Raw genomic sequence first — 111525 nt, 5'->3', positions numbered from 1 at the left:
ATAAGATGTGGTGATGGGTTTCCTCCAGCTACACAGATTGGCTGATTTAAGCAACAGAAACTTATCTTCTCCCAATCCGAGAGGCCAGAATTTCAAGATCGAGGTCTAAGCAGGGTCAGTCTCTCCTGAGGCTCTCTCCTTGGAGTGCAGATGGCCGTCTTCTCCCGTGTGCTCACATGACCTCCCCTCTGTACACACCTGTGTCCAGATCTCCTCCGTTTATAAGGACAGCAGTCAGATTTGGATGAGGGGCACCCTCATGACCTCTCTCTTACCTTAATTCCCTCTTGAAAAAGCCCAGTCTCCAAATTTAGTCACATTCTGAAGGTTAGGACTACAACATATGAATGGAGGGGACACAGTTCATTGAGTAACAGATGCCAGAGGATAAGACGTGAGCATTTAGCTCCTTAGGAGAAAGATGGGGCTAGACAGCAAACGAAGCATCTACCAGGTGGGCATCGCAGAACCAGGATATTCCAAGGCACCTGGCTCCCGTCTGTATCTGTTCCACAGCTCCCCCTCGCCCAAGGATTTCTCCAGATACACTCAAGGGATTTGGAAAGTTAATGGAACAGAGACAGAATGGGGTGGGGATGATCTGGTTCACCCCTGAGATTAGTGTTGGGGTAAGTCCAAGTCATGGCACCACCCCCCTGCCATGGCTCTACACCCACGTGAGTTCTACAGGATCCAGATAAAAGCAAATAAACCAAGAAGTCCTGCCTAGTGTAGGAGGACAGGCAGGCAGTAAAAATCTACATCAGGCGCAGCCCTGTTTTTTGTCAACATGTACAGAGAACACATGTTAAGATGGCCTAGACACGGTCCTTTTCAGCAACATGAAGGTTCTTCTCCCCTCTCCACTGGTGAAGACACCCAAGAAGAGGTTTCCCTGCATTTCATTCCATGGTTTTTTCCCCTAATCATTCTATTTATTTATTTATTTTTGGCTGTGCTGGGTCTTCGTTGCTGCACAGGCTTTTCTCCACTTGCAGCGAGTGGGGGCTACTTTCTAGTTGCAATGCTCGGCCTTCTCGTTGCAGTGGCTTCTCCTGTTGCAGAGGTTCTAGGATGCTTGGGCTTCAGTAGTTGCGGTTCCTGGGCTCTAGAGCACATGTACAGTAGTTGTGACACAAGGGCTTAGTCTCCACGTGGCATGTGGGATCTTCCTGGATCAGGGATTAAATCCAAGTCCCCTGAATTGGCAGGTGGATTCCTCACCACTGGAATAGCAGAGAAGCCCCACTTCATGGCTTTAAATCTCCAGGTGGGAGGGAAAGGAGATGACTTCTCCTGGTCCAGACCATTCCTGGAATTTTAACAAATATGGTTGCTTTCCTTTCTTTCTCTAGATGACCTGGTTCTGGAAACTGAACTGGTCTACTCACGTGCCAGGAGCCTCTGATTTTTCTGGGGAGGAGGAGGGGAGGTAACTGCCCGGCCAGACCTGTTCCACAACCTCAGGCACCAATCCGAGGGCACTAAGCCAGCCTCTCCTTCACGAATGGTCACCTTGCCTGCCTCTTCTCTCCTGCTGACCTAGAGGGCAGCCCACACGCTTGGTGCCCATTGGAGTCCTGAGCCAGCAGACACTCCACAGCAGCATGAGGAACAGGACACCTGACATTCCGATGCCAGTCTGACCCGGGAAAATCATTTGTCCTGTCTCAGCCTCAGTCTCCTCATCTATGAAGTGGGCAGGCTGGCAAAGCCAAGGCCAGTAAACACATTCCCAGCTTGGCTCTCGGGGCAACTGTGCTGCTGTACCTGAGATCTGCCCAGGCTTGTGGGAAAGAGCACTGTGGTCTAGTTGGGACGTCTGGCCTGGGCTCAGGCCTGGAGAACGCTGACCATCTGGAGGCCCCTGGCCCTCTAAGGACCACGAAATCCACCTCAACTTCTAAGTCCCCTTCACTGCCAGGCCTGATGCAGCTTCTTCCAGACAACACTGCTACCTGAGCTCCAACCTGACCTCTCAGGGCTGTAGTGCATCTCATCATGCCCCAGGCCCCCTGGTGCAATGCTCCAGCACCTCAAGATTGGGGCTAATGTCCCATGTGTCTCCTAAGCCCAAATTCCCTACTGACCCAGCTTGCCACAGTCACCCCCCTCTCCCCCCTGTGCCCCAGGTGCCCCATTATTCTTAGAACAGTTCCCCACTTCCCTGCCTTAACTGAAGCTCATGCGTGCTAAGCCTCTTCAGTCATGTCCAACTCTCTGTGACCCTGTGGACTGTAGCCCTCCAGACTCTCTGCCCATGGGATTCTCCAAACAACAATACTGGAATGGAGTGCCATGCCCTCCTCTAGGGGATCTTCCCGACCCAGGGATCGAACCTGCATCTCTCATGTCTCCTGCATTGGCAGGCAGGTTCTTTACCAAGCTCGGCTTTTCCCAAAAGTGCTGTTTCTCCTGCTGACCCTCTCCCCTTCCCCAGACCCCTGCTGTATCTCAGGCTGAGGTGGAAGTCCCCCATCACGAAGTCCAGACCACCCTCCAGCCCTCTCATCACACCTGCTCCTTTGATGTCAGATGGAACCCCACATATTTTTCTGGGCTCCAAAATCACTGCAGATGGTGATTGCAGCCATGAAATTAAAAGAAACGCTTACTCCTTGGAAGGAAAGTTATGACCAACCTAGACAGCATATTAAAAAGCAGAGATATCACTTTGTCAACAATGGTCCATCTAGTCAAGGCTATGGTTTTTCCAGTGGTCATGTATGGATGTGAGAGTTGGACTATAAAGAAAGCTGAGCACCGAAGAAGTGATGCTTTTGAACTGTGGTGTTGGAGAAGACTCTTGAGAGTCCTTTGGACTGCAAGGAGATCTAACCAGTCCATCCTAAAGGAGATTGCGGGGGGCGCTCCGCAGAAAGAGAGAGGCAGTGGAACTTCCCTCAGCAAAGCCGAGGGGTCCCGAGTAGAGGTGAGCCTGCTGTCCACCAACCCAGCCCCTCGGCGAGCGAGAGACAATCAGACGCGACAGGGGTTCCCTCTAAGCAGTTCCGCTTTATTGTTGTAAGCTCTTGGTTTATAAAGGCAAGCAGGGAGGGGTTTGCGAAGGACTTTCCATAGTTGTACCAATCACATTAAAGGTCAAATCATCATGTGCCATCATAATAACAGGAGTCTATGGTGATCACGCACTGTCCACGTGCACGGAAATCAAGAGAGCCAATCAAAAGTTTTGACAGACAACTTAGGCCGTGCCCTCATCTCTTCCACCAGGCGCCATCTTAGCTCTAAACCGCAAAGCTAGCCCTTCTTTTTTAAGGCTTCCCATTTAGGGCCCCACATCTCCCCCTTTTTTATTTTATTTAAGCCCTCAAGACATTTGTATTGATGTTCTGTAGAGCAAGGCATAATGCTGTAGGCGGCCAACCTCCAGCCTCGCCAGCCCCTCTCGCGGCTGTGCCTGTCTTAGGTTGCCCTCCTCTGAGGGTCTTACCCGTCATTGGCTATCCAGCCACCTCTTGGGGGCTAGGCGGAATCTCTCTAGATGATGGGCATCTAGAACTCTTCTATTTATCTGTCTCGGTTAATCTCTTGAAGGGCTAAATTAATCCAGGGGTTTTGTGGGTGCCCAACGTGGGGCTCCTTTTTTATGACCTGGGCAAGCATAACTATTTTTTGCTGTAAGCACCTATTGCGGGCTGTGAGATTTTTTTTTTTTACTTTTAACATCACAACAAGCAGAATAACAAAAACAAGCAAATAGAAAGCATTTTTAAACCAGGTAAATGGACTTTGGATCTAGTCTCATAGGTCCATTGCTCCCTTTTTCACTTGTTAGAGTCTCATTTAACACTGGAAAAGCTGTCAGACAAAAGCTGGGGTATCTCACATTGCAGTCTACGTGTGCCAAGACACTCAATGTCTTCATCGCTCCGGCACGGAGACCAAGCTGCCGGCGGAGTCCCGCTATGGCAGATCCCAGGTGTTTGAGCTGGTCTGAAATCCCTGAGCAGAGGCAGTGGACATGTTGTTTATAACCTCGATGGTCTGAGCTTGTTAAACTCCCAGCACGGATGCTGACACTGTTGTACCTTCATAGTTGATGGCCTTGTGTGTCGTTAAACCCAGATTTTAAAGATTCTAAAAACTGTTGCACAGCCGTGGCAATGACGAAGGTCAGCAAGGAGAGGATAGGTAATCTGATGATCACCAGGAGCAGTGTCCACCAGGGTCGCTGCATCGATGATTTGAAAGGGAAGAAAAGATCGCCTCAAGAACTTTTTGTTCTTGGGCTCAATATGTGAGTGTCTCTTTAATCTGTGTCAGATTTTGAGATTTGACCTCTCTCTTGTGGTGTAAATTTAAGATTCCTTGCTGGCACCCATATAGGGCTGGGGTCCCCAATGGGGAATATGCACCCGAATCCTCTTCCCATTGTAAGGAGTGGATCGGGCCCCTTCCACTGGCCAGTGACGGGGTCTTTCCATCTCACTTGTATTTCAGGTTTTATTTCTTGGTTAGACCAATGTTTTTGAAAACATGGTATCCATTCATTTTTTGAAAAATTTAAAATGTTTAGAGTAAAGAGTGCCATTCCAAGTCGCTGGTGAGGGCTTATTCCCCCTTTTGGTTTCTGTAATTGAGCCTTTAAATTTTTATGGTGGTGCTCAATTATGGCTTGTCCCTGGGGGTTATGTGGGATTCCGGTGTTATGCCGAATGTGCCATTGTTGGAAGAATTTCTGTAAGCTCTGGCTGATGAAGCAAGGGCCATTATCTGTTTTTATTTGATGGGGAAGGCCTAACGTCACAAAACATTGTAAAAAATGGTTTTGAGCATGTTTTGCTTTTTCTCCTGTGTGGGCAGTAGCCCAGCAGGCATGAGAGTAAGTGTCAATAGACACAAAAACATACTTAAGTTTTCCAAAAGGGGAATAATGGGTCACATCAGTTTGCCACAGCACATTGGGTTTTAGCCCTCAAGGGTTTACTCCTGGGGGCTGTAAAGGCAGTACTTGTAAATAAGGAAGACAGGATTTACAAGTATGTATGATTTTCTTTAATTCTCTAATAGGGATCTGTGGAAACCTTTTATGTAGCCCTTTCCAATTTATATGAGTAAGATCATGAAGATCATAGGCATCTTGTAAGTTACAAGCTTGGATTGTAAGGGAGGCTGCTCTATCGGCCAGGGAATTTCCCATTGTTTTTCTGATTTTGAATTGGGGGTACCCTATCAGTGACATGCTCCTCGCTCCGTGAAAAGCAGAACTTGAGGGCCTAAATGATCAGACAGAACCCTAAGGGGGGCTCCTCACCGTATCAAACCTCTCGCTGCCTAGCAAGGGTTTGTACTCCATCCCAAGTGTCCCAAGAGAACAGATTGGCTGAAGCAACCCAGGGGGCCAACCGTACAATGGTCCCCCAGACCTTAATGGCCTGAGCATCAGAAATCTCAAGTCCCCTGCTTATGAGCATATATCTCAGTGCCTTGAGTGCGGGCTCATCAGATTTCCCAATGTTATTTCCCATGCTGCCGAGAGAGAATAGAAAGAAAAGTCACTGAGGATGACCACCAAAATTCCTACCTGGAGTGGTGGCAGCCAGAAAGTTGGGCTTACGGTATGCTTTTGAAACTGTTTATGTGCCTGCGTCGTTGCACCGAAGTTTTTTTGCTGGGGGCGGGCACCCTAGAGGTTTCTAGCCCATTCCGTGACCCCCTTATCCTGTCATGGGAGTCTTCAAGTGGCAGGCACCCTAATGGCCTTTAAGTGCCTGACCCGTGCCCACAGGGACGATTTTAGGCCACGTCCTCAGTTAAGAATGATTAAAGGGGAGTTTCACCCGGTCGGGCTCTAGTTACTGAGGCTTACCTGTTGCGGGGCCTTTAAAGTCCACCAGAGAGTGGCCCTAGCCGGGACTCGTCAATTGCCTCCACAACCGTTCGCCTGTTCACTGAAACTCCGGAAGAAGGAATTAAGGACAGATCAGAAAAGAAGAAAAGAAAGAAAAGAAGTCAGGAGAGTTTTTTGCCACTTCCCTCAAAACAGAGGGGGAACCACCTTGAAATCCGGATTACCTGGGGCGATACTCCTCTAAAGGGGAGCTCCGCGCTGCGACCAGCCTAGGGTCCTTCGTCGCTCCTTCTTTCAGAGCCGCACGGTGACACCACCTCCGTCCGTCCGTCCGTCCGTCCGTCCACTTCACGCCCCACGTTGGGCGCCAGTTTCTGCGGGGGGCGCTCCACAGAAAGAGAGAGGCAGTGGAACTTCCCTCAGCAAAGCCGAGGGGTCCCGAGTAGAGGTGAGCCTGCTGTCCGCCAACCCAGCCCCTCGGCGAGCGAGAGACAATCAGACGCGACAGGGGTTCCCTCTAAGCAGTTCCGCTTTATTGTTGTAAGCTCTTGGTTTATAAAGGCAAGCAGGGAGGGGTTTGCGAAGGACTTTCCATAGTTGCACCAATCACATTAAAGGTCAAATCGTCATGTGCCATCATAATAACAGGAGTCTATGGTGATCACGCACTGTCCACGTGCACGGAAATCAAGAGAGCCAATCAAAAGTTTTGACAGACAACTTAGGCCGTGCCCTCATCTCTTCCGCCAGGCGCCATCTTAGCTCTAAACCGCAAAGCTAGCCCTTCTTTTTTAAGGTTTCCCATTTAGGGCCCCACAGGTGATCAGTCCTGAGTGTTCATTGGAAGGACTGATGTTGAAGCTGAAACTCCAATACTTTGGCCACCTGATGTGAAGAGCTGACTCATTTGAAAAGATCCTGATGCTGGGAAAGATTGAGGGCAGGAGGAGAAGGGGACAACAGAGGATGAGATGGTTGGATGGCATCACTGACTCAATGGACATGGGTTTGGGTGGACTCCGGGAGTTGGTGATGGACAGGGAGGCCTGGCGTGCTGCAGTTCAGGGGGTCTCAAAGAGTTAGACACGACTGAGCGACTGAACTGGACTGGACTGCAGCCCCACAACTCCACCCTCTCCTGTCTTCCACACCAGCCTCTGACTGTTCAGCCTCGCATAATACTAATGTTTTTCTTCTTCACAAAACAAACATAATTTCCTTCTTCCCTGAATCACATCTGCCATCGGGGGCCTCAGGGCCAAGCTGCAGCTTGGTTTTCCTTTCTGGAATTGAGGGAGGTTTCCTGCCCAGAATTTGAGCCCCGGTGGTAGGAAATGAGTCAGCAGGTAGGTAATGGTTAATCTTTCATGGGTGACTCTATGATGAATAACCCCACAACCTGACACTCTCCCTCAGGGACACATGAACAGCAGCGCCAACACACCCCTTCCTGGTTTCTGGGTTTAAGGTCATCCCCCTGAGGGAAGAACTCAAGAGGAACTTTCTCCACCTGAAGACTCTTGTCTGGCAGTTTCAGGATAAGGAAGCCTCTCAGCCTTTTCCCTAAGGAAACAGCTTCCAAACTGTCACTGAGGACTTCCCGGGTGGTCTAGGGGTTGGACTATAAAGAAAGCTGAGCATCAAAGAAGTGATGCTTTTGAACTGTGATGTTGGAGAAGACTCTTGAGAGTCCCTTGGACTGCAAGGAGATCTAACCAGTCCATCCTAAAGGAAATCAGTCCTGGGTGTTCATTAAAAGGACTGATGTTGAAGCTGAAACGCCAATACTTTGGCCACCTGATGCGAAGAGCTGACTCATTTGAAAAGACCCTAATGCTGGGAAAGACTGAGGGCAGGAGGAGAAGGGGATGACAGAGGATGAGATGGTTGGATGGCATCCTGCCTGCCAATACAGAGGACGTGGGTTCGATCCCCAGTCTGGGGAGATCCCAAATGCTTCGGGGAGACTAAGCCCATATACCACAACTACTGAGGCCTGTGTGTCCGAGAGCCTGTGCTCTGCAACAAGAGAAACCACCACAGTGAGACGGCCGTAACCAAAACTAGAGAGTAGCTCCCATCACCACAACTGGGAAAGCCTGCACACAGCAACAAAGACCCAGTGCCGCCAAAAATAAAATAAGTAAATAAATACATCTTTTTAAAAAAAATCTCACTGAATATTTCTCATCTATGTCTGCTGAGCTGTGATTTATAAACCTAGCTAATACTTGTCTGTCAAAAATTAGAAAGGGGACTTCCCTGGTAGTCCAGTGACTAAGACTCCACACTCCCAATGCAGGGAGCCCAAGTTTGATCCCTGGTCAAGGAACTAGATCCCACATGCCACACTAAGAGTTCACCTGTCCCAACTAAAGATTCCACTGCAGCAAAGATGGAAAATCCTGTGTACCACAACTAAGACCTGGCACAGCTCAATAAATAAATATTTTTCAAAAAGAAATTAAGAAAAAGCAGGCATCAGACTGAGATAAATAAGGATAATATAATAAACAATCATACATCTGAATTTGACCCATCTCTAGGGATAATACTTAATTGAGGCTGTGTCCTTTCCCCTTTTCTGAAACTGGCAGTCTTATCTTTAATAAGTGGGGTAGAGTTATCTGGAAGAGTTACACCAGTCCTCCAAACTCACTTTGCAGCTTTTCTGGTGAAATCCCAGGGTCTGAGAACCACAGAGGTGGAAGCTGCACCATCAGTCCTCCAGACACCAGCCCAGGCTTCTCCTGCCACCTGGGGATGTGGGTCCAGTGGACTTTCCAGCCTATGGTCACCATCAGCAAACTGGTCCCCAGCCCTGCCTTTCTCTCAAGATGAAAAGACAGCCTCTCAGATCATTCTGGTAATTTGAAAACTAAGAGAACAAACTGAAGAAGAGAATAGACTCAAAGGGTCTTTGCACTAAGTCTCAGAGTCGGATGGCTGTGACTACCCCTGCCCCTCCCCAGCCTCACCCCCAAGCCCCTGGTCCCTTTGTGGGGTAGTGACTGTTCCACTTGGGAAGGAGGGGTGGTCCCGGGGTGCTGCACATGCTTACTCTTCACAAAGATGGGGGACACACATGTTGGTTCAGGAAATGACTGTGAACCCAAAAGGGTGCTCTGGCTTGCTCATGAGCACCTACCACGGAGCCTACAAAACTCATGTTGATGGACAGATAAAACTGGCCGAAATGAGCTTTCACTGTGCCTGGAGTGACAGACCTCCTCCAACTTAAGGAAGCACATGGGTCACTTCCTGCCCTATCCACAGAAGGTCTGGCCCTGGGCTGTTTCCAGGTCACTCTTGTTTGCCCATGAGGTGTGGTCACAGTGCACCCTTTGATCAGCAATCCTCAAGCCACCCAGGCTCTCAGGGCCATAATTAGCTGCTGGACCTGCCAATAACTCCCATGGGAGCTTTCAATGCCCTGGAAACAGGGAGCCCAGGATCCAGGCCACACACTCCAATCATTCCTCATACATTCCAGACATACATCCCAAGAGCATAACGCTTTATGTGGCAGGTGGCTACCACATGCCTTAAACTGTGCCCTGTCCAACCTACATAACAACTCTAAGAATCATGTGAGAAAATCTGAAGTAACTACACAAACTAAATGCTAGTCCCCTTTACAGCTTAGGCATAAAACAGCCAAACAACCTATTCTGACCAAATGAGTAAATCTTTTAAAACATAGAACAAATGCTCTTTCCCACCCTGGGGATGGAAGATGGGTTCCAACTGTGGCTCACCCCAGAGGTCCCAGGACAGCTGCGGCTTTGGCCAGTTTCCTGGACCTGGGACAGCTGCACAGCCCCCACTCAGAACAGGCTGGGGCACCACACATTCCAAGGAGCCCTGTTCACTTTCATAAAGGTATTTCAGGCCAAGAAGCCTTTCTGGGACTTCCCTCGTGGTACAGTGGATGGGAGTCCACCTCCAGTGCAGGGGACACAGGTTCCACCCCCGGTCCAGCAGGATTTCCATATGCCGCAGAGCAACTAAGCCCGTTTGCCACAACTACTGATGCCCTCATGCTCTAGGGCCCGCAAGCCACAACTACTGAACTGTGTGCTGCTTCTACTGAAACCCACACGCCCTAGGGCGCAGGCTCTGCAACAAGAGAAGCCACCACAACGAGAAGCACTCTCACCACAAGGAAGAGTAGCCCCTGTTCACCGCAACTAGAGAAAGCTCACTAGTATCTCCAAAGCAGAGCAACAAAGACCCAGAGCAGTCAAAAATAAAATTTAGAAAGTTTTTTTAAAAAAGAAGTCTATCTGTTTACCTCACCTGAACAGTGTGAAAGAATGTAGAGCGAGGGCCTGTTCCAGGAAGGGAACTGTCACCAGAGATAACTACAGTGAGAACTAGGTGTGAGACAGGGAGGAATCCAGCTGAGTCTGTTTGTTAGAATTCCACTCCGCATCCCATTGACTGCACTGGCTCAGCAAACACTTATTTACCAAACATTCACTTTTCCATCTTCTTGTAAACTGACTTCCTTCCCTCTGAAATCCCAAACCACTACCCACAACATCCTCTTTTTGTCTTTAACTTAAAAGTGTTGGTCACTCATGTGTCTGACTCTTTGCAACCACATGGGCTATAGCCCACCAGGCTCCTCCGACCATGAGATTTTCCAGGCAAGAATACTTGAGTGGGTTGCATGCCGTTCTCGAGAGAGTCTTCCTGATCCAGGGATCAAACCCAGGTCTCCTGCACTGCAGGCAGACTCTTTACCATCTAAATCACCAGAGTTGAAGATGGTATTTAGAGTGAGGGTTTCGACCATTTTGGTAAGTTGCTCAGTTTTCCTGGGTGTCTCCCAAGTACACGTATTGTTATTAAACTTGTACTTGATCTCCTCCTGTTAATTTGTCTCATTTAACTCTCAGACCAGCCAGAAGAACCCAGATCAGTTCAGTTCAGTCACTCAGTCATGTCCGACTCTTTTTGACCTCATGGATTGCAGCATGCCAGGCTTCACTGTCCACCACCAACCAACTCCCAGAATTTGCTCTAACTCATTCATGTCCATTGAGTCGGTGATGCCATCCAGTCTCACCCTCTGTCATCCCCTTCTCCTGCCTTCAATCTTTTCCAGCATCAGGTCTTTTCAAATGAGTCAGTTCTTCACATCAGGTAGCCAAGGTATTGGACTTTCCGCTTCAGCATCAGTCCTTCCAATGAATATTCAGGACTGATATCCTTTAGGATGGACTGGTTGGATCTCCTTGTAGTCCAAGGGACTTTTAAGAGTCTTCTCCAAAAACACAGTTCAAAAGCATCAATTCTTTGGCACTCAGCCTTCTTGTATAGTCCAATGTAGTCCAAGGGACTTTTAAGAGTCTTCTCCAAAAACACAGTTCAAAAGCATCAATTCTTTGGCACTCAGCCTTCTTGTATAGTCCAACTCTCACATCCATACATGACTACTGGAAAAACCATTGCTTTGACTAGATGGACCTTTGCTGGCAAAGTAATGTCTCTGCTTTTTAAAATGCTGTCTTGGTTGGTCATACTTTTCTTCCAAGGAGCAAGCATCTTTTAATTTCATGGCTTCAGTCACTATCTGCAGTGATTTGGAGCCAAAAAAAAATAAAGTCTCTCACTATTTCCATTGTTTTCCCATCTATTTGCCATGAAGTGATGGGACCAGATGCCATGATCTTAGTTTTCTGAATGTTGAGTTTTAAACCAACTTTTTCACTCTCCTCTTTCACTTCCATCAAAAGGCTCTTTAGTTCTTTGCTTTCTGCCATAAGGGTGGTGTCATCTGCATATATGAGGTTATTGATATTTCTCCTGACAATCTTGATTACAGTTTGTGCTTCATCCAGTCCAGCATTTCTCATGATGTACTCAGTATATAAGTTAAATAAGCAAGGTGACAAAATACAGCCTTTCCCAATTTGGAACCAGTAGGTTGTTCTACGTCCAGTTCTAACCGTTGCTTCTTGACCTACATATAAATTTCTCAGAAGGCAGGTCAAGTGGTCTGGTATTCCCATCTCTTTCAGAATTTTCCACAGTTTGTTGTGATCCACACAGTCAAAGGCTTTGGCATAGTCATAAAGCAGAAATACATGTTTTTCTGGAACTCTCTTGCTTTTTCAATGATCCAGTGGATGTTGGCAATTGGATCTCTGGTTCCTCTGCCTTTTCTAAATCCAGCTTGAACAACTGGAGGCTCACAGTTCACATACTGTTGAAGCCTGGCTTGGAGAATTTTGAGCATTACTTTGCTATTGTATGAGATGAGTGCAACTGTGTGGTAGTTTGAGCATTCTTTGACATTGCCTTTCTTTGGGATTGGAATGAAAACAGACCTTTTCCAGTCCTGTGACCACTGCTGAGTTTTCCAAATTTGTTGGCATATTGAGTGTAGCACTTTAACACTATCATCTTTTAGGATTTGAAATAGCTCAACTGGAATTTCATCACCTCCACTAGCTTTATTCATAGTGATGCTTCCAAATGTCTTCCTCCCTGACGATGCTAAGATGGGGACAATAAATACGAGAGTTGGAGGAGAGCAAAGGTGATAAAAAGCATAGATGAATGTAAAATGGGACCAAAGGCAAAGGTGGGAAAGTTCAGCCTGAAGAAATCCAGACAGACGTCGAGGAGGACCTGCTCTGACTTCTTACCACACACCTTGGGTCTGTTCAGACTTCTGGGCTCTCTCCCCAGCATGACATCTCAGTCCTGGCATCTCAAAGCTGGACAGACCACGTCCTAAGAAAACATGCACCAGGGACACTTCCTAGGTCAGGCAGGAGTCTCAGGGTCTAGGTTGTTGTTCATTGTTCAGTCGCTAAGTGGTGTCTGATCAAGGCAGAATGTGCCTTAGGTCTGCAGCTCCGACCACGAACAGGCAAACAGGGCTTCCACTGACCCTGAGGTTATGTGCTCCCCTCCCGCTCTGGCCTCGTGTGGATGCCTTCTGGATCAGTGTCAGGTTTGAAACTGGATCCTCCCTGGGACCCAACCTGACACCCATATGAATCTATCTTTTTGTTCCCTTGAACTGAGCATAGGGGTTTCTGAAGTTTCGTCTTTGAAATACAGTGTGGCTTCCTCTTAGGGACCAGGGAAAAGGTGTGTTCATTCTGCTCCCATAAAATAGAAACCCATGTGGACTCACAGGGCCAGGAACATCATGTCAGGCGCAGGCACAGAACACATGCCCTCCAGGGTTGCATAAGAGTGATGGGGATTACCGATGTGAGCCGTGGAGACTTTAGTTCCGGAACCGCTGTTCATTCCAAAAAGTGAAAGCATATGTTCCATAGAAAGTATATAAAAAGATCATAGGAGCTCGGTAGGACTGAAGGTCATCCACCCAACAAGGTTTGTTTGCTTCTGCCAAGCTGTTCTATTTGCTTTTCTAACTCATTCAAAACCAGTTCCTCGTTATTTAAAGGCATGAGGAAGGATCACAATATATTAAGTTTCTTAAAGGTTATATAAAGTGGATTGTACACTCGGAGACTATGTCAAAAAGAACAGCTTTAGTATATGTGTGCCACTGCAGGAAACATGGGTTCTACCCCTGGGTCAGGAAGATGCCCTGGAGGAGGAAATGGCAACCCACTCCAGTATTCTTGCCTAGAAAATCCCATGGACAGAGGAGACTGGTGGGCTACTGTCCATGGAGTCGCAAAGAGTCAGACATGACTGAATGAATGAGCAAGCAGACCACATCTACATGTAGACAGCAGGAATGAAGTTATTCCAGGTAGTTGTGCTTTCTACCTGGAATGTGCTTTCCCAAATTATCCAACTTTTAAAATAACAACTCATACCATACATTATCATAAAATAGTATTAATAACTTTAAAAAAATAAACCTGTTTGTCGACACGTCCCCTGTGGCAGCTCAGGGGTCATTTTCCAAGGAGAGATGTCCAAGAGTCGGGAATCAGAAGACAAGTCTGCACTCAACTCAGCCACTGGTTCATTAGCCACTTTTGCATGTCATTTGTCATCCAATCCTTTAGTTTCTTCACCTGAAAAACAAGAGTAGGACTTGCTTTGTCTAACGCTCAGGGTTATTGTAAGATTCTAAATTTTAAATCAAGAGAGCATAGCTGGTAACACCACATTGTAAATCAACTACACTTCAATAAAATAAAATTTAATAAGAAACAAGATAATGTAGTAGAAAACTGGATAATGACTAGACAACCTTCAAAGGACACTCCCCCTTTCTCCTGACTGCCCCGTCTCACGGCCACTACTTTCCCTTCTGCTCTTCTTGCTCCTCTCCCTCTCCCTGGCTGTAAAGACAAGAACTTCTTTGAAATTCAAGCCAAGATCACTTTCTCTCCCAGCTGATGCTCTGCCCTCAATGAGTACATCCCTTCCTTAACCTTCAGTTACCAAGTGGACAAGTTGACATCTCCAGCTCACACTTTCGGACCTGTGTCTCCAACTACATTCTAAATATAAAAACTTGGGATGTCCCTGGTGGTCCAGTGGTTACAACTCCACACTTCCATTGCAGTGGCCACAGGTTCAATCCCTGATCAGGGAACTAAGACCCTGTATGCCATGCACTGAGGCAAAAAAAAAAAATCACTCTAAAACCAGCACAAGATTAGATATAACAGAGTCCAAAATTAGACCCTGGGATGCATGCATTTCATTACAATGGAAAGGAAGGAATTAAGTAATAAAGGTTGTTAGTTCAACTGGCTAGCTATTTGACAAAATATTAAGTTTTATCCCTAACTCACCCCTTACTCTAAAAGGTCTGGTAGGTCTTCATAGAACTGTTCAACTTCAGCTTCTTCAGCATTACTGGGCAGGGCATAGACTTGGGTTACCGTGATATTGAATGGTTTGCCTTGGAAACGAACAGAGATCATTCTGTCATTTTTGAGACTGCATCCACCCTTGGACTGCAAGGAGATCCAACCAGTCCATCCTAAAGCAGATCAGTCCTGGGTGTGCCTTGGAAGGACTGATGCTGAAGCTGAAACTCCAATCCTTTGGCCACCTGATGTGAAGAGCTGACTCATTGGAAAAGATCCTGATGCTGGGAAAGATTGAGGGCAGGAGGAGAAGGGGATGACAGAGGATGAGATGGTTGGATGGTATCACCTACTCAATGGACATGAGTTTGGGTAAACTCCGGGAGTTGGTGATGGACAGGGAGGCCTGGCGTGCTGCGATTCATGGGGTCTCAAAGAGTTGAACATGACTGAGCGACTGAACTGAACTGAACTGATCACCGCTTACTCAAAATCAAAATTCAGACAAAGCAATAATAAGCAAAACATATAAAGAGCTACTTCAAATTGATTTTTCTAAATTGAATATAAAATTGGGAAATGTACTGATAAACATTAGAAAATATTTTAAAAGATATGAAAAAAATCCAACTTCATAAGAATAATACAATAAAATATGAATTAAGGATAATCAAATATTGAGAACTTCCATGGCAGTCCAGGGGTTAAGATTCTGCACTTCCAATGCAGCAGGCTCGGGTTCCATTCCAGGTCAGGGAACTAAGAGGCCATATGTCACAAAACACAGCTAAAAAGTAAAAAAAAAAAAAAAAAACAGAAAGTATTCAATATAGATATTAGATACTAATGGATACCAACATAGGTGAGAATATGGGGAAATGGATTCTCCCTGGCACTTTGGAGCACAAATCAGTGCTTCTGAGTCATCAAGATTCTACCTTTCATGCACTCTGACTCATCACATTTCTGGAAACCTATCCTGTAGCAATAGCAGGATAATCACAGAATTGCTTGCATTTGGAAGAAAGGAAAAAAATACTGGCAAGAACTCAAGTGCCCATCAATAAGAATATATATAAATAAATTATAGTATTTATAATATAATTTTATATATAATATATAACAATATATATTATTATATATAATATGTTGTCTAAATTATATATTTATATCATGATTGATGTGTTAATATATAATTAATATATTATATAAATATATTATATTTTGTATATAATATATAAATATTATACATATAATATATATAAATAAATTATAGTACATCAGACACTGTGCATCCATTTAAAGCACATGGTAGCTCAAGAGGACTTGTAAAGTTATCCAGAGTATAATGTTGAGAAAAAAAAAATGATTTGTAAAACGAAACAGTACATACATACACATATATACATACACAGACACACATACATGAGGAAAGATTCTGAATAGATACACAGATTCAAACTCAGTTCTTTTTTATTTTTGGCTGTGCTATTTTATTTTTATCTTCGTTGCTGTGCGCAGGCTTTCTCTAGTTGTGGTGAGCAAGGGCTAGTCTCTAATTGTGGTGTGCAGGCTTCTCAGCGCAGTGATTTCTCTCGTTGCAGAGCATGAGTTTAGTTGCCTCGCGGCTGAGATCTTCCCAGACCAGGGATAGAACCTGTGTCCCCCCACGCTGGCAGCTGGAGTCTTAACCACTGGACCACCAAGAGAAATTGAAAGCGAAGTCGCTCAGTCTTGCCCGACTCTTCGCGACCCCATGGACTGCAGCCTACCAGGCTCCTCCGTCCATGGGATTCTCCAGGCAAGAGTACTGGAGTGAGTTGCCATTTCCTTCTCCAGGGGATCTTCCCGACCCAGGGATCGAATCCAGATCTCCTGCATTGGAGGCAGACGCTTTAGCCTCTGCACCACCAGGGAAGCCCATAGGGCCACCAAGGAAGTCCCAAACTCCTTTCTTTAAGGGTAAGACTTGCAGGGGAACAGAGGAACCCTTATATTGTACTTTAAGATCCCCTGGAGGAGGGCATGGCTCCACACTCCAGTATTCTTGTCTGGAGAACTCCATGGACAGAGAAGCCTGGTGGGCTATACAGTCTGTGGGGTTGCAAAGAGTCAGACACAACTGAGCCCCAGGAGAATGAACCTGGGGCTGGCCAGCGCCTGTGATCTAACATCTTAGCAGCAGGCATGACTGCCACCTGGTGGTCATGTGCTGCCATGGCATGCCACCAGCCTGAGGGTTTCTCAGCCTTGCACTGTTGCCATTGTGAGAGGGTGGGGGGCTGTTTTCTGCACACTATGGGAGGCTCAGCAGCACCCCATGGAAACCAGCACCTTCTGGAAACCAGTGACACTCTCTCCCCAAGTGGTAACAGCGAAAAGGTCTCCAGACACTGGCAATTGTCCCCTCTGGGGGCAAAACCACTCCTGGCTGAGAACCTGAATGCAAAGTAAATAACTAAACTGTGTTTGTTCATTCACTCATGAACAGCTCACATTAGGCAAAGGCTTTTGTTCCTAACGTCAGCTGGAAGGAGTGAGCTCTTAGCCAGGGTCACTCACACACAGAATGCTTCTCACAGCTTTGAGAGATTCTGAGCTTTAAATTCGGGAACGAGAAAATCCATTCTTATCCAGTGACTCCCCACCTGCCTCAGGCAGAAATAACAAGCATGGTGACTCCTGGCACACACACGCCCCACACTCAGCTCAGACCTCCGGTGGGAACTCACAGTGGACCACGCTGCGGCCTCATCACGGCACTTCAGCCAGCGAATGCCACATCACCCAGACAGAAAGCTGCTTTACCCCCTGGACTTGGGTCTCCTCTCCCCCACCTAGAGCTGAAGTCAGGGTGAAGTGGACTGACAACAGGGATCCTACTTGAGAACCCTCTGTACCCTGCACACCTGAGACTCCACTAACCCACAGAGAGAAACCAGGCTCCAGGGGGCACTAGCAGAGGTCCAGGAAGTACGCTCTGTCCCAGACGGTCCTTGGAGTCCCCATTGCCCCCCGAACACACACACGTACACAAACACTCCTAGAGACACCAGATGGCTGGGTGCTACTGGTACTGGCAGGGAGGTGCCACCACACAAAGCACTCTCCCCAGGAAGTTCCTCTTCCTCACGGGCAGACGATCCCCTACCCATCCAGTTGCATTCCCTTTCCACCCACTCAGGCAGCATCGGCAGGGACCAGGTAGAGCTCCAGCAGCACCAGATCAACTAAGCTGACCAAAATAGTACCACAAAGGCTCTGAAGATTAAATTGCCATTGAAACCACGGCCCACAAAACTACACCGAGACCTACTATAAACAGGGTGACGATGCCCTAAAGCAGAAGTTTTAAATAGCACCCTCAGTTACGTGAAAGTAACACGTAAAACCCTAGATTGAAAGCTTTATCTTTTACAATTGGAAAAGATCCTTTTCTTTTTGTAGTCAGTGCTACTGACAAGTCAGATTTACTCAGTCAGTTATTCCCTGAGGGACCACAAAATGCCAGGAACTGGGTTTTTTTAATTTTTTTAAATTTAATTTTGGCTGTGCTGGGTCTTCATTGTTGCCCACAGGCTTTTCTTTAGTTGTGATGAGAGGAAGCTACTCTGTAGTTGTGTGTGGGCATCTATTGTGGAGCATGGGTTCCAGAGCACAGGCTTCAGGAGTTGTAGCACCTGTCCTGCAGGCATGTGAAATCTTCCCAGACCAGAAATCAAACCACTGTCCCCTACATCAGCAGATGGAGTCTTAACCACTGGACCATCAGGGAAGTCCCAGGCACTGCTTTTGAAACTGGGGTTTTAGCACTCATTGAACAAAACAAATCATTCTTTTTTTTTTGTCTTGTAAGTGATCCATGTTTAGTCTCTGGAGGTTGTCAGAAGTTCTTCTTTGTTATTTATTGTTAGAGGACTTCAACAAGAGGATGTGACTATTGGTTGACCCAAGAGCTGTTGTTTAGCTGCTGCTGCTGCTGCTGCTAAGTCGCTTCAGTTGTGTCCGACTCTGTGCGACCCCATAGACAGCAGCCCACCAGGCTCCCGTCTCTGGGATTCTCCAGGCAAGAAATCTGGAGTGGGTGGGTTGCCATTTCCTTCTCCAATGCTAGTTGTATCCAACTCTTCACCACCCCGTGGGCTGTCAGGCTCCTGTGTCCATGGGGTTTCCCAAGCAAGAATACTGGAATGGGTTGCCAGTTCCTTCTCCAGGGGATCTTCTCCACTCAGGAATCGAATTTGTGTGTCTTGCATCTCCTGCGCTGGTAGATGTGTTCTTTACTAGCTGAGCCATCAGGGAAATCAAAGGAATTTGAGTTATTTTCAAAGCAGAGAATCCATGGTGTTAAAATATGGTCAAGACCACTCCCCGTTTATCACCCTCTTCCTACCAGATGATCTTATATAATAATAAATCTATTTTCACCTCTGTTTTGCAGTAATCATCTGGCTGACTGCATGTATGTTCCTACATGTGTGTACGTATTTGGGTGTTCATGTGGATAAGGGTGGGACAAAGGTGAATAAAACCTTTGGAGGTGGTGCTGCTTGTATCTGTTAGTATCCACTCCTCTCCCAGCCCAGCTGTAAGGTTACCCTGTGCTATGGTGAGTGGACAAAGATTTCCCCCGAGTGATGTCAGAGAGAGCAGAAAGGAGCACACAAGACATCAGAAAGCACCCCCACTCCCAGAGCACATCCCTGAGTCCCCTCGTGGCATCTGGAGCTTTTCATCACTGCTACCATTCCATCCCCATCTAGACACGCCGCACACACACCCTAGGGCAGACTGAAGCCATCTGTCTCCCAGAGCGTCTCCAATCCATTTTTCATTCATTTCTTAATTCAACAACCTCCCTCCTTCCAGAGGCACCCAGGTTGGGTTTGGGACAAGGACCTAGCCATGTACATTAGGATGCTGTGTTAGTTACCATTTTCTATCTAACAATATTACTACATACTTAGTGGCTGAAAATGGCACACATTTGTTATCTCACAGTATCTGTGGATGAAGGTCCAGGCACAGCTTAGCTGGGTCCTTGCAGTGGGCTGTCAAGGTATCAGCCAAGACTGGTTTCTCATGTGAAGACTTTACTAGGGTTGATCCACTTCCAAGCATCTGGGGGTTGTTGGCAGGCGTTAGTCCTCATCTGTCTTTCTGGGCTGACAGTTTCTTGTCTTGCAGATTTCCCCAATATCACACTTGTTTCACCAATGCCAGCAAGGAGGATTCTCCTAGCAAAACAAGCATTAGAATCGTGTCACCTTTGTTCCGTTTTATAGGTTAAAAGTAAGTCAGAATTCCTACTCACACTCAAGGTCGCAGAGCAGATAACACAAAGGTGTGAATACCATGAGGCTCAGATCATGGGAACCACTTTGGAAAATGGAAACTGGATAAGGAGTACCTTCTTCTTCTTTTTGCCGTGTCTTGTGGATTGCAGGATCTTACTCCCCCTACCAGGGACTGATTCGGCGCTCACTGCAATGGAGGTGAGGAGTCTTAACCACTGGACTGTCAGGGAAATCCCAGGGTGTGCCTTATGGTAGGAACTAAAAATCTTTTCCCCAAAAGTTTTTGAAAACCATTGAAGGGTTTTAAGCAAGAATGTAACATCTTATTCTTAACTTTAGAATGATCACCAGCCATAACGTGTGGCTAACAGACTGGTGGGAAAGCAAACTTGACTTACAGAAATCAGCTAGGAGGCTGGTACCTTAACACCAGAGAAACGTCGGTGTCTAGAACTAAGGTAATGGGGCTTCCCTGGTGGCTCAGACATTAAAGAAACCGCCTGCAATGCAGGAGACCCAGGTTTGATTCCTGGGTCAGGAAGATCCCCTGGAGAAGGGAATGGATATCCACTCCACTATTACACTAAGGTAATACTGAAGGGAAAAGAGAAACATGAACAAACTGGAGAATGATTTAAAGAATACAGTGAATAGGACTTGGTGATGAATAAACAGTGAGAGTTGAGGATATTCAGGTTCTGGCTTTTGCAAATGATTTGTGAGCAGTGATATCATTCACTGAGAAGAAGAGGGACAGTGTAGACAAAAGTTTGAAGTTCGTAGGTTTGTCCAATAACAGAAAGTGAAGTTGCTCAGTTACATCCAACTCTTTATGACCCTGCTGCTGCTGCTGCTAAGTCGCTTCAGTTGTGTCCGACTCTGTGCGACCCCATAGACGGCAGCCCACCAGGCTCCCCCGTCCCTGGGATTCTCCAGGCAAGAACACTGGAGTGGGTTGCCATTTCCTTCTCCAATGCATGAAAGTGAAAAGTGAAAGTGAAGTTGCTCAGTCGTGTCCGACTCTTAGCGACCCCATGGACTGAAGCCTACCAGGCTCCTCCGCCCATGGGATTTTCCAGGCAAGAGTACTGGAGTGGGGTGCCATTGCCTTCTCCATATGACCCTATAGTCCATGGAATTCTCTAGGCCAGAATTCTAGAGTGGGTAGCCTTTCCCTTCTCCAGGGGATTGTCCCAATCCAGGGACAAACCCAGGTCTCCCGCATGGCAGGCGGATTCTTTACCAACTGAGCTATAGGGAAGCCCATTAACAGAGACTAATCGTGCTCCCTTGAGGGAACACCTCCTTTGATAAATCTAATTTTTATGCTTGCAGAGAACCTGTTGCTCAAATCTGTTGAGCCAGTTGCAACTGGTTGAATCTTTTCAACTCACCCATCTCACATGTGTGAATTTTCAGTATTACAAGTAGTCTACGAACGCATGCACATAGGTCTGCAAATACGCCTTTCACACTGTTTGACGGCAAAGGATGAGTTTGGGAGAAAGGAGACGAATGTGGGGAAAGCCAAGTACTCTGAACATCTTACATTGGAGTGTCTTAAGTGGGACGCCTCAGCAGCGCCAAGTGCAGACAGAGCGCGGGACTTGCAATATCTCGGTTCTGCCGTTTGCTCCCCTGCGTGTCGGCGGGATCCCGCACGGGCTAAGTGCCAGCTACTCTCGCGAGACGGAGGCAGCCCGCGGCTCCTAGGATTCCCCCAACCGCGCCACGCGTGCTCCCACCTGCTAAGGAGCGGGAGTCTGGCCGCGCCCGGGGCCTTCTGGGAAGCGTAGTTCCGGGGCCGAAGGAGGCCCGCCCGCTTAACCCCCTGCTCTTGCGCATGCGCGGTCCCGCTGGCCCGAGAAGTTCGTAGCCTTTGTGAGGCCGTGGTGGGAGGTGAGTTGTAGCTCAGGTGCCGGTTCTCTCACTCGGCCTCGGCGGTGCCCCTTGGGCAGCTGTCTGCACCGATCAGGGCTGGAGTGCGCGCTGGAGGAAGGGGCGTCGAGGGCAGGAACGAGGCCCGGGGGCGCGGGACGAGCTGGCGGGTGGGGGGCTTGGTCTGCGCGGCGGCCCCTCGGCGGCGGCCCGGGCGCTGGTGCGCCAGCCGCGCGGTCCCGGAGCGGCAGCGCCAGGCGCTAGCGCCCAGCCTCAGGGATGCTTGTCCCGGCTTTCCAGGTGCCAGCTTCGAGGGCCGAGCCGGCTCGGGACGGAGCGAAGCCTTTTGGAGGAGCCCCTCGAGGGGCGGCGGGAAGGAGGACCACGAGGCCTCGGGGCTTCCCGCCCCTCCGCCCCGAGCGGGCTGCGCTAGGGGGAGAGCAGAACCTTCGCGACCGGGAGGAGGCGGTGACCATGGAGACTGATGTGGCCGAAACGCCCGGGAAGAGAGGTGAGAGGGGCTGGTGTTGAACTTGTGCTGGGGGCCGGGCCGAATCCTTCCTGATGAACGGGAGTCAGTGTTGTCTGGCTCCTTTGTCTGGGGACGGACGGGCTCTTCGAGTGAGAGTGGAGAGCTTGCTGTGGGATCCCCTCTCTTCCCACTCCAGCTGGGTGCACAGCAGACCCTCCAAAGCCTCCCTCAAAATGTGAGCGAAATCAGTGGGTCCGACGGTTTAGCTTTTTGGTTGACAAAAGTATCTTCCACATCTTCCCAGTTGGCTCAATGGTAAAGAACCCGCCTACTAATGCGGGAGACACAGGAGAGAAAAGCTCGATCCCTGAGTCTTGAAGATCCCCTGGGGAAGGAAATGGCAACCCACTTCAGTATTCTTGTCTGGGAAATCCCATAGACAGAGGAGCCTGACGGGCTACAGTCCATGCGATCGCAGAGAGTCGGACACGACTGAGCACGCTTGCATTTTCCACACCTATTTTTCCACTTTGCACAAAAACTCTTTTATTTCGGTAGAGCAGATCCTTTGTCTTACAGAGGAGACACGAGGCATAGGAGTCAGTGACTGGCTTCCAGTTCTCCTAAATCAAGGCTTTCTTGAAGTTTTCTCTGTGACCTACATCAAATCTACACTCCTCCCCCACCCCTGCTTGTTGGATTTCTAAGTTCTACCCCAGTCTCAAGTAATAATAATTATTTGGAGGTGGGATCCAGCAGTCTACCTTTGGACTAAGGTTGCAGAGTGATTTCTTTCAGAGCTGTTGAGCCTGTTTTTCCTATATTAATTCAATGTAGATTAAGCCTGGGGCGGGGGTGGGGGGTCGGTGCGGCCGGGACTTTAATTTCCAGGCTCAGAGGATGCTGTCTTCCAGGATCTGTTAGGGTAACAGCAGCTGAATGAATTGAAGCCCCGAAGAGCAGCATTCCTGAGTTATTTCCAGATTAGGATCCCTTTAGTAGCAGTGTCTGTAAGGAGCACCAGTAGTACAGTGGCAGGAGTTTTAAACTTGCAGATCTGCATCATGAGATATATTTGGGTCCTATCATGACTGCATTCTTGCCTTTAGCTCTGCCTCCCCAGGATTCTCTCTTTTCCCAAGAAAACTGCACAGAAGAGGGAGAAGTGGCAGCTTTGCGCCTCACGGCCAGGTCGCAGGTGAGTGGAAATCTCTGCTGATTATTGAAATTCACCTTATCTCTCAGATCGTGGACACACTCTCTTCTGTTTGAAGTGGAGTTTCTGTGTCCCGCTAGAGCCCATCTGGAGAGCTGAGTTCTGATTCTAAGAGATGGCTCGAGTGACTAGTGGATTCGGTGGGAAATGTTTTCTACTTCTTCACAGTATCTTGTGCATCTAGTTTTATCACTCAGCAGGCATGGAAGGAGTTTTGCCCTTCTTTAATGTAGCGGCTAATTTCTGTGCCTGGTATTTGGAAATGATTTTAAAAGATAGTGTGGTGCACTCTTCTTAAAATGTATGTTTCAATAGGGGGAAACAGCATATACGTGACTGTTAAGTAGGAATTTAAGAAAGCACCTTAAGTGCTGGAGTGAATTATGAACATAATTACTCAGATAGTTCAAAGAAATATGGGAAGAGGAAGCCTATAGAAGGATTCTAATCAGCCCTCCAAGATGATGAATGCTCAGGTATTTTAGAGGTGAAGTGTTATCAAGTTGCCGCTTACTTTCCAATCTCTCCCTTCCCCAAGGGCTGATATTAAGAATTGTTAATTTGGGACTTCACTGACAGTCCAGTGGTTGAGACAGCTTCCACTGCAGGAGGCTCGAGTTCAATCCCTAGCCAGTGAACTGAGATCCCTCATGCCCTGTGGTGTGGCCAAATATATATATATTAGAATTGTTGGATATAAGTGATAGTTGTAATATATGGGTGATTGGTATAATAGTCTTTCAGCTTTCTTTGCATGTCCAAAAATTTTTAATTTTTATTAAACTTGGGTAGGAGAAAAGAGTTCTCCCTGATGTGTGTCATACCACAACCCAAAGATTCCTCTACTAGCCTCTCTCTTGGCTGCTTTAATCCAGAGTGTGAAAAGTGGGCCTGGCACATTCCTACCGTTTAGCAAAGTGATTTCTCAGAATCCTTGTGTACTTGGTGGCGTCCGTTGGTTTCTTGACTATCTTATATGAATATTGAAGATTTTATCACTCAAGATGCTTTTTAAGTTGCAGCTAATGAAAACTCAATTCAAACTGGCCTAAGCAAGTTTATTGACAATTATAAGAGAAAATCCAGGTCTGGCTAAAATTAAGTTCAGACAGTGACATTAGAACCTGTTTTCTCCATTTCAGTCACCTTTTCCTTTCTCTCTGTGTGTTTTGCACTCAGTCTTTTCTTCTAGTGCAGGCTGGCCCCTAACAAATTTAGGCTTACATCTTCCCATGTTGAAAATCAGAGGAAAAGAACATCTTCCTTTCTGGTCGTTCCAGATTCCAGAAGTACTGAAAGTTAACTCTAATGGGTATTATACCCTTCCTTGGACCATTATTCACCAAATCTGAGTGTGATGATCAGAGTATAGACCTGAGCACACACATGTAAACCTGTATCCCACCCATGGGTTAGAGGTGAGCTAGGACTGCCTGAACTGCGTGGACTAAACGTGGCTAGGCATGGCAGCCAGAGGACAGTCAGGGTATAAAGCACCAGAAGAAGGGTGAACGCTTAATACATTTCAACAAGAGACTAGTTTCGAGAGTTGTTACAGCTTCAGGATGGATTAAACCTTTTATGGAAATTTTGAAAATTCTCTGTGTGTCCTTTTTGTATTGCATTAGATTTTATTTGATGCTAATATTGCAACTGTCTTTCTTATTAGAATTTGCCTGGGCTGTGGATCTTGTACTTATCAGATTGTTTTTTTTTTTTTAATGTTTTAAAATTTTGCTTACAGTAACCAGGTGAAAGGCACAGACATATATAAATATAAAAGTATATTATGCGTACTAACCTCACCAAATTGTTTGCTACCTCTCTCTACTGAGGATAACAGTTTGGTGTATATTTTTCCATATGTTTTTGTTGGACTTGAACTACTGTATTCAGACATGTAGTATACTATGTTTCCTTCCATTTCCCCACCCACCCACCCAGTCCCCAACTTTGGGGGTTTTGTCTGGATCTCTTTTTCTGTAAAGAGGATGCGTCTGTTTTAAGAAACCTTTTTATAAGGGAAGTGAATTTATTCATATTAATATAATTACTTGTGTGTTTCACATTTTTGTTGCTGTGTGATTTTTGTAATTCTGTTTACTGTGCTTTCTCCTTCTATATTTTTTCTGCCTTTTGTGCAGTAGTTTGCATTTTGTTTTTCTTATTTTTTGTTTGGTTTTCTGATTTTTTTTTTTTTTAATGGTTTGGAAGTTAATTTCCACTGTCAGTTTAGCTATAGATAGGCAGATTGGAGGATCAAAGTCATTTTTCCCTCATAGTGTCTTGTCTACTTAGTAGCTGATTAATGATTTTTATATTTTCTAAGGATGATTCCTATAGTTTTTTAAGTCTCTAAGATTAGTTCCATTTTGGGAAACTTTATTTGAAATAATTTGAGACTTATGTAGCAAGTGGTAGAAAGATTTCTCATATATGTACTCCATTCAGATTCTCCAGGATTTAACATTTCACTTCATTTATTACTTTCTTTTTCCAGAATCAGGAAGTTGATGTTGTTATAGTACTATAATGTACTGCTCTTATTCATGTTTCCCAATCCCTTATTTTTCTTGATTTACTTCCCCTTAATTTCTGCTTTTATCCTGTAATTCCTTCTGTTTTCTCTCATTCTCTCTAATTTGACTTGTATGCTTTGTTCACTTAATTCTACTAATTTTTTTAATGAAATGGAAGTGTTTCTTCTGAGTACAATTTTAGCCTTATGACATTGATTTTTGCCTTTTATTTCATTATTTTGAAATTTTAATATTTTTGTAATTAGTTTTTTCAATTACCATCAGTTATTGCTTTTTCATTTCTCTTTTGGAATTTATTAACATTTACTTCGTTGCTTTTGCAAATGCTTTATGGATATTTAAATAGAAGTGGTTTTCTATCAAGTTATAGCATTTGATATATTTGTTTCAACAATGTAGAATATTATTCCCATTCTCTATCGCTTAAAGAGAAACTTTCAGTACTGGTATGTGTCTTTTTCTAATGAGTTTTTGTATTTTGTGTGTTAGATATATTCAGTCCTAAGGTGTTACATATGAACATTTACATTTTATATCTGTACCCTTTGTTAATCTGTTGCTGTCATTTTCCAGTTTAATGCTTCTTGCTTTGAATTGATTCCGTGCTTCACTGAGCTTGTCCAGTCACAAGTTCTGTGTAAATTATCTTTCAAATTTTTTATTGAGGACTCCCAAGGAGAATTATACAGATGTGCTTTTTGTCTCTGCCTGTATTTCATTTACTTTGCCAAACTGTTTTGTTGATTCGATTGGTTCCTGTTTTAATTCTTTATTCCCCAGAAAAAATGATAGTCTCTCAGTGCAGAAACCATGGTCTTCTTTGATTCTCATGTTGGATCTTGGACAGTGTGCCTGGCACATAATTGTTACCCAGCGACTTTACATGGAAAGTCCAGGACACATGAGAATGGTTGTCTCTTACTGCAGTCATTCCCCCTGTTGAATACATCTACGCACTTACTCCAGGACCAGCAGAAACTGAGAGGTGATAGGGAGACTGCGAAGAGACGGATGGTAAACAGAAGTATGTTTTGTGTCTTAGGCATCAGTGACCTTCAAGGATGTGGCCATGGACTTTACCCCAGAGGAGTGGGGGAGGCTGGATCCCGCCCAGAGGGACGTGATGCTGGAGAACTACAGGAACCTGGTCTCACTCTGTAAGGACAGACTCTTGTTGTGACTCCTGACCTGCTTATGGGGACCTCATTGTTTTATTGACAGTGAAGTAGCTTAACAAAGCCAGAAATTATGTAAAGTATTGGTCCCTTTGGACCCAGAGAGAATCTGTATATGCTCTAGGGTCTTGGTGAAAGGTCTAGGCTTCTTTTCTTTTATTAGGAGTCTTTGGATTCAGGTGACAGAAACTGAATTCACACTAGCTTGGAAGGGAATCAGGTACGGTGTCAGGAGTTTCTTTTACCTGCTTAATTCTTAATGACGTGCCATAGGTTTTCCCGAATCTCCCTGTGGGCAGAGATGGCCTTTGGCCCCTCTAGTGTTATGTCCTTCCAGTTACAGAGCTGAAGAAAGAAAGAGGGCTTCTGTCCTGGGAGTTTCATCAGATAGGCTCATGTGTCCATCATGAGACAGTTACTCAAGCCAGGGAAATAGAGAACACTCTGGCCAGTTTGGATCCTGTGTCCACCTCTGTGTGGTGTGTTTGTGTGCAAGTGTGTGCATGCACACACATGCATGTACTTGTATGTGTTTGTATGAATAGTGGAAGGAACTATCTTAGCTCCTCCCAAATCTCATGTAATAAATTCAGTAAGAAAGTGGGTTCTAGTAACTGAAGAAAAAAGAAAGGAAAACATCAGAAACAACTAGTCATAGACCCCCAGGCTCATGGTGCTGCTGCAAGGGTCCCACTTCACCCAGCTTTCCCTGAGCTGAGGATTGATGAGCAGTGTCTCCCTGGGACTCCCATAATAAACAAGTGAGAAAATCTTTTTTTTTTTTCTTTCCATTTTTTACAGGCTAAATGTTTGTCTTTTCAAATGTGTGTGACTCCTTACTGTGCCCAGACTCTTGTTGCGCATGTTTTAAGCTTCATTTATAGGCTTCCACCTCCCTTATTCCAGAACTTCCTATGGTGTCTTGTCTTTGTGGATCCAGGGGTTGGGACTGTGCTCTGGGACACAGCTTTATACCCATCACCAAGAGCTAAGTTCCTTTTTTTTTTTTTTTTTTTTTAAATTTTTCTAATGAGCAGGGCTTCCAGTTTCCAAACCTGAGAACCACAGTTTGGAGAATGGAAAAGAACCACTGCTGCTTGAGAGAAAAGCCCCCAAAAGCAGCTGCTCAGGTGAGTCAGATAGATGGGGGTCTCCAGAAAGAACAATCCCATGGGATGCTAAAGAAGTCAGAACTTCTTCAGCATCTGGTGGTCCAGTAGTTAAGACTCCTTGTTTACAATGCAGGAGCCATGGGTCCAATCACTAGTCAAGATACTAAGATCCCGCATGCTATCTCTACTTGTTTATGTCAGAGATGCTACAGTATAACATGTCGAAAACTGAATGCCTGGTATGTGCCCAAATTCTTCATCCCCCTAACAGGATCCTCTTCCAATAATTGTATTAAGGCACTTGCTGCTTATCAAATTGTACATGTCAGAAATCTGAACAATCTTTACATAACCCCTTTGCCTTTATCCAGTTTGTCCTTGTGTTTATCTGATCACTTCTAAGTATTTCCTCATCATTAACATCTCTCTGTCTCCCTTTCATCTGAAGTCATCTCCCTGACTCTACCCTTACCCCTGTAAACTCCATTCTTTATGTGGCAGTGAGTGATATTTTCAAAATGCAAGTCTGATGGCGTCACCCTTTTGCTTAGGGCTTGTCCGTGGCTTCCCGTTGCTCTTAGGATGACAGCCAAAATCCTAGAGGCCTATAGACACTTGTAAAATCTGACCCTTACTCATAATATCCAGCCCTGCTTCATACCTACTTTCCCTCTAATTTTGTACCTTATCTTAGCAACTCTTAATGGTTTTAGCGTCATTAAACCTATTTAACTCCCAAAATTGTTGAGAATCTTACCAAGCTTTTGTTTATGTGGGTTATATCTACAAGTAGTTACCATATTAGAAATTAGAAGTGAGAAAGATTTTAAACTATTGTATGATTAATTTAGAAATAACAATTATAAACCCATTACATGTTAATGCAAATAACACAATTTAAATAAAAATTATTTCTCTACAACAAAAATTTATTGAAAAGAATGGCATTGTTTTACATTTTTGCACGTCTTTTTGTATATGGCTAATAGAGGACAACTTTATAATTACATCTGCTTCTGAATGCAGCTTGATGTGATGCATTGTTTTGGTTGGCCTGTATGAAGAATATTGCCTCATGCCAATATTTAGTTGGAAGAAGTAGGAGTATTTTATAGCCTTTTGAGATAATTTTGGCTTTTCTCCTGATTATACACCAAAGTGGGGCAAGTAGTAGTTTCCTAAAGGGTTAGGTGCAAGGTACATCTGAAACCATATCCATGGACTTTTCATACTCTTAAAATCTATTGATCTTTTGGAAAATTTTGTTTACTGAGTTAGGCAGATCTTCCAAATATTGACACATTATGGAATATTTTAAAACCACAATTTTCAGTATCACCACTGACCTTATCAGAAAAGCCTTTAAGTATTAGGAAACTATCAAGCTCTCAGTGGGAGGTAAAAGTTTTCCAAAATTCTAATTTCTGCCTAAAAGCTCACATTTTTTCAAATACTGTCAGTTGTTTTCTTTGAAATGGTAGGCTCATCTTTTTTTCAGTTTTGAGAGAATATCTGCCAGATACCCAACATAGATAACATAGTTTGTCAGTCATTCTTTCAAGTAAAAGTGCTAGTCTATTTAAAAAGGAAAAAAATGACTGATTCCACAATGGATGGTTTTCCTCAAGACAAGCACCATATTTTTATATAAGTGGACTTGCATTATGAATATTTCCTATTTCTTCATCTAGAATGTTAAGGCATGTAGTCAAAGTTTAATAGATTAAAATTAATTTATTAAATTAATAATGTTTCCTGTTGTTTCCATAGACATTTTTAGGTGAAACTGGCTCCCCCCTCCCCTTAACTGAGAGTACACAGCAGGGGAAAATGTAACAGCTACTGGTACATCTGGTGTTTTGTCCTGATTTGTGCCTAAGTTGTGGGCAGTTTCACCACCATTACTTTTGCAACATAAATGCAAATGTCAAGACAGTGAAAAAGGCCAATAAGATCCAAGTATTATTTTGAAAACAGTTTTGAACCTACAGACTCCCAGAGGTCCACAGACCACACTTTGAAATCACTGCCCATACTAGCCTTATATCAATTTATATTTTACAAACAACTTATGTAGCACCTATGCTGTATCAGGGTCCTCAGTGTTTTATAAATATCCTCATTTAATGCTCCTTGAGGTAGGTGTTGTTTTTATTCTTCATGAAGCAGGTACTGTTTTTGCCCCATCTTACAGATAAGGAAGCTAAAGTAGAAAGTTAAATAACTTGGGCCAGGTCACATGGCTGGAAGTGACAAAGCTGGTTTTAAATTCATGTGTTCTGATTTCAGAGTCCATGCTGTCAACTGCTGTGCTCTTCCTAAGTGCTGCCTCTCACCTTGGGGCCTCTATACATAACATTTCCTCTACCTGGAAGGCTCACCTCTTCATCTGTACATGTTACCTGGAACACTCACCCACCCCAGCCCCACTTCGATTTCAGCTCAGTGATTTACCTTCTCAGGGAGGACCCCACCCCCCATCCCCCTGGATTCCCCTTATAATCTTTCACAGCATCATTTGCCTTTTATTTCTTACTAAGGTGCATTTTTTATATGTATTCATGGATGTCAGACTAAATTTTTTTCTCCCCTTGTGTACATAGGGACTGTTTGTTTTTCCCCAGAGCCTAGCATATCCAATAGATAATCATTGAATAAATGGATAGATGAGTAAATAAATGAACAAAGTTCATCTGGCTGTGTGGAATGAGGGACAGGTCTAACTTGTCTTCTGAATGTTTAATAAGTCACAGGACCATTTCCTTTAAAAACCAGTTATCTTTAGTTCACTGACTGAAATTCCACCTTTGTATTGTCCTTAATTCCTTTATATACTTGATTTTGTTTCTGAATTGCTCTTCTGTTTCATTTTTTGTTGTTTGTTGTTGTTTAGTTGCTAAATCATATCTCTTTTGCGACCCCATTAACCCACCAGGCTTCTCTGTCCATGGGCTTTCCCAGGCAAGAATACTGGAGTGGGTTGCCATTTATTCCTCCAGGAGATCTTCCCAACCCAGGGATTGAACCCATGTCTCCTTCATTTCAGACAGATTCTTCACCACTGAGCCACCTGGGAAGTCCACCTATCAAGCTATCAGACTTTTTTTTTCTACCAGACCTTTTTTTAGGCAACCAAGAATTTATCTGGTCAAATGGATTTCACTGAACTATTTATTTATTCTTTGGAACTATACTCTTTATAAATTATTTTGGCTTTATAATTTCATATTGAACATAAAAATTCTAATAGATATATAGTAGATAGTATTCAGAGAGGTTGGCTACTGTCCCTGCTCTCTTGTATTCTGGTGTAAGTAATCTTATTTTCTAGTATTTCATGTATCTGTCCTTGATTTTGGAAAATGTAACCAAATATGTCGATAATATCTATATCTCTCAAAGTAGCAAACCAAACACACTCCTTTCCAGTTTGCTGGAGTTTTTTGTTTTGTTTTGTTTATTTCACTTTAAATATTGTATTGGTTTTGCCATACATTGACTTGAATCCACCATGAGTGTACATGTGTTCCCCATCCTGAGCTGGGGTTTTTTAAGTCTATTTAATGTATCCTGAAGATCACCTCCTAGCAATTATGTAGTGATCAGTGTACTATTTTTTTAAGTTGCATATACTCCATTGTGTGTATACACCATGATTTAATCAGTTTTCTATAGTAGAATATTTGAGATGTTACCAGTTTTGCTACCTCAGTTAGTGTTGTAATGTTTAGCCTTGTGCAGGTATCAGTTCAGTTCAGTCACTCAGTCGTGTCCAACTCTTTGCGACCTCATGAATTGCAGCACGCCAGGCCTCCCTGTCCATCACCAACTCCCAGAGTTCACTCAGACTCACGTCCATCGAGTCAGTGATGCCATCCAGCCATCTCATCAGTCGTCCCCTTCTCCTCCTGCCCCCAATCCCTCCTAGCATCAGAGTCTTTTATATTTGCCGTTATATCTTAGGGAGGTCATAGATTTTTGAATAGGGACATTATAAATGCATTCTTAGGAGAAACTTTAAACTGAAAATGGAGTGCATAGTAGGATTGAGTAAGGTTGGGTGACTGGAAACTTAGAAGTCATCACTGTGCCTGAACCAGAGTGGTGACTGCCAGGCTGTTTCTGATAGACAGCACTTGATGTTCTGTTAGAGGTTGTTCCTCCCCTGTCCTGATCTGGGATACTCATTTCCTGCTCACCCAGCAATATAGCACTTCCTCTCCATCCCTCTTCTTGTCTTTTTGGTCATCTTTTGCCTTATTCTGCCTCCTGGGTCAGATTGTGTATGGATTTATCTGCATAGCTCTGTACGTTCGTTCCCCTCCATTTTCTTCTCTTTGCAAATCATCTTCCAAGAGTCAAATCCACTTCCTCATTGAAGCCATGCTTTTCACCTTCATTAACTCTGACCCATTACAGAACTACCATTTTGTCAAACTCAGAAGACAAAAGAAATTTACATTTCCAATTTCTTTCAGACTCAGAGACTAGTCCCAGAAGCAAGGATTCAACTTCAGTGCAAGATTTTTGCAAAGAAGAATCATGCCAGGTTGCAATCATAGACAGGCTGACAAGGGACAGTGTCTGTATCTCCAGCACAGAAACAACTCTTGACTGTAAAGACTGGTTGGAGAATCAGCAGGGAAGTCAGGAGAGACACTGGAGAGGGATGTTCACCCACATGAATTCACTCCCAGAAGAGAGAGCCCCTGAGCACGACGTTTACTGGAAAACCCTAGGCCAGAAGTCAGTCCTTCTCACTCAAGACAGAATTCCCAAAGGACCCTATGCTTTCCACACCCTCGAAAAAAGACTGAAACAGAAATCTACCTTAATGAAAAAGCAGAGGACCTATAAGGAAAAGAAACCTCATAAATGCAATGACTGTGGTGAACTCTTCACTTACCACTCAGTGCTCATTCGACACCAGAGGGTCCATACAGGGGAGAAGCCCTACAGCTGTGCAGACTGTGGGAAATCTTTCAGCCACAGGGCTAATTTAACCAAACATCAGAGAACTCACACAAGAATTCTCTTCGAGTGCAGTGAGTGCAAAAAAGCCTTCACCGAAAGCGCATCCCTTGCCATTCATCAGAGGATTCACATTGGAGAGAGACCGTATGAGTGTGGTGAGTGTGGGAAAGGCTTTAATCGAAGCACCCACCTTGTGCAGCACCAGCTGATCCACACGGGGGTGAAACCCTATGAATGTAACGAGTGTGATAAAGCCTTCATTCATTCCTCAGCACTCATTAAACATCAAAGAACTCACACTGGAGAGAAACCTTACAAATGCCAGGAGTGTGGGAAAGCCTTTAGCCACTGCTCGTCACTTACCAAACATCAGAGGGTTCACACCGGAGAAAAACCCTATGAGTGCAGCGAATGTGGGAAGACTTTCAGTCAGAGCACACATCTTGTCCAGCATCAAAGGATTCACACAGGAGAGAAACCCTACGAGTGTCATGAGTGTGGGAAAACTTTCAGCCGGAGCTCCAATTTCGCTAAACATCAAAGAATTCATATTGGCAAGAAACCATACAAATGTAACGAGTGTAGCAAAGCCTTCATTCACTCATCAGCCCTTATTCAACACCAGAGAACTCATACTGGTGAGAAACCCTACAGATGTAACGAGTGTGGGAAGAGCTTTAAGTGCAGTTCATCCCTCATCAGACATCAAAGGATTCACATGGAAGAGCAGCCCTGAAAAATGACTTGAATGCTAAGGAATGTAAGTTGGTGTTACCGCTGTGTTAAATACCTGAGTGGTTTAAGAGAAAGACCCAAAAAATGCTGCCTGAGAAACAGTTCTGTGTGCATCTAATTCTACTCACATAACACAATAGTTTTGAGCCATAAACATAATGTTTCTTCTATCCATTGATTTGATCATTCTGAATGCTTTCAGCCAGAAATCTCAAAGGTTGATCCCTAAACCACCATCGCACTACCCATAATGCTCTTTTGTAGAAATTCAGAAAGCCCTTGGGAGTGGGTAGCAATACAGTCATTGTGAAGTCCAGTTCCCCCTCTTTGTCACGCCAAAGCTTGTTACTGCATCTCACTGTGTAAGAATATCCTTGTAGGTGAGGGTTCATATCCTCAATTATCAGGAAGACACAGAGCTGTTTATTTTCAAATCCAAAGTGGACACCTAGCTATCTGGAGAATGTTGTTTCTTTTACATTAACTATAAAAATTTAAAGAGTAGAGTTGAAATACACTCTGGCTTCCCTCCCAGCCCCAAAGGCTGCTGTCTCAGTTGATGAACAATGGGGTCTGAGTTATGCCCACATGGATTAGGCTGATACTTAGATAGTTATTACCCCTCTGCTGGATACAGCCTCACTTCACACTTCCTTGGAAGTGACCTTGAGATAGAGAAAGAGTTGGAACCTTAACTGTAGTTTTTTTTCAGGTCCCTCTTTCCTTATCTTTGACATTGAATGAATCCTTGGTTTTCTGTACTACAGAATTAGGGAAATTTCACTCCTTTACCTCATTCTGCTGTTTGTAAAGTAAGTTTTGTCACTTTGAGAAAAAGCCCCTGGGATATGGGGAGTCTAGAAAGTTGACTGATTCAGTGTGCTGTTCCATTTAGAGTCCCAGGCAAGAAGAAGACCTGGAGCAGCTCCGAGGCACAAGAAATACATCTTCAGACCTCACATGATGCACATTTTTTGTCGTCGTTCTTCTGTGTATTGGTCTTTGCCGTATCCCAGAGCCCTGGAGAAGGTAGAAAAGGCACAGAGCCACCCTGACCTTGACATAAGTTACATGGGTGACCAAAGACCTTGTAGTGGGATGGAAACACAAAAGCAAGAGTTCAAATAAATATTTAGCAGGACACCACACAAATGTCTTATTATAGACTTTTTTTTATTACAGAGACTGAAAAGAAAGAGGAAACATTTGCAGATTTCCTCTCTCTTCTCCTAAATCCTGTCCTTGATGAACACTCAACACTAGCGCACACTTTTCCCCTCCACGTTATCCCCATTACTCCTTACAGTTCTCGTCGTTCCCTCCGTATACCTTAGTTCTATCGTTGAGGAAAAGGAGAGGAAGAGTTTAAAGTGGGGTGATAGAGATCAAGGTCAGGTCTAAACCCAGCAATAATGGAAACCAAAACAATAGGAAATAGAGTGTAAAGGATTAAGGAGAGGCTTTGAAAAGAATTTTAAAAAAAAAAAAAAACCATTTAAAGAGCTGGAACTCTTGAGATGATACTAGGAGAATGGCTGACATAGGACAAAATAAAAAAGAGCTCAGCCCTCATCACTTGATACTCGGATTAACAACCTGAAGCAGGAATTGACAAACTGGCCTGGACCCACCACCTTGTTCTGTAAATAGTGTTTAATTGGAACTGGGCCTCACTCATTATTTACATGTCATGTGTGGCTGTTTTTGTACTAAAATAGTGGAGTTAAGTAGTTAAGACAGATTTCATGTCCCAGAAAGCCTAAAACACTTGCTGTTTCTCAACATTCCAGATGTTTGAGTGAGAAGTTCATTCATAATTGGCGGCCATTCCTTGGCTAACAAGATTAGTGGGCTTGAATTCTGTCACCTCCACTTGGCAATTAATTATGTGACTTTAAAAAGCTACTTTCTGAGCCCCAGCCTTATCTGTAAAATGGAAACAGGTCATCCCTCTCTCAAGGCTGTTGTGAGGATAAGACTGCAGGTAGAGAATCTGGCACACAATTACTCTTTTCTCATGAGTTTCCAGGAGCCCCCACATAAGCTAAAATCCACGGATGCTCAAGTTCCTTACAGAAAATGATGTAGTAAGTTGGCCCTCCGTTTCTGAGGCTTTTGCATTCTCAGATTCAACCAACCGTGGATGGAAATTTTCATCCACGGTTGAATCTGCTGATGCAAAACAAAATACAGAGGGCAGGTTGTATTTATTAAAAACATGCATGTAAGTGGACCTGTGAAGTTCAAACCGGTGCTATTCAAGGAAGGATTGACAAGATTTTAATGAAGTGGTGAGTCAGTTTAGTCTGCTGTAACGAAATGTCACTAAGTGATTTGTTTATAAACAACTGTATCACAGTTCTGGAGACTGGAAAGTCCAGAGTCAAGACCCTGGTAGGATGTCTGATGAGGCCCCTTCCTGGTCCACAGATGGCCATCTGTTTGCTGTGTCCTTCCATGGTGGAAGGGCTGGGGAGCTCTCTGGGGCCTCCTTCATGAGGGCATATTTGTGAGTCCATGTTTCATGAGTTCTGTTTGTGAGGACTGCCCTTATGACCTGATCACCTCCTAAAGGTCCCGCTTCGAAATACCAGCACTTTGGGGATTAGGTTTCATCGTGAATTGGGGGGTGGGGGTGGGGACACAGACATTCTGTCTATTAACAATTGGCTGAGCATCAATCAGAAGTTACTTAGTATGTTTTCCATACCCTTTGTTTATTGATCTGGAGGTAACCACCCTGCTCCCAGCACATGGTAGAGAAGGGCTTCACAACTCTCTGCTCTTGCTCCATCCCACACAGCCTCCTGGAGACCTTGTGGAATCTGTCTTTTTTCCTTCTAATTATCACATAACCAGGAGCTGTCCTGTATGTCTTCTAACTGCAGTTTAGCGTCAAGGGACTTACTCTAAGATAGTTTTACTAAGAGCTCTGGCTCTTTTCATATCAGTATTTATTCCTTCTTTGCTTAAGAGTTTAATCTGACTGCGTGTTTGTACTCCCACGGGAATCTTGGAAGTTTTAGTGTTCTGCTTTTCAAATGTTTTTGATAATCTGTAAACTAAATTTGATTGTTCTTATTGGCCCACTGTCAATAAAGATATCGTTTGTATATTTGTTGTCGGAAACTTTTGTAAAATGCTTTTAAATTCTCAAGCGTGTTTTGAGAGGTAAAGACCAGCTATAAAATATCTCCACATCATTCAGGAAACCAATTGCATTTCTAATTGTTCACCTAGGCTTAATAACCTCTATCCTAGAGAAGGTGAAAGAGCCGAGGAAGATTATTCCTACCAAGTCGTGCTCAGGCCAAGTATATCCCTCACTTCAGAGTGATGGGGAGACCAGGGAGGGAAGGACTTCATGTAAAAAGTACAATTAAAACTAAGCCAAGTACATTGTTGGGCCAGACACAGAATAATCCATACGTACTAAATGCACACGTTTATAACACACAGGATACTAATCTGTAGGGTTGAAAACTAGATGATCCTTAGCTTTGGCAGGACAGAATGGGTAGTGTTTATGGAGGTTGAGGAGAGAAGCCTCTGAGTTGCTAGTTTTATTCTTTTTTCTTACACTGTGTTGTAGTTACAAAGATATATTCAGTCGCTCAGTTGTGTCCGACTCTTTGAGACCCCATGAATTGCAGCATGCCAGGCCTCCCTGTCCATCACCAACTCCCGGAGTTCACTCAAACTCACATCCATCGAGTCGGTAATGCCATCCAGCCATCTCATCCTCTGTCGTCCCCTTCTCCTCCTGCCCCCAATCCCTCCCACCATCAGAGTCTTTTCCAAGGAGTCAGCTCTTCGCATGAGGTGGCCAAAGTACTGGAGTTTCAGCTTTAGCATCATTTCTTCCAAAGAACACCCATGACTGATCTCCTTTAGAATGGACTGGTTGGATCTCCTTGCAGTCCAAGAGTCTCTCAAGAGTCTTCTCCAACACTACAGTTCAAAAGCATCAGTTCTTCGGTGCTCAGCTTTCTTCACAGTCCAACTCTCATCCATACATGACCACAGGAAAAACCATAGCCTTGACTAGACGGAACTTTGTTGGCAAAGTAATGTCTCTGCTTTTGAATATGCTATCTAGGTTGGTCATAACTTTCCTTCCAAAGAGTAAGCGTCTTTTAATTTCATCACTTGGTAATAAATCACTAAGCAATAGAGTTATGATTTCTGTCCTTTTTGCTGTATGTTATACTTCAAATAATGCACTTGAATACATTTTGTAATTAAGGCAAATAATAACAAATTATAATAAGACTTTGCAATCTTATTTCCATTTCATGAAAAACAGTCACCAGAAGGACTCCAAGATTAAGTACCATGGGCCCAGGGTTCAAGCCCTGGTCGGGGAGCTAAGATGCCAGAAACTGTTGGGGAAAAAAGGGGCGGGGGGCAGAGGTGGTATTAGAGTTAACAGTCTCATCATTGAGGGAAGCTGCTCTAGAAACTTTGAGGGTTCTGTGTGACCCAATGTGGAAATATGGGCCTTTGGGCATCAAAACCGTGGAACTGAGGCAAAAGAAAGAAAACGTGCTTTAAATAATACTGTCAACATTTATTATTAGGATGAGCCAAGGAGAATTTCAAAGATCCAGAAATTAAAATGAAGGCATTATGATTTTTCGGCCAAGAAACTGAATGAGGCAGATACAGGTGGACACGCAATCCCCAATTCCCCCGCTCCTAACCCCCAACCCCTGCGCGTGTCTGGGGTTTTAATTAGTTGCATGAGGCTTCCCTTGTGCCTCAGATGGTAGAGTCTGCCTGCCGTGGAGGAAACCTAGGTTCCATCCCTGAGTTGGGAAGATCCTCTGGTGGAGGACACGGCAACCCACTCCAGTATTCTTGCCTAGAGAATCCCATGGACAGAGGAGCCTAGTAGGCTACAGTCCATGGGGTCACAAGAGTCTGACATGACAGCGACTTGCACACTGTTCTCTCAATGGCTTTATTTCTTTAGTCAAATGGAAGTGCTCAGAGGCAAGGGCTGTGTCATTCTTTGTATCACTAGTTTTAGTGCTCGACACACAGTCGTGATCTCTCAACGTGACCAAACTTCTTAGGTCCACAAACTGTCTACGATGCCAACTCCCGCACCAAAGCAGAAAGGAGTTGCAAGAGCAGGGCGGCGGCGCGGAGGATTCTGGGCGTCGTGGCCCCCGCCGGCTGCGCAGGCGCACTGCCGTCCGCGGCCGTTCCCACCGCCGGCGCCATTGCTGGAAGCGCTCACGCCCTGCTCTGAGAGCGCCTTGTCCTCAGGCGGCCGCCAGGTATTAGTTGCCCTGGCGCCTGGCCCGGTCCCCCTCACCCCTCCCTCGGCGCTCGGCTCCCGGCGGCGTCGGGGGCGGGGCCGCTTCCGGTGGGGGCCTCTGGCCTGGAGCTGACCCGCCCGCCTCAGAGGCGGCCGGGGTCGGGCGACCTCAGAAAGCGGCGACCTGGAGGCTCTGGGAGAGGGAGCCGGGCTGGGCGGGGGCGCGGCTGGACCCTCCCTTCTTCCCGGGGCCGCGCCTGGACTGAGGAGGAGTGGGCTGAGAAGGGCTTTGAGGGGAGCAGACGGGTGGAGGAAGGAGAATCTCTCCGTCCTGGTTTTGGCAGCGTGGAGGGACTGCGGTTCGATAGCAGAAACCTGACAGGTGTCCCCCTCCTGCCTTTGGGAAGCGGAGGCAGCTTTTCCTGCCGGCGCAACTTCCAGATCTCCAGCACAGGTTTTTTTGTCTGTTTGTTTTTGTTGCTGGGGTAACTTCAGTTCAGTTCAGTCTCTCAGTCGTGTCCGACTGTTTGCGACCCCGTGGACTGCAGCACGCCAGGCCTCCCTGTCCATCACCAACTCCCGGAGCTTACTCAAACTTGGAAGACCTTAGTTCCCCGAGCAGAGCTTGACCTGGGCCAGGGCAGTGAAAGCCCGGAGTACTAACCACTGGATCCCAGGGAGTTCCCAGAACGCAGTATTATTAACTCTAGTCATGATGCTGTGCGTTGCAGCCCTGGTTGCTTATTTTATTTTATTTATTTATTTAATTTTCTTGGCCGTTCCGTGCAGTTTGTAGGAACTTAGTTCCCCAACCAGGGTTGGAACCCGTACCCCTGCAGTGGAAGTCCCGTGTCTTAATCGCTGGATTGCCAGGGAAGTCCCTTGGACTTACTTATTTTGTACCTGGAAGTTTGTACCTTTTGACCACCTTCACCAACTTCGCAGCTACTACCCCCCACCACACCCCCCCAAACCATCAATGTGTTCTCTGTATCTGGCAGTCTAGGCTGTTTTGTTTTGTTTTTAGATTCCACATTTAAATGAGATCCTATGGTACTTAATTCACTTAGATTTAATCTTTTTTAATGTGGGTTAAGTTAGTAGTCCAGTTTCATGCTTTTGCAGGTCACTGTCCAGTTTTCCCAACACTATTTTTTGAAGAGACTGTTCTTTCCCTGTTGTATATTCTTGGCTCCTTTGTTGTAAATTAATTGCCCATTTATATGTGGATTTATTTCTGTACTCTATAATCTTTTCCATTAATCTGCATCTTTTGCAATATCATACTGTTTTCATTACTATAGCTTAGTAACATGGTTTGAAATCAGGAAGCATGATACCTCCAGCCTTGTTGTTATTTCTCAAACTTGCTTTGGCAATTTGGGATCTTTTGTGGTTCTGTACAAATTTTAGTATTATTTGTCTCAATTCTGTGAAAAACGCTTTGGGAATTTTGATGGATTTTGAATCAAATCTATAGATTACTTTAAGTAGTATGGACATTTTTAACAACAATAATTCTTCCAGGCTTTGAGCAGGGAACATCTTTCCACTTAATGTCTTCAAGTTTTCAGTGTATGCAGGTCTGTCCTTTTCTTGGTTAAATTTATTCCTAAGTATTTCTTTTTTAAGCAATTGTAAATGGGATTGATTCTTAATTTTCTCTGTGGTAGTTCATTATTAGTGTACAGACGCACAACACACTTTTTTTTAAGTTGGTTTATTATTTATTTTTGGCTCTGCTGGATCTTCGTTGCTGTGTGAGTTTTTCTCTAGTGTGGTGAGCAGGGCTACTCTCTGGTTGTGGGGCGCAGGCATCTGATTATGGTGGCTTCTCGTTGCAGAGCATAGGCTCTAGGGCTCTCGGGCTTCAGTAGTTGTGGCTCCCAGGCTCTAGAACATAGGCTCAGTAGTTGTGGTGCACGGGCTTAGTTTCTCCGTGACATGTGGCATCTTCCTGGATCAGGAATCAACCTGTGTCTCGTGCATTGGCAGGTGGATTCTTTACCACTGAGCCACCAGAGAAGTCTCGGATGTGGATTCTTTTTTTTTTTTTTTTTTAGGTGTTGACCATCTGGTGATATCCATGTGTAGAGTCTTCTCTTGTGTTGTGGATTCTTAATGAAAGTATATTATATATGTAAAGGAGGGAAATATTCAGCATAATTCAGCATAGATCCCTTTGGGCCTCCAAAGCTCTGCTGAATGGTGAGAATGTCAAACTGCCCGGGAAGCTCTTATTCAAAAGTAGAATTTCACAAGATACGGAAAGCTCAATTCTCTCTCTGTTCCTGCCCTTTTATTTGCCTTGCAGCATCATTCCACAATTATGCACTTGTTAAGAAAATGTTTTCAAACCTCAAGCTCTTGTTTTCAAACCAAATTCAACATCAACAAGGCCATATCTTTAACCAAAGACAAAAAGCAGAATCAAAAAGTGCCTCGGGTATCTGAACAAGATCTCTGCCGCTTTGCTTCTCTACAGTGTAAAGCCTTTATTAGGCATATAACATTTTCAGTATAAGAGGACTACTGCTCAGTGCTTTGTGCACTGGATTCCACTTTGTCTTATATCCTTATTACTATCCTGCTCCTTATTGTTTGGTTTTGCCTGATATAGAAATGATAGATATTTGAATGTGAGATTGAGAGAAGCATGTCAGGGTTTCTAATATCTTTAAGTTTGGAGTTGTGGTGTTCTTTTTATATGAAGCTGAGGTCTGTGAAACTGTTAGCAAATTGACTCTTCATAGGAAAGACAGGAAGAAAGAGATTATTAGATTATTTCATTGTTAGGTAAGGAGGTGATTGTGGCAAGGAAAGATTGAATTGTTTTCTTTCACAACACACAGCAAATTGATGTAATGGAAAAAGTGTGGGCGTTATAATTAGATTGATTTGGAATCCTACATGGCATTGTGTAAAATGGTTTAATTTTTCTAAGCCTCAGTTTTCTCATATGTGAAATGGGAATGTAGTTTCCATTGGGTGATGTGAAGGTCATTGAGAAAGTAGTTTAAAAGCTGCTTGTACCATGTTTGATCTGCTAGCTGTGACTGCATTTAGTAGTATTAAGAGCTACACTAGTAAGAATAGTATTCCCTCACTGATCTTGGGGGTTAACTTGTAATTTTTAGAGAGGTCATACTAACTTGTAATGTCAAGATTTCACTTTAGTACATCTGAGATTTCCAAGGCAAGATTGGTTTTCATGGCTTATTTCTCTTTCTTAGGTTTATCTTTGCAGGACTCCCTTTTTCCAGAGAGGGGAACCCAGAGGAAGAGATTATGGCTGCTGTAGTTTTTTCAGTTGGACCTCTGGTAAGTTGGGGAAACCTCTTCTGATCTGACCTATTGTCCTGGTTTGAGAGCACGCCTACTTTTCCCAAAGTTGTGTGACTTCTCTACCTCACCCATACCCCTTTTGGTAACTGAATCAAATTGTTTGATCCATGAAAATTGGGTTTATCATAGTAAAGCTTGTAATCTGTAGGGAGATTCACTATGCATATTGAAACAAATATCAAGACACCAGATCTCGCAATCAGTATATGCACTATCTTGAGATATGATAGGAAGTCTGGGAAATTTACTTATGATGTTAACTTTGTATTGTTCCCAGGAAATTTGAGTTATTTATGCGATAGTAGAATGGAGTATTTTCCAATTGGAAAATTTTGTTTAGGAAACTTTGAAAAAAGAATATATGTACACATATGCATATATACACACACCTTAATTCATAGGGACTGTTCCCCTTGTGCCCACTCTTAGTGTTCTCCTCTTTTCTACCCATAAGAAATGATCAAGCTTAATAGATGACATGGAGAGAAAGAAGATGTTTAAGACACAGTGCTTGGCTGTAGGGAGCTTACAGTCTCACTGAGGTAAGGCTTACAAAAGAAACAGTTACATAATTTATTTAGGTGAATGATAGTTGTTGAGCAGTATGATAAAGTTGATGAGTGATATGTAAGAAAAGAAATGGGATATTAGTATGGGCTAAATCGGTCATGGAAAGCTCAGGAAGATGGTTAGATTTAAGCTGTGACCCAATTACAAGTGGGATTTAAATCGTCATAAATTAATTATGAGGGTACTTCAGATGAGAAGGCAAGGCTCTGAGGCAGAGAACAGTGAGTGAGCTAGTGATTCGAGATAGATATTTGAGAAAGATAGGATTGAAATTTAGATATTTAAGCTGAATCTTTTCATGTTTCTCTGAAAACATTTAAGTGTATATATGCATGTGTGTGTGTTTGGGTGTGTTTGAGGTGGGTAGTAATATGATTAAAGCTATGTTTTAGAAGTGACATTTTTAAACAGGAGAGACAGAAGAAAAGTAGTCCCAATATAATTTGTTATAGTAATGATTCATAATAACCTGTAGTGGTGATCTTTTATTCTTGATAGCAAGAATATATAACATGTAAATAGTCCTTAAGACAAAGCCTTGAAGAGATAAAATGAAAATCAAAGTGTTTCACTTTATTAGTAGATCTAAAGTATTTGTCTAGTATAGCCCTGATCAAACCTATCTCTAATTATCAGAAGTTGAGCTCACATCATCATTGATTTTCTAGAAGCTGAATATTTGTATTTTTAACGTGAGAACTTGAAAGAGAAGAACTAAGATGACATTTTTCTCAATGAAATTTAAAAGTAGTTCTGTTACCCTTAATTTTTAAAAATGGCACAAGATCCAGAATTAGTAAGTACTACTAGAAGGTATAAAATCAGGTCCTTATACAGTGTCTTAAGGTTTGGAAGAAAACAGTGTTGTGAGAGGTCCCTGAAATATTTCCTGAATGAGTATGGAGACATGCCCTCCAACCCCCAGGCATGGTAATGATTTTCCAACTGTAGAAAACAGATGGTGTTAGTAGCGTTTGAATATTATTCTTGAGTAAGATAATTTCTGAGAAACAGACTTCATCCTCATAGCAAAAAGAATTATGTGGCATCTAAGACCCCTTATATGTTTATTTTTGTTTTGATAGGTTATTTGTTAGAGCCTTTGAAACCTATACAGTTATATCTTTCTCAGTCTTGTGTGTGTCATTGTCTCAAACAAAATGAAAGAAAGTTATGATTGGATGTTGCTATGGACCTTAATTTCATCCCTAAATAAAACAGAAGAGATGTATATACACCACATCTGTGGTGGACTGGTGGTGCTTGTTGAGGCTGTCCTGTATGTAACAGGTAGTCATGGAGTGATCTTATCCTCTGTCCCCTCAGAGTCCTCAAGTTTTCCAGCCAGAGGAAGATCTTCACCTTCAGGCAGAAGAGCCAGAATTGGTAAAGGTAATACTTGGCATTGTATCTTAAGGGGAATGAAGTGACAGCTCCTCTTTTACTGCCCTAATTCTTAATGTTCCAATACCATTGCAGGTTCACCATGCATACCGTCTTGCTTGATCAGTGTAGTAATCCCAGGGCTAGTAGCATCAATTTGACAGATTTTGTTTCTCCTAGTGGTGGCAGCCCTAATTTGACAGGTGGTCTTGTTATAATTCCTGATGAAAAAGTAGCCTGTGTCACATACTTCACTTCTTGCTCAATCGTCTGATTCCATTTTATTGCTGTGCAAACTGGATGTTTGCATTGGAAAAGAAGGGCAAGGGTTGATTCTTTCTCTTTATTTACCAGTCTCCAGGAATCCTTCAAAGTTGATCAATGAGTGTCCTTTTAGTTTTATAATGAAATAATAATTTTAAATATATTAGATATTTTTGAAATCCATTACAGTTATTGTTCTTATTGATGCTCAAGTCTTCCCATCTTTGGCTAGTGGGAGGCTCTTTAAGTTGTCTCCAATGTCTTAGATATTGTCCTCTAGTCTTTGAGAGTTTCCTTGCTTTTAATTATGACAGAAAGTTCCAGGTCCTTGTTTCGTTTAGTAGAATCTATAGAGGTCACAGTCTAAACTGCATAAAAGTACCTTTTTGGTTGTCATTTCTAGACCTTTTCAGTGGACAAAGCTAGGGAGTATGGTGGGATATTTTCCTTAAACTACTTAGTGAGTTTATACCAATATTTCCAATTCAGTTTTGAATTTCTTGAGTTTATACATAATCTCATTGATATTGAATCTGTATGTTCTTTCTCCCATGTCAGATTTATTAGCTCTGAATGATACTAGTATTCTAATTTGCTTTATCCAACACTGCACACACAATGTGGGTAAATACTGTGGCTCAGATGGTAAAGAATCTGCCTGCAGTACAGAAGACCTGGGTTTGATCCCTGGGTAGGGAAGATTCCCCTGGAGTAGGAAATGGCAGCCCACTCCAGTATTCTTGCTGGGGAATTCCATGGCCAGAGGAGCCTGGCGGGCTACAGCCCATGGGTTGGCAAAAGAATCAGACATGACTGAGCAGCTAACACACAACGGTTACAAAATAGCTTAGCATTTCCATCACTGCCACCAGCAATAGGATTATTTACTGAAAATGTGCTGTTTTTTACAATTCTTTTTCTCCTCAGAATATATCTCTCAAGAGATATACAGAAAACTTACTGTGTTTTAAAGATGCTCAAAATAGTTCCTGTCTGATGAATGTGTATGCTACCAGTTGATTTCATTTTACTTTTAATTTTAGGAATTGCTTTTTTTAATTTAGTTTTTCTTTTATAATAATATAAAGTATTTGTATGGATCAAAAGTCAAATCTATAAGGAAGGAAATATTCAAGGAAATCTAGCTTCTGCTCCAGTTCTCTTCACTCTGTTTCCTCCTTCCTCTAATAGATAACCATTAAAACAATTTTATAGCTCATTCTTTGATTTTTTTCTTTAAAAGACGCATATACATATATTTTATAACCTGACCAAAAAAGCTCCTCAAGGTCCCATGATTTCTTATTTTTCTTTCTCAGACAGCTTATTCTATAACTACAATCTGAATGATAAACTATGTATTTTATTAAGCCATATTTTATAGAATAGAACTGAAAAAAGTTGATAATATACATATGGCAGGATTTTGACGAAGGAAACATTTGGGTGGAAACTGCTAGTTTTCTTCCCCAGTTTTGTATGTATTAATCTACCTAATAGATCTAACCGTATAGTCCCCTGAGGGATCTCCGTATTTATTTCAGGAATCAGTGACATTTAAAGATGTGGCTGTAGACTTCACATTGGAAGAGTGGAGGTTGATGGACCCTATGCAGAGGGACCTGCACAAGGACGTGATGCTAGAGAATTACAGGAATCTTGTCTCCTTGGGTAAGGATAAGCTCTGTGCATATGTACCTGACACTGGACCAGATTTACTGAAGATAATAGATTCTCTAAAATACTCAACTGAATTTTGGGTTAGAATTTAAGCATTAAAATCTCAGTCTTAGGGGCATATTGTTAGGAGTTATACTGTCTCTTGCTGTTAACTCAATGGTCTGCCAATTGTAGAGTAAGAAATATGTACTTCATTGTAATCTTAGAGAGTGTTGACAGTCCCTCTGATTGAAGACTAAAGTTTTTTCCAGTCAATTCCAGAGTAAGAGTTACCAGTGCCTCTAGAAAGAATGAACCAATATGTTTATTTTCTTTCTAAACAGATTATTTCCAAACCTAGGATTACAGTCTAGAGCTTCTTTGAGGTACCTTTGTAATTCTCTACAACACTGCTGTACAGTAGGATGTTCTCCTGTGATGGGAATTTGCTGCATCTGTGCTGTCCAGTATGACAAGCAGTAGACACTGTGGCTACTGAGAACTTGAAGTCTGGCTGTAAAATGAAAAACTGAATTTTAAATTGTATATAATTTTAACTAATTTAAATTTAGAGTTAAGTAGCCATAGGTGGCTCTTGGCAGCTGCCTTGGACAGCGCACCTCTAGAACTTCTCATAGCCACTCCACACAGAAGATAAAGAGCAGTTGACCCTGGTTCTTGCTCGTAGGCACAATCAAATCCTATTCGTTTTTCTCTGAGCAGGGCTTGCAATTTCCAAACCAGACATGATATCTCATTTGGAGAATGGAAAAGGACCATGGGTGGTAGTGAGAGAAATTTCAAGAACCCCCTTTTCGGGTGAGTTAATAAGAAACTGGAGGATGAGATTTATTTAAAGTCAGTAGGTCTTGGATGGAGCAGAATATTTGAAATATCTGGGGGGTATCTTTGTTCAAAGCTGTCTCAGAGGAGAAGATTCTCCCCATCTCATCCTCTCTCCTTACGCCTCCCTCCCGCCTTTTCTCCCTCTCTCCCTTTTTCTCTTCTTTTTCCTTCTCCCTCATCTCTGCCCTGTACTTGTAGTCCCCATCCCATCCTATTTTATTTTCTTGGGAACATGATTTTCATAATTGTTCCTTCATTTCTTCTTCATTCTTTCAATTCTCTCCTCTCCAGTTAACTTTATATTTTTCTCATTTGTTTAACTACTATGTATCTTATATCTCTTCTTTCATTTTCCTGAAAGTGCTTTCTTAAGGATCATCACTGATTTCTTTTAAGCTAAACCTGTTGACTGATTATTTAACTTTCTTCACTTACAAGCCTGCTGAACCCCACTCCACTCTTCCAGGATCTTATATGAACAATAAATCAGTTGGGAATCAAAATACAGTATTTATCTGTAAATATTTAGCCAATATTTACCCTTTTAACTAAGATTATTTTTCTTCTACTTAAAGAACACTGTTCAATACTCTCTTTTATTCAGATATCCTGGTGTCATATTCTCTCCATTTTTCTTTTTCCTTAAAAAAAAATCCTGTCACCTTAATTCATTTAGATATTTAAATCATCTGGGTTTTAGTCCTTGGATTCTAGAGTGGTCTTTTTTGGTGACCCTGAATTCAGACCTGTGTCTCACCCTGTGAATTCATTGAAACTTCTACTTGAGTTTTAAAATCATCAGACCATTTCTTTTTTCATAAAACCATTTTACTAACCACAGATTTTGATTCCTTTTTTTTTAAATTTAGGTGTGATTACTTGGGAATAAATTTAAAATTTTCAAGAAGTTTGAAAGTGTTTTAAAAAGTAAAATATTAAGTTTGCATATACAAATAATTTATAAGACCACCACCACCCAGTATAATTGTTTAAGAAAATTTTGAAACTGTCAGAAATTTTCTTAAGACCCATAAAAAGGTTGCAAAACTACTCTTGATAAAAGTAATTTTCGTTATTTGTAATATTCACAACTATATTAATTTTGACTAGTTCAGCCTACTTTCTGAAAAATCAGTGTCTTCCATAAATGTTTGTGTAAAAAGATACAGAAAAGAATATTTTTAAAAAAATAACATATGTATGTATAACTGAATCACTTTGCTGCACAGCAGTAATTAATACAACATTGTATAATAAAATCAACTATACTTAAATACAATTTTTAAAATTGAAATTGAGAGCAAAAAAAAAAAAAGACTTGAAGAAGCTATTCTGACAAGGAAATGTCAGAGAAAGCCCTCACAGAAAAGCTAGTGAACAAATAATGAGAACAAGTGGAAAGTATTGTTGGGGGTGAATGTCTGGTTTGTGGAGTAAATGGGAATCAAGGAAGTAGTTACAGCTTTTGAAGAAGCTCTCTAAAGAATTTGACTCTAAAAGGAATGAGAAAAGGAAGAAATATTTGAGAAACTTGGATCATAGAAGGGTTACCGGGAATAAAATTTTTTTAATAGGAAGAAAACTCCTTGAATTACTACTACGGTTCTTTGCTCAATCAGCCACCCTTAACCCTACCCTCTTCTTCCTAGAAAACAAGGCAAATTTGCAAGCAGTTAAAAACATATGTTCATTATCAATTCAGTTCTCTTTTGTTATCCTGTTAGTACAATCTCCTCAACCTAGGAAACAGGAGTCATTTGACTTTTCTTTTTTTCCTCCCAGAGTTGGAGACCAAACCTACAACCAAGAATACTATACCAACAGAGGATTTTTCTAAAAAACATTTATCACAGGATGCCACTGTAGAGAAACTCACAGAGAATGGTCTATGGGACCCCAGAACGGGAGGATTATGGAAATGGGGCGACAGGATACTGAGACTGCAGTATAGTCAGCAGAGTCCTGTAGGCCAAAGAACAGTTAAACACAAGAAAATCCCCACTATTCAGAAAGGCTTTGCGTTTGGATCTGTTCTTCTTCCAGAACCAGAAGTTATCACAGAAGAACCCCATGGCAAATACCAGACACATGATGGAAATTTTACAGAGGGTTTAGATTTGATCACAGATACCCATCTGAGAAAGGAAATTTGCAAGGATGCAGAAGGCAGCAAAGTCATGAGCCCTGCCTCAGAACTCACTTTAGAGAAAAAACCCAATAATAAAGAAAAACCCTATAAATGTAGTACATGTGAAAAAGCCTTCCGTTATAGGTCATTACTCATTCAACATCAGAGAACTCACACTAAAGAAAAACCTTATGAATGTAATGAATGTGGGAAAATGTTCAGCCAGCCTTCTTATCTTAGTCAACATAAAAAAATTCACACTGGAGAAAAACCCTATAAATGTAGTGAATGTGGAAAGGCTTTCATTGCTTCTTCATCACTTATGGTGCATCAGAGAATTCATACTAAGGAGAAACCTTATCAATGCAATGTCTGTGGAAAATCTTTTAGCCAGTGTGCGCGCCTTAATCAACACCAGAGAATTCAAACTGGAGATAAGCCCTATAAATGTAGTGACTGCGGGAAAGCTTTTAGTGATAAATCAAAACTTGCAAGACATCAGGAAACTCACAATGGAGAGAAACCCTACAAATGTAATGATTGTGGGAAAGCCTTTAGGAATAAATCATATCTTAGTGTCCATCAAAAGACCCATACCGAAGAGAAACCATATAAATGCAATGAGTGTGGGAAGTCTTTCAAGAATACCACAATCTTTAATGTTCATCAGAGAATTCATACTGGAGAGAAGCCCTTTAGGTGTAATGAATGTGGAAAAGCCTACAGAAGTAATTCCAGTCTTATTGTGCATATCAGAACTCACACTGGGGAAAAACCCTATGAATGTAATGAATGTGGGAAAGCATTCAATCGTATAGCAAATTTCACAGAACATCAGAGGATTCATACTGGAGAAAAACCCTATAAATGTAATGAATGCGGGAAAGCATTCATTAATTATTCATGCCTTAGTGTACACCACAGAATGCATACAGGAGAGAAACCTTATAAATGTAATGAATGTGGAAAGGCCTTCATGCGTTCTTCATCTCTAATTATACATCAGCGAATTCATACTGAGGAGAAACCTTATCTCTGTAATGAATGTGGGGAATCTTTCAGAATAAAATCACATTTAACTGTACATCAGAGGATTCATACTGGAGAGAAACCATATAAATGTACTGACTGTGAGAGGGCATTTACCAAAATGGTAAATCTCAAGGAGCACCAGAAAATTCACACTGGCGTGAAACCCTATACATGCTACAACTGTGGAAAATCCTTCAGAACTAAGTCATACCTTATTGTACATCAGAGGACCCACACTGGAGAAAAACCATATAAATGTAATGAATGTGAGAAAGCTTTCACTAATACATCACAGCTTACTGTGCATCAGAGAAGGCATACTGGAGAGAAACCCTATAAATGTAATGAATGTGGAAAAGTTTTCACAAGTAACTCAGGCTTTAATACCCATCAAAGGACACATACCGGGGAGAAGCCATTTAAATGTAATGACTGTGGCAAAGCATTTAGCCAGATGGTACACGTTACAGAACATCAGAAAATCCATAGTGGAGAGAAACCCTATAAATGTGATGTCTGTGGAAAAGCCTTCAGGAGAGGTTCATACCTTACAGTTCATTGGAGGACACATACTGGAGAAAAACCCTACACATGTAAGGAATGCGGGAAAGGTTGTATTACTCTATCACAGCTAACTCTGCACCAGAGAATTCATACTGGGGAGAGACCCTATAGATGTGAAGAATGTGGAAAAGCCTTCAGAACTAACTCAGACTTTATTGTGCATCTGAGGATGCACACTGGAGAAAAACCCTATAAATGTGAATGTGGAAAAGCCTTTAGGAGTAGCTCCAGCCTTACTGTACATCAAAGAACACATCAGAGAGAAATTCAGTTAATATAGAGAACAGCAAATCATCATTCAGACAGTAACAAGAATCTTACAAACTGCATATTTTATGAATGTGGGAAAACATCCAGGAGCAATTCGCCAGAAAATACACACTGAAGAGATGCTTTATAAGAATGTAGAAAAGTAGTTGGTCATCTTAAATCTTAGAAATTATAAGAAAATTCATAATAAAAAGGGCATGTGAAAGCCTTCATCCAAATTTCATATTCATTTAACAAGTTGTCTTCAATGATTGCTTATATATAATATATATATATATAATATATATATATTTGTATTGGCCTGTGTATATTTCTTAGGAATCTAGAGGTGCTCTTAAAATGTATTTGAGATATTAATCCTTTCTCATGTATGTTCCAAATGTTTTTCTTAACCTAGTATTTGTCTTTGTATTTTTTATATAGTAAAAGATTGTAAGTCTTTAATTTTTTATAGTAAAACATCTTTTCCTTTTTATATTCCTGATTTACTCAGTTAAAAGGACCCATGTAATCCCCAAGTTATATATATAATCTCTTAAATTTGTTTCTAAGATTTTTATAATTTTATTTTTTACCTTGAGGTTTTAATCCATCTGGACTAGATGGCTGTTCATAGAAAAACAACTTCAAATGCATTAACCTAGGATGATGTTATGAACCTAAATAAATAGTACTCAGGGAAGTGCATATTAAAACAACCCATGAGATGTTAACTTCCACTTTGTGGAGTTGGCAAAAATTAAAAGAGATGTTTTGCTAGTGGAGTTTGGTAAACCATGTGCTCTTACAAAATGGTTATATCAACTTATATTTCCACTTGCAATCCAGCTATATATTTTTTAGATTTTTAAGTAAAAGTTTAAAAGCATTTTGACCCAGCAGTTTCACTTTGAGAATTTGCTGCACAGAAATAGTAGCATCAGTGAAAAATATATGCATAAGCAAGGATGTTTGTTAGAGTATTATTTATAGAGACAGAGATGAAACCCAGCTGGAGACAAAGTGAATGCCAACTAATTGGGGAATGGGTGAATTAACTGTTATATAGCCATACCATGGAACAACATGAGAGTAATTTTTTAAATGAGTTATATTTACAGTAGTTGACTAACAGGTGTTTCCACAATTTTTTGGTAAGTAATTGCTTTATTACAGAGATGTATATGTACAAAATTTCATTTTTAAAGTAATGATCACATGCATTTGTGTGTATATGTGTGCATGTGATTAGATGAGCATGGAAACAGGTAACAAGAATATACACCAAGCTGTTAATATTGGTTACCTCGAAGGCAGGGAGAAAAGGGAAGCGTGAGATAAGTGCAGGGAAAGACTAGGATAACAGAAAAATGTAAATGCAGTGTTTATGGTATAAAACTACTATGTATTTGTGTAAACATTTGATAACCATGAATGAAGGGATGGTCTCCAAAAAGTTAATGACATTCATTTCAGATTTTTTTGAGAATCCAGTGTTTTTTTGTTTGTTTTACCTTTCTGTGTTTTTCCATATTTTTCAGTTTTTCTTTCCAGTGAGCATGTAATATTTATGTAAACATGAAAAACCTGTTTTTCTGTGAAGCTAATTTTTTTTTCCTGTGGACACCTGTCATGTCTCAGGAATTACCCTGGATGCTGAGTATACCTTGGCAGAGCAGGAGTGGTCATGGATCTTAAGAGCTTGGGAACTGGTTTGGATGCTGCCTAGATTCCAAAGAAATTATCCAGCGTTTCACCACCACCCCTCACTGTCTCACTTTCATTTGGAAGAGGTAATAGAAATTTCAGGTAGATGCAAAATATATCCAAGAATATCTGGAACTTGTGTCCGGGTTATAGACCAGAAGGCTTGCAAGCCTCAGGACAAGTTCCACTTTCAATATGGCACCAAAGGAGATCACAGTGGTGAAAAGGTCTGTGTACAGCCCCACACAACATTGCATTACTGAAGTATAGAGAGGGAAACAGCCAAGGACTCCCAAGTCCATTTTAAAGTATTGGAAATACTGAGACCTGCAGTCAAAATGGGAACCCAGAGGCTGTAATCCTGGTCCCAGAAGGCCCTAACAGACCGTGGACCTGACCCCTGAAAAGGACAAGGCATGTAGGGCAACACTTTAATGGAGACTGAAGGAAAGTCAGATACACTCCCACAGTGTTGTGAAGAGGATCTCGGGTGAGTGATGGGAACTGTCTCCCTAAAATGAATTTGACATTGTGGTTAAAGTGACTATTTTGATTGAATTTTAATAGTGAAATTTATTAACTATTACTAGATGTGTCTTCTTTGGACAAAACGTACCACTTTCTGATTGGAAAGTTTTGAGGGTCTAACCTTGAAATACTACCCTTAAGAAACTATATTGTCAGTTTGCATGACTTGATAAACTCTGCTGGCTGTTCCTTTCTGCCTTCAACCCCTCATCACACCTATACCCTGTCTGCCTTACCTCCCCAAGAAAGGAGCAAAGCAGTAAGGTCAGCAGGTTAAAGTGACATAAGAACTGAAAGATGTCCATTGGATTTGGGCACAGAGATAACGCAGGGCACCTTTACTAGAGCAGTTCCATGAACTGGAATGTGCCAGAGCCTGGTTCCAGTGTGTAGTGTTTTCACGTTAGAGGTTTAATCTGCATCACCTTACCCTCTACTGATGTTGAGTCCCTTTCCAGGTGTTTACTGGCTTCTTGAATATCCTCTTTTGAGAAGTGCCATTCAAGACTCTCCCATTTTTAAATTGATAACTCTTTCTTGTTATTTGCAGGTTATTAGAATATCTTTCTATATTCTAGATATAACTTTCTTTCAGTTCATGTCTGCATGGTGTGTTAGGCAGAATTCTAAATTGCTCCGTAAACTTCTGGCCCCTGGTATGCAAGAGGTTCCCAATTACTCAGTCAAACACTAATCTAGGTACTTTTGTGAAGGGATTTTGCAAATACAACTGAAGTCCCAAATCAGTTGACTCAGAATAAAAAAATTACCCCCAGTGGGCCAGACCAAATCAGTTGAGATCTTAAAAAGTGTGGTGCTCCTCCTGGTGAGTGAGATTGGGAATATGAGGGGGAGTCAGTGTGAGCTATGTTCTTCATGGCTGACCTTGAAGACAGAGGGGCCACATGACAGGAATGTGCACCCTGTAGGACCTGAGAGCAGCTTGTGACTGAGCCCAGCAAGGAAACAAGAACATCAGTCCTGTAGCTTCAAGGAGCTGAATTTTGCTAACAAGTTGATTTAGCTCAGAAATGGATTAATCCTCAGCCTTCAGACAAGAATCAACCCAGCTGACTCATTGATTTCAGCCTTTGAGACCTGAGCAGAGAATCCAACCTCACTGTGCTTGAACTCCTGACCCACAGAGCTGTGGGCTAATAAACAGTTATTTTAAGCCACTGTTCCCATTAATGCATTATGCAGCAGTAGAAAGCAAATATACATGATATATGTCTTTCCCCTGTTTTTTACTTTTAACCTAATCTGTGACCTTACATTTACAGTATGTCTCCTGTAAGCAGCATCCATTTAGGGTCTTATCTTTATCTAGTCTGACAATCTCTGTAGTTTAATTAGTGAGTGTAATCCATTTTCATTTCATGTACTTACTCATTGGGTATAAGTCTGCTTGTGTTACCTTGTTTCTTCATTTCTCCTTTATTGCTTTTCTTTGTATTAATGAAATGTGCTTCATTATCACATATTCTACTCTATTCAACTTAATTATACATTCAGTTATTATTTTGTTTGCTACCCTAGAGCAGCAGGACTATTTTCATAATCTAAGGCATTATTTACCTTTCTCATTCTCATTTTTCATACTCATTTTCTCATGAGTATAGATTACTGTTTTTCAGAAGCTGCATGGCATGAGATACTGCAAAATATTTAATGCAAAAGAAGATCTCAGAATTCAGCTATCTTCTATTGAGCCATTGTTACTGAGTGAACTGTGTCCCTCATCCCTCAAATTCATGTGCTGAGACTCTGACTCCCAAGTGCCCAAGAATGTCTGCTTTAGGACATAGGCCCTTTAAAGAGGTGATAAGTTAAAAGCCACCTTTCCACAGGAGGCTTTCCTTGTGGCTCAGATGGTAGAGTCTGCCTGTAATGCAGGAGACCCGGGTTCGATCCCTGGGTCCAGAAGATCCCCTGGAGGAGGGCATGGCAGTCCACTCCAATATTCTTGCCTGGAGAAGCTTATGGACAGAGAAGCCTGGTGGGCTACAGGCCATGGGGTTGCATTGAGTCAAACACGACTGAGCGACTAACATACAAGTTAAAATGAGGCTGTTAGGGTGGTTCCTAAATACAGTCTGACTGGTGACCTTAAGAGGAAACATGGATGAACAGAGAGTCCACCAGCAGTGCACACTCAAAGGGACAACCATGTGAAGAGGCCCCAGGAGGGTAGCTACCAGCAAGCCAAGGAGAGGGGCCTCAGGAGAAACGAGCCTTGCAGACACCTGGCTCCTGGACTTCTCTCCCCAGAACCGTGAGTAGATAAACTCCTGAGTTTTAAGCCATTTCATCTGTGGTACTTTTGTTATAGCAGACCTCGCAAATTATTCCAGTCAGGCATTAAAAGAGATTTGCAAAAAATTTCAAACACCGTCACTCTTAGCACTAATTTTTTGTTTTGAAGATATTTTTTTCAAAAATATATTTCAATATCATATTGTAAGTTTAGTATTTTTAATAAAACTAAACATTTTTCCAATTTTAGTTTCAAATACAGTAAATATTGATATAATTTGTAAAAATAAAGTCTTTGGTTTCCTTAATTTTTAAAATTGTAAGGTTGTCCTAATATTGAAACATCTGAAAAATCTACCCCTAAAATCTCTGACTCATTGGAGCACTCTTGAAATTAGTATTTCAATATTTCAAAGCAATGAAAAAAAATAATGGTTTAATTCCCTTGATACTCTGCCTTTTGTTCCATTGTAGTCATATATTTTATTTCTGTTTTAAATTCCAAAAGATATTATTATCACTATTTTAAACAGTGTTTACTCATATTTATTCACTTATTTGCCTATTTCTGTGTTCTTAGTTCTTCCCTGACTTTCCTCATTCTAACTGGATCATGCTCCCTTTGCCTGGTTATCAGAGCATCCAGTGGCTTATCTCAGCTTTTGTCTTTACTGTATCTTTTTTTTTTGTATATTTACTTTGCATTCACTTAGGTAGGATATTTTCACTGGGATAAGGGTTCTAATCTGGCATTTGCTTTTCATTATAGTTAGTTTTGGGGATATTTTTCATAACCTAAAATAAAATGGCATTCCACTGTCTCTCACTGTGGTCCAGGTCTCTCTTAAAGCTTCTTCTGTCTCCCATCTCTCTATTCTCTGTGTGCATCAAACTATATACCTCCACTATCTTAATCTGCTAATAAACCCACATTTTGAATTTTTAACTTTAGTCAGATTTTCTTTATTTCTGGAATTTTTGCCCTCTCTTTATATGGATTGTAGGTATCTGCTGAGATTCGCCATTCTTTTCTCCTGAATATATTAATAATATTCATTTCAAGTCCTGGGTAGTTAACTACAGTAGCTACACTTTGGAACCTACTCCTATGTCTGTTGTTTTTCTTGCTATCTAGTCAGCTGTTATCTTTTTTTTTAATGGAGGATATTTACTTTATATGATTTTTTAATACATCTACTAAATATTAGTAAAATATTTCATTTGATGCCAGCTATTGTAAGTATAAAAATTGCAGAGATCCCTGGTTTATCTTCCTCTAGAGAGAATAAGGTTTTATTTTAACAGAGTAGTAGTGGATCACGTTAAAGTTGGTCTGTCTCAGTTTTGTCCTTGCTCTAGAGCATGGTTCTCTTGGAGTCTCAGCGCAAGCTCCAAGGCCTTTACCAAGCCCGTCTAACTTAGTAGAGCTTGATCTTGAACTGTAATCTCTATCTTCCCTGTACTGTGCCAGCTGCTGAAATCAGCTCATCCGTTTAACCTCTCCTAACCTCACTTCGCCAACTAAGGTCCATCTAGTCAAGGCTATGGTTTTTCCAGTAGTCATGTATGGATGTGAGAGTTGGACTGTGAAGAAGGCTGAGTGCCGAAGAATTGATGCATTTGAACTGTGGTGTTGGAGAAGACTCTTGAGAGTCCCTTGGACTGCAAGGAGATCCAACCAGTCCATTCTGAAGGAGATCAACCCTGGGATTTCTTTGGAGGGAATGATGCTGAAGCTGAAACTCCAGTACTTTGGCCACCTCATGCCAAGAGTTGACTCATTGGAAAAGACTCTGATGCTGGGAGGGATTGGGGGCAGGAGGAGAAGGGGTCGACAGAGGATGAGATGGCTGGATGGCATCACTGCCTCAATGGACGTGAGTCTGAGTGAACTCCGGGAGATGGTGATGGACAGGGAGGCCTGGCGTGCTGCGATTCATGGGGTCGCAAAGAGTCGGACACGACTGAGCAACTGAACTGAACTGAACCTCACTTTCCCCATGGCTTCCCCAGTGGCTCAGAGAGTAAAGAATCTGCCTGCGGTGCAGGAGACTTGAATTCGATTCCTTGGTTGGGAAGATCCCCTGGAGAAGGAAATGGCAACCCACTCCAGTATTCTTGCCTGGAAAATCCCATGGACAGAGGAGCCTGGCAGGCTACAGTCCATGGGGTCGCAAAAAGTCACAACTGAGCAACTAACACACACACACACCCTCACCTTAAAAAGGTGCTGCTTTTTACAGGGTTTCTCTTGTTTCACAGCTTGGAAGTCAGCTAAAGGTTTGAGGGGAAATAACACTATACCTTTCTCCTCTAGGATATCACCCCTTTGTCTCCCAGCGACACCCCTAAATTCTGACAGTAAGAGAGGAATTTTCTCCCTGCTCTCCATAAACAGAGGAAAAGCCAGGTAAATGTAAGCCCAACTCCTACACTTCATTTCTATCCAGGATCTAAGTTGATGTCCATCAACTTTTGTTCAGTTGCTCAGTGCTGACAACACAAGCTTAAATTTTGAAGCCCTGGTGGCAGAGATGGAAGCTCTGCATATATGCCCATCATCCCAGGCTGCCCTTTCCCAAGGCTTGTTCACTTTCTGCAGCTGCTGACTGTCCAGCCTTCCAGCCACAGGCTCCCCAGTGCTAGGTCCCTAATATGGTTACCACCCCACTAGGAGACCAGTCAGACACTTGGTGGCAAGTTAGTGCCACTGGATCCCTTCTGTTAGGAAAACAACAGCAATTCATATGACTAAATAACTCATATTCTAGCTATTTGCTTTCCTTTCCTGCTTGCAAGGTCTCAGACAAAACCACTCACTATCTTGGGGCTCATAGAATGTTTGATTCATCCACATGATAACATCCACATAATAAACAAGGAGTTTTATCCTTGTTTATCCTTTATCAAACTTTACAGCAGAGGAGGTTAATGCAGTGTGTATATTCTCACAGGATCCACTAGTCGTATCACCAACCACGTCCCCAGAAGCTTCCAGGGTGATGGACACTGGAACTGGAATGGCCTGTTGAAGGCATGCCATAAGTGCCAGTTTAGGCCACACTTTGTGGAACAGTTAATTCAGGAAACACATTGATAGTCATTAATAATCCCTTTGAGATGTAAACTGCAGCTGCTGCCAGGGGACCAGGCAGCAACAAGAGGAGCCAGCACTGCTACAGGGATATCTGATCCTGATCTCTAGGAGAGGGTGGGGCTGTTACTGCAGTGGGTTAAAGGGGGCATATGTTTGGCACCCAGGTAATTCCCCATTGTCTTAGAATACCTCCTAGTACCAACTCACCCATCTTGGTGGTGCATAACAAACACAGCAGTCATAGCCTGTGGAGCACACAGCAACCAGGGCCCCAGGGATGAATGAGTCTTGCCACTGGGTAAGCCACCAAGATGAGTGCAGGTGCTGGCTGAGGTTGAGGAGGCAACAGTGAATATAAATTAAAACCTTAAGACCAGCAGCAGGGGGAGAGGAGACTGTAGTTCATCCCCCTTGAAAGTTTCTTCCAGGAAAACAGACCCTCCAGAATCCTGGTGTTGCTTTTCCCAAAAGTCATATGAAGTGAATCCAGGTGATGAAACAGTGGGCTGCCCCGTCCCCACTTTCAGAACTGAAGTGTTTATTCTACACACCCTAGACATACCCTAGACATGCTGTTGGCAGGCAGTCCTGAGGTTGAGAGTCACCTCACCCCTGAAGCAGACCCATTCCTGGGACAGCCCACATCCAACAACTAGTTGACCCAGGAGTAGAAATCTGGCCTTTCCACTTAACGCTGAGGCAGTTGTGAACTTGGAGCTCTTCATGGGGTCAGTTGATTTGTTCACTGAGTCTGCATAACAGCCGTCTCCTCTCTCTATCCAGTCCTGCTTCCTTCTCTTGTGATCCCAAAACCCTCCGTGCAAAGATCCACTCAGAGTCAGCTGGGGAACCCAACCTGGAGTATTCTTCCTCCTTCCTCTCATATTTCAAAAATCTAGACTCTGCTTCTGGAAAAGAGCAGCTAAAACTGCTGCTGATTCTTCACTATTATAAACAATTTTAATACCCTACAGGAAAATCCCTGCAAATATCCTTAACTTTTCCATGGGGTCATAAAAATGGAATTTCTGGGACAAAGTGCACATATTAATAAGGCCTTTTAATACACATGCCAAATGCCTTCTAAAAGCCCTGACTCTGACCAGTCGCATATGAAGGTGCCTCCTGCCCCATATCTTTGCCAATAGTGGGCAATTGCATCCTTTTTAATAATTGTTATTTTGACACTGCCTTTACCAAGTTGGAGAATTTTTGCATCCCATACAAACTGGAAAAGGAATCTCCATGTAAAATCCTTTCCATGTAAAATCTCTATACATTCCATTGAATTCCCCAGGCCAGAATACTGGAGTGGGTAGCCATTCCTTTCTCCAGGGGGTCTTTCCAACTCAGGAATTGAACCCAGGGTCTCCTGTATTGCAGGCAGTTTCTTAACCAGCTAAGCTACTAAGGAAGCCCATGAAATCTCTAGAAGAAGGAAATGAGCTTTTGAGAACAGCAAAATAACAGAGGAGAGCAGGATCCCAATCTTCAAAAGAAAACTCTCAACTCCTGCCAACCCATCTGCACCGGGTATTTCCCTGAAACCACTATGTGAGCAGAGCACCACCCTGTCACTTTAGTTGATATTTTCACCTTAGAAAATCCTGACGTTCCACATCCCCAGGCAGTAGATAAACCAGGAAACCCGGGTACATCCAGAAATGTGATAAGAGGATTGGTGCAACAGCAGATTCTGGACTCGAGTCTCCTAAGGAGAAAGGTGTTGTCTCCCTCACAGTGGTTTCTCTGTGGGGCCAGTGCTCATGGCTTTACAAGGCAAAAGGGAAGGAAGTTAGTGTAATCAGGCCAGAGCTTCTAAAATATACATTCATCATCCACATTGTCCAGAAAAAAAAGTTAAATCAACATTCACCAGAGGGGAAAATTGGTGAGCAATAATAAACAGAACAGTCAATAGAAACAAATCCAGAAATGATTCAGACCTGGAGTGAACAGTCAAAACTGCTATGGTTCATATGCTTAGAAAGCTAGAAGGAAAGGGGGTTACAACTGATTTTTAAAACATCTGGGATAGAATATTTCAAAACAATTAAAATCTGCAGAAATCAAGTGGACATTTTAGAACTGCAAGATAAAATATTTGAAATTCATATTACTAAACAGAAACAGACGGACATTGAGAACAGACTTGTGGTTGCCAAGGGCGAAAGGAATGCGGAGTGTTGGATTGGGAGTTTAGGATTAGCACATGTAAATTATTATATGGGGCTTCCCTGGTGGCTCAGCAGCAAAGAATCCACCTGTAATGGAGAAGAGATGTGTTCAGTCCCTGGAGAAGGAAATGGCAACCAATTCCAGTACTCTTGCCTCCAGTATTCCTCCATGGACAGAGGAGCCTGGTGGACTACAGTCCGTGGGGTCACAAAAGAGTCGGACACGCCTTGGTGACTAAAAACAAAAACAAGTGGATTATAGAAAAGGGTATAATAGAATAAACATATACCTGCTCATTTGTGCAAAAGAATGCAGGAAGGATCAACCAGAAACAAAAGATTAGTTACCTACAGCTGTAGTTGATGAAGAGCTGGAAAGAAGAGGGCAGTGAGTCTGGGTAATAGAGATGACAAGAGAGTGACACAGTTTTTAGTATACCCTTTCACACAGCTCTGGCACTTAGAACCATGGTAATATTTTACAAATACTGAAGTTTAAAGAAAATAAAAGTAATCAGGTGTGTGCCTGCATGAACCAGAAATGGAATATAAAAGTAACAACCGAACTGTACTACAGATAAATAATATAACCAGGCATGAAGGACTTGGGGAAGAGAAGAACTAATGTTAATGACTTTGCAAAACAGCATTTTGCCTGTAAAGCTAAAGGCAAAAACAAAAAGCCATACACATATAAGGTAATCCTCTTAGTAAATCTTTTCTTACAGGTGTGCTGCTAAGTCGCTTCAGTCGTGTCCGACTCTGTGCAACCCCGTGGACTGCAGCCTACCAGGCTCCTCCGTCCATGGGATTTTCCAGGCAAGAGTACTGGAGTGGGGTGCCATTGCCTTCTCCTGTAACTGCATAGTGATACACCAATTCAACTTACTGCTATGGGGGAGAAACACCATTCAATGAGACATGAAGACAAAGCACAAACCCAACTAAGGGCACACACACTGTGGACCACAGCATGGCTATGACCAGAGCAAGTTGGGAGGCGTGGAAAGGGAGATGGATGGGTAAACTACAGCCTGGGCGCAGGGGAGGGGTCTGGATTGACGACAACTAAGCAGACAACTGGATGAGACAGGAAATCTAAACCAATCATGAAAGCAGACACACCATCAGAGAACTCCAACAGCAAGGAAAACATACAGAACTGTTCTTTAACAAATATTCAGAAAGAAATCAAGCATGAAACCACAAAGAAATCTCAAAGAATTTAGGTGTGTAGGTTAGTAATTCTGAAACACATATATGTATGTTTACAAATGTATCATAAGTGCATATATTATGACTAATGAGAGACATTTCTCAGTGTCCGAGAAGCTACAAATAATGAAAAGGAGGGTGACAGCCCATTGTAATGAGCACACCCAACAGCCAGATCTTGATTTCTTAAAACCATACTCCCAAAACAGGAACCAGAGCTCCTTGGAGAAATGGTTTTCTGGTTAATTCCTGGTGCAGGGAAACTAAAAAATAATCCTGGAACATCTTGTGTCATAAACTAAAAAAGTGCTGAAAACAGGATGCAGACGTCAAAAGGCCACATGAACTAACCAGAAGGACTTGTAGCCAAAGCTGGGGGACTTTCAGAAACATTATTAAAAATGATATTCTATGGATTAAAAGAGTTTCCCTGGTAGCTCAGATGGTAAAGAATCTGCTTGCAATGTAAAAGACCTGGGTTCAATCCCTGGGTTGGGAAGATCCAGTGGGGGAAGAAATGGCAACCCACTCCAGTATATTTGCCTGGGAAATCCCGTGGACAGAGGAGCCTGGCGGGCCCCAGTCCATGGGGTTGCCAAGAGTCAAACAGGACTGGGCAACTAATACACATGGATTAAAACTATAAATCTTAAAAATATCCATGAATCTGTATTGATGCAAATAAATAAATGAATATGTAATACCTAAGTAAATGGAAGGGAAGTTCTGTTTTTGTTTTCAACTTTTTGATCCTGAGGGATCTTAGTTCCCCAACAAGGAATCGAACCAGCGGCCCCTACGATGGAAGTGCAGAGTCTTAACTAACCAGCCACCAGGAAAACCCCAAGAAGTACCACTTCTTTCCTGTAGAAGAATTATGTTGATGAACATAGATGGAAAAAGGGAAACAGAAAATGACCATGAGACAACACCACAGTCATAGTTGTTGCAGTCAAATCTGGATGCTAAAATTGGTGCAAGTTTGAAGAGAAACAGCTTGCATAGCTTGAAAGCATTTATCTCCGAAATATTTATTAATTACCAAGGGGGAAATAGTAGCATACAGTGGAGGACCGCCTTGGAAAGCATAACTAAATGATGTAAGTCAGCATTCCCCAGTAACAAGACACACTGACAACAGAAATGTGAAACCTGAGAACAGGGTGGATGAAAAGTGACATATGCCCCAGACAGAACGCCACCACAGTTTTTACTGATGCACATTTGGGTGATAAAACTATGAAGCAAGGAAGTCCTTTCCATAGATATCCAGGTGGACTGCTTGTGGGGGAGGAAGGCAGATGTCAAGCTCTTGGGGTGGCTGGCAGGTCTGGGGGGAGCAAGGGTTTGCGATCCTTCTCTTTGTTTTGTGCCAATTTCTGTAACTGCTGTACTTTACAGCAAAGAAGGTTTAACACACAGGTGGACACTCATGTATGTGGTGGTGGTTTAGTCGCTAAGTCATGTCCGACTCTTGCGACCCCATGGACTGTAGCCTGCCAGGCTCCTCTGCCCATGGAATTCTCCAGGCAAGAATACTGGAGTAGGTTGGAAATCTGGAAAGAAATACATCAAAATGCTTTACAGCGGGTAGTGGGATTATTGATTTTAATTGTTACTGCACACTTATGTAATGTTCAGAAATGACGGAGGATGGGGCGAAGGGTGGACACAGGAGCATCTAATTTTATGCTAAGTTCCAAAGTCATCTCCCAGCTGTGCCCGCCGACTTCGGGTTTTGTTCCCCTCTTTAACGGTTTTCAGCGGCGGGAATCCGGTACTGCACTCACCCCACCCCCGCACCGGCCGGACTTTGGGTTTTGCAGCTGCTTCCCTGCCTGGGCTTGGGTGGGCCGGGAGTCCTGGGAGCTCGCACAGCCAGGTCCTCCGCCCAATTCTCGCTCTTTTTCTGTTTGACCGGAAGTTTACCGGAAAAGCAGAGTTTCGTCTAAGAAGCGACCTGGATGGGCGGAACTGAGGAGCCTTAAAGGATCAAAAGTCAGAGATCCTTTGTGACCTCGTGGCGCAATGGTAGCGCGTCTGACTCCAGATCAGAAGGTTGCGTGTTCAAGTCACGTCGGGGTCATAGTTTCACATTTTCGCACCGAGCGAACCGGGGACTTTGGACCGTTTAGTTCGTACTTCTGTTCTATTCCTCTGCAATAGCGTCGTTTTCTTATCTGACAGGGGTGACTTGGAAGACTCCTGGGGGTGTGAACCGAGCACTGCAGCCCCTTGTCACCAGAAGAGCTATTTTAAAAATAGGTAAACAGTACAGGCTTTCCCGGTGGCTCAGTTGGTAAAGAGTCTCCCTGCAATGAGGAAGACCTGGGTTCAATCCCTGGGTCAGGAATATCTCTTGGAGAACGAAAGGGCAACCCACTCCAATATTCTTGCTGGGAGAACCCACCCCATGGACAGAGGAGCCTGGTGGGCTACAGTCCAAAGGGTCCAAAAGAGTGGGACTGGACTGAATGATTAACACACAAACAGCACAACAGAAGACAGAACAAGAGAGTTATTGGGAAACTAAATGTAAATTATTTTTAAACACATGAAAATAACTTATTTATATGATTAGAGAAATGCAGATTAAAATTCAACAAGTTATTTTTAACCTGTAAGACTAACCTATGATCAAAAAGCTTTTATTAAATTGCATTGCTCACATACTCAAAGCTATGGAGATAAAGGAACATAGCCCAAGACCAGAGAAAATTGAAATGATAAAAGACTACTTTTCAGCCAGTTTAGAAGAGTTTCCTAGTGTATTTTTCAGTATTGCTTCAGTTCCTTTTGCTCTAGACTTTTCCCGGGAGTGTGTTCACCTTTCCATAGGGTGGATAATTCCCACCACCTGGATGGATAATCATGCTGCTCCATCCTCTGCATCGGTAATCTCCTCTCAGATTGTCTCAAGTTTTCATATTCTCTCTGCCCTTTGGGCATCTTCTCAGGCATGTCCGCCCTCTGGGATTCCATGCTCTGCAATTTCAGAGACCACTTGATCTGCTATTGTCATTTCAGTTTCCAGAAGGCATCCCCTGTCTTGCTCTCCTCTCTTTTAAACTCAAAGTCAGTTGCCCCATAAAACTTTTCAAACCTCATTTTAAAGAGGCCACACCTTGAAGGAAGTCTCATACTACTTTTCTGGGGAAAAAAATCTGAACCCTTCCATCATTTTCATTGTTATATCTTTATTCTGTCATGAACTAGTCTCTTTTCCTAGTTCTTCAGAATTTAAAAATAAACAAACAACATGCTTTTCTCTCTTACTCATACTCTGAAATTACTCTTGGCCTTCTCTAAAATCTGTTCAGAGCATCAGATGGGGCTGTGCTATGCGTGGTCTCGCTCTCTGTTCCCTGGGGGTTGGTGGGGCAGATCCCTTCTCAAATCCACTGACCAGAAAACAGGCTGGGGCACAGCACCCATCCCCATCTCCCAGTGCTCAGGAGGCTATCCCCTAGGGCTTTCTTGCAGTGACCTTTTCTCCTCTTCTCCTTGAGGTTCCCCTGCTACTGTGAACCAGTGGAAGCAATACTTACTCCAAGAGATGTCACATTTCAGCATGAGTTTAAACTTAAATGTCTTAAGTGGGTCTTGCCTCCTTGGCTAAGGCAAAAAACAACCCCTTTCTATTCACTTAAATCTCCTAAAAGTAACATTTTAATTTAATACCAAACAAACACTCCGAAATCTCTTAGACTGTTCTTCTTTCAAGAATCTTACATTCAGGGACTTCCCTGGTGGCCCAGTAGCTAAGCCTGAACTCCCAGTGCAGGGAACTGGGTTCAATCTCTGGTCAGGGAACTAAATCCCACATGCCATAACTTCCACTGCAACTAAGGGTTCATGCTGAAACTAAAGATCCTGCATGCAACTAAGACTTGGTGCAGCCAAGTAAATAATTTTTAGAAAAGAATTTTATGTTCAAATCTATTTTGTAAATATTCTAGAATTAGTTCTAACCAAACTTTATTAAAGTTTTAATGGTGTCTTTCAAGTTTCTCATGTGAATTGATAAAATTCTTTTTGTGTATTCATAAGTCAAATTGTAAAAGGTTGTAATTGTCAGATAATATTTTACCAATACAATCTCATTTTTGTTATAAAAGTGGATTTTCAGTTATCAGTTTTAACTCTCAGTTCATTTATTACACATGAATAAGCACTTGTTCCCCCAGTTGAGAAAACAAAGCAGCATACATTATTATAAAAACTGGGGCAAGGGTATTTTTTTGTGGTTAAAGTATCACTTTTTAGAAAGAAAAAGTAGGGATGAAGAGAAAGAAAAAGAAAAATTGTCTTAAACTTCAAAGGTTTATTCCACCAGCACCAAGGCATCAAAAATTTAAAAAAATTTTTAATTCCTAGATATTATTCTGTTCCATTAATCTATTATACATTCCTGCTTCACACCAAACTAGCTGTACTGCTTCATTTTGAAAGGAAGGTAGCATTTTTAAATGGCATACAGGCTTCCCTGTTGGTCCAGTGGCTAAGACTCATGCTCCCAGTGCAGGGGACCTGGGTTTGATTCCTAGTCAAGGAACTAGGTCCCACCCACATTCTGTAACTAAGACCCAATGCAACCAAATAAATATTTTTAAAATGAATTTTTAAAAATGAAGCTGGCACAGCCTTGCCACAAATACAGTATATGATAAAATTTTTCTTTGGCCCATAGCCTCTCCCACTGAGGATGTTTCCTTATCTCCAGACCTGAGACACATCAACTGGCCAGAGAGTTGCTTTCCCAGTAGATGCTGAGCTACCGGTGCTGTATGCGTTGTCTCCAAGGAATCAGGATTGGAAGCAAATGGGACTGGCCGTTTGTTTCAGAGGGTGTTCTAAACATATACAAGGTGAGCTGAGATCATAAAGTGACTGTTTCCTATCATTCCTCAAAAAGGTGTTCAGTTTCTAGTTCTTCTCATGGATGACGGAGCAAAGGTGGGTGAAGAGAGTGAGAGACAAATCCAGTTAAGAAACACTCTCCCAGACTGTGATTACAACCATCCTATGTAACAGTTCAGTCTCTGAACATGAATTAAAGTTGAAGCCGCTTCCCTCCTGGTCTTGCTGAAGTTTCTCTGAGCCCTTCTGAGTCAGAGCAGGGAAGGGAGGATAAACAGAGGTGCAGAGAACTCTCCATGGTCAGTATCTCTAGCAGCACCCTACTCTCTCTGACTTTGGTGGAATTTTAAGAGACTCCCTCAGGGCTGAGGATTTCACTTAGCCCTGGAGAAAATAGTATTTCAGCTCGTTGCTCTCTACTGGGGAAGCCTTAACCAGATAGTATATTCAAAAGCAGAGACATTACTTTGCCGACTAAGGTCCGTCTAGTCAAGGCTATGGTTTTTCCTGTGGTCATGTATAGATGTGAGAGTTGGACTGTGAAGAAGGCTGAGCGCTGAAGAATTGATGTTTTTGAACTGTGGTGTTGGAGAAGACTCTTGAGAGTCCTTTGGACTGCAAGGAGATCCAACCAGTCCATTCTGAAGGAGATCAACCCTGGGATTTCTTTGGAAAGAATGATGCTGAAGCTGAAGCTCCAGTACTCTTGCCACCTCATGGGAAGAGTTGACTCATTGGAAAAGACTCTGATGCTGGGAGGGATTGGGGGCAGGAGGAGAAGGGGACGACCCAGGATGACGTGGCTGGATGGCATCATGGACTCGATGGACGTGAGTGAGTGAACTCCGGGAGATGGTGATGAACAGGGAGGCCTGGCGTGCTGCGATTCATGGGGTCGCAGAGTTGGACACGACTGAGCGACTGAACTGAACTGAACTTTATGTGATCAGCCCTCCAGGCCACCCCTCAGGTGGCACCTAAGAGGACCTTCCCCCAAACTCCCAGCCCCCTATCCCCTACCCCAGGCACCCAGAACATGTCTAGATCATGGAAAGAATTCTTGCATCTTTTGCCCCCAAATTTGTGCTTTAAAAAGCATGCAGATACCTTTTTACTTTTGGGCTGCACCATGCAACAAGTCGCATCTTGGTTCCCTGACCAGCAATCAAACCCACACTCCCTGGAGTGGAAGTGCAGAGTCTAAATCGCTGGACCACCAGGGGAGCAAAAATATACATCAGACCACTGAGTAACCCCCCAAACACCAGAGGACCCATGTCAAGCTGCCCAGGCGGCCTGTTAAAATCACTGTCACTATGTTTGATCTGTGGGACAAGCCACCTCCCCACCATCTTTCCGAAAGCTTAGAAATCCTTTTCAGTCCTTTTCAGGACCGCTTTGATGTTCTCACTATAGGTGAGGGGCGTAAGAGTCCCCCAACAGTTTCTCAGCCACTTTTTTTTTGGGGGGGGGGTCAATTTTGCATGGCAGCCTGCCTCACATCTCACTTTAGGTATCTGATCTCTGCTGTCTTAGATTCTTAGCAGAAATACCCATTTTAACACCATGTTGCACTTAGGCAATGGAAGGGGTGTACGTGGGCAGCATTCTTATCTGCACAAGAGTGGAGTAGCCCCAGGGTCATGCCTGGCACGCTGCTCTGCGGCAGCTCTACCAGGATCTGCCTCCCATCTGTCCCTGAGATGTCAGCGCGCCAGGCCGGGCTCCTTCCCTGGCCTCCCTCGCCAAACCCTCACTCCCGCTGAGGGGTGTGTACACCACCCCTTAGGGCACCTCCAGCCCAGTCGGAGGGCGCTGTCCAGACCTCGGTGCTGAAACACCTTGGTTCTCGCTGCCCTTGAAGGAAGTGGAGCCACAGCCTGCAGCAGCCTCCCCCCTACCCCTACCCAACCCCCTCGACACACAGGTTCAGTGATCCACAGCAATGCACTGATGCCTCAGCCCTTCTGACCACAGACCACACCAGGCCTTTGAACCCTCAGCATCTCCTCAGGAGGTCTGATCTTCCCTAAGGAATCCCAAAGAGAGCCAATGGCTTAGCATAAACTCTCAGTCCACTTCCCCAACAGGGGGAAGGCTCAAACTCAGACCTAATGTGCAAGTTGGGATTTGGGGGCTGGCCACGAGGGAGCTCCTCCCTCTTTCTAGGGACACAACCCTTTCCAACAAATCCTAGAATTCCAAGAAATCCTAAACCCCTCACAGGCACATTCCAGATGTAAAGACACCTCACTGTCTAGTCTGGGTGATTCCCAGCTGTGTGTAAGTTAGCACCCCTTGTCCCCAAGCTCAGGGAGATGTATCCCTAATGAAGGTCATCCTGGAAGCTTTGCAAAACCTGGATGGCAGTGATGTTGGGGACCATGAAGAAGGAGCAGCAGCCAGCTTGGAAAAGAAGGGCTAATGGGAAGCAGAATAAGCAGCTAGAAGCTGGCAGCCAGGACCCAGACTCTACCGCACTCACCAGCTCCACAGCCCAGGTCCCCCGTCTCCTTAAGCAGTGTAAAGGATCAGTGTGGGACCAGGTCGTGGTCGAGGGAACAGGGTTTGAGAGAGTATTGCAGGGAGCCTATAACAGGCCCTCTGGAGCTTGGGCAAGGGTCCTGTGTTGGCTGCCTCCGAGTTACACAAGAGGACATTGCCAGAATCCAACCATTGCTGGTGAAGCCCCAATCAGAGGCTCAGCCTGGTGGAGACAGCAGTGCTCCGCAGGCCCCAAGACTGTTGAAACATCTCAAGACATCTGCTGACAGCTAATGCGTGTAACCGGACCCTTGCACCCTGCACCCTACTCTATCCTGGAGACCAGCTCGGATGGGAAGAGGCACTTCAGGAGTCCTAACTGAGGACAGCTGATGCCAGCCTTACTAGCAAAGGCTGAGAGGTAATTCAAGTCTTCACTTCATTTATGGGGATGATGTTCAGGACACATGGGGGTAATCAGAGTGGCAAGTCCTTTGTGCAAAACACCTTGATCTTCATCCGTTGCCAGATGGTTATTGAAATGTATGATTTTGTGACACTTTAATACAGAATACATTTATAGTACCTTTAACAAAGCTAAAAATTTTTTGTTTATCCCCCTAGCCTCACCAAAGTGTAATAGACAAATCATTTAGCAAATTTTTAAAGAGCAATTTTAGTTAAATTCTTGGCTAACGTTATCCAGCAGTATAATAGCTTTGAATAATCACAATATTTAAATACAATTAATATACAGCAGTAATTCCATCAGCATTTTGTTTCATTTTCCTCAGTTTATAAGAGTCTTATCCTTTTGGTTTCGTTGTTAGGGCTCATGTGAGCATGGGCAGAATATATAGAACTGTATTCAGTGTTGTGATTTAGCTGATGAAAGCAATAGGAACTCACAGGTGAAGATAGAGGAACGACTCATTCAGACTCCAGGTAACATTCATTCTGCTCTGCAGAACTCTTCACTCCCAAATGGAGATAATTATAATGGACTGTGAAGAAGGCTGAGCGCCAAAGAATTGATGCGTTTGAACTGTGGTGTTGGAGAAGACTCGAGAGTCTTTGGACTGCAAGGAGATCCAACCAGTCCATTCTGAAGGAGATCAACCCTGGGATTTCTTTGGAAGGAATGATGCTAAAGCTGAAACTCCAGTACTTTGGCCACCTCATGGGAAGAGTTGACTCATTGGAAAAGACTCTGATGCTGGGAGGGATTGGGGGCAGGAGGAGAAGGGGACGACCCAGGATGACATGGCTGGATGGCATCACGGACTCGATGGACATGAGTCTGAGTGAACTCCGGGAGATGGTGATGAACAGGGAGGCCTGGCGTGCTGCGATTCATGGGGTCGCAAAGAGTCGGACACGACTGAGCGACTGAACTGAACTGAACTGAACTGAACTGATAATGGCCTTTGAAATCTCTGATCACATATTCTTTGATGTGTTGTCTTCTTGTGATCACTACTCTTGCCAAGAAACATTCTGGCAACTGGATAAGATTTTGTCTTATTTTATAAAATGCTCCCTCAAGTTATGAGTACAACATTCAAACGCCTCAGTGAGCGGCTATTGTTGTAAAATAAATCCTAGTACTGAGAGAAGGTAAAGAATGAAACATAGGGACATTCTGTTAAACGAAAGCTTCTGCAAGATAAGTCGGGAAGCTCACACTAAGCGTTTTCCTCCCCCGGGGACTAGGTGCCCCATCCACGGGCGGAACGTGCCTGCGCTCCAGGAGGGTCATGAAGGGCGGGTTCGCGCGCCCTCTTGTGGCCATAGGTGGGCAGCGCAGGGAGGCCGGCTGCCTGCCGAATCCGGGGAACTGAACTTTCCGTTTCATCTAAATTACGTAAACTTGTGGGCAGTTCACAGCACTCTTATATTATCTTTCCTTTGCGAAGAGACCATAGCAATGTCTCCACTTTCCAACATAGCTTGATCAATTTCTGTTTTTCCTCTTTTTCTTGGTCAGTGAAGGTAAAGGCTAACCTCGACCTCCCATCATCCAGCCTTTATCTCATTGGTTGTGTAGACTGAACACCACCCTTGTTGTGCCTGTGAAGACACTGTGTTCAAGTAATTGTCCCCATCACTCTCTGAAGATAAAGCGCTCCCCTCACCTGCTCACCGGCCTTCCACGTTGGCCTTTCTGCTCTTTCTGAGATTTGGTGAGCCCGGTTCTGTAAGGAACCCCCTACATCAGCCCCAGCAGAGCTTCTCAATGATGCTGGTGCCCCCTCCCACCAGACATTTCTGTATCTCCACGGAGGGGTTTCCCCCATCTTCCAAAGAAATGGAGCGGGGACACTTTCCACCCCTACATTCTCTGCCTGTTCTGGACTGTCCACTTCTTTGAGCATTTTAACCGTCTTTTCCACCATTTGTCAAGTGATTCTGGCCTCTCTGCTCAGTGTGGAGCTATCACTTCTCCAAGTTTTTCTCACCACCAGTGTGTTAGCACCACCTCCTGACACCCTCGGCAGAGTGTGTAAACCCTTATCACAGGCGTGTGCTCCTTTCCAATGAACTCTCCACACCCAGCTGTGTGTTCTACGCTCCATGGTCCAGCATCCTCGGGATCCAGACCGCCCTCTCCTGATTCCTTCAGACGCAGGTTGACCAGGGCCCACAGCAGCTGAATAGTCGTCTTCATCTCTTACCATGTCCAGCATTTCTCTTGTGGGCTGTCACGGTGACTTGACCCTAGTTATGGGTCTAGGGATCAGGAGGGGAGGAAAGTAGATTGTGAGGGGACACAGGTCTTATCACAAAACAGAAGCTTCCTCTGCATCATCTTCAAACAAGACCGAGAGGAGTGGGTCACGTTTGTAGGCCCCCAAAATCCAGAGGGATTGGTGTTTACAGATATTTGTCCACATCAACCCAAATGTCCCCATCCTGAGTCTCTGGGTTTCCTCCTTTGAGAACAAGGTCCTGACCTTGGCATAGAAAACTTTCTGGGATCAAGAATCTAACTTAGCCAAAGTTATGCTACTCTTACATTTTTGCCTCAGGCTTCAAGCCCTCTGCTTTTCACACTTCACCTTAAATTGGTGCTTAATCACCCTCAGCCTTTTCTTGTCAATGGCTCCTAGTAATAACCACTCAATTCCAGTCCTAAAATTGCTCCCTCCCCCATCCTCATGGAAGGTTGTTGCTGAACCACGAAAGACGTTGGGATTCTCGGCCTCCAGAGGAGAAGAATTTAATCCAGGGCCAGAGATGAGGCTTGATCACTCAGAGCTTTTGTGTAATAAAGTTTTATTAAAGTATAAAAGAGATAGAGAAAGCTTCTGACATAGACATCAGAAGGGGGCAGAAAGAGTGCCCCTCTGCTAGTCTTTAGCTGGATGGCCCTTTAGAGAGATTGCAACTTGAGGCAAGGGGAGAAGGTCTTTGAACCCCCACAGTGAGCACCACTAGATGTGGCTGCCCCAGGGAGGACATGTGACCTGAGACAGGATGCTTGCTTCAGCCAGGACAATTCCCAGGGAAATATTTTATTGTGAACCATTAACAGCCAAACACACAGACGGCTGGGGAGGGGGGTGCTACAGCCCATCACAGTGTGCTCTACAGGGTGTACTAAAGTTTCTAGCGTCAGTTTTGATTTCTGTTTTGCTCTCTGCAGTTACATGAGTTATTGCTTGGTATCCTTTGAGGCATTATTGTTAGAGACATGTATTTAAGATGATATGTCTTCTCTGTCAAGTTTTATAAGTATTATGAAGTTGATATCATGCTTATCTTTTCCCCTAATGATTTTTAAAATATTTTATTTGCTTATTTGGTTGTGTCAGGTCTTGGTTGCAGCATGTGGGATCCTCGTTGCATCATGTAGGACCTTTCCTTGCTGTGCAGACTCTCTAGTTGTGGCGTGGGGGCTCAGTAGTTATGGTGTTCTGGCTTAGTTGCTCTGAGGCATGTGGGATCTTAGTTCCCCAGCCAGGGTTTGAACATGCGTCCCCCGTATTGCAAGGCAGATTCTTAACCTCTGGACAATCAGGGAAGTCCCTCCCCTAATGATTTTTTAAGATTCTATTTTGTTAGAAATTAGGCTTATTACTTGCATCAGTTAGGATTCCACCAGAAAAGCAGAACCAGTAGGGCATACATACTAAAAGTTTCTCTTTTTTTGCAAGAAATTGGCTTACTTGATTGTGGAGACTGACTAGGCAAGTTCAAAACCTGGAGGGCAATCTTTTGGGAGGAGCAGGCTGGAAGCTTTGTCCAGTTTTTTCTTCATCAAGAAAGCCTCAATTTTGCTTTTAAGGCCTTGATTGATTCAGACCCAACCTATTTAATAAGATAATTTCCTTTACTTAATTCATCTCAGTTTATGGATTTTAACCACACTTACAAGTAGCTTTACAACACCATCTAGGTTAGAGTTTGATTCAATAGTGGAAGCCTGTAGTCTTGCCAAGTTGATACATCAAAGATCATCACACTACCCAACTTTTTTGTTGTTCAGATTTGCTTGGTGAGGGAATAGTAAGACTCTGACTCTCCACCCATCATGAGATGCAGTCGACATCTGCTTCAACTTGATTCCACACAACTTGTGATGCCTTTGGCCAGGAGTATGATGGAAGTCATGCTTTGTGACTTCCACAGCTATATTCTAATCAGCCATGGGCTTCTCTCCTGTTCACTAGGACACCTGCTTTTGAAGCCCAGAGCCACCATCTCAGCTGCCAGCTGAGTCCTTCATGTCAAAAAGGCCACATGTCCAAACTGAGCTTATCCTTAAGCCATCTCAGCCCAACCAGGAGACATGTGAGTGCAGATACAGCTTGAAAGAGGACCCTCCCTGCCATCAAATCATGTTCTCAACTGAGGCTCCAGAAACAAACGGATCAGAGAAAAGCCACAGGCACTGTTCACCTTCCAAATTCTTGACCCACAGAATCCATAAACATAATAAAATGCTTCTTCTTTAACACCATTAAGTTTGGGGGTGATTTGCCAACACAGCCGTAGATAAGAACACTTGTATGTTTTTCATTCTTTTATTTTCAGGCACTTTTTTGTATGTTGTGAGTATTTATAAACGTGATGCAGGATGTTGTTCTTGTTTCCAATCTGAGAGTCTCAGAATCAGATTCCTTAGGAGGGACTCAAAGTCTTTAACAGTGAATAGTAAAGAACCAGCACTTTGGGTCTTTCTGCCTTAAGACCCACATCTTCCCTGCCCATCCTTCCTCGAGAACTCAGGCACCAACTTTCTCAGGTTTATTCGCGCAGGGTTACAACCGCCCCCCATCCCCACCCCCCTCATCCGCACCCCTTTTTCCAGATACTGTTGCTCTCCGACCTCTCTCACAGTCATCTACCAGACCTGCCTCTGCCCGGGGGAACTTTAAAGCCCGCTCAGAACCTCGCCGGCTACCGAGCAATTCACGGTGGGTGGGTGGAGGAGGTTGCCACGGAAACGGGTTCACTATCCGCGGCCCGGGGGCCGGCGCGGCTTCCGATTGGCTCTGCGGGCGCGCAGCGTCCTCCCTGCGCACATGCGCAGTGGTGCCGAGGCGAGGTCGCGGCGGAGCCGGGGCTCGGTGGTTCCGGGCCGGGCTTCCTAGGACCGGGCTGGGCGGGCGGCTCCGGCCGAGGCTCCGTGCCCTCCGGGACGAGACGTGGCGGGCGGAGGCCCCTCTGCAGCGCGGAACCGAGCCCGCTACGCAGGCGCAGCGCCCGCCGCCATTGTTGCCCGGGGCCTCTAGGGCCGCTCCGCTGCGCGTCCGCGGGTCCGGCCACAGGTTAGGATGCGGGCGGCCTGAGGGGTGGGGGCTGCGGGGCAGACCCCACGCAGCTGCCCGCGACCTTCAGACTGCTGAGTTAGGGGGACCCCGCCGGGTGAGGAGGCCAGGGGCGCCTCTGCCCTGCAGGCCTAGTGAGTAGCCGGCTTTAGGGGACACTGTGCGGTTGAGGGGGGTTTGGAGGTGGAGACCGTGGACAGGTGGTGTCAGGCCTGCAGTGAGGTTTTCCGTGGGAAAACTGGTTCCAAATTCCTAAAGAATTGTCCTGTAGAAGCTGTGCACGGGCTTCAAGTCACACGGGTCCCCTCTGCTGCTTTTCTGTCCCAAACCTCAGGTAGTGATGGGCTTGGACTGGCCGGCATCGATACGCAGAGCAGGTGGATGGCTCACCCCTTTTCCCCACCCTTGAGCGCTTTAAAAAGTTCTCCGAGTTTGTTCGAAGTAACAGATTTGCTGTTGTTTTTGAGAGTCACTTCAGTTATTACAGCTTGTGTAATATCAATGACTAAAATACTGAGGCTTTTTTTTTTTTTTTCCTGTACAAGTTAGAAGTTTGACCTGTGTTTTTGCTCGGGATTCAAGTCGTTGCATCTAGCACCACTCTTTTATGGCAGTCCCAACTGGTGCCCAGTTGGTAAGGTCTTTAGGTGGGTTGGTTGGTTGTGTGTCTGGCACAGAGCTCCAGGAATTCCTGACCTTGTGGTCTGTTCCTGTGTTTCAGGGTCTCTTCCCCATCCCTACGAGTTCTGGGCTCAGAATTTGTAAGCAAGTCAGCTGACTCCTCCTTGCCTCTGTTCAGCCCCTGGCTGCAGCAGCCCTCCGTAAATGTCTCGGTGGCTCTAGCATGTGGCTTCAAGCACTTGGCTCTGACCTGAAGAAATAAAGGCTGTTGCCAGATTGACTCTCCTGTTTGTAGCAATGTTCTCCCCAAGCAGGAGGACGACCAGTTCTTCTCGCGCCCAAGTCCTGCTAACATGGAAGATGGACAAGGCTCAGAGTGGATCCCGAAATGCTGAGAAGGAAATCCTCGCCTTGAGACTCCTGCGTGACACTGAGACCTGTCGGCAGAATTTCAGGAACTTCCCGTACCCAGACGTGGCCGGTCCTCGGAAAGCCTTGAACCAACTCCGAGAGCTCTGCCTTAAGTGGCTGAGACCTGAGATTCACTCAAAGGAGCAAATCCTGGAGCTGCTGGTTCTGGAGCAGTTCCTGAGCATCCTGCCTGGGGAGGTTCGGACGTGGGTGAAGTCCCAGTACCCAAGGAACAGTGAGGAGGTAGTGACGCTGGTGGAGGACTTGACTCAGATTCTGAAAGAAGAAGGTGAGACTTGTAGGGCAGAGTTGGGAGGAGCCCAGGGTGGTACAAGGAAACAGCCATCACGTCAGAGAACAGTCCTTGGAGGTGATCAGGAGAACGGAGCTCAGGGAGTGAGTGAGGACCCGCTTCACCTGAACCCCCTTCTGTACGGCATTCCCCTTCTCCCTGCTTAGAACCCAGCCCGTGTTCTCTGAACGCAGATGATGTGTCTTGTAAAACAGTGGCCAGGCACAGTAGATGACCCCTGTTGCCTCAGGAGGTTCCCTACAGATGTTTGAACCTTTCGCCAGTAAATAATTTGTTTTGTGAACTGGATTTTATTTAGTTTTTTAACCTATGCTTCCAAATAGCTAGGAAAGCGTCCAGGGAATATTTATTTACTAAGTGAAAAAAAAAACTCACAAAATTTCTATCACGTGAGGGTTTAGTGGGAAATTGTGAGTGGCACCTATTCTGAGGAGTCCCAGAGCAGACTTGTTTTTGAGGCCTGTGCCAGGGTCTTCAGGTGAATCACTGCCCCTTCCCTCTAGTTCTTTGAAGCAGGGGTGCTGTTTCTGGTTTCCTTCTGACTCCTCTTCACTTTAAGAAAACATAGATATCTACTGGTGAAGAGTTTCCTAGGCTCTTCAGACACCTCTGATCTCCATCATTGTCTCTCTCTCTCTTTCCCAGCTGCTCCTCAGAACTTCACCCTTTCCCAAGAGACCCCAGAGGACGACCCCAAAGGAAGACAAGCTTTCCAGGCAGGGTGGTTCAATGACTTGGTTACCAAAGTGAGTGTCGGTTTCTTCCTTTCTAAAACATTTATTTATTTATTCGCCTGCCGGGAGTCTGAGTTGCAACACTTGGGATCTTTAGTTGCAGCATGTGGGATCTAGTTCCCTGACCAGGAATCAAACCTGGGGCCCCCTGCATTGGGAGTACAAAGTCTTAACCATTGGACCACCAGAGGAGTCCGAGTGTCAGTTCCTTCTGTGATTGTGTGGACATATTCTGGCCCTCTCCCTTCTGTGATCCCAGAAGTCCTATCAAAGACCTAAGCCTCAGGTTTCAACTTAAGTCTCCCTGGCCTGTTAAGGTAGGTGAGTGCCTTTTACAGGAAACGGAACCCATTGCTTCTTCTGATCATCTCTTTCCTTACCGCAGGAAGGGGTGCTATTTTGTTTTCAAGGAGCAGTATCACATGGAGGCTAAAGCATTGACCTCCAGAGCCATGTGGGTCTAGATTTGGTTCCGGGTTCTGCCATGGAACCCGTGACTTGGGGCAAAGATGCTTAACTACTCGCAGCCCGAGTTACTCAACTCCAATGAAAGAATATTCCTCTTGGATTGTGAGCATTAAATGTTATGAGACCCATTAGTCTGGACTACAGTAAGTCATCAAGAAGACCACAGTGAGATTAAATAACAGTTATTATTTTTCTTTAACAGGTAATTAAAGGTCATGACTTGTGCAGTGTTCCTGTTAATTATGAGTCTCTGTTATCTTAAGGAAGAGCAGCTCAGGCCGTCTTAAGAGAAAGGTTTACTGTAAAAGTATATGTGGTCTAAAATTGATAACCAGGGTAAAATTATTATTTATAGCTAATATGAATGTTTACAAAAAACCTAAGGAAATCAAGGGGAAAACCATTAGAAACAATAATGGAAAATTTGAGTAAAGTGACAACTACAGAAAATGGCTTACAAAAATTAATCGTTATTTACCTGAAAAAATCAGATCATAAAATGAAATAAAAGATTCCATTCATAGTATTATTCCCTCAAATTTAAAATAGCCAGAACTCAACATAGTATAAATTTTGCAACCCTGTGTTATTCTATGGGACATGAAAGAAGAAGCCTTATATATTGTAAAATTGTCAGCTCTCCCTAAATTTTACACTTAACTGTGATTTGAAAATCCCAATACAGTTTTTTAAAGAAAGAAAATTTATTTGAAAAACATGTGAGAGTAACCAAAAAAAAATGTTTTAACAAAGGAAGAACAGAGGGGTGCTAACTTTACCAGACTGTAAGATGTATCTGTAAGTTCAGTAGTTCATTGTGGTTATAAGTACCAGTTTTATTTTAGAAAGAAAGAGGAAGGGCCCTGCTTTCCATAATAGAACAGACAAAATATCTTAAAATGTCAAATTATAACGCATTTTATTAATTCATAAGACAGCACTTGAAAAGCCGAACCTTGCAACTCTGTCATCTGTGTTCACATCCCTTTCTTCTTTAAGATGGAACTGCCAAAAAAAAAAAAAAAAAGGAACTGCCAATGCCTGCACTAAAAATGGTAAATTTGATTTTATTTTCATACTTCTTCTAGGCCATTTGAGTTTGCTCATCTGTACACTGGGTGAGTATTGGGTGGTAACCTTAGGGTCCTGCCAACGCTCAAGACTCTGTGGTTCCCTCACATGCACGCACCTGTGCCATCACTGTGCCCTTCCAATGTTTCAGGAATCTATGACATTCAAAGATGTGGCAGTGGACATCACCCAGGAGGACTGGGAGCTCATGCGTCCTGTGCAGAAGGAATTGTACAAGACCGTGACACTGCAGAACTACTGGAACATGGTTTCTCTTGGTGAGTGTCTGTCTGTGCCCCGCAACCACACACATACCAGAGTCTATCTTTCCTCAGCTCTCAAAAGTGGGTTGGGCCTAGAGGTGAACATGCTCATCTGTTCAGGCACAGAAACAGCCAATTTCTGCTCCCTTTTCCCAGATGAAAGGTTTCAAAGTGAAAGGTCATCAGGAACCACGATGCACGGCCCCCCAGGACCGCCACCCCACGCCTTGCCCAGCGCCTGCCTCCCCCACAGTCTCTGCACACGCATCCTCCAGGGTGGTGGGAGATTTTTGTCCCTGATCCAAAAGGGCAGTGACCTCATTCATGAGATCGTGTCTGTGAACCGTTCTTTTCCTGTAAGAGGTCTGTCCTCATGGGTAAGAAGGAGTCAGTTAATAAAAGTAGAATGACTGTTTATCTCCAGGGTAAAACTCATTTTGTTCCTCCTGGACAGGACTTACAGTATATAGACCAACTGTGATCCCCATGTTGGAAGAACCGTGGATGGTGCTAAAAGAAATTCTAGAAGGCCCAAGTCCAGGTGAGAGAACCACCAATGGACAAGATTCTTTGTACTAAGAGCCTGTGTTATCCTAAGTGTGTGAGATGTGTTTTTAAATATGGCCGAGTCACTCACTGTACACAGAGACACCCCAGCTTGTCGAGATGACTGAGCTGCTCGGTGATGCTTCTTTCCAGATCCCATCTTCAGGAAAAGATTACCATATATCATCTTGTACTTCTCTATGACCCTTGGTTTCCCTCTGTTAGAGCTCTGTCTGGGGCTTTCCGTGTGTTCCCTCCCTGTATTCTTAAGCACGCATGAACATCCCCTAAGATCTTAAATTTCAAACCCTTTCGACATCTTTTTGAATTTCTTTTACTCTATTGACAAAATCCTATATCCATCTGCCTCCAGTCTACCTCAGTTCTTTGTTTTTTATTTTCTAATTATTTAAAAAGATAACATGTTGACAAGACCAGAAATTGTAAAAATATATAAAGCCAGAGCTATACAGATAGAAGTCTCTACCTGTTTGCCACATTCACACAGTTCCTACATCTGTGTAGTCATCTGTGGATTGACGTCTAAATGACTATTCTAGTCCCTGATGATCTTTCATTTAAGGTTCATAGCATCCACTGAAGATCCTTGCTTTATTACACTACAGGTTGAAAAATGGTGTCTAATTCTTCATCGCTTCAAAATTATTTATCTGTGAAAAACAGTTATCCCTCCTCCCATCCCGTTCTTACGTGTACGTGTCACTATGGACTAACGGAATTTTTAAAAATTCAGTGTATTATTGGTCCATTCCCTTTGTGGGGTGGGAAAGTTGCTTTTAATTATCAGTTGTCCCAAATGTGGGTGATGGCCGCCTTTCAGCCCAAGGCCATGTCCTTTTGCGGCATTTCCATCCATGTTTCAGTGTTTCCTGGCTTCCTGGCGGAGGATGGTCTGCAGGCACACCTCATGCCCGCCTTAGACCTGGAACTTCTCTGAGGAACAGTGGTTCATTGTAGTGGAGATTAGTGATGAGAAACCAGAATCTGGACATTGAGGGGGTGTTCACTATCCTGGGTACCACTGCTTCTAGATTGGTTCAGTAGGTAGAGCTGTGAAATATGTGTGTAGGTTTCTTGAAACCTGGATTCACACTGATAACTCAGATTCCAGTTCAGCATCACAAGGTCCATCTCGGGCCTTCCCGCATCCACTTTCTCCTTCCTTTCCCACACAGTGAGTCACCTAGTTCCCAGCATCAGTATATCTGTTTACTCATTTGCTCTGTCATAATAATACACACAAGAATGGTTTCAGAATTATATCGCTGAAATAACAGACTGTTCAGGTAATATTCAGAACACCTTCTTGTCCTCAGGAAATATTCCACCAAGGATACACAAGGATATCCACTGAGGATGCTGGGTTCAGAGTTACTTGAATTCTTCCCTTCTGGTTTTCTTAACAGTTTGATGTACATTTAAACTTGTTTGATTCCATCTGGGTTCAGTTTTAGTGTTTTCTTATTTCTTGATTCTTTTTTATTTAATCTTACATTTTTGAGTCTATAAAAGCATTAACATGGTTCAGAAGTCAAAAGTGTAGAGAAAAGCATGTGCTGTCTTCCCTCCTGCCCTGTTCCAGCCCACTCTGTGCAGTTTACTCTGTTCTCTTGTCTCTGGTTTATCCTTCCTGTATTTCTCTTTGCAGAGATAAATCATAAATATAGACTTAGCTCTCCTTTTGTGTAGAAAAGAAGTACCTTGTACTCGTTTGCATTTCCTTTCCTATCCACCACCCCTCCTTTTTTAAGGCACTGACTTCTGGTTGTCTACCAATATCAATGCTGGAATATAGTAGTAACAGTAAATTAAATAGTAATGACAGAGAATAATATGCTCCCTTAGAGCTGATTGCTTCACTTTATTAAAAAGTTAACTTTATCTGATCACCAGGTATTTTAAGGGTGCTACCTGACAAACTAATTCTTCTTATAATTTATGGCCTATTGGCTTTAGTTGGCAGAGTGACACAAAATGTACACCAAATTATTTAGGGAGTGATTTCAGCACAGTCTAAATACTGAGAAAACATGTGGCAGAATGGAACTACCCCTGCACTGCAGTCAGGACAGTCTTCTGGGAGGCACTGCCCCTCTGGGGCCACTTCAGTTTTTCAGATGATTTAGGTTGAAGGGGGCCTATTGGTCGGGGGTGGTTTGCTCCCACCAAAGAGCACAAAACTGAGAAAGGCAAGTTCCTCTTCTCCTTCAGTTGAGGTGAGCTTTTGCGTTTTGTTTGTTTTTCTACCCCATCCTCTATAAAGAGGGTGTAGCACAGAGCATACAGGCTCCTGCCTGCTGCCCCTCCTGGTTGGCTACAAGCTCTGTCTTCTGGCCCCCACACCCCTTGCACCATTAATGGGCAGCTAGAGGCCATCAACAGGATGGAAGAGTTTTTCTGGCAGTCAGCATCAACTTCCAAGATTCCCGGTCTTCTGCTTTTACTTGATTTGGGGTCTCTAGGGGTTTTACTTTCTTAGTGGCTCAGAGTGGTGTAAGTTGAACCTTTGGTTACAACATCTCATCAATCATACTTGAGGAGTGGGATCTTTGATGACTCACAAATCGAGCATCTGTGTTGGTCTCTGATGGCCGGTCCTGTCTCAGAATTTCATGGTTCTTTACATCCTACATGACCACCTACTTCTTCAGGTTCAGACCAGACCTCCCCCCATCCTTGATATCCCTCCCTTGATAGCCTGATCAACACTGATCTCTTCTGCTAGAAATACCACGCACCACTGTGTGATACCTTATGCTTTTAATCCATCCTTTCTGGTTAGTTATATATTCATATTTAAGCCCTGCTTAGTGGTCTCGTTGGTTTAAGAATATATGCTTATAATAGCGATTTCTTTGTCGTCATCATTCAGGCTTGTTACTTTAACCTTGTTAATTATAACTTTATTTATTTATTTATTTGGCTGCACCAAGTCTTTAGTTTGCAGCATGTGGGATTTAATTCCCTTACCAAGGATTGAACCAAGGCCCCTTGCTTTGGGACCTTGGAGTCTTAGCCACTAGACCACCAGGGAAGTCCCTAATTATAACTTCAGTACTTCCTTCTTAGGTGTATGGAACATTCTGTCATAGACTGATTCTGATCACATAGAAGCTAAACCCAGTTTCTGGGACTATCTTGTCTTTATATACACACATACACACTACGTGTGTGCTTGTGCTCAGTCGCTCAGTTGTGTCCAGCTCTGCAACCCCATGGAATGTAGCCCTGCAGGCTCTTCTGTCCATGGTATTTTCCCAACAAGAATACTGGAGCAGATTGCCATTTCCTGCTCCAGGGGATTTTCTCAACTCAGGGATGGAACCCGTGTCTTGCATCTCCTGCGTTGGCAGGTGGATTCTTTACTGCTGAGCCACCTCAGAAGCCATATATATATGTGTGTGTGTCTATCTATATACACACACACACACACACACACACACATATACACATACATGCTTTCCCGTGCATTCCATTAACATTCTCATTTTATTTGTTTTTTTTTTTAAGGAGGGAGTAATAAATCCTGGTTTAAGAAAGTTGTTTTTAAAATTTTTTTCCACTAGATAAAGTAATACATCAACATTTGTAGTACTAAATAACAAAGAAATACAGGCAGTTTCTTGAAAATCAAAAAATATTTTTTGAAGCTTAAAAATCCCATTGTTGGCATCTTGATAATATTTACCTAGTTCTAATGAGTTTTCATGCAAATCATAATACTGCTTTTTTCATTTAACATTACTCCTAAGCATTTTGTAATGTCTAATTTTTGCATTTGAATCAAAGTAATAAAAGTAGTGTGTAAATCGAACCAGCACAAGGCAGAGTAATGAACTATATGTCTCCCTTCCCTTAACCACATGTATGTGCAGGCATGCAGAGAATGCTGATCTGAGGGGAGAAGGCCCTGATTTGGGGTGAGGAGTTGGAGATACACATCTTTACACTCATGGGATCTTTCCCTACATACCATTTTCTCTCTCTTTTTTCCTGTTAATATGTCCTGCACACTTTTTCCTGTCAATGTACCTACTATTCCATTATCTCCTATTCTAACTAGTCCTTTATTGATGGATGAGTCTACTGAATGGATCTATTTGTAAATATCCTACTTTGATCTGCATCTTAGAAAGTTTCTGAACAATCCAGTATTGTTTGTACTGTATTATAAACTCTATTTGATGTTTCATTATATAATTCTTAATATTTTCAAGTTACAAGTTTCTTACCTGATTTCAAAGGTGTAACTTAGATTTGTTTTAAGTCATCATAATGAAACATAGGCATCAACAAATGAATATTTGATGGCTTTGCAATCAGGTTTTGGGCTCCCTCTGTGTGTGTGTGTGTGCACACATGCGCATGCTTTCATTTGAGTTCACCATTTTACAACAAGGTATTGTCATTTATTTTACCAGGTTCACTTGAGTGGCCTCCGTATCCAGAGTCTTACGCTTTTTTCTGAAGGAAATGTAAAAGAAGGATAAGCCATTTCCAGAGCTTGCATCTGAGTTGGAAATAAACACACAAAATTATGAAATGATGTAAGGCCAACTTCTGCCATAGGCCCAACATTATATTAAGTTGAACTATGTGAAACTGCTGATATTCTGCCATATTGACCTATATACAAGGCAGTTTTGTATGATTCAACTTAATCTGTACTTTAGGATTCTAAGAAGAAGAAAGAAACATGAGCTGGGCCATAAGCATCTTTCTTAATAGATGAAGGTGTCATAAGAAAAATCTGGAGTCTGGAATTAGTGGCACCTTCAGAAGATGATGAGGACACAGTTGTAAGTTATGTGGATAATGTGGAACTTGAAGGTGAATGTGAGGTGTGGAAGAGAGAGAGTACAATAGAAAAGGGTAGATTATTTGGGGCCTGAGTACTGAATGGAGGTATTTTAACTGTTTTTCCTTTAACTTTCATCCTTTAAGCCACTGATCCTGAAACTTCAGTGTGATTTAAACCTCCTGGAGGGCTCAGCCCTACTCCCAGGGTTTCTGCCTCAGGATGTCTGGGAGGGTCCCAGTCACTTGATGTGTTTCAGGTGGCAGTGATGCTTACACTGAGGGTCTGGACCACTGCTCCAAGGCTGTAGGAGTTACTGTAAGAATTAAAACAGGGACACACGCCATGAAACTGCCCAGGATATCATGAGGATGTCCAGGGTAGATTGGAAGGGGAGGATTGGTGACAGCCAGCCTGCTTTATGACCTGTTATGTAAATTAACTTATATGATTATAAATGATTATGTAATGGAAGTCATGCCACGTTGTTCATCATTTGTTTTCACTTCTCAGCTCTGTTGCCTGACCTCACCTATTCTAGTAACTCCACGCTGGTGTTAAATAGAGAGGAGCTGCTTGTTCTTCAGCTATTTAGGCCTGTTTTCTGCCGTTTTATCCTCCTTGCCTGAACGTTGAGGACCATGTTATGAGGCTGTCAAAGCCACAGTCTTTTTAGGCATTCTATTCATGTTCATTATTTTGTTTCTACTTTAATAGTTTCCTTTCTCCAAACAGGAAGACTTTTTTATGTGTATTTTTTAAATTTCAGAATGGGAAACCAAAGCCCAAGAGTATACTCTAGTGGAAAATGTTTCTAAACTCAAAAAGGATGGAATCAAGCTCATCAAACTGGAAGAACCCTCTGACTATGATGATGGAATGGAGGGACAAGCGGCAGAGACCTTCAGGAGAATTCCCACCAAAAGGAGACATTTCAGTGTGAAGAAGTCAGTCCTTTCACAAGAAGATGGTCCTGTAGAAGACTATAAATATGATATATATAGAAGTGATTTTGAAAAGCATTCAAACCTAATTATGCAGTTTGGTACCCAGTCAGACAATAAAACGTTCATGTACGATGAAGACAAACCCTTTAGCCCCGGCGTCGTACACAGGAAAATATACCCTGGAGAGAAGCCTTATAAGTGTAAGGTGTGTGGGAAGAAGTTCAGGAAGTACCCATCCCTCATTGCACACCAAAACAGCCATGCCAAAGAGAAGTCTTACGAATGTGAAGAGTGTGGCAAAGAGTTCAGACACGTCTCATCCCTCATCGCACATCAGAGGATGCACACAGGGGAGAAACCCTACGAATGCCACCAGTGCGGGAAAGCCTTCAGCCAACGTGCCCACCTCACCATCCACCAGCGGATCCACACAGGAGAGAAACCCTACAAGTGTGATGACTGTGGGAAAGACTTCAGCCAGCGTGCTCACCTCACCATCCACCAGAGGACACACACGGGAGAGAAACCCTACAAGTGCTTGGAATGCGGTAAAACCTTCAGCCACAGCTCATCACTCATTAATCACCAGAGAGTTCATACAGGAGAAAAACCTTACATATGCAACGAATGTGGGAAGACCTTCAGCCAGAGCACACACCTCCTCCAACATCAGAAGATACATACAGGAAAGAAACCATATAAATGCAATGAGTGCTGGAAAGTATTCAGTCAGAGCACTTACCTCATTCGACATCAGAGAATTCACTCTGGAGAGAAGTGTTACAAATGCAACGAGTGTGGAAAAGCCTTCGCTCACTCCTCCACACTTATTCAGCACCAGACCACTCACACTGGAGAGAAGTCCTATATATGCAGCATATGTGGGAAAGCCTTCAGCCAGAGTGCAAACCTCACCCAGCATCACAGAACACATACTGGGGAGAAACCCTATAAGTGCAGTGTGTGTGGGAAAGCATTCAGCCAGAGCGTTCACCTTACTCAGCACCAGAGGATTCACAATGGAGAAAAACCGTTTAAATGCAACATATGTGGGAAAGCGTATAGACAGGGTGCAAACCTTACTCAGCATCAAAGGATTCACACTGGAGAGAAACCCTACAAATGCAATGAGTGTGGAAAGGCATTCATTTATTCCTCATCACTTAATCAGCATCAGAGAACTCATACTGGAGAGAGACCCTATAAATGTAACGCGTGCAACAAAGATTTTAGCCAGAGAACATGCCTTATTCAGCACCAGAGGATTCACACAGGAGAGAAGCCCTATGCGTGCCGCATATGTGGCAAAAGCTTCACCCAGAGTACAAACCTCATCCAGCATCAGCGCGTCCACACAGGTGCCAAAAATCGAAACTAATGCATCCGGGAGACTGCGCATAGGTTTTCAAACCTAATCGTTCTACGTTTTATTTTGTACTCTGCTTGTTGAAAACATTATTCAAAAGAAGTGCAATATGGGTTAGATTTTCACTCAGCAGAAGTACCAGAATTAGTGATGGGAGTATAACCTATTTAAATGTACTGTGAAATTTAAGATGAAAACATTCACTTCATAATAACCTTTATTTGATACCGGTTTAGTTCATTCCAGAAAGAAACCCTAGTAAAGGAAGAGTGCCAGAAACCTGTTAGCCACTAACTCAGAACGAGTTTCATGTACTTCTTCATGAAGCCTTAAGAATGTACTGTGACAGGAAGGCTTCCATCCAGTAGAGCTTCCACACCAGAGGGTAATCCCAGGGTGACAGAACAGAAGAGCTGCCCTCCGGCCTTTAGTTCTTCCCAGCTTTGAAGCCTTAAATATGTAAAGGGCCCCCTTCCCTTTTCCTGTTATGCCATAACTGCCACATGAAGCCAGTAGGTTTGCCAAAAAAGAAAATGGTTGAAAGTATGTTAAGGAAGGACTTCTGTGTGACCACTCTTTAATTATGTTTTCCTCTGAATACTGAGATGTTAAAGGAAGAGCAGCCTAGTGAAAGATGATCTCTTAGGAGAAGCTAATGTGTCTAACCCTTAGACATGTGCACAAATTTTCTTAAACAGGCAAAAATTAAACAATTTAAAATTTAGATATGTTTAGTATCTAAAACATAATAGCCTGAGTCTCACTAGTTTCTGACAGGCTTTCCAGGTGACTCACTGGTAAAGAATCTGCCTGCCAATCAGGAGACGCAGGAGGCCTGGGTTTGATCCCTGGGTTGGGAAGATCCTCTGGAGGAAATGGCAACCCACTCCAGTATTTTTGCTCCAGGCAATGGGGTTGCAAAGAGTTGGACACAACTGAGCACACACTAGCTTTCGACAGCTGTCATCCAGAAGAAAAAAAAAGAATACAGATTCCTAAATTCACAGTTCCTTTTTTTTTCCCCCATCTGACTCCTAAAATCATACCCTAAAGCTCCCCCATGACTGTCTTACTGTAGAAAGTCCATTTCTTCTTTTGAAACATGTTTCTTGAGTGCCTGCTGTGCTCAGGATCCAGACCTCCTAGTTGGATCCTTCCAGGGCTTACCTGCTGAAAGTCACAGCTGACTGAAGCAACAGAAAGCTTTCTAAAATAATGAAAGGTAACAAAGTCAAGGACGTGATCTTAACCAGTGCTTCATGGAATGAACCTAAGAAACCTGCTGAAATGGGTTGCTAAATGCAACCCCATTATCTTAAAGTAATGAATGAAAGCAGCTATTTAAACAGTATGAGAAAAAATAAATAGCGGAAAGTGGGTTTGAGTTTAGTGCAGAAAGTGGGTCAGGGAACAAATCTAAAGACTTAAGGGTGAGGAAAGAGGATACAGAGACTACTTAGAGCTGAAATGTTACTAGATTACCTAAGAAAGTAAGAGTGGCTATGTGAATGAAAAAGCAAACCAGCCTATTTATGTAAGAAGAAATTAAAATTGAAATGACTGGTTTCAAAAGAATCACTGAAATTGGTACTCCTTGTACATGTTAAGTAAAATAGGGATTACTCTTAAGATAATGGGACGTTTCATTGGAAAAAGCATTGATGCAGAAACTATCACCGTTGCAGTAATTATTAAACAGTAATAACTGGGGCCCCAAGCAGCATACAAGGAAAACTGGTAGAAACACAGTTAGAAATAGGTGAAACCACTACTGTATGTACTGTCCACAGCATTGCACTCTCCGAATTTCAGACCATGTGCTGACAGCTGACCTTCCCTTCTGCTTGTGTTCCTTCAGTGCCTTGCCTTTGGTAGGTGGTTGAGATATGCTGGTTGAATTAATGAATATGTAGTCAAGTTAGGCTGGAGTAATAAGGTAGAGTAACTGATGTGGCGTGAAATTGGCATATCTTTATAGTTTTTGGTGCATACATGCAAAGAAATACTTAACCAATATGGCCATTTGTTACTAATAAGAATGACTTCAAAATGAAGAACCAGAATCCCCAAATCTTTCTAGTGGGGATATTCCTAAAAAGTCATGGGACATCTTTATGTAAGAAGCTTTCCTGAGCTAGGTGAGGAAAACCTGATACAAATTCTGGTGCCATTAATAACACTGTAAGCACGTGTGAACCATGCAGCTTCATTTGGATATTGAAAAGACCTGAGGGGGAGGTGGCAAAGGACCTGGAGTGCCAGCATCTTCCAGGTTCTCTTCAGCGTTTTCTTCAAGAAGCTGCTTTCCCCTTGTCCTCCTAGTAGTTAACCTTGATGTCATGGAATCACCCTTCACAAAGTGCAGGTTTTCTCGAGGTTGCATAATTCTCAGTTTATGCTCGTGCCATAGTTATGTTAAAAAAAAAATAACCGTTGTATTTAAGGTGCAATTTTTGTAACAGCACTTCATACCTTATACTTTATTCTCCTGGAAAGAAAGTGTGGAGTGTTACAGTCCATAGCGCCTTTCTTTGCATTAATCCGTGTTTCCTACCTTTGTGTGTTTTATGTAAATAATACATTTATAAGGTCTTCCGCTGAAAACACTGAGGCAGTTGATGCCCTTATAATAATAATCGTGGAGAATCCTAGATCTTCGTTTTTTCCCACTTTTACAGTTGTCTGATCCATGCTTTGAAAGTTTTTTTTTTTTTAACAGGTAGTCTTATTTTCCACAACTTTTTATTATGAAATGTTCAAATATACAGAAAAGTTAAATAATAAAATGAACTATATATATCCACCTAGATTCAAAAATTAACATTTTGCCATATTTTTTACTGAACAACTGGAGAGTAACTTACAGACATTTCACCTCTAAACAACACTAACCATGCATCTCATAAAAACAACCACAATAACATTACATATCTCAAAAAATGAACATTAATTCCCAACTACCAAGCACTCAGTCTGTGTTTCCATCTTCAAGCCGTACAGATGCTTGTCTATTCCATCCACCCAGAATAGCTTCCTGCCTTGAGGTTTGTTTTCCAGGACTTTTTTTTTTTTTCTCTCCTTTAAATAGAGCAGGTCAGTTGTAGAATGTCTTTCAGGATTTAACAGATTGTACATGTGGTTTATTTATCTTGTTCCTGTAGTTTCTGTAAATTAGCAGTTAGTTAGGGCCAAAGGCTTGGTGTATTCATGTTACACATTTTTTACATTAACACTTCACAGATGTATTTCATATTGCATCCCATCAAAAGTCTCAATATCGGGTTGACTAGGGACTTCCTTGGCAGTCCAGTGATTAAGACCACTCCCAATGCAGGGGACAGGTTTGATCCATGGTTGGGGAATCCTGCATGCTGCCTGGCACAGCCAAGAAAAACAAGGATGACTCACTGTGATGCAAAATTTGATCACATCTTCCCAACTTAAAAGGATGTCCTTGCTGTTGCAGGTAACAGATAACCTGTGCAGTGACGTGGCAGTGCATAGGTAGCCCATTTACCAGCAACATTTTCCCTGGCGGTTTGGGGGATCCAACGATGATCCTTGCCAGAATCCATTATTTCAGCAAAATTTGCTGAAATTTTCTAATTTTGTCCTTCTTCCTACACTTATTGACTGATACTCTGTAAGGAAGAGCTTTCCTTCATCAGCTGGGACTGCACTAGAGACAGGATCACACGTCTTTCCTTAAATTACCGATTTTTCAAGAGTCAGGAGTCACCGGCAGTGATGACATATGATTCGGTGCTGCACAGTTAGGATCACTGTTTCAGATTCTCTGATTACCCCAGACTTGGCCAGTTAGAAACCTTCAGGTAGCCCTTTTGTCCTCTGTCGTTCCTCTCCAACCTTTGGGCACTTAACGTCTTTTGACAAAGCTATCTCCAGTTCGCCTCGCACTCTCAATACCTCAGGTACGGGATGAGCCCTTTCTCCAGGAATCCCTGGCTCTTTTTTATAGGCAGCAATTTAGAAACCAGATCTGGGTAATGGGCATGCTCTCTGCTACTGGGCATACTTAGTAAGTGGGCTGAGTTCTTCCAACCACTGGAAGAGCCTGCAGTAAAGGCAACTCTGCCCTTCTTTCACCAGTTACATAATATCTAATTCTGTAATCGGGAGACATAATTACCTAGCCAGGCAAACGATTTGGGGAGCAAATAAGTCCTGTTGAGCAAACAAAACTGGAGGGAACACAAGGTTTATGTGTACCTGGAAAACCACACACTTAACCACAAGAGGTCTTATGCCAAGGCCACGAGCAATAAGTTTTCAGAGGGACGGAGCTTTTCAGTTAACCTGGCAAGCACATTAAGTACAGAGCTGCTGCTGCTAAGTCGCTTCAGTCGTGTCCAACTCTGTGGGACCCCATACATGGCAGCCCACCAGGCTCCCCCATCCCTGGGATTCTAGAGGCAAGAACACTGGAGTGGGGTGCCGTTGGCTTCTCCAAAGTAGCAGTTGAGAGCAACTGAGTGAATGATACCAACTATGTGGTGGTCTGACTATGACGTGTCTTGATGATTTACTGTGTTGAGCTCATCACACTCCCTTTCCATCACGTTAAAGCAGGTTTCTGATCTAAATCAGAGTTCTGAGGATCTATTTCATACAAAGTACTACTTTTTCTTGCTAAACTTTTATTTGATCTTTAAAAATCAATGCCATTAAGTTTCATTCTTTGATTCTTATCTCCTGGTATGAATTCACTTGCATGCACTTGTACATGTACTTTCACCCCTTTATTTCTGTTACTCTCCTCATAGCTTTATATTTCACTATAATTACTACACCTTTAGAACACAGTAGCCATTAAAAATGGCAAGCATGTGCACTACAGTGATATGTATGTGTGTGTAAGCTTGTCAGCAGCACTGAGTCCTTTGTGTGGACATGGAAGGTGAAGCCCACCCAGATCACACACACCCAGGGAGGGAAAACCCTTGGCTCCAGCACTTGGTTGAGTTCTTTCTTTAATGATAAAACTCAGAATACAAAAAGTGTGTACCTACAATTTTATAAAATTACATTATTTTGATGAGATTAAGTTCAGTTGCTCAGTCGTGTCTGACTCTGCAACCCCATGGACTGCAGCACACCAGGCTTCCCAGTCCATCACCAATTCCCATTGAGTTGGTGATGCCATCCAACCATCTCATTCTCTGTTGTCCCCTTCTCCTCTTGCCTTCAATCTTTCCCAGCATCATGATCTTTTGAAATGAGTCAGTTCTTTGCATCAGGCAGCCAAAGTTTTGGAGTTTCAACTTCAGCATCAGTCCTTCCAATGAATATTCAGGACTGATTTCCTTTAGGATGGACTGGTTGGATCTCCTTGCTGTCCAAGTTACTGTCAAGAGTCTTCTCCAACACCATAGTTCAAAAGCATCAATTCTTCAGCGCTCAGTTTTCTTTATAGTCCAATTCTCACATCCATACATGACTACTGGAAAAACCATAGCTTTGACTAGATGGACTTCTGTTGGCAAAGTACTGGTCAGCACTTGATGAGATTACAGCACTGAAAGTTTTTTTGTCTCCCGTCCCCTTGAGTCTTTTAAATTCAAATCTTTATATGAGAATTGCCTAGCAAATGATGCACTCCCCCCTCCTCCAATTCTGGTATCTCATCCAGATCTTTCCCACGTTTCAGAGCCACGTGATCAGTGACTGCCTGGACCATCAGGTTTGGGTTTTACCTCTTCATATTACAGTTCATTCTTCTACATCCCCACAGCCTTTCACCAACTCTTGTTTAGATTATTTCGTAGCCAGGTAAGTGTTCACCCCAACCCTGATCCTGCACCTCTCAATTATCTCCCACAGGCCACAGGGAGGTGGCTCCTCGGCACTGAGTCCTCCCCTCCCGCTCTGAGAACGCTAAATAAGCCCCCTCTGCCTGAAGCCCACCTTCCGCCCGCCCCGAGCGCTGCAGTTCATCCAGTGGCGGATGACCCTCGCCCGTCCCGGTACGCCGCCATCAGACTGAAGGGAGGGAATTACCAGAGGCCAAGCTCACCTCCTGCAGGGAGGGGCTCGGCCCAGAGCCGCCCTCCCTGGACCACGAGAGCAGGAGCCCCAATAGTCCCGGGCGGAAGCCCAGCTTCCGGCTTGAAGGGGATTCTGGGATGCTAGGCGGGGCCAGGCGCACGGGCGTTCCTGAGAAAAGCGGGCAGAGCCTCGCTACGCAGGCGCATCGCCGATTACGGCGACTCTAGCCCTCGGCTCGCGACCACCTGCCGGCGCGCTCCCGGCCAGGCTGGAGAGCTGACGGGAGGGGGCGTCCCCGCGCCGCCGAGGCGCGCGCTCGGACATCCTCCAAGCTTTGGCCTGAGCTCCCCTTAAGGGGCCGAGAGGCTTGGTGACGAGGCTATTCAAACAGCCCTTTATAGCCGCTACCATCGCATCCTTCCAAGAGTGCAGCAGCCTCTTCTCTCTTCCAGTGACCCTCACGTACCTGTCCACCTGCCTGGACAGCCAGCCGGCCTTGCTTCCGGTCTATAGTCTACCACTGACACTCGCCTCCTGTTATTTTGGAGCAAGTCTCAGCATCATATTATTTACCTGCAAACATTTCAGTGTACAGATTTAAAGATAACTTTTTAAACACAGTGACATATATTTGTTGCATTTTATTTTTTTTTCTTAATATTATCAAAAAGCAATTGAATGCTTAGATTTCCGTGCTTGGTGTAATTTTTTTTTTTTTTTTTTTGCATTCTTACAGTCTGTTTATTTGATTCAAGATCCAGGAGAGTTGCACACTTTGAAGTTAATTGATGCTTTGTAAGTCTTTTTCAATCTGTAAACTTCTCTCTTTTATTTCTGTCAATATATTTCTTGGACAAACTAGGCCTTTTGTCTGGTAGCATTTCTCATGATCCAGACTGTGGTGTTAAGACACTAATATACACAGTTTCATTTTATTTTACAAAATTTGAAAATTGCATTTTCTTCATTGTATTTCTGTGTTATAATTAGGTGAAGTTTTTTCATGCTATGTAAAATCTGTAGAACAAAGTACTTCAAGAAATCCAACTTCTATCCCTGTCCTGTCTACCCAGTTTTCTCCCTCTCCCAAAGCTAACCATTTTAAAAGGTTGTAGCTTTGGGCTTCCCTGCTGGTCCAGTGGTTAGGAGTCCGCCTTGCAATACAGGGGACACCGGTTCGATTCCCGGTTCAGGAAGATCCCACATGCCACAGGGCAACTAAGCACTGCAACGAAGATCCAGCACAGCCACCAAAATAAATATATAAATCTTTAAAAAAAAAAAAAAAAAGGTTGTAGTTTATTCTTCTATTTTTTAAAAAAATTTGAGAAAATATATTGACCCTTGAACGATGTGGGGGCTAGGAGCAACGACTGCCCAGCAGTGTGATGTGTAAGGTTCCTTCCTCCCCTCTGTTCAGCATCTGCTTATTTAACCAACCACAGGTCATACAGTACTATAGTTCATACTTACTGGGGAAAAAAATCCACATGTAAGTGGACAGACAGCTCAAAGCCAGGTTGTTCAAGGGTCAACACCCTTTCTTAGATACACTGTAACCTGGTATACACACATCTCTCCACCTCTTCCACATAAACATATACTCTAGAAATCACAGAGATGGTTTCATCCCTCTTTTCACAGTTGCATATGACTTCGGTGTTTGGATGTACGGCAGTATATCCAGTCGTTTAATGATGGACACTCAGGTTTTTTGTAAAAAGAGGTAAGAGAAAGCAGCATAGATTAGGGTTGGACAAGTATAAAAATAGGAAGAAGGTGGATTGATACCCAAATACATCTGTATTTACATGTGGTATAAATGGAATAAATACTTCAAGTCAAAGACAAAGATTGTCAAACTGGATTTTTGAAAAATTATTCTGTTTAAAAGAGATGAAGTTTAAGGACACAAAAAAGTAGAAAGTAAGAGTATGGAAAAAAGATATACAGTGTAAACACTAATCAAAAGAAAGTTAGTGTCTTGATATTAATATCAGACAAAAGAGATTTTAAGCCAGGAAGCATCACTAGAATTGAGCAAAATTCATAATGACTGAAGGGTAAATGAACCAGGAAGATACAAATTCTGACTTTGAAATTCACTTAATAATATAACTCAAAATACATAAAGCAACAACTGTCAAAACTGAGAAAAGAAATAAAAGCTCCATCATAATGTGATGATGTGACATATGTCTGTCAGTCACTAGTAAAATAAGCAGATAAAGATCAGTAATTATATTAGAAATTTAAAGAATATTATTTTCCTGCTCCAACAATTACATGATTTATTTTCATTTAAATCCTTCTCAGTTCAGTTCAGTCGTTCAGTCGTGTCCGACTCTTTGCAACCCCATGAATCGCAGCACACCAGGCCTCCCTGTCCATCACCAACACCCGAAGTTCACTCAGACTCATGTCCATCGAGTCAATGATGCCATCCAGCCATCTCATCCTCTGTCGTCCCCTTCTCCTCCTGCCCCCAAACCCTCCCAGCATCAGAATCTTTTCCAATGAGTCAACTCTTCCCATGAGGTGGCCAAAGTACTGGAGCTTCAGCTTTAGCATCATTCCTTCCAAAGAAGTCCCAGGGCTGATCTCTTCAGAATGGACTGGTTGGATCTCCTTGCAGTCCAAGAGTCTCTCAAGACTCTTCTCCAATACTACGTTCAAAAGCATCAATTCTTTGGTGCTCAGCTTTCTTCACAGTCCAACTCTCACATCCATACATGACCACTGTAAAAACCATAGCCTTAACTAGATGGACCTTTGTTGGCAAAGTAATGTCTCTGCTTTTCAATATGCTATCTAGGTTGGTCATAAGTTTCCTTCCAAGGAGTAAGCGTCTTTTAATTTCATGGCTTCAGTCACCATCTACAGTGATTTTGGAGCCCAAAAATATAAAGTCTGACACTGTTTCCCCATCTATTTCCCATGAAGTGATGGAACCAGATGCCATGATCTTCGTTTTCTGAATGTTGAACTTTAAGCCAACTTTTTCACTCTCCACTTTCACTTTCATCAACAGGCTTTTTAGTTCCTCTTCACTTTCTGCCATAAGGGTGGTGTCATCTGCATATCTGAGGTTATTGATATTTCTCCCGGCAATCTTGATTCCAGCTTGTGTTTCTTCCAGTCCAGCGTTTCTCATGATGTACTCTGCATATAAGTTAAATAAGCAGGGTGACAATATACAGCCTTGACATACTCCTTTTCCTATTTGGAACCAGTCTGTGGTTCCATGTCCAGTTCTAACTGTTGCTTCCTGACCTGCATATAGGTTTCTCAAGAGGCTGGTCAAGTGGTCTGGTATTCCCATTTCTTTCAGAATTTTCCACAGTTTATTGTGATCCACACAGTCAAAGGCTTTGGCATAGTCAATAAAGCAGAAATAGATGTTTTTCTGGAACTCTTGCTTTTTCGATGATCCAGCGGATGTTGGCAATTTGATCTCTGGTTCCTCTGCCTTTTCTAAAACCAGCTTGAACATCTGGAAGTTCACAGTTCACGTATTGCTGAAGCCTGGCTTGGGGAATTTTGAGCATTACTTTACTAGCGTGTGAGATGAGTGCAATTATGCAGTAGTTTGAGCATTATTTGGCATTGCCTTTCTTTGGGATTGGAATGAAAACTGACCTTTTCCAGTCCTGTGGCCACTGCTGAGTTTTCCAAATTTGCTGGCATATTGAGTGCAGCACTTTCACAGCATCATCTTTCAGGATTTGAATTTTTTTGCTCAACTGGAATTCCATCACCTTCACTAGCTTTGTTCATAGTGATGCTTTCTAAAGCCCACTTGACTTCACATTCCAGGATGTCTGGCTCTAGGTGAGTGATCACACCATCGTGATTATCTGGGTTGTGAAGATCTTTTTGGTACAGTTCTTCTGTGTATTCTTGCCACCCTTTCTTAACATATTCTGCTTCTGTTAGGTCCATACCATTTCTGTCCTTTATCGAGCCCATCTTTGCATGAAATGTTCCCTTGGTATCTCTAATTTTCTTGAAGAGATCTCTAGTCTTTCCCATTCTGTTCTTTTCCTCTATTTCTTTGCATTGATCGCTGAGGAAGGCTTTCTTCTCTCTTCTTGCTATTCTTTGGAACTCTGCATTCAGATGCTTATATCTTTCCTTTTCTCCTTTGCTTTTCGCTTCTCTTCTTTTCACAGGTATTTGTAAGGCCTCCCCAGACAGCCATTTTGCTTTTTTGCATTTCTTTTCCATGGGGATGGTCTTGATCCCTGTCTCCTATGCAATGTCACGAACCTCAGTCCATAGTTCATCAGGCACTCTATCTATCAGATCTAGGCCCTTAAATCTATTTCTCACTTCCACTGTATAGTCATAAGGGATTTGATTTAGTTCATACCTGAATGGTCTAGCGGTTTTCCCTACTTTCTTCAATTTAAGTCTGAATTTGGCAATAAGGAGTTCATGATCTGAGCCACAGTCAGCTCCTGGTCTTGTTTTTGTTGACTATATAGAGCTTCTCCATCTTTGGATGCAAAGAATATAATCAATCTGATTTTGGTGTTGACCATCTAGTGATGTCCATGTGTAGAGTCTTCTCTTGTGTTGTTGGAAGAGGGTGTTTGCTATGACCAGTGCATTTTCTTGGCAAAACTCTATTAGTCTTTGCCCTGTTTCTTTCCTCATTCCAAGGCCAAATTTGCCTGTTACTCCAGGTGTTTCTTGACTTCCTACTTTTGCATTCCAGTCCCCTATAATGAAAAGGACATCTTTTTTGGGTGTTAGTTCTAAAAGGTCTTGTAGGTCTTCATAGAACCATTCAACTTCAGCTTCTTCAGCGTTACTGGTTGGGGCATAGACGTGGATTACTGTGATATTGAATGGTTTGCCTTGGAAACGAACAGAGATCATTCTGTCGTTTTTGAGATTGCATCCAAGTACTGCATTTCGGACTCTTTTGTTGACCATGACGGCTACTCCATTTCTTCTGAGGGATTCCTGCCCACAGTAGTAGATATAATGGTCATCTGAGTTAAATTCACCCATTCCAGTCCATTTTAGTTCGCTGATTCCTAGAATGTCGACGTTCACTCTTGCCATCTCTTGTTTGACCACTTCCAATTTGCCTCGATTCATGGACCTGACATTCCAGGTTCCTATGCAATATTGCACTTTACAGCATTGGACCTTGCTTCTATCACCAGTCACATCCACAGCTGGGTATTGTTTTTGCTTTGGGCTCCATCCCTTCATTCTTTCTGGAGTTATTTCCCCACTGATCTCCAGTAGCGTGTTGGGCACCTACTGACCTAGGGAGTTCCTCTTTCAGTATCCTATCATTTTGTCTTTTCATACTGTTCATGGGGTTCTCAAGGCAAGAATTCTGAAGTGGTTTGCCATTCCATTCTCCAGTGGACCACATTCTGTCAGGGGGCATGAATTCAATCCCTGGTTGGGGAATGAAGATCCCACATGCCATGCAGTGCAGCAAAAAACAATAAATTTAAAAAAAAATATGAAATAGGCTTTCTCAGGACTTCCCTGGTGGTCCTATAGTCTAGACTTCACCTTTCAATGCAGGGAGTATGGGTTTGATCTCTGGTTGGGGAGCTAAGATCCCACATGCCTTGAAGTCAAAAAACCAAAACATGAAACAGAAGCAATATTGTAACAAATTCAATAAAGACTTAAAAAATGGTCAACATCAAAAATTCTTCCAAAAAAAAAAAAAAGGAAGTAGGCTCTCCCTGCCCACTGATTGCCAGGCTGGCAGCCTGACTTCTCTTAAAATTGTAAATTGTGGGGGTACCAGTGAAGCCCAAGACAAGAAAACTTAAGGTAATGAGATTGCCCAGTTGTCACCAACCCTCCCGAGTCTGGCCCAAAAAGGGTGCTTTGAGCTAATAAGAGACCCATCTCAGTTCAGAACCAAAGGAGGATTTTTTTCCTCAGGGCAGAGGGTGCAGAGGACAAGATTTTCTGACATGCCGGTCAGTTGACGGTGGGGCTGCTTCATAGGGTCTCCAGGGTGGGGAGGGGGCAAGGTTCTCTATTTACCACCCAGGTCTGCAGTGCCCAGCACAGCAACTCTGCACACAGCCCACTGCCACCATCTTGGATTGAGTGCTGTGTGCAGAGTCTCTGCACACAGCTCACTGCCTCCATGTTGGATTGAGTGTCCAGCCAGGCTTCTGTTTACAGCCTGTAGCTGAGGTGCCAGGGCAGCCAGGCCCCACAGGGTGCTCTGGGCCGAAGACACGGGTATGAGGCCTCTGCCTGCAGCCCCCAGTGAGCTGGAGCAACCAGACTCAGTACAGAGGAAAAGCAAGGTAAGACTTTATTTTATTACCCAGATTCTATTTTTATTTCTCCAAAACTGTTTATGGGCTTTGCTGGTGACACAAAGCCTTGAAGGTGTTTGAAGCATAAGCCTTGTCAGTGCAAATAGGTGTTAAACAGTCTATAATAGGAATACAAAAGGGTTTTATTTGAGAGAGCTGAGGGCTGTGGCCCAGGAGAAGGCCTCTGAGTGGCTCTGAGGACCTGCTCTGGAGAAGCAGGGTTATCAGCACAGTTTTGTGGCTTGTCAGAACAATAATCAGACCTGACAGGGGTACATTCCATCAGGGTTTCCAAAAAAACAGTTAAGTATTTGGGACATCTCGGCAGTCCAGTGATTATGACTCAGCACTTTCACCGTGGAGGCCTGGGTTCAATCCCTGGTCAGGAAACTAAGATGCCAGAAGCCAAGAGGGGAAAAAAAGAAAAACTAAGAGAGACCACCACCTACTCAGCAGATCAGTATAGCCTTGGGAACCAGGAAGGGAGTCTGGTCATGGAAGGAGTCCCAGCATTGCCGTCCGAGTAAGGGGAGGCGTTTCATCCTTATTTTTAACATAGACATTCTTTGCTTCTGGTCAGTGCACCTTTTCTTTCTTTATTATTATGATTTTTTAATATTTATTTATTTGGCTGTGCTGGGTCTTGGGCTTCCCCAAGTGACTCAGCAGTAAAGAATCTGCCTGCAATGCAAGAGACGAGGTTTGATCCCTGCATCAAGAAGATCCTATATTCTTGCCGAGAGGATCCTATGGACAGAGGGGCCTGGCAGGCTACAGTCCATGGGGTTCCAAAGAGTCGGACACGACTGAAGTGACTGAGCATGCACACCGGGTCTTGATTGCAGCATGTGGGATCTTTTAATTTGGAAGTGTGGGATCTTCCCTTTAGTTTCGGCATGCAGACTCTTCGGCTATGGCATGTGAACTCTTAGTTGCGGCATGTGGGCTCTAGTTCCCTGACCAGGGATTGAAGCCATGCCCTCTGCATTGGGAGAATGGAGTCTTAGCCACTGGACCACCGGGGAAGTCCTTGTACCCTTTAATGGTTAAAGCAGATGTATGATGCAGGCTATTTTAGCTAACAAACCCGGGTTCGATTCCTGGGTTGGGAAGATCCCCTGGAGAAGGAAATGGCAATCCACTCCAGCACTCTTGCCTGGAAAATCCAATGGATGGAGGAGCCTGATAGGCTACAGTCCACGGGGTCGCAAAGAGTCAGACACAGGACTGAGCGACTTTCCATTCCATTCCATTTCCATATATAACCAGACTGACTTCCCTGAACCTCAGTATGTAAAAGCTTTCCTCTCCTTCTCATCAAAGAAGAGTGGGATCAGGAATAGCTGTTCCTTTAAAGATGGTGATGAACTTCTAAGCAGGATATTGGTTGCAATTAAGATGAAAGGAATGGCCTGGGGCCTTAGATGGTGGCTGCTTGCCTCTGACTCACAGTGTTGATAAGAATCATCTAGAGAAACTCCTTCTAGCAGCTGCAGGAGAGGCAGCCTGTGAATCAATGGAGAGTCGGGTCAGAAATGTGAAGCCAGTCCTTATAGCTGGGGAGCAGCTTCCCACCCCGATACCGGTGGGAGCAGGACTGAAGAAGGTGGGTGTCCACAGATGACAGGCGTTCTCTGCAGTGTCACCTGGTTAATCCTGGTTCCCTCTCATCCTTCTTATCTGCCTGTACCTTGACAGCCCCTCGACCCCACCACCAGCCCCACAGGCCCCACCGCCCACACTCAGCAAGGGTAGAATTAACTATGCATTTGCAGTTCCTACAGATTTCAGGCCAACGTGCCAACCAGATACTTTACAAATACTAAAAAAAAAAAAAAAAAAAAAAACCAACCCTACACTGACACCTCTTCCAGTGAGCAGAGACCCTCCTCCCACCACCCCAGCCAGCTTGATTCCAGGGAGGGAGGCTGGTCACTGCGAAGCACTCCTGGCTATCTGGAATCCCACTCCTCTGGACTTCTTTGCATCCACCTCTCATTTGTATGTCTTTCAGTCTTTTCAGTTCAGTCGCTCAGTCATGTCCGACTCTTTTGACCCCATGGACTGCAGCATGCCAGGCTTCCCTGTCCATCACCAACTCCCAGAGCTTACTCAAACTCATGTCCATCGAGTCGGTGATGCCATCCAACCATCTCATCCTTTGTCATCCCGTTTTCCTCCTGCCTTCAATCTTTCCCAGCATCAGGATCTTTTCAAATGAGTCAGTTCTTTGCATCAGGTGGTCAAAATATTGGAGCTTCAGCTTCAGCATCAGTCTTTCCAATGAATATTCAGGACTAATTTCCTTTAGGATTGACTGGTTGGATCTCCTTGCAGTCCAAGGGACTCTCAAGAGTCTTCTCCAAAACAATAAAAAAGAGTCTTCTCCAGCACCACAGTTCAAAAGCTTGCTGCTGCTGCTGCTGCTAAGTCACTTCAGTCGTGTCCGACTCTGTGTGACCCAATAGACGGCAGCCCACCAGGCTCCCCAGTCCCTGGGATTCTCCAGGCAAGAACACTGGAGTGGGTTGCCATTTCCTTCTCCAATGCATTAAAGTGAAAAGTGAAAGTGAAGTCGCTCAGTCATGCCCAACTCTTAGTGACCCCATGGACTACAGCCTACCAGGCTCCTTCATCCATGGGATTTTCCAGGCAAGAGTACTGGAGTGGGCTGCCATTGCCTTCTCCAGTTCAAAAGCTTAGAAGTGTCATTTTTAAAGTTTCTTCTGCTTTTCTCCATGCTGTCGCGATGGCGCTGGTCAGTTGCAACCTTGTACTTCAGACCAGAAGCTCTGCTAGAACCATTATTATGTGAAAAGGTGAGTCCTGGTAGCAGAGGACTGGAGAGTGGGGCACCCTGCCAACCATAAGGAAATGGCCATATTTACGGGTATGCTGGCTTGAGTCTTTTGATCGGGAATTAGAAATAAGCAGTTGTTTGAATGTAGGCCTATAGAAGGAGGCCCCCTGAGCTCATCTAACATGTGGGTTTTATGTGAGATGATGAGTATCCACTAAACTTACTGTGATAATCATTTCATGATGTATGTTAGTCAAATTATTAGGCAAATTAAAGTGTTAGTTGTTCAGTCATGTCTGACTCTTTACAACCCTATGGACTATAGCCCACCAGGCTCCTCTGTCCAAGGGATTTCCCAGGCAAGAATACTGGAGTTGGTTGCCATTTCCTCCCCCAGGAGACCTTCCCAACTCAGGGAGTAAACTCAGGTCTCTTGCATTATAGGCAAATTCTTTACTGTCTGAGCCACCAGGGAATTATTATATTGTACACCTTAAATTTATACAGTATTGTATGTCAATTATATTAATATAGCAATAAAACTGAAAGAAAAAATTGTGGATTTTTTGAGGCAGTTGGGGGCATTTCAGGAAAGTAAGTGTCCTGAGGAACCAGGTGACCAACTTGTTGGGGGGGTGCATGGTATCAGTGTCTGGAGGTCTCCCAGAGGTAGAAGGGCCTGAGCATCTCAAGTTCTTTTGAGCTGATGTGGGAAGAGAATGGGCTTCTGACATGGATGTTCCAGAAGGAGCAGGTTTCTGGTGGTAGAGAAGCCAGTGGGTGCAGCCTCAGCATGACGGCTCAGGTGGGCGGCCAGAAGATACTGAAACAGCAGTGTGTCTGGGTGGGGGTCGGTCATCCTGTGGACCCTGACCTCGCAGAGCAGGAAGCTGAGACCAGCAGGTTTGCAGGAAAGGAAAACACAGCAAGCATGAAGCTGTCCCCTGGGTGCCATGAGGTTTAAAGGAAAATAAAGCAAGTAATTGAAATCTGGTTAAGCCTCTTAACCATGCCATCCTATCCTGTGTATTTTTCTCATGAGGATCAGAGAAATGGAGAGTCTGAGAAGTCACAGTGTATTTCTGATGTGCATTGAATGTAGACGTTTGCCATTTCTCACATATCAGAGACCCTTAAACTTGTAAGAAAATGGAGACAATGTTTAAAATGTAAATTTTTTGTATTGTGAAAACGGTTATATCCTGGAGAATTAAAGTACAGTGGAGGGACTTAACTGGTGGTCCAGTGGTTAAGAATCTGCCTTCCAGTGCAAGGGACACAGGTTCTACTCTTGACCTGAGAACTAAGATCCTACATGCCATGTGGCAACTAAGCCCACTCACTGCAACTAAGACCAAAATTAAATAAAATAAATATTTTTAAAAATCAAAATGGTTTTCTAAAAAATGAAATGAAGTCACTGTTTCACCAGCTGCTCTTCATCTAAGAGAAAAGTTTACCTTTATGTCTGTGGATCTTTTTACCAAGGCATTCTGGAACATTGTCTCTGACAACTTTGAAAAAGTAAAAAAAAGCAAATAAAAATCAGTGGTAATCAAAGGAGTGGCTTTACTAAAGTCTTTTACACTGAGTAGGTAAAGATCCCACAGCTCCGATGCCACTGCTGCTAAATTGTTAAAGACAGTGGGGTATACCGATAATTTTATTATTGATTTAGAAATTAACTCCACCTCATTTCCAGGGTTTGTGAGTATTGTCACTGAACAGAACCTGTGTCTGCTCGCTTGCCACATGGCAAAGCCAACTTACTGGCCCTGGACTGTGGTGAAGGAAAGGCCAGGGTTTATTTGCAGGGCATCAAGCAAGAAGTACAGACAGCTCATGCTCAAAAGACCCAAACTTCCAGGCAGCTCTCTGGGAAGGGTTTTTTAAGACGACATGTAGGGTGAGGGCTGCAGGGCGCAAGACTTTCTTCTGATTGGCTGGAGGGGAGGTAACCAGGTGGTATTTCAGGAATCTTAATTATCAACCTTCTGGTTCTAACCAGCCTGGGGTCTACCAGCTGTGGTCAGCATCCAACTGGGGGTGGTGGATGATCTTAGTTCCTACAGAAACTCTAAGATATGTATCTGATGGCTGTGTACATCCCTTGGGAAGAATTAGGCCTCTGTTTTACTATTGACCTATTGTCATTACTTTTCTTCAGTTCAGTTCAGTCACTCAATCGTGTCCAACTCTTTGTGACCCATGGATTGCAGCACGCCAGGCTTCCCTGTCCATCACCAACTCCTCAAGCTTGCTCAAACTCAAGTCCATCAAGTTGGTGATACCACCCAACCATCTCATCCTCTGTCGTCCCCTTCTCCTCCTGCCTTCAATCTTTCTCAGCATCAGGGTCTTTTCCAAAGAGTCAGTTCTTCCCATCAGGTGCCCAAAGTATTGGAGCTTCGGCTTCAGCATCAGTCCTTCCAGTGAATATTCGGGACTGATTTCCTTTAGGATCGACTGGTTTGATCTCCTTGCAGTCCAAGGGACTCTCAAGAGTCTTCTCTAGCAGCACAGTTCAGAAGCATTCATTCTTCTTCATCAGTTACTTTTCTTGCTTAACTGCTTTTCCTTTGTGTCTGCATTCCCTCACTTCCCTAATTAGTAACTGCCTGTGCCTGTTCTTCGGAGCTCAGGGGAGGCCTGGGAGACTAAAGTTTTTTCTACAAACAAGAAACAGGGGACACAGAGGGGTTTTTGTACCCTTTAGGGCCCCAAAGGATCCTGCTCAGTCTCAGTATCACCCTTCCAGTGGGAGAGTCCAGCCTCAAACAGAGCAGCTTCCAGTACGATAGGAACAGGCCCTTCCACAGTGGCCCCGTGTCAGCAGCAACGGTGTTGCTCTGGCTGGGCTGTTGGCCAAATGCAACCATACAAATTTAACTACAGTTTTAACTGTGATGTTGGAATGTAATAAGAAATACACATTTGGGACTTCATCCTAAGGTCCTGGCCAGAACTCCCAACACCACTATAATTTCCTAAGTGATAAAAGAAATAGCATCGTTCACTATAATATTTGGGTTCTGTGAGTGATAAACATGAAAAGAGCATCCTTTGCTATTCATAACAACACCTGCGTTTATATGAATAGGGTGAATTTTGGAAAGCCCCTAAGGATGGGGGCTGATTGCCAGGGAAACCAGCCATGTGATTAGATGGTTGGAATGTCAGCCCAAAGGGAACTTGAGCCCTGAGATGCTGGAAGGTGATGTGCCGAGTGGGTGTGGAAGCTCCGCACTTGTGTGGATGGGGGTGCTTTACCCCATGCAACTTCTCCATTCTACTCTTCCTGGGTTGTATCCTGTATAATAAATTGGTGAACATAAGTGGATGTTTCCCTGTGAGCCGTTTCAGCAAACTATCAAATCCTATCGTAATGAATATGGGAAATACTTGTATTCATATTTTATTCAACATCAGAAAATCCACTCAGCAGAGAAATCTTTTCAGTGCAAAATATGCAAAAGTATTTCAAGCAGAATACACATCTTATTCTGCACCACAGAACTCAGATGGGCAGGGAACCCTTTGAATGTAAGGGATGAGGGAATGCTTTCATCCAGAGCTCATCTCTCAAGCATCATCAGAAAATTCATACTGGAATAAATACATGATTCGCAAGCACGTGTTAAGAATTACACGAATGCCTCAATCCCAGCTTATCTCTTCCACTGACTCTGAAATCAGAGAGAGAGGCTACCTGTGTACTGAATGTCTAGTGTCTAGAAAAAGGTCACCTCTTACTTCCCATCACAGTATTCAAACTTGGGAAAATCGCTGAATATCGTGAATAAAGTAGGGTAACTTCTTCCATGATTACAAAATCCTCTTCAAATACTAGATTTATAGTAAAGAAAGCCTTATGGGTTTCCCTGGTGGTTCAGATGGTAAAGAATCTGCCTGCAATGTGGGATACCTGGGTTTGATCCCTGGGTCAGGAAGATCCCCTGGAGAAAGGAAAGGCACCCCACTCCAGTATTCTTGCCTGGAGAATCCCATGGACAGAGGAGCCTGGTGGGCTACAGTCTATGGGGTTACAAATGACTGAGCAACTAACACTTACTTATGAATGTGTGAGAAAGTCTTCACTTAAAAGGTAGATTTTATTCTCCATGTCCTCACACTAGAGAGAGGCTCTATGAGTGTAATAACCACAAAAATTCTTGAATCATAGTTCATCCCTTATTGTCAACTGAGGACTCCTATTACCAGAAGTGGGGCACCGCTAAATATCCCCAATGTGACACAGTTCTGAAACACAGTAGATATCTTATTAAAGATCAGATCTGAAAAATCTCACTAGAAAAAGATCTCACCACTGTAGAAACTGTGAGGAAATCTCTTCACCAAAATACACACCTTCCTGAATAGTAGGAAATTCATAGTAAATAAATACCTCTCTTTTTTTCTTTTTGGCTGCTCAGCTTATGGGATCTTAGTTCTCTGACCAGGGATTGAATCTTATGATTCTTAATTAATGTACAAACACTGACATGATCATTCAGCCCACTTTGACCTCAAGATTTTCACTGGGAGAAATCTAATGAAGTATGAGCAAAGCCTTCAGCCAAGGGTCATACCTCACTGTGATTCCTTCATTGCCTGAATATCATCATATTTAGATGATGGAAGGAAATTTTTAAGTGGTGTTGAATGTGAGAAATCCTAAGATTTCCCTCGCCTATAGTCTGTCCCCAGATCGTAGTGAAGTTGAACACATCAGAGGAAAGAGGGGCTGTTTTGTAATGTATAGTCACAAAAATCCAGACTTCCCCTAAAAACAGAAATACATTTGCTAAAACTAAAATTGCAACATTTCATTTAACAAATAAAAATGACCTTTTAGTTCAAAAATATATATATCCATTAACCTATAGACGTGTTTCTAATGTTATATTATCTTCCCAATCTAATTACTAAATCTATTTATTCCAATGAATAAATAATAGTCTTTAATCTCATGGTAAATTTTAAAGTTTTGCTTGGCCCCAAAATATAGTAATCGATCTATGTTCTTATCTAGTTCTCTTCATTCTCCAACATCAAGGTGGTTATCAATTTTTTTAATATTTATTTGGCTGTACTGGATCTTAGTTGCAGGATCTTCAGCCTTCCTTGCAGCATACAAACTCTTAGTTTTGGCACGTGGAATCTAGTTCCCTAATCAGGGATCAGACTCAGGCCCCCTGCATTGGGAGCAGAGTCTTAGCCACTGGACCACCAGAGAAGTTCTTCAATTTGTTGCTTTTTAAGATCACCTGTTCTGCTTTATCTCTGAATGCTTTTTTTTTTTTAGTTTCTCATTCTTTTTTAAATGGAAATCATCCCTTTCTCTATCACTCTGAGCATGTCACATACAGTTATTTTGAAGTCTTTATCAGCCTATTCCAACGTATAAATTTAAAGTGAATTCATATTCTAATTTTTTATTTTCTTGGAAAGCTTTTGTTTTATTCTTTCGCTGTTACTCTGGGCTCACACTTCTCGGCCTAACATTCCACACTTGTTTGTACCTGACCCTTGCCCCAGCTAAAGTCCTATAAACGACACTTCAGGCCTCCCCTGCCCCATGCTGGTCTCACAGTCTCGCAGAATCAGGAAATGGGCCAACTGGAGGCTTGGCTGTGAGGCTCATCTGTGTGTTCCTGCCTCCCCAGTCTCATGGTTTTGGAAATGCCACCTCCCCAGGTGGCAGTCAGAAGTAGTTGTTTATTTTTCCCAGCTTCCTTTCAGGACCTGTTCTGCCTCTCACTTCCAGCAGTGAGCCTTGTGTGGAACATCTTTAGTTCTCTTTACCCCATAGGATTCAAACTCCCAGTCAGTTCTCCTGACTTCTGGACCAGAGCACAACACATCCCAGGCTGCGGTCTGCTCTGCTTTGCATTTCTGCAAAGAGTGTATTTATCTCTTTTCTGCTTGACCTTTTCAATCTTCAGCTGTTCATCTTATCCTTGGGTTTATCTAGGAATATTGGGTTATGTCATTATTTTTTCTGTCACTGCTGTATGTTTGGAGCAGAGAAGGTACATCAAGCATGAATTTTCTCATCCCTGGCCATTCTTCTCTGCCCAACCAAGTCTTTATGTCCAGTGGCTACTAAGCAAGGGAAGTTTTATGTCTGTTGATCCGGTGGTGTATCTGGGTATGTGCTGACTACCATTTACCACATAATCAGCTGCCAGGTCTTTGATGAGACGGATGGGGAAAGTTTACCACAGGTTGATTAGTTCTGAATGACAGCAGATTATAAACCAGTTCTCTCCTTCATGTCCAAACCACTAAGAGAGAGGTTGGATTACAAAACCTGAGAGATCTGTTCCAGATTTTAATGACCTCCCATCTGTATTAAGTCATCACTTCAGAGGATATACAGAGCACCCAGGTTGTTTTTGAGAGTTGACTCCGTGAATTTGTAATTACTACCAAACTTGAGTATGAGCTTGTTAGCTGGTCTCATCCTAGGATGTATATACCACAGCGCACGTTATGGCCTCACTACAGAATTTCCAGGCCTGTGAAGGACTAGGGAAAAGCTGAACACATCTAATCGCTAAAGATGGACCACTTACAAGCAAGGTGCCTCTTATTTAAGAAGGCCCTTTAGGGACTTCCCTGCTGGCCCAGTGATTAAGACTTCCAGTGCTGGGGGTGCATTAATGTTTGGAGGAACATACATGCTCTTCCAGGCTAGTGCTTTACACAGACTAGTTCACTAGTTCAACCCTGGTTGGGGTGCTAAGATCCCACATGTCTCATGGTCAAAACCCCCAAAACACATTAAAAAAAAAAAAGAAAGCAATATTGTAACTGTTCAATAAAGACTTTGAAAAATAGCCCACATTAAGATCTTTAAAAAAAAAAAAAAAAAAGGGCCCTTTCCCCCTACTCAAGGCAGGCCCTTCACCCACCAGAATGAGGGAGCACCCCCCCCACCCCCCACCCTGCTTCTGGAAGAAAACAAATGCAGCACAAGGCTCAAAAGCATGGGTTTTGGAATCTAAATGTGAGCCTCAGTCCCAGCTCACCGCTGATTGACTATGAAATTGACAAGTTAACTTTCTCTGCCTTCATTTCCTCATCGGTTAAGAAAGAAATGAAAGTGTCAGTTGCTCAGCCATGTCTGACTCTTTGTGACCCCATAGGCTGTAGCCCACCAGCCTTCTTTGTCCATGGAATTCTCCAGGCAAGAATACTGGAGTGCACAGCCATTCCCTTCTCCAGGGGATCTTCCCAACCCAGGCATCAAACCTGAGTCTCCCGGACTGTAGGCAGATTCTTTACCTTCTGAGCCACTAGGGAAGTCCCACGAGAAAGGACTAATTGTAGTTTTCCTTCCTAGAACTCTTATGAGCACTAAGTGAACTGGTGTGTGTAAAGCACTAGCCTGGAAGAGCATGTATATTCCTCCAAACACCAAAAAACCCAGAATCACCATATGATCCAGCAACCTGGGTACAGATTCAAAAGTATCGAAAGCAGGGACTCGGACAGGTGCTTGTACTTCCACATTCTCAGCAGCGCTATTCAGTGTAGCCAAGAGGTAGAACCAACCCAGGTGTCTATCAGGAGATGAATAAATAAACAAAATGTGGTCTGTCCATAAAGTGCAATAGTATTCAGTCTTAAACAGGAAGGAAACTCTGACGTAGGCTGCAGCATGGATGAGCCTTGAGAATATTGTGTTCAGTGAAATAAGCCAGACACAAAAGCACAAATAGTGTACGATTTCACTTAGACGTGCTGTCTAAGTTGTGTCTGTCTAAGTCGCTCAGTTGTGTGTGACTCTTTGCAACCCCAGGCTCCTCTGTCTGTGGGGACTCTCCAGACAAGAATACTGGAGTGGGTTGCCACGATTTCCTCCAGGGAGTCTTCCCAACCCAGGGATTGAACCCAGGTCTCCTGCATTGCAGGTGAATTTTTTATCCTGTGAGCCACCAGGGAAGCCCAAGAATACCGGAGTGGGTAGCCTATCCCTTCTCTAGCAGATCTTCCCAACCCAGGAATTGAACCGGAGTCTCCTGCATTGCAGTCGGATTCTTTACCAGCTGAGCTACCTAGAACGTTTGACCTCTATCAAATTCACAGAGACAGGGAGTCGAAGGGCGGGTGCCAGGGCTGAGAGAAGAGGGGAAGGGGAGTTAGTGTTTAATGGGTAGACTTTCAGTTTGAGAAGATGGAGAAACTCTGGGCACACACGATACAGATAGTCGCACAAGGCTGTGAACACACCAAACACCACGGAACTAGACAATTAAAAGTGGTGAAGATGGTAAATGTTATGTTCTGTGTTTCTCACCACAATTTTAAAAGCAAGGAGCATCACATGACAGCATAACATTTGCTGTAAAATGACTGTTGATTTCTTTGATCGCTTTCACTGATCAGATCTTCTCCAGATCCTGTGCTGGGACTGCTGCTCCCAAGAGGAATGGGACGCAGGCCCTGCCCTCAGAGCTTGTGGCCCAGCACAGGTGAGGCATCTACACGGTGTGTCCTAGGTGATAAAGGCTGGTCAGCGACTTGAGGGATACTGGGAACAACTGGCTAGCATTCCTTGAGAGACCAGTGAAAGTCAAAAAGCCTTTCTGGATAGTGTCAGGTGTGACCTGAATCCTGAAACTTGACAACATGGTCATCAAGCTCTGGGGTTTGGGAAGGGAGGTGGAGAGAAATCTGGGCACTTCGGGGGCTGGTGCATGGGTGGCCATGTTCTTGGTTCTCCTGGGCTCAAGGTGTCCAAGGAGGCAAGACCACGCCAGCAGACAAGGCTCAAGAACAAGGCAGAGGCCGGACCCCAGAGGGCTCTGGGCTCTGGGGAACCACCCCTCAGCAGCGCCAGATTTGTTACTTGGGTTTTCATTGTTATTTCTCCTGCACTGCAGTCAGATTCTATACCGTCTGAGCTACCAGGGAAACCCTCCAGACTAAATAGCAACTGGTAAAAAGCCGAAAAGTCTAATGTTTTCAAGCCTGCTCAGAGAGAATGATCCACATGGGTTTGTGAGACATCAAACACTTATTATTCATACCCAAATTGCTCATCCTCAGGAGTACTGAGCTATTTGCACACAAACCTCGGTCTAACGTAAACTTGTTATTTTGTGCAGCTCCAGGGGCAGAGAAAATGTTTCTCTCTTCCTTTTTCTCAGCAGTGTTTCAAACTGAGCTTTATTGATTATGACTTGTATTCATTTCAAGTAGCTTTCAAATAAAAGACTTACATAACTAGTTTTACTTAACGTTCAAGAGGGTGCATGTTCCCAGTGAATCAAGAAACTAACATTTTTACGCTGGAAGCTACACACAAATCTAGACCTCATTGTTGGAGACTACAACCCGAAGTTCTCCTTGGGATATGAAGGAATCCCCATCAGCTACAGCCAGGAAATATTTCCTGTGAAGTCAGAGCAGCACTGTTGGGTTTCTAAGAGATAAAGCAGACTGCTGGCAG

At 43.4% G+C, this 111525-nt stretch overlaps 4 protein-coding genes and 1 non-coding gene across 10 annotated transcripts; all 5 read left to right on the top strand.

Annotated features, from left to right (window-relative positions):
- Positions 1 to 21770: 21770 nt before the first annotated feature.
- On the top strand, positions 21771 to 37095 carry ZNF286A (zinc finger protein 286A). Of its 4 annotated transcripts, none has more exons than XR_005721872.1 (6): positions 21771 to 22269; positions 23340 to 23428; positions 27029 to 27143; positions 28199 to 28291; positions 32752 to 34794; positions 34878 to 37095. XR_005721872.1 is itself a non-coding variant. In XM_040245923.1 (6 exons), exons 1-5 carry the CDS (start codon positions 22038 to 22040, stop codon positions 33981 to 33983), a joined length of 1761 nt encoding a protein of 586 aa, XP_040101857.1. In that variant the 5' UTR covers positions 21771 to 22037; the 3' UTR covers positions 33984 to 34007; positions 34878 to 37095. The 4 variants fall into 4 exon arrangements, 3 of the variants coding, with proteins under 3 accessions (XP_040101857.1, XP_040101856.1, XP_040101855.1); XM_040245923.1 differs by having other exon boundaries at positions 32752 to 34007; XM_040245922.1 differs by having other exon boundaries at positions 32752 to 34007; positions 34695 to 37095.
- A 2084-nt stretch (positions 37096 to 39179) lies between these two features.
- On the top strand, positions 39180 to 48692 carry LOC120867431 (zinc finger protein 624-like). Its single transcript, XM_040245920.1, has 5 exons — positions 39180 to 39267; positions 42482 to 42569; positions 44490 to 44555; positions 46355 to 46481; positions 47193 to 48692. The coding sequence occupies exons 2-5, from the start codon at positions 42537 to 42539 to the stop codon at positions 47324 to 47326; spliced, it is 360 nt and encodes a 119-aa protein (XP_040101854.1). The 5' UTR covers positions 39180 to 39267; positions 42482 to 42536; the 3' UTR covers positions 47327 to 48692.
- A 350-nt stretch (positions 48693 to 49042) lies between these two features.
- On the top strand, positions 49043 to 52255 carry ZNF624 (zinc finger protein 624). Its single transcript, XM_040245919.1, has one exon. The coding sequence runs from the start codon at positions 49493 to 49495 to the stop codon at positions 51317 to 51319; it is 1827 nt and encodes a 608-aa protein (XP_040101853.1). The 5' UTR covers positions 49043 to 49492; the 3' UTR covers positions 51320 to 52255.
- A 12027-nt stretch (positions 52256 to 64282) lies between these two features.
- Positions 64283 to 64354, top strand: TRNAW-CCA. Its single transcript has one exon. It is a non-coding gene; the product is annotated as a tRNA-Trp (tRNA).
- A 10804-nt stretch (positions 64355 to 75158) lies between these two features.
- Positions 75159 to 87163, top strand: ZNF287 (zinc finger protein 287). 3 transcript variants are annotated; one of them, XM_040245915.1, is made up of 7 exons: positions 75159 to 75386; positions 75936 to 76020; positions 76108 to 76707; positions 77377 to 77477; positions 79156 to 79282; positions 79722 to 79808; positions 85402 to 87163. In XM_040245915.1, exons 3-7 carry the CDS (start codon positions 76305 to 76307, stop codon positions 86955 to 86957), a joined length of 2274 nt encoding a protein of 757 aa, XP_040101849.1. In that variant the 5' UTR covers positions 75159 to 75386; positions 75936 to 76020; positions 76108 to 76304; the 3' UTR covers positions 86958 to 87163. The 3 variants fall into 3 exon arrangements, with proteins under 3 accessions (XP_040101849.1, XP_040101851.1, XP_040101850.1); XM_040245917.1 differs by lacking the exon at positions 75936 to 76020; XM_040245916.1 differs by lacking the exon at positions 75159 to 75386 and having other exon boundaries at positions 75517 to 76020.
- Positions 87164 to 111525: the final 24362 nt, after the last annotated feature.

The sequence above is a fragment of the Oryx dammah genome, unplaced genomic scaffold, assembly GCF_014754425.2.
Source record: "Oryx dammah isolate SB20612 unplaced genomic scaffold, SCBI_Odam_1.1 HiC_scaffold_8, whole genome shotgun sequence".
In the NCBI taxonomy this organism is placed as follows: Eukaryota; Metazoa; Chordata; class Mammalia; order Artiodactyla; family Bovidae; genus Oryx; species Oryx dammah.
Note: the sequence above shows the minus strand (reverse complement) of the source record. Positions and strands in the feature narration are given on the sequence as shown.

Excerpts from the sequence above, each read along its gene's own strand:
- ZNF286A (XM_040245923.1), top strand. The coding sequence starts at position 22,038 with ATGCTTGTCCCGGCTTTCCAGGTGCCAGCTTCGAGGGCCGAGCCGGCT. Across the intron at positions 27,144-28,198 it reads CAGGAACCTGGTCTCACTCT|GGCTTCCAGTTTCCAAACCT; the intron begins GTAAGGACAGAC and ends TCTAATGAGCAG. Across the intron at positions 28,292-32,751 it reads CCCCAAAAGCAGCTGCTCAG|ACTCAGAGACTAGTCCCAGA; the intron begins GTGAGTCAGATA and ends AATTTCTTTCAG.
- LOC120867431 (XM_040245920.1), top strand. The coding sequence starts at position 42,537 with ATGGCTGCTGTAGTTTTTTCAGTTGGACCTCTG. Across the intron at positions 44,556-46,354 it reads AAGAGCCAGAATTGGTAAAG|GAATCAGTGACATTTAAAGA; the intron begins GTAATACTTGGC and ends TATTTATTTCAG. Across the intron at positions 46,482-47,192 it reads CAGGAATCTTGTCTCCTTGG|GGCTTGCAATTTCCAAACCA; the intron begins GTAAGGATAAGC and ends TTCTCTGAGCAG.
- ZNF624 (XM_040245919.1), top strand. The coding sequence starts at position 49,493 with ATGAGCCCTGCCTCAGAACTCACTTTAGAGAAAAAACCCAATAATAAA.
- ZNF287 (XM_040245917.1), top strand. The coding sequence starts at position 76,305 with ATGTTCTCCCCAAGCAGGAGGACGACCAGTTCTTCTCGCGCCCAAGTC. Across the intron at positions 77,478-79,155 it reads TCAATGACTTGGTTACCAAA|GAATCTATGACATTCAAAGA; the intron begins GTGAGTGTCGGT and ends CCAATGTTTCAG. Across the intron at positions 79,283-79,721 it reads CTGGAACATGGTTTCTCTTG|GACTTACAGTATATAGACCA; the intron begins GTGAGTGTCTGT and ends CCTCCTGGACAG.